Genomic DNA, 144,179 nt, shown 5'->3' with positions numbered 1-144,179 from the left:
CAACAAATCAACTCCTCACCAAAAGTAAATCTAGTAGTAGATTATAAAGTTCTAATGCAAATAACACCATTCAGACGGAAATAGGATGTTCTTGACATCAAAAATGGTCAATCTGAAACAAGAAACACGGACAGACACTGAAAGAAACAAGAAAGATAATTAAAATTCTCGGTAGGCCACCAGAATCTATGCTCTTACTGCTTCTTTCTTTGATCAGATTCGATCATTAATGGAACTTGCCTAAATCACACTTGCTGCTCTTACTCAAAAACCGAACGAACAAAAACTAACAAATAACAATATCAAAACAATTAAAAGGACTAATCAAGAAGATAGAAATTCTACACTTCAAATTCTCGGTAGGCCACCAGAGTCTATGCTCTTACTGCTTCTTTCTTTGATCAGACGATCATGGAAGTTGCTAAATCACACTCGTTCTTACGCAAAAACCAAACTAACAAAAACTAGCAAACAACGATATCGAAACAATTAAAAGAACTAATCAAGAAAAGAGAAATTCTACACTTACACCTTCGTCTTGATCTACGTATTCTTCTCGTCTCACCTTGAACGCTCTGGTTTTTTGATGTTTCAAATAATCTCAACGAACAAGTGCATTTTCCGAGTGTTCGCCTTTATATTGAAGTGCAAATGAGAGAGAGTAGCTTACAGCTTCTTTAGCTCACACTTGTTGAGCTAACAAAGGGCTCTCTTTCCCCCCTCGAACAGCTATAACGGTAAATGAAGAGGGAGGGAATGGAATGATTTTTTTTGAATTATAAAAATATACTTTATATAGTAATTTACAGGGGCCTCCCCGAAGTAAGGTGTAATTCTATTTTATCCATTAATCTCTTCTATTTCACATACATCCCTTCTCAAACTATTTTATTTTTGTAAGCCAAACTATTATTTTATTACCCCTTACTTTGGCACCCTTGCAACTAGGCAACTCTACTCTAGATAAAAGGCTATTGTTCGGAAATTTATACCTTTTAATGGTATAAAAGGGAATTTTTTATGGGGGTTAATAAAAAAGGATGTAGTAGTGGTGACCTTGCACGCCCTCCCATTCCTCGCTATGCAATGTTTGGACTTTCGGATTTGACCTATACAAGCATTAATCCTGTAAATTACCAGCTCAAGCAGACAAGCACTGGAGGCCTAGTATAGCCCACAAGTAGTGATCTCTTGTCCAATTCAAAGAGCTCACAACTTCCCAATGTGAGAAACAAAGGAGTAGTGGAGATTCGAACCTAAGACATGAGAACTACCAAATTTCATAAGAATAAGCTTAGGACTACTAGACTACCATCTCCGATGGTGATAAAAGGAAATTTTACTGCTGAGGAATGAGTGTACACAGCCAATGACATCTTTGTACAACTAGTTCATGATAATAAAATAAAATATGAAAACAATTAATAATAATCAAAAATCAAAAAATCAAGGGTAAATATCATTTACCTCCCCTCTTAGGTAGACAAATAGCACTTAAACCCCCTCTTGGTTGGATAATATCATTTACCTCCCCTCTTACCTGACAAATATATCAAACACCTCCCCTCTGTTAACTTTCTCGGTTAAATTTAACTCTCATTTTTTTTTATTTTCCCTTAACTAAAAATATTTTTTTATTTTAAACCCTAAATTACGATAATCATCCTAGTAGTTAAAATACTAAATTACCCTCAATTAAAATAATTATTAAAAACCAAAATGTCAAAGTTAAAACCCAATTATCTTTAATTATTAAAAGCCCAATATACTTTTTTTTTTTAAATTATCAAACAATTAAAAAAAACCAAAATAGTAGTACGGTTGAATTTTATCAACATACCGCTTTTTTTTTTTTACTTGCATTTTAATTTTACTCCATTGTTTTTTTTTTGTTTGTGCTTTTTTAATTGTTTAATAAATTTAAAAAAAAAAAAAGGGGGTGAGCTTTTAATAATTAAAGATTTGGCTTTCTGTGTTTTGGTTTTAACCATCCTACTTGGTTAATGTTCAAAAAAAAATTGGGTAAGGGCTTGTATATAGGGGGTCAAGCCATTGAACCAGAGCAAACAACCATTTGAATCAAACCAAGCGTACAAATCTAGTCCAAGATGGTTCGAGAGAAGAGGCTTTAACCTCCTTCTCGTTATGTTCGTTAGGCAAGCGCGGACCATTGACAAACCAAGCGTACCTGGTCCAAGATGGTGCACGATGCTTCTCGGATCAGGCAATTCTCGGAGAAATGGGCATTGTGGTGACACCCAGCTGTCATCATGTGATTTTCCGGCAAAAGTTGCTCTGATAGGAGATTCAACCTATCTTTATCCAGACATCAATCACAGCATTAAATTCAACATTGAATTACTGAGAATCATTAAATTCTCATTGCTAATAGAGAAGCTTCTCAATCGTCCAAGACCAGCCTCGACTTGCGTCTCCACGTTTTGTCTTCCCAACTGGGGATTGGTGTCGCATCATTGATAACTTGATGCTGATCACTTGATTCAACAACGAGATCTCCAGTAGATCAAGCAATTAGCTTGCTAAGCAAGTTTTCCCAAGAAGCCATCTCCAATCTTCATCTCAATGTATGGGCATCGTAGGGTTATGGAGCGTCCACTATCACCTGAGGTATGGACCTACTATAAATATATCATCACTATGCATGCGTGAGGAGTAAGACTCTGAATCTCCAACCATTACTCTTCTGCAATTATTTCAAAAAAACATTATCCTCTTCATCTTCTTGAGTATTTATTCTTCAAGGGGGAGACCCTGAATTCCTCACCTTAACTGACTTAATCATTGGAGGTGGCTTCCCGTCCCCAAAGGTAGCCCACTCTCACTCTTGTTTTGTCTTCAGGAACCAGATCTAGATTAAGAACGAACCAAAGAGCTTTAACACTCTTTTGGAACAACACTACTAACCCTCAATTGATAGAACTTGATCATTTTATCAAGCACAAGTTACAAAGCCTTTTAGATTAGAGCATCTATGACAACATTGATAACTACGTTATTATATTGAAGGCTTTGACTTCAGGAATTTGAATGATCCAACACTTCACGCTTTCAACAACAAACTATAATAAATCATCAGCCTTTGCACCATCGTCAAAAAACATCTTCAAATAACTCAACACAATCACAAGGCTTGAATTAGAATACCATCAAACTTTCTTCTCAACTTCTATTTTATCTATAATGGAAGTACACTCTTTTTTTGGTTTAATGGAAGGATACTCACTTCTATGCAATATGTGTGCAATATGCTAGTGTCCTTTAACTAAGGGCAATTGATCTTTTTGTTGGTAATAGTCGCTCATATTCAATTGTCCTTTAAATTGGAGGGATGTAGTCTTTACTCAAAAGAAGGGGGCTGAGGTGCTTTTTCATGTGTTGGGACTCTCAGCCCACCAAAACCTACATAATACTGTATTGGGAAGGTGTTTTCAAAGTGTTCTCTCACATTACTTAACAACATATTTAAGAAGTCTAAACACTAACAAGATAGATTCAAGATTGTTATGCCATATTTTATTAGACCAACAAACCGAGACGGACCGTTCGGTTTGGTGCGTGTGATTTTGATTTCAACCCGGTTTGAGGAGCGTGGGAAAACTAGTGGGTGTATTCTTGCCGTCAAGTGACTTCTCTTAAAGGCCACCATTACGACAATGCCACATGGACATAGGGACATGACGGCATGGGCATTTAAAAGATATCTTTTGAGCTGTTACTTCTTGGAAGAGATAGCAGGGACATGGAGGACAGCTGGAGTCTAACTAAAGACATTCAGCATTTAATGCTCTACTCCTCTACCTTGAATACTTAACATTTATCATAAGAATATTAATCCATCATAATATCCTTGAGACTACTTCTTGATAACCTATCTCGAGTTTGCAAGTGAGCACGTCAAATCAAGGGGTTACGTGAATTTGGATTCTTGATAATATATAGAGCCACGTAGATCAAGCTCTTACCTTCTCCAAAAAGCGACGTACCGGATTCTACAGGAAAGCTTCAAACAAAGTCAAAAAAATATGGCCTCGAATCTACACAGGTTCTAGTCAGAAAGCCATTTAACAAGACAATCAAGTCTAGCTAACAGAATTCATCCCCCAATTAACTAATTAAGATGATGTACTTATCTATCTAAACAAGATTCATATGATTCATCGTGAGGCTTCATTCACACCCAAGTAATAATGGTTTTAGTATGAAGATGAAAATGACCTAGACTAAGCCATCAAAATAAAAATTTAACTACTTTGTTCATTCTAACATGCATATCGAGTGTTATCCAAGTGTTCATCATGGAAAACTTGATTTTCCCACCTTCATGAATTTGTAATGAATATGTCCAACTGAAATTTTTATTGGGATATATCTTTCTACGACAACTTATTGCCGAACCCTATTCATTATTATTTCACTAACTGTTTTTTGCTTTCTTTGTTAGTGTGATGAACGAAATAAAAAGAATATGATGATAAAACTTCAGACAAAAAGATTAAGAAATTGGAGGAAATCAATTGATCAGAACCACTTTTGCTCGAAAAATTGTAGTATTGCCTCCTATCAAAGAGAAAAAAATAAAAAGATTATTAAATTAAGGAGTTCATGCAAGCAAAGGGACATACACATACAAGTACGGAAATTATCCTTGAGCGGGAGAACGCTTTTTTGGAACAATGCGGAACCATCTCAGTCTTGATCCTAATATAGATACCAACCTGTTGATGACATTCCTCTGTCTTAATGATCCGAACATGTCAAGTAGCAACCAACTAGGAGTCGCTAGATGTTCAAGAAAAAATGGGTGCAGATGATCACCATGTTTGCTTTTCTGTCTAATGCATCCAAAACAACTAGCTTTCTAGATTATCCCGGTGGAACCCTAGAATTTAAGGGTTAGGTTTTGTGGAAGGTTTGAGCAGCTTATTCCAAGGTTCAGTTAAGTGGATCCAGAAATAAGAAGAGAATGTCAAAACAAGTGATCTCCAAGAACATGTCCCTCGCATGGAAGTTTCATCCACTGTAATCTCCTTGAGAAAATTTGTCCTCTGCATAGAAGTTGGCTGAGACCAGGGGGGCAGAGCCAAGATTGAACATGGAAGGGGGCGAATGTATGTGGGCCAATGTGGGACCCACTGTAGGTCCCAACTCAAAATATATTATTATATTTTAATGTAGAGTCTACATTAAAAATTAGGTAAATAATAGAAAATTGCGTGAGAGTAGAGAGAAAAAAAAAATATAAAAAGGGGGAGGGGGAAACCGGGGGGGGGTTTAGGAAATTTCCAAAGTTTGCCAACTACTTAAATATTTTGTGGGACGTGTGAGGAAAAAAAGGAAAAAAAATAAGAATAAAAGAGGAGATTCATGAGAGAATAAATAAAAATGAAAATAGGAGATAATATATAAGGAGAAATTCATGGATCGTGTTTTTTTTTTTTTTTTTTATTTTACCTTTTATTCCTTAAAACTAGGGATTGAATGATAACCATTAAATAGAGATTATGAATGACATTTGTACCCATCATCTTTATCTTAAATTTTTATTTTTAATTTTTGGAGGGGGCAAATAATGGTATTTCACATTTAAAGATAGAGAAATAAGGGGAAAAAACAAGGATATTTACAATTTTAAAAAATCCGGGGGCCATGGCCCCTCGGGTCCCAACGTGGCTCCGCCACTGGCTGTCCCTTCTTTCGTTTTGAGGCTCCATCTGTCTCAGTGTACTCCAAGAACACCTGAGAAACAATAATAAACAAATGATCAATAATCATAGTTTCTTTTACTAAGCCAAGGACTCAATAAAATAACTTATAGTTAAAGAGACCTTAAAAGAAAAAACCCAAAACAGAGGAGAACTGCTATCTTGTTAAAATGTAAAATAAATAAAAATTGTGTGGTCTCCATGCATAGGAAACATTACATGAAGATCAATATATTTACAATAAGATGGAGCACCTTCCATGTTATTTATTGTATATTATGAAAAGGAAACACTGACAAATCTCTTAAGTCTGGAGATTTCAAATATCTAGAGATTTCAAATCTATAGACTTCAAATCTATGGAGTTATAATTTAAAAAATTAAGTGTTTGGTTGTGGAATGAAATCTGTGAATTCATCCTAAAAATTTATTTGATCGACATGATTTTTGTGAATGTACAATTGTATAGCTTTTTGAAATCGGTTTTTCCCCTTTCCCATAAATCTCGGTTCACCTTTTACACTAAAACGTGAACTTCCCAACACGTTCATGAATCTAGAGATTTGAAATCTCTAGATTCATGTAACCAAACAGGCCCTTAACCAACCTTCCCAACACCTGGAATGACCACATTAACCAGATTCCCTGCAAAAGCAAAAAATTGATATTTATCTTCAAGTACCAAGTTAACAAAATGAACATGGAGGAAGAAGAGGAAGATGAGGCAGAGAGAGAGAGGGCAGAGCAAGACGGAAAAGTATTATGGGATCTTCTCCATGTGGGTTAAAACTTGATTTCCTATAGTGAATGTGGTACTAAAAAAGGCAGTCAAAACAAAAAGATAAATGTTAGGTTTTTTATTAAAATCTATATTATCTGTATATTAGGTTTCAAAATTAGTTTTTGTATTTTTTTTATTTAACTATTTTGTTAAGTGTGTGGGACCCATGAGGTAAGGGTGGTAATGAGGCATTATGAGTAAAGGAGGCCCTTCATGACCTTGGTTATGAGGCTCTTCATGACATTGGTCATGGGTCTTAAAGGTCTTGATCATGATGGTGTGGTGGGCTTACTTGAAGGGTGGAATTTACTTAAATTCTAACTCTTGACCATCATTCTCATTTCAACTTCATGGCCATTACCCTGGGGGGTTAAGGTTATTGAATGGATTAAATCCAATTCATTGCCATAAGAATCTTAAGGGGTGTAAGGTGAGGTTTGGGCCTATATAAACCCAACATTTCCTTGCATGTGGTGTGCAATTGAAACACTCCTCACTCTCACATTATTTGTATTACAAAGTTAATTTATTTCTTTGAATTTGTCTAAGTGTTGTGCTCTAGCTTTTGGCTCCTTGAAGGGACTAGAAGAACTACCTCATCTTCTAGTTGGAGGTTTTTTTATCTTGGAAGTGGTGGTGCGGAGAACCCTTGGTAGTAGGGTGCATCAATTACCTTAAAGACAGCACTCAACGTGTAACTCAACCTCATTGCGGTGTTTCGTTCGGTTGCAACTTCAAGCTCTCCTGATTGGCTAAAGATCTTCATCTCTCAATTGAATTGCAATTTCATTTTTGTGTGTTTGAAGAATTTGTAATACAATTACCCCAACCTCTATTCATTATGTCTTCATACCCCTCGTCATACCCCTCATCATCCTTCAATTCATCGGGATTAACAACCTCTGTTAAGCTTATAACCTTGGTCGGTAGAAGACTCATCATAATCTTGTTGCTTGAATCAATTACCTTAAACTTGTTGGGGTACTGAGTCGCGCTACAAAGTACGGGTAGAGTCAGACTCCTTGAACCTTTCCTCATTAGTGTAGTTGACCGCCCCATCATCCATGTCCCAAAGGTCGACTTTTGGAGCTACCTTTTATATTACACATTGGACTTTTGAACTGGCCATGTCCCTTATCCTGGATTCATGAATGCTTAGAGAACTCGCCTATAAATTCTCATTGGCGGCGGCCAAACCACCTACATCCACTTAGGTTAGTCTTTGATGTGCACCACAACTAACACACCCCAACTAACACACCCCCCACATTCCTTGGGATTAGACTAATTAAGAGCTTTGCTCAACCTTACCCTTGTGGTAGTACTATTACCTTCATATACACCCTAGAATTGAATAATTATAAATAGTAGTACTGAACCAGTCTTCCCATGACTTCGCTTGTACCCTTTGAACCTAATTCAGGTATTTAGCCTCTTCACATAGGTATGGTATCCATCATGTGACCCGATGATTAGGCATTAACCACATTCATGTAGATGCAATACACAAATTTTTGACAGACATAACATTTGTGAACAAATCAGCTTGATTCCATTTTGACTTCACATAATCGATAGCTATCATTTTTTCATCTATCTACTGTCACACAAGATTGTGTCTAAGGCGTATATGCCTCCTTTTACCATTGTACACCTTATTCTTTTTTAAAGATAACAATATGTCAACATGGCTTCCCCCCACATATCAAGTAGTACATTAGAATTCAACAACATGGAGTTCATCATCTCTTTAAGAGATCTATTTTTCCTTTCCGCTAGCCCATTTGATTCCGGTTGGTACGGAGCGGTCTTTTCATGGATTATTCCATTTTCCTTACAAAACTTATCAAGATTAAAATACTCAGTCCCTCTATCAATTCTAAGTCTTTTAATCTTCTTGCCAAGTTGATTTTCAACTTCCGTTTTGTAAGATATAAATGTCTTTCCGGCCTCATCCTTTTATTTGAGCAAGTATATCATGATGGTATATCTAGAATAATCATCTATGAAGGCGATAACATAGTTGTTTCCTCCCCTTGACTCATATGACTTATAGTCACTTAAGTCACTATGGATCAATTTCACAAGATCACTCTTTCTATCCATAGTCTTGTGAAGCATTTTGGTAAACTTAGCCTCCACACAAGTTTTACACTTGTCCTTGGGAGATTCCATCTTATCGGTGATCATCCCTAACTTGTATAGTTTAGTGATTTATTTCACACTACTATGCCCTAACCTACCATGCCACAAATCAAAAGAATTAAACAAAACTACAAAGTAAACAGAATAAGAACTAGACTTTTCAATTACAACATTTGAAACACTAAGAACAAACAAATCCTCACTAAGGTATCCCTTTCCCACAAATACATTTTCATCATTTGAGCCTATGGAATAGGAAGAAAATATTATTATTTTTTTCAGTTTTTTCCCTTTTTGAACTTACAATCTTTTTTGAAATGGCCAACATTTTCACAAACAAAACAAGCAAATTTCTTCTTCTTAGAAGACTCATCATAGTCTTGATGACTTTTCCTCTTCTTCTTTTGCTTGTTGGTTTCCACCAAGCAACCTCTGTTCATCGGATTAACAACCTCTGTTAAGCTTATAACCTTGGTAGTGTACCATCTTGAAAAGCAAGTCTCTGCCATGGTTCAAACACTCATCAATGATCCCAAAGACTGGAGGACTAAAGCAAAATCAAAATGCGAATTCTACAAAAAGTTTTAATGAAACCCGCTTTGTATTATAACCAAAATTCAGAGTCGAAGAAGCTTAGACCGTCCATACTAATGTTATAAATGGCAATTAATGCTTACCCGCCGCAACATCACCTGCTGCTGTGCTTGCTGTAATACACTTTCCTGCTCAGAAGCACCCTGATTTGCACGTTTGACAAAGAGAGTTCTATAACCCACTTTTAATCCATTAAAAATTGCACAAGCTCTGTCAGTCAGTCCCAGATCCTGATACACACAAAATGCAAAGCCCCTGGAGTTCCCTGTTTTCATGTCCTTGGCAAGTTTAAAACCACGAAGAGGTCCAACTGATTCTAGCAGTTCTCGTATCTGTGATTCTGTGAAATTGTATGGTAGTCCACCCACATAGATGCAATCAGGATTCTCAAGTAAACCAGCAGCACCTGGTGTTAATTCAACAGCAGCTAGGTTGAGGTTGGGATTGGGTTGAGTTGGCCCAAATGCTTCAGCAAGAGAACGGTTGTATTCTTTTGGCCTCCTCACCTTCAACGGTGAGCCCTTTTAAATAAACAAAAATCAGCTTAAACAAGTCAAACTATCAGGTCAACAAAAGACATGCAAAATTGAAATTATTATATTCCTCATAGCCAAGATCTCTGAAAACCAATAACAGATTAGATATGTCCAAAATATGGATAAAAAAACTGAGAGAACAACAAGAGCAACTACCTCAAAACTAATACCATCCAACGCCAATGCATTGCTAGCCTCCTCAACAGATCTCATCTCAACAAAAGTAACCTTCCTCTCATGGTTAATGTGCACATTAACGACAGGATCACCTGGTAATAACAAGGATCAAAATCTATAAATTATCAAAATAACCAACGCAAGTGCAGGGAGCACGGGTCCGAAGGAATACAAACCTGGCCCAGCAGTTCCTCCAATTGCAGCCAAAGCCTGGTTGAAGAAAGTCGCCACTGACTGGGAGGAAAAATACATAAAAATATAGTAACCACAAAATTCAACCTTGCATAACCTAGATTTTTTTTTTTTTTTTTTTTTTTTGGTAAAAGCATAACCTAGATCTTAAGTTCTAAAATTTCAGTAAGTTAAGCAATGCTTTCAGATAAAGAACTGACAAACATGATTCAAAAGATTGATGCTTTCAAGACTAATTATGCAGATAAACTGGAAGTGACAATAGTAAGTATAACAAAAAAAACACAACAACATCCAGGCTAAAAAATAGCAGAAGACCCATATAATCCTGGAACTGCTTTTTATGTTCCACAAAGACTCACCAATATGTTACAAGGCAGTCAACTATCTAGCTTCTTTAAACCCCAACATCTGAAGTTTCAAATGAATGAGATCTTGACTCTGACATTTATAAGACAGAAGCTTTGGAGGATCTAATTAATAACTCAAAGCATTAACACTGAATGACTGTTATCCATTCTTTAGAATAAAAATGGTACTAATTTCACAACTAAACTTATTCCAAAAGCAATGGAAATAGGAAAACACATTCACCCATTGTTAGCATAAAACAACAAAGTGTCAATAGAATGAATCACCTGTTCATTTGTTGTTCGAGGAAGGCCACCAACAAAAAGCCGCCGAGCATTTCTTGTTGCCTACGATTGCCCCCCGCGCGCGGGGGGAACCATCATCAGCCATCAAATGCTTCCAAGATAGGGTGAAGTACTAAACCACTAAAATATTAATACATCATACCTGCGGATTCATTGCCTGAGGATGCACAAAAAGTGGGGTTGCCAACTAAACACATCCAGAGCAATGAACAACATCAATTATCTAATACATTATTATAAACATCATCAAAAATGTGAAATAAATAAACTAACCTGTCCAGGAAACGGTAACTTATTTGGAAACATTCCTGGGATGGTCGGAGCTGCCCCAGTCAATTGACCTGCAAAAGCAAAGTAAATTAAACAGTGGAAAAAAAAAACTAATTATTTTGATTATGAGTAACAGATCATATTCACCTCCTCATCTGCACAAGTGCTCAACAAAATAACCATGCCCTAGCCTCTTGTAATCAAAAAATTATCAAGGAGACGAAATGAATACAGTATTTTCTGGTACAGGAGGAAATATTTGTAAAGACTACCAAAACAGGCAATAGTAGCCGATTGATGACGAACAAGAACCATCAAACCGGTGCATTGAATCCTCCTTGTACATAAAAGCTACAGAAGTCGGCTTACAACAAAACATACACCAAAAAAAAACAAAGAAAACACCAAAAACAAGAAACAACCAAAAACCACTCTCAGTTTCAGAATTCATTCATGAATAACCTATAGAGAGATGGTAGCCTTGACTTCATTAGTAAGATTTATAAGTCAAGGATACCAAAAAGGTAACGCTTCGACATATCTAACATGTACATTCCAAAAGTAAACTTGTTCATATTGAAAATCCCGTTCACGCCTTGGAATCTAGAACAAACAGAATCACATAAAAATGAGGAATCCAGAATCCTAAACAAGAACAACATGAAAAGAAATAAAATCCACAGAAGGAGAGATCGATGACTTTAAATAATTGATCAAACAACTCCTCACCAAAAGTAGATCTAGTAGTAGATTATAAAGTTCTAATGCAAATAAAACCGTTCAGATGGAAATAGGAAGTGCTTGACATTGAAAATGATCAATCTGAAACAAGAAACACGGACAGACACTGAATTAAAGAAAACAAGAAAGATAGTTAAAATTCTGGGTAGGCCACCAGAATCTATGCTCTTACTGCTTCTTTCTTTGATCAGATTCGATCACTAATGGAACTTGCCGAAATCACACTCGCTGCTCTTACTCAAAAACCGAACGAACAAAAACTAACAAATAACAATATCAAAACAATTAAAAGGACTAATCAAGAAGAGAGAAATTCTACACTTCAAATTCTCGGTAGGCCACCAGAATCTATGCTCTTACTGTTTCTTTCTTTGATCAGACGATCAGATTGGATCATTATGGAAGTTGCTAAATCACACTCGTTCTTACGCAAAAACCAAACTAACAAAAACTAGCAAACAACGATATCGAAACAATTAAAAGAACTAATCAAGAAAAGAGAAATTCTACACTTACACCTTCGTCTTGGTCTACGTATTCTTCTCGTCTCACCTTGAACGCTCCGGTTTTTTTATGTTTCAGATAATCTAAACGAACAAGTGCATTTTCCGAGTAGCTTACAGCTTCTTTAGCTCACACTTGTTGAGCTAACAAAGAGCTCTCTTTCCCCCCGAGAACAGCTATAACTGTAAATGAAGAGGGAGGGAATGGAATGATTTGTTTTGAATTATATAAAAGTACTTTATACAGTAATTTACAGGTGCCTCCACGAAGTGAGGTGTAATTCTATTTTATCCATTAATCTCTTATATTTCACATACATCCCTTCTCAAACTATTTTATTTTTGTAAGCCAAATTATTAGTTTATTACCCGTTACTCGCCACCCTAGCAGCTTGGCAACTCTACTCCATATAAAGTATTGTTAGGAAAATTTTACCTTTTAATGATATAAAAGGGATTTTTTTATGGGGGTAAATAAAAAATGATGCAATAGTGGCAACCTTGCACGCTCTCTCCGCCTCTGCTAGGCAATGCTTGAACTTTCGGATTTGACCTATGCAAACATTGATCTCGTAAACTTCCAGCTCAAGCTCTAGTCCCATCAGCATAGCCTCACCGAGGCCAAATATAGCCCACAAGTAGTGATCTCATGTCTAATTTCAATAACACACAATTGTCCAATGCCAGAAACAAAGTAATGTTCTTGTTGTTTGTAAATAACTTGTTTGAAACTTACTCAAGTTATCTTTGAACCAACCCAAAAGCATTGCAGATTCAAGAGCAACAAAGATAAACCCTTTACCTCACCAACCATACAGGTTCTTGTCACAATTCAAAGCGTCTCCAAGATCTTAAATCCTAAAAATTCGGGATTGACATCTTCAATTCTAAAAATGTTCCCAACAAAGAGGGATAAAGGAATTGAACAAGAAGCTCCATTTTTGGACGTCTAAAGGAGAAGACCAAAGAAATCAAAAAAAAAAACAATGTGTTTTCGTTTCTCCGTTATTTGCCTCTCTGTGTTCTTTTTTTCTGTCTTATTTCTCCGGTGTTCAGTGGTGCTCTTCGTATCGGGTACCACTGCTGTGATGGGCTAATTTCATTCTGGGGGAGGCCTGCCATGGTGAAGCTTCTTCGATAAGGATCTTCTGCCTGCGAGCCATTGTAAAGGGTGTTTAGAATGGATTGTGTATATATAGGCCTCTGTTGAGGATTTATTAAACCCCTCAGCTACAATGACTGCTACCCATAATCTTAACTTTCCCTGATTCCTGAGATAAACTTTCAAACTTGAAATGTCATTCATTTATTGCAAATCTTTAGCTTACAGTGAGAATGATTGTCCTTCGATACGAGCCTTTACTAGATCAGGTGTTTATTCCTCTTGCTGCTGGTTCTGGATTTGACATTTGCTTCCCGTTTTTGTTAAATTTGTGCAGGTTCTTCGATCGCCTACTCTGTTCCTCTCTAAGTGCGGTTTGTTATCTGCTTCCCTTTTTTGGTGCCTAGGTGGGATCGAGTCTCCATGGCGCATGCAGGAAGATCTTCTAATGCTAGGATTTCTCGGTCTCAGCCGACCTTCTCCAAAGGTTCTGGATTTGCTTCTGGGAAGGACCATGGGTGGGGCTTGGATGGTTTCAGGGGAGGAGCGACAAACAGAGGATGGATGGACTCAGGTTTTGATCGTGTTATGACCTCTAAGACACTGTTTGGGAAAGTGATTGGGGATGTTATGTTGGCTGTTACGGAGGTCTTCCGTTTGCTTGTTGAGCTCTGGGTTCCATTAGGAGCGATCGATGTCACAATTTTTGGAAGAGACGGCGTGCGCGTGGTGTTTGCTACCGAAAATGATAGGAATGGGGTCATCTAACGAGCTCCATGGTGGCTGGGCGAGAAGCTGGTGTTGCTGTCTCTTGAGCCGATTCCCAATCTACGCGGCTGAGAACTACTTCCCCCTACCCCGGTATGGGTACAGCTCCATGGGATCCGTTTTCTTGGGTCCCTGGATCACGAGGGCTCAGGCAGGGACGTCCTCTTAGTCCCTATCTTTTCTTACTTATAATGGAGATCCTCTCACGGCTCCTCGATGAGTATAAATCTCTGAAGTTATTAAGTGGAATCAAGGTTGGGAGGGGGGCCCAGAAATTTCTCATCTATTTTTTGCAGATGATACTTTCTTATTTTACAAAGCGGATACAAAAGAAGTACTGGCTCATAAAACGGTTCTAGAACTGTTCAGTCGGAATGTTCCTAGGAGTGATTGGAACACGTTACTTTCAATACTGAAGGTTCAAGAAATTAAAAATGAAACTATTTATCTGGGGTCAAATCTAACTCTAGGAAGGGCGAAAGCCAAGACCTTGCAGATGGTGGTGGATCAAATGTCTAAGAAAATAGACAATTTGGAAAACATCTAATCTCTCATTTGCAGGAAGGGGAGTGTTAATGCAGGCATCAATTCAATCTATGGCACTCTATCAAATGCAATGTCTGAGATTTCCTAAAACAATATGCAAGAAAATAGATGCAATCTATCAAATGTTCTAAAATGGGCAACCACATAGAAGTAAACAAATGAATCTCATCTCGTGGGGCAAATTTTGTCAACCAAAAGAGATGGGAGGAATGGGCTTCAAGAAAATGGAGGATTATAATTCAACAATGTTACTTAAGCAGGGCTGGCGATTAATCAATAATCCGGAAACATTGTGGGCAAAGATTCTCAATGCCAAATATTTCAAGGATCGAAGCATCTTTGACCCTCTGGTCTCAACAAAAAAGGGTTCATGGATATGGAATAGTATCGCCAGCGTTATCCCTCAGCTAAAGATAATGGTGGCAAGGAAGATAGGGAATGGCCGAGGTACTTCTTTCTGGTTCGACCCATGGGATCAACATCACACACAAAGCATAACAACAAACCAGGACTTCAGCAGATGGTCCAGACAGGCAACAGTAGCTGATATGGCTGAAGCTTTCCAAAATCGGAATCAAAACAAGGAGATATTTCCAAATCCTTTATCTACTAGAATCCAATCTGTCTCTCTCTCAAAAATTGAAGACTCTTGGTCTTCGTTAATCTCTCCAAATGGGGATTTTACAATTAAACAGGCCTGTAAGGAGATAGTTAAACAGATGTTAAGGAACCACGACCAGCAAACTACGAAGTGGTGGAAACAAATGTCGAAATTCCCAATACACCCAAAATTTAAAGTGTTCTTTTGGAGGGTATTAAATGCAGGGTTACCAATTCGGGCCAAACTGGCTCAATGGTCAAATATGAGTGCGGATTGTGCCATATGTGGAAGATCAGAAGAAACCATATGGCATTTATTCATCTCATGTTATTGGGGAAAAAGAATCCATGAGGCAGGACCATTGGGGCTCCGCACCGAATACTGGCAAAATTCATCGCTCCTCAATCACTGTCTCTATATGCTTTCACAATTGAGTACAGACAATGCGCAATGGGTTATGTCAGTATTCATAATAACATGTTATTTCATATGGAAAGAAAGAAATGAGAGGGTGTTTCATCATAAAACACCGAATCCAATGGCGGTGTTACATAACATGAACCATTGGATTAAGGTGTTAAAGCTACAAAGGAATGAAGATAGTTATTCATTAAATATCCCAAAATATAATAACAATAGCTTTGCTTTAGATGACCTAGATGGGAATTGGTGTATGCATTTTTTGCAACCTAACAAAAATGTTTTGATATGTGCAGGGGTTTCTCACCAGCAACTAGGAGTAACAGGTTGGAGCATTAGGGTATGCAAAGACGGACACCTACGGTCCGTCAATTTTGGAATGCGGAAAATTATTGGGATGCTGGATACTATACTTTTTGGCCTATAGTTAGGCATGCAAATAGCGAAAGAAAGGGCGATAAGGGTAAACAAGATTTGGACCAATCATCATCCAATCACGAAGCTCTTACCATCCGCCTTCAAGAGAAAAGTGGTCTCTCGAGGAATTACCACGGTTAATGGACTTAGCTAATACATCAAAATACGTGACATATGTTGATTTTTCTAACCCAGTGCTAGCTCCAATTGCTTTTTGAAAAGTATGCATATTTTGCAGCCAACCAGTTGGATAGTTGTAGTAGTACATCACGTAAAATATGTAGGTGCTTCCAGCACTAACTTTTCCTTTTAATTGAAGTTTTAATTCATCAAAAAATAAAAAGATAAACCCTTTCCGAGTATGTGGCTATGAATGTGAAGGAAACACAATCGTCCTACCCCGTGCAACTTTATTTCATATTTATCATAGGAAAGGAAAAGTGTTGACCAAAAAAATATAGTACAAAAAATAACTCATAAGGCCATTGGGTCTCCCCAAAGCCTGCATAATACCATATTCTTTTCAAATAAATGCCGTATCAACCATACCTTTTATTCCATTTAAAGGGTAAGTTCCAACCAAAAAACAACTTTTACCATGTCATGTCTCCTACACAAGGTTTAAAGTATCGGTATCGAGTATCGTATCGGTCAGGTGATTTTAAGAGACGTATCATCCTGTATCGAGTATTGTATCGCTCTAGCTAATGTATTTTAATATAATTCAATGGAGAGACGTATCGAGATGTATCGTATCGGTGGGGTCAAATATGGATACGTATCGGCAAGTATCGTATAGTATCGTCGGGATACTTTAAACATTGCTCCTACATTCACACATTCTAGACCAAAACTGAAAAGTATCATACGCTCAACACTCGACAGAAATAGGCATTTGGCATTCCCCACCTACGAAATACTACTTATGTCCTAAAAAGACTTCTCATAGTCATTACCTACTTCAAAATTCCACCAAATCTTGAGATTTGATCTAGTTGATATGTGAGCAAACTAAATTGATCCTAGTTTTCTAGATTTAAGAAAATTCCCATCTATGTGAGTAGAGCCATTTTCTCATTACTTTCAAAACTTATTCAGTCTTTTCTAATTAGGGTTCATCCGGAGGATTTGAAGCACTTCTAGTAAAATAATTCTTGCATAAAAAAGTATCTATCAAGTTTTTGTTTTTTTTATTTTCCTGATGTATATATCAAGTTGGCAACTAAGAAGAAAAAAAATTATTTGTTTTTTTCATAGGAGAGAGAAGATCTAACCAATATAAAGGGGATGTATTGCATGAAGCTACATCCATGTCCATGCGCTTGGTGCTGCAAGCCCTGCAACATATATTTTTCCCTTTTTTTTTCCTTTTATTGTTGGCTATAAATTGTTCATAGCTATTGATTTAAGATATTTCATGGATTCGTGGGATAGGTTACCCAGTTTTTTTGTTTGATTCAGTTGTTTATTATTGAGATATGGGAGGAAACTGAACAAATATATGAACTAATTTGATATCAAGTAATAAAATTCATCAGTTTAACCCTTGTCTGGCTTTTGAGGCTCCATCTGTATCAGTGTACTCCAAGAACACCTGAGAAACAGGAATAAACAAGTGACCAATAATCATTGTTTCTTTTACTAATATCTGGGAAATAATTGGAGCTAAATATATCTAATGAAAGAAAATTTTTGAATCATGAGATTCACCATATTTTCCGCCATCTGTTCTCATATCTTCAACTATGTCTTCATGTTGTATTATTTTTAATATAATAAAATATGTTTCATTTTATTGGTTTTGTAAGTGCAAAACTTTTCTTAATTTATTTTAGGAAAAGTGTATTATTATATAGTCCCACATTGGAAACCGAGGTGTCGGAATCTAGGTTAATTAATAGGTACCACCTATTTAACTTTAATTTATAATAATGAGACACGCCAGTGTGTACAGTGTATGAGCGAGGACAATATACCGTCCGAGCGCGCACGCGCGGCGTGGGCTATGGGCTATGGGCTATGGGCGTTTGTGGCCCACGCACTTAGCACTGAACCGTGTGTTTTGATCAACGGTAGATCTAGGGCGATGGAAGTAGATCCATAAACATAGTTTTGATGGTTCAATATGGACCGTTAGATCATGCGGCCGAACGATCCCACGGCTCATATCTAAAAGTCAGCATTCGTATCCCTACAGAGAGGTGCACCCATACGAACAAAGTCATGAACTGTTCAGTAGAGGCACATCAATCCCTATAAAAATCTTCTAGCTTCACAACAACAGAACAAGAGAGAGAATAATCCCGAAGTCTTCTCTGTTCTTGAGTTTTGCAAGTGCTTAGCAAAACTTGAGAGATTCAACTCGAAGTTGGACTTCTTTGTATCCTGGGAGACGGTTCGCAGTACCTCATAACACCTTGATGTGAGGGTGAATTACGTCTCAAGGAAAGCGACGTTGTAACGCGCCTAGAAGTTCCAGCTCAAATACAGTGATTCTTTCTCCGTTTCCTTTACACTTCATACTCATTATCATCCTTCAGTTCATTGGGATTAACAACCTCTCTTAACCATTTTCCGGGGAATCAAAAGAAAATCGTTGAAGGAGAAGAAGAAGAAAGAAAGAGCAAGAAAAAGAGAAGCAGTAGCAGCGCTAACCGCCACTTCTGGAAGAGGAATAAACACAAAAGAACAACACCAGTAGCAGCGGAAGATCGCAGTTGGAAGAGGAAAATCGCCGGAAGCAGAAGAGAAGCAGTAGCAACGGTGCTGTAGCCGCAGTTGGAAGAGGAAGAAGCAGAAGAGAACCAGTAGCATCAGCTGCAGTTGGAAGAGGAAGAAGCCGGGGCGGCCCGCCGGAGCTTCTTCCCATTGTCCTCCAAACTGAATTCCTCCTAGTTTCCAATGAAATTGAGCCATTGAGGTCCTGGTCTACTCCTAGATAATCACACCCTATCACATCAATGCTGCTACTGTGCTTGGACTTGTTGCTCAGGGAACTGAGGAAGATCCGAAGGAGAAGGAGAAGAATCTGCAATTAAGCTGAAAGGCGAGTCCTCCTAATGGTTACTATGCCCGAGATTACTGTAACTCGTCGGAACCTGAGTCTGATTCAAGAACTTGGCTGATTCAAGATCGATATTCAAAACGTCAGTCAGCCACATTTACAGGGGCTTTTCGGCATAACTTTATCGGTGAAATTTATATTGGCCAGTTCCCTAGGTAGCGAACCAGAGATATTGGGCGAAATTTCATTGGCAATATTGGGCGAACTCTTATTCCTTGAGTATCATACGCTCAACACTCGGCAGAAGCAGGCTTTTGGCATTCCCCACCTGCGAAATACTACTTATGTCCTAAAAAGGCTTTTGATAGTCATTACCTTCTTCAAAATTCGTTAGAACCAACTGTGCGTTCATTTGGAAAAATTCCCTGGGATTTCATGAAAAGATAATCCCTTCAAAAGACCAAATGGCAACGTACCGGATTCTACAAGAAAGCTTCAAACAAAGTTTATAAAAAATATGGTCTCGAATCTGCACAGGTTCTAGTCAGAAAGCCATTTAACAAGACAATCAAGTCTAGCTAACAGAATTCATCCCCCAATTAACTAATTAAGATGATGTACTTATCTATCTAAACAGGGGAAAAGACGACTCTATATTTGGACTTTATGTTACAATACGAAAATTCAAAGGAAACTGAGCAGCAAATTTTTGAGAGAAACAATTATCGTCCATCATAACACCCTAGAACATGTCCCCGCATAGAAGTTTCATCCACTGTAATCTCCCTGGGAAAATTTGTCTTCTGCATAGAAGTTGGCTGAGACTAAATTTCCACCAAATCTTCTGTTATGCAACCCTTGTCTGGCTTTTGAGGCTCCATCTGTATCAGTGTACTCCAAGAACACCTGAGAAACAGTAATAAACAAGTGTAGTTAAGAGACCTTAAAAAAAACCAAAAAAGAGGAGAACTGCTATCTTGTTAAAATGTAAAACAAAAAAAATTATGGTGGTCTCCATGCATAGGAAACATTACATGAAAATCAATATATTTACAATAAGATGGAGCACCTTCCATGTTATTTATTGTATATTATGAAAAGGAAACAACGACAAATCTCTCAACCAACCTTCCCAACACCTGGAGGTAACTCGCCATTTGGTCCAGGACGTGGAATGACCACATTAACCAGATTCCCTGCAAAAGCAAAAAATTAATATTTATCTTCAAGTACCATGTTAACAAAATGAACATGGAGGAAGAAGAGGAAGATGAGGAAGAGAGAGGGAGGGTAGAGCAAGACAAAAAAGTATTATCGGATCTTCTCCATGTGGGTTAAAACTTGATTTTCTATAGTGAATGTGATACTAAAAAAGGCAGTCAAAACAAAAGGATAAAAGAAGATGATGAAGACTAATATCTGGGAAATAATTGGAGCAAATTATATCAAATGAAAGAAGATATTTGAATCATGAGATTCACCATATTTTCCGCCTTCTGTTCTCATGTCTTCCATTATGTCTTCATACTCCTCGTCATCCTTCAGTTCATCGGGATTAACAACCTCTGTTAAGCTTATAACCTTGGTCGGTAATGCACCACCTTGAAAAGCAAGTCTCTGCCATAGTTCAAACACTCATTAATGATCCCAGACTGAAGGACTAAAGCAAAATCAAAATGAGAATTCTACAAAAAGTTTTAATGAAACCCGCTTTGTATTATAACCAAAATTGAGAGTTGAAGAAGCTTAGACCGTCCATAATAATGTTATAAATGGCAATTAATGCTTACCTGCAACATCACCTGCTGCTGTGCTTGCTGTAATATACTTTCCTGCTCAGGTTTGGGCTGTGAAGCACCCTGATTTGCACGTCTGACAGTGAGAGTTTTATCACCCATTTTTATTCCATTAAGAGCTGCACAAGCAATGTCAGTCACTTGCAGATCCTGATACACACAAAATGCATAGCCTTTGGAGTTCCCTGTTTCCCTGTCCTTGACAAGATCAAAACCACGAAGAGGTCCAAATGATTCCAGCAGTTCTCGTATCTGTGATTCTGTGAAATAGTATGGTAGTCCACCCACAAAGATGCGATCAGGACCCTCAAGTCCACCAGCAGAACCTGGTGTTAATCCAACAGCAGCTAGGTTGAGGTTGGGATTGGGTTGACTTGGCCCAAGTGCTGCAGCAAGAGAAGGATTGTAATCACTTGGCCTCCTCACCTTCACCGGTGTGCCCTTTCAAATAAACAAAAATCAGCTTAAAGAAATCCAAAACTATCAGGTCAACAAAAGACATGCAAAATTAAAATTATTATATTCCTCATAGCCGAGATCTCTGAAAACCAATAACAGATTAGATATGTTCAAAATATGGATAAAAAGATGAGAGAACAACAAGAGCATACTACCTCAAAAATAATACCATCCAACGCCATTGCATTGCTAGCCTCCTCAACAGATCTCATCTCAACGAAGGCAAACTTCTTCTCATGGTTAATGTACACATTAACGACAGCATCACCTGGCAAAAACAAGGATCAAAATCTATAAATATCAAAATAATCAATGCAGTGCAGGGAGCACAGGTCTGAAGGAATACAAACCTGGCCCAGCAGAGTTTCCTCCAATTGCAGCCATAACCTGGCTGAAGAAAGTCGCCACTGACTGGGAGGAAAAAATACATACAAATTTAGTAACCAAAAAATTCAACCTTGCATAACCTAGATTTTAAGTTCTCAAATATCAATAAGTTAAGCAATGCTTTCAGATAAGACTGACAAACATGATTCAAAAGATTGATGCTTTCAAGACTAATTATGCATATAAACTGGAAGTGACAATAGTAAGTATAACAATAAAAAACAACAACATCCAGGCTAAAAAATAGCAGAAGACCCATATAATACTGGAACTGCTTTTTATGTTCCACAAAGACTCACCAATATGTTACAAGGCAGTCAACTATCTAGCTTCTTTAAACCCCAACATCTGATGTTTCAAATGAATGAGATCTTGACTCTGACATTTATTTTAAGAAATGAAGCAATTAGATGTAAACTAAATTTTCCAAAACACTATTTTTGGGAGTTAGAATGAACACCAATACAAGTCTACAACGCAAACAGAAACAACAACAAAACAAAAAGGAACACACAGATTTAAGGTAGATCACACACCAATGTGACATGCTACATCCAGGGCGAAGAACTTTTTACTATGTAGAAAAATAACAGAATGGAGATCTCTCAACCAATCGCCGAAAGACATTATAAGAACCCTCACCCAAAACCAAAGCTTCATATATTGTTAGGGTACATAGTGATGTACATCCCCACAAGGCCACGCTAACCGCAAGAAGGTCCCCAAGGCTCAAAAGAAGGCCTAGGGTTGATTCCCATAGCATATGGCACTGCCCAGCAGCATAGAAGCATGAATCCACAGCAGGGATATTTTGGTAATTTGTGCAGTCCTACTCAGGCCAGCTAGATCTAGTTATTTTCAGGAGTTTGTAAGGAGTCTAATTCTGTTTTCAGTTTGTTAATTCAGCCAGTCTAGGTTGAGATAAGTAGAAGTCCTACTTTTAGGAGTCCCTAATGAAGGCTATAAATGTGCAGCCTCTACTAGTAATAAAGGCAGTTGATGAATAAAAGTATTGAAGAGAGTTGTAACAAAAGATCAAGGTCAAGTAGTGTATTAGGGTTTTCAAGTGCAGGGTCCTGCGGCAGCTTATTATTACATTCTTCCAGACAATGCTCATCATCAAGCCCCCCTAAATTGGTAAGCCATTGACCCCTACCCTTCCCTCTATTGCACCTAGCAAAGAACCCCTCCCATACCATTCAGTTCTCCTTTCCCCCCAAAACCCTAATTTCCATAACTCCCACTCCCACCACATAATTCCCTCCCCTTAGTCACCACTACCTCAATCCCCCTTGCACTCAACTCCAAGTTGCAGCCCTACTACCAACTAGAGACACCCTATAATTTGAAATAAACAAACCTAGTGCAACTCCCCCACAAACCCTAAAACCCCTAAACAGCTCATAATCCCCTAGCCACAGGGTTCTGTAAACCCTAATTTACCTGCTCACCAAAGATCCTGGGTTTATTGGCTCTAATCCCAGTGAGGCTACATCAGATAGCCTGCAATGAAAACATAAAGACCCCACCCCCATTTAAATAAATAAATAAAGGAAACAAAAAACCATAGCAGATTCATCAAATTAAATCGGCTATGGAGCAACATTTTTCAAATTCTTCTCTTCCCTCTTACACTATAAGACAGAAGCTTTGGAGGATCTAATTAATAACTCAAAGCATTAACACTGAATGACTGTTATCCATTCTTCAGAATAAAAATGGTACTAATTTCACAACTAAACTTATTCCAAAAGCAATGGAAATGGGAAAACACATTCACCAATTGTTAGCATAAGACAACAAAGTGTCAATAGGATGAATCACCTGTTCATTTGCCGTTGGAGGAAGGCCACCAACATAAACCCGCCGAGCATGTCTTGTTGCCTATGATTGCCGCGCGGGGGGGGGGGGAAACTATCATCAGCCATCAAATGCTTCCAAGATAGGGTGAACTAAACCACTAAAATATTGATACATCATACCTGCTGAGTCATTGCCTGAGGATGCACAAAAAGTGGGGTTGCCAACTGGACACATCCAGAGCAATGAACAACATCAATTATCTAATACATTATTATAAACATTATCAAAAATGTGAAATAAATAAACTAACCTGTCCAGGAAACGGTAACATGTTCTGAAACATTCCTGGGATGGTCGGAGCTGCCCCAGTCAATTGACCTGCAAAAGCAAAGTAAATTAAACAGTGTAAATGAAAAACTAATTATTTTGATTATGAGTAACAGATCAATATGCACCTCCTCATCTGCACAAGTGCTCAACAAAATAACCATGCCCTAGCCTCTTGTAATCAAAAAAATATCAAGGAGACGAAATGAATACAGTATTTTCTGGTACAGGAGGAAATATTTGTAAAGACTACCAAAACAGGCAATAGTAGCCGATTGATGACGAACAAGAACCATCAAACCGGTGCATTGAATCCTCCTTGTACATAAAAGCTACAGAAGTCGGCTCACGCCCATTGACAGCACAGTGGGACAAGTAGCCCAACATTGCCTTCTTACAACAAAACATACACCAAAAACAAACAAAGAAACACCAAAAACAAGAAACAACCAAAAACCACTCTCAGTTTCAGAATTAATTCATGAATATAAAAAAAATAAGTAAAAAAAAAAACCCAATAGAGAGATGGTAGCCTTGACTTCATTCTACTATCAATGTAAAATCAAATGAATATAGCTTACCAACCGGTACCAAGCAATTGATACGACTCTCCAAGCTATACAAAAGAATTAGATTGGCAATGAAACAACGGAAAAAATTAGAAAAGACAAGACATGTACCTGTGGCAGTGGCGGTGGCAACGGCAGCGGCGGCAGCTCCCGGCATCAATGCAGTTGCCGGAGGTGCCATGTCAAAACCACTAATCCGCTTGCTGCAATGACAAGATTAAATTAGCCTGTTACTCTAGAAAATAAAATTTGATTCCCATAATGGGGGTACAGATAATCCTAAGAAACATGGGTAGTTATTACAACTAAAATTACTATCAAAGATGGAATTCATATCCATTCATATGCATCAGAAATGCTAACCCTAACCCCATCCAACAGACAACCCACGTACACCCCCCCCCCCCCCCAAAAAAAAAAAAAAAAAGACAAGACAAAAGGTTGATCCGGAGAACCTGCACAGAAGTCCAAACGATTTTTGGCCACTGTATGATGATAAGTTTAGAGAGAGAGAGAGAGGTGAGGAAAAAGGGGGAACCGGCACAAAAGTCCAAGGTTTTCAGCCACAGTATAATAAGTCAAACTGTGCAGTCAACAGCCAGCCGTGCCTGATAATGAGTATTATTTCAATGACGGTTCTTTGAAACCTAATGCCTGGTCAGCAGACCATCAAGTCTGAACAATTTTCCAGACAAAGGAACCAGAAGCCCTGCTTCAAACAGACAGACAACAGGACCAAAACATACAACCCGTTGAGAAGTGATAAGTGGATTTGAAGGTGAACTTTGCAATAACATAAAACTCAAAACACAAGCAAGTGGACCAGGAAATGAAAGACATCAGGCTAAAAAATGCAAATGGCTAGCAGAGTTTTAAACAAATTAACCAAAGGTAAATAACAAAAAATTCAAAATGTTGCAAACAAACTTTTATCAGCAGGTATTGTTGATGGAATAATTACAAATGCATATGCATAAATTCTCATTCAAAACGGCAGCTAATATGTAGTGTAACACAAACTAGTTCTTTATGAAACCAAATGCAATAATGTCGATGATGGCCAGAGCTTTCACAATAATCACAACTGGTGAACAACTGAAAATCAGTTAAGGACACAGAGATCCAATGCTCAACTAGAACATAGCAGTGAAATGAACTGTAACGTGTAAGATTACCTCTTCGATCTTGATCGGGATCGAGTTGGAGACCCAGATCTTGATCTATGACGAGATCTGCCCCTTGAGCGAGATTCAGATCTACGCCCTCGATCACGATCAGAATCTCTGTGCCTGCAAGATGTATCAAAAGAAAAAATCAGTAAAAGCATCAACGTTGCATTTGGCTCATCAATGGACTAAAGCCCAAGGATCCAGGGGGAGAAAACGACAAGGAAACTAAAATTATAAAGCCAAATCAATTAAATTTAGTTATGTATTATGATCCATAAACTTCTTTGGTGCAGACATACCGAGAAATTTCAGGGATGTATATTTGGAAAATACAGCACGGCAGCATTAACTAAAGCAAGATGATGCTCAAAAGTGCTTAACAAAATTATAGCATTCAAGCATGAAGGTAAAACAGAAAAAGAGGCCTAGCCATTCTCCTAGGCCTGCCCAATATAGCTCAACATCCACAAGGATGGATTTTTTATCAACAAAAAAATTTGATACACAAGCACACAACAGTATAAGCCAAACTCAGCTGAAAATGCTTGTTGACTAGCAATTTAATCTTAAAATTTATTAATAAATCCTAAATCATTTAAGACTCTTAAACCAAAGTAAAGAACATGTGATTTTTTAACATAAGTTGAAAACACTTTGATCTCTAATATCAAGCTAGGAACATATAATGGATTTGGCATAGCCATCTAAAAGAATAAACTCGGTGTCAAAGGCTTCCACGGAGGCAGAGTCCGAGGGAGTAATTTTCAGATAGCCTTAACCCATCAATTTCCGCAAAGAGACTATTTCAATGCCTTGACCTTGGGATACAACATTGACCCACCAACCATTGCACCAAGGCCCGCCCCTATCGAGCATAACCACATACTGCAGAAAAAATAAAATCTTATCACATGCATCTTTCTTTCTTTCTTCTCTTTTTTTTTGGGGGGGGGGGAGGGGGAGGGGAAGGGGGGATGTTATTGAGTCATGGTAGGGATTATTTTGCACCAGACGTCCAGTAGTATAATGCATTGAATGGATGAAAGTGAAACCACATGCTGTCAACTTTTCACAGCATAAGAATGCATCTCACAAACCTCAATCATCTAGCTATAAAGTCATTTTATATCAACTACCCAATAAGTTTTCTTTAATGCCCACCTCAAGGACTAAGGCTTTTGTTGAGTGGAGATGTGAAAATCTTTAATGGATCAAAATTAAATTTTCATCATGCACTTGTCGTACTTACGTTATTAGTAGAGCAAACCACAATAGAAGTCATATTTATGGTGTTAACAAAGAGAAGAGAGGGATGAAGGGAATCAACAGGGGCATATGGGTCCTTCTCTCACATAACTATCGGTGGAACAGCTTAAACAGAAAAGAGTTCTTGAATATATCTTACCAATTCCAGTCACTATAGTAGCTATCATACACCGTGGGAGTGGAACATGGTTCAAAAATCATACCTTTCATAATCTCGGGTTCGGTGATGATGATCATCATCATCTTCTCTATCTCGACCGCGCTCCCTTCTGTCACTCCGCTCCCTATAGTGGTCTCGACGATCACGGTCTCTATCGCGATCCCCCTCCCTGTCCTTATCCCTCCCTTTTTCTCTTTCCTTATCCCTACTCCGTGAAGACTCTCTCTCGTAATCACGTGAGCTGTGCTGCAATGAACCAATGCATTTCTGCTGTTACGTCAAGAAGGGTAGAAGAAATAGCGAACTGAAAATATTCTAGAATAGGAAATTTTAATTAAAAAGTATAATTCAACAATTAAAATATATGTTTTGACCTCCAACTCTGAATATTCAAATAGTTCTTCAGGACGACAAACTTAATTCAGAATTGAGAAATTATGAAAGGAAAAGAAAGAGGTGGGAGAGGGGGACTTAAATGCTAGAAGAACGCAAATTCAAGTATGTTTAATACGTACTACAAGTAACGGAAATAAGAGCGCCACATTCAATAGCAGGTACAACCATGCATAGTGAAGTGTTACAAGTAGCACTTTTAAAAACCCTGATTAAGGATTCCTCTCCCCTTCCAGAAAAGCTAATCAGACATTCAAAGGAAATAAAGTTAGGCACCATCGTTAAGGCTGCTAAAGTGAGAAATCACAGTTATTTCCTTGATGAACCATTCAAATAACTTGCGCTCAAACTTGAAACGAAATATCCACATAAATAAAGGGTATACGAGAGCGAGAGCGAATAGCCAATGTCCGAGTCCAGAAATTCAGACCCTATCAACAAAATTCTGTGTGAACAAAACAAGTGTGTAGTTCTGGATCTCCGAGAAAACCAAATTTTAAGAGGAAAAGGGGGAACGCTAGAATAGTTCAAAGCCTTAATCAATATTTACTCAATATTTACTCAAAAGGGTTCACGTTCATCCATATTGCAAATGCCCAAAAAAAGGGGGGAAAAACCAGTACAGACGGATTACGATAGAAAGATAAAAGCAGCCGATACAACCCGTAGAACACCCCCATTGCGAACCAAATCCTTTGAGATCCTCTTTATCTCTCCACTTGACTATGGAGAAGAAAAAGGCAAGGCATGAAGATAAAAGAACACAAATTCAGATGAACTTCAAAATTAAAAAATAAAAATAATAAATCAATTACGAAGAGCTACCCGAGATTTAGAGTCATTAAAATCGTCCGCTCCACCATGACTGCTAGTTTTCTCTTGAGGTGAGGAACTGTAATCATTGAGCCCTTCGCCATTATCATCATGTCTACCCCTGTAATCCGGCATTTTTAAGCTTCTATTCCTTTTTCGACTACTCTCTTGTTTAGCCGCTGATGTTAATCACAAAGCGATGTCGAGCAGAAGAAGGAAGCGATTTTAGGGTTTCAGAGAATAACACTGTTTCTCACTTTCGCATACACGGATGATTTCGGTAGGTTATTCTTATATACTGTAACTTCGAAGTGTTATCGGTCCCACTCACCGCAAATAAGCGGGCGCAAGTTAGTGTCAAATACAATCATTATGAGGTGACCGTAATCTTCACCGATACCGCTTTTAGGTTTTTCAGGCTTTGCTTGATTTCGGACTCTCTGACGTTGTACGGAGCACATGCTACATAACAAACAGAGTCCAGTATCGGCTGGGTTCCGTTTGGTTTCCTAAATAGCGATGTGATCAAAATCGAACCAAAAACCGAGTTGGTTAGACAATTGAAACCAAAACCAGACCAACTCGCTTGGTTTGCTTCGATCACGGTGGTAAGATCCATACTTCTCGGCAGAGAGGTCATGGGTTGGGTTCGACTCTTGCGAACACAAAGCTCCCTCTAATGATGTATATATTCTAATGTATGCTTTTTTTCTCACTTTTTCTGAATTTTATTATTTAAAATATTAAAAATAACTTTCATCCCAATGGGGCACCAAAATAAAAAAGTTCCACACTACATAGAACTATGACCAATGGGAGGAAATAACTCACTTCATCCCCAATAAGGAGACGACTATTCGAGAGAGGTAGTCAGCCACATTGTTAATCTTTTCGTTGAAAATTAAAAAATACACTTTATAAACAAAGAAACAAGATAACGTTCTTAAAAAACGTTTTTGGCGTTCTTCTGTTCTTTGGGAACCGAAGAACGGGTTAGAGATATTTGATAAAACGGTTCGTTTTTCTGTTCTTTAAGAACAAACCGGTCAGAAAAGTGTTATAAATAACCTTTTTTTACATAACATAAAAAATACATTTTTACCAAAAAAACATAAACGAAAGTGATAAAATTGATTCAATTTAAAACTTTAAAACGAGTTTATCAAACACCAACTTTATTTTTCAACCCAACAAAAAAAAAATCAATTTATTCTATTATTAGTGTTCTTAAAACGTTTTCAAAACGGATTTATCAAACGTCATTTTCAAGCAAATAACGGTCTTTTAGCACATAAACATTAAAAAACAGTTTTGTATAATAACTGGTTTCTTATAACATAAACATTACCAAACCCATACTTAATATCTTTCGAAGTTTTGAAATTGGCATCTATTTCAACCTTTATAGTTCTTGCCAATTGAATGTAATCCAATTCAACTTCTATAAAATTAAACCCTTTTGCAACAACCAAAAACAAGTCTCCATCACACCCATGGCTTCACTTTCAAGTAGACCTGTAAATGGATAGCCGAAATCCCCTCCGAATTCGCATTCGTATTCATTTAAGGGTATCCGTATCCGAAAATGTTATTACCGGAAAATATCCGTATCCGTCCGTTAAGCAACCGGATTCGGATTCGGATAATTGCTTATCGGATCGGATAATATCCGGATAAATTTTTATCCGGATAGAGTAAAGTATTTAACATTTTTTCTTTAAGAATATATGATAATCGGATTCGGATAGCGGTATTCGGTAATCGGAAATTATAAATTTATAGTAACAAATGTAAAAAAATGACAATTATCAATCAATAATCGGATATTTTATCGGATCGGATTATTATCGGATGTCCGATAATGTTTCGGATTCGGATTCCGATACCTTCTCTAAATTTTTGCCGGATTCGGATTCGAATACCGGATTTGCTAATCGGATTCGGATTCGGATACTGATGTATCCAAGCCGAATCCGATCCGTTTACAAGCCTACTTTCAAGTAACAAAGGCTGCATATAGCATCTCACCTGTTGAATTGTAGAATATAAAGCCCAACCTACCTGCAAACTCATTCCATGATGCATCATTGTTCAATTACTAGACTATGTTATTATCTTCAGTGTATACCCAATCATCCATACCTTTGGAAGTCATTCAAATGGCTATTTCATATATGAACTAACGTTGCAATTAATATGTGGTTTAAGATTCACGACAAACTAGCAGTTTTTTTTGTTTTTGTTTGGTACAAAGGCACTTTTATATATAGATGATAGGGATATTATATATGCTGGCCGTAAGGGTTGAATCCATGTCCTCTCCAATGCGAAGTAAGGTTCTCAACCTCTCCACAGACTAATAGTTTTTAACTAATACAAAAATATATATTTGATATTTATCTATTACCTTATCTTGCCTTATTGTACTATAATTGTAGGATAACTATATAAGGGCATGTATGGTTACATGAATCCAGAGATTTCAAATCTTTAGATTCACAAATGGAAGATTTACACTTGTTTAGTTGTGTGAATATCTGGATTAATGAAATCTAAAAATTCATCTTTTTACACTAAAAACGTGAATTTGTAGATTCATGGGTATGAGATGAAATCTCTGGATTTCACCCCTGTTATAAAAGCATTATACATTTGAACCAATGACTCAATAAATGTTTTTTCAAGATAAGTCTACAAATTTCATTCTAAAGTTTTAGGCTAACAAAACAATTAATTTTATAAATCACAACTTCCATAGATTTGGTCTATAGATTTTAAATCTCTAGATTTTTGAAATCTACAAACTCAAGTAACCAAAGACGTGGTAATGAATGAAGTAACACATAAAAACAGAATACCACTAGGCTATCTTGCTTCTTCATCCTTATTCGAAGATTCAATGAAAGGTTGGAAACATTATTAATGACATATGTCAAAGATTTATATCAAATGGACATGTCCAATTGATGTTTGATGTTTTGTGATGAAATGAAAATTATGAAAATCCTACAAAACCTACACTCGGAATTAGAGGAATTTCTTTAGGGTGAAATGTTGGTTGGACCAAATTATTTTTATTTATTTATTTAATACTAAACAAATTTGTTGTTGCATAATCCAAATTTTTAGTAGCGAATGAGCATTATGAAAATCCTGCAAAAATACGCACTTGACCGGATTGTCTTAGATGAAGAACATCTTCATATTATCCAAGTTGGCTCCTGAGGAACATCTTCGATGATTGAGTTAGTAGAAGCCATAGTTGTAGGATAATAAAATAGCTTCTAGAGCTCTCAATGCTATAGAAAGTAACCAAATAGTGTATACATGATAATGATGAAGGTGTGGGTATTTATAGATCGTGTGACAAATTACCTTAACGGTATAGTAATCGAGTTTAATTGAAACTCTATAATTGTTGCTAACTTCTCGGGGAGTCCGATTTGGGACTGTAGCTGTGAGAGTCCGATTTGAACTCTAAGAACAATTCAAAATATTTGACTTAATTGGAATCATAATCCCTATTTTTAAAAAGAGTATTCGATACGAACTTTGCCAAATGTACACCTTTCTTAGTGCCTTCGTTTTATTTGTGGCCTATACAAGGTTTGATTATCCAGTTATTCTTTGGTTGACCTAGATAGGTCTATTATAAAATATTTATAACAAAAACAATAAAAATTTTAATTTTTGTTTGTTTGTTTTGTTTTCTGTTGGATCATGTGTGACCCGTTATTTACATAAAAAAAATTATTACATTATTATCATTTTGGAATCCAAAAGTTTCATACTTTAATGAAATAAATAAATAATAAACAATCATAGGGTTATTTTGGAGTTCGTGAAGGATATGAAGATGACACATCATCTTTTAACTTACAAAGCTTCGCTCTAGGGCACGAACCATTTCAAGAAAAGTCTTAAGATTGAATGATAATTTAAATAATATTAGTGATAACCAAATGACCAATAATCAAGGGCATCAATATTTTTCGATAGATTTTTTTTATTTTATTCTTTTCTTTGGCCGGGTAAATAGGGAGATAGTCGAGTTAGGGCTGAGTTATTGACTTACCCAGTCACCTTTATCCCTAGGTTTTACTTTTTCTTTAGATTATAAAGAGTTTGTAGAGAAAACGATTTAGGGCCTGTTTGGTTACATGAATCTAGAGATTTCAAATATTTGGATTCATGAATCTGAGAATTATACCCGTTTGGTTGTAAAAATCTCTAGATTCATGAAATCTACAGATTCACGTTTTTAGTGTAAAAAGGTGAATCTGTAGATTTATGGGTAAGGGGTGAAATCCAAGAGATTCAAAAAAGCTATACAATTGTACATTCACAGAAATCATGTCGATCAAATAAATTTTTAGGATGAATTCACAGATTTCATTCCACAACCAAACACTTAATTTTATAAATTATAACTCCATAGATTTGAAGTCTATAGATTTGAAATCTCTAGATATTTGAAATCTCCAGACTCATGTAACCAAACAGGCCCTTATATATTTTATCCTGTTCATATTTCATGGCTTAATGACATATTATCACTTGATAAGAAAAAACATATTTTCATCGCAAGCAAACAGAACCATAAGGATGATCAAATGAAAGCTAGAAGAAACGGTAACCGAAACGCTTACGGTCCGGTTTGTTCGGATTCAGAATGGCAGAGAGCCAACGTGGAGGCCGGGAACTAAAGGGTGTTGATAGCTATAACAGCTTCACTTGAAATATTGAGGCAAAAGGTGTCTTCTGCTCTTCGCAACTGGCCCTCGTAAAATCTAGGGTTTTGGTGTTGTAACTGCTCTGACGACGATAATTCGGCAAAGCCATGGACAGTGCCCTTGCAAGCGCTTCTGCCATCGGTGACCAGAGGCAAAAGATCGAACAGTACAAACTTATACTATCGTCTGTTCTCGCATCGAACGATATTTCACAAGCAAAGAAATTTATCGATCACAGTTATTATACTCTCACTAGCCCATTAAGTAGTTGGTTTTCAGTTTTGGTTCCGTTTATTGATTTCAAGTTGCTCAGTAGTTATTCACGGTAATGTTCATTGGTTAACAGTGGTATCGGACGATGTTCCATTGGTGGTTTCCCGACAGCTGCTGCAGACTTTTGCGCAGGATCTGGGAAGGTTGGAGGCCGACACCCAAAAGGAGATTGCCCATTATGCTCTTAATCAGATTCAACCTCGGGTTGTTTCGTTTGAGGAACAGGTCAGTGGCAGACGCCCTTTCCTCTTGTAATTTATCTATTGATGTTCTTTATGTTGTTTTATGAAATCTCAAGTGTTATGTAATAGAGACTGTGGGTGTTGGCGAAGTTCTCTCATATTTGGGATTGATATGATAATACTTGCACGTGATTGCGCTGAATTTGGACTCTAAGAGTTAAAAAAGATGAAAAATTGATGCGTTTGTAACCTTCAAAACTTTTTGGAAAGAAAACTATCTAAAATTGTTCTGATTTATATTCAAGTATAACAAAAAGTTCCCAAGTTTAGACAGGAATAGGATCATTCAGTAGAAAAGTAAAATACAAACAGTGAAATTTGGGCGAAGCTATCTGTATTGTGTTTTCAGAATGGAAGGAAAAAGACAATGTATGAACAAGTAGATTGGTTGAACTGGAAACTTAATACTTATTTGAGTTTAATCTGAAAAGATACATAAAGCAATCAATTACGGATCACTTGATTATGGGAAAACTGAAGGTTAACTATGGTAAGTCCTACTTTAAATTGGTTAATAGAAATGAATTTCTCAAGCATTGGTCTGTGTACATCGTGGATATGTATGTTGGTATCCTGTGCAGTTACAGAGAGATGTCTCCCATGAGCATTGTTTTTGCCAATAAAATACTTTATGGTCTTTATCATCTAGAAAGTTGAGCTGCATGTCTTCTTGGTTGTTGGGAGCAACCCTATCACTCACTCAAATAAACAAAAGTTACTTGTTTAACCTTAATAAGGAAAAATGATGGTTCCTTAGGAGTTTCTCATTCAGTTTTATTTCCTCCTATTCTCTTAGGCTTATTTTGTTTTTATTTATTTATTTGCACATTATATCCATTGACTGTGTTCTTTTTGGGAAGAATCGTTTGAAAGAATCACTGGTTGGGAATAAACATCAGACCTGTTGATGTTAAAATGTTCTACCAAATAAACACTACATTGAGGACAACAAATAAGTCCCTTTCCTGGGAGGGGGGATTTCCCTTCAGATATCTCAGGATCCAGCAAGCTGTCTTCCATGGAACTCCTCAGGTGACTGCATAAACTTGCTAATGACCGCAACTGCAAAGGACATGTTAGGTGAAGTGACAGTTAAATAAACCCATTTCCCTGCCAGCCTTCTGTAATGGTGTGGATTGTTGTAATCTTAGTGGCACTGTTAAATTCAGATGGGGATACATAGGAGAATCATCTGGTTTTGAGGCAAGCTAAAGCTAGGGCTAGTTCAACTAGGGACCAACTCTATAATCAGGATCTTTAACATTGTCGATAATTCAAGTTGAAGTAACCAATTAGAGCAACAATTTTGGATGTATCTATAGAATTCTTCTGTGAAATAACGTAGTTTGAGTACTGCTATTCTAGATTTCCAGTCAGCTAGAATGATAGTAGTTTCTCCACGCCTTGGGCATCAATCTATCACGGACTTCAACTTATTGTTCCTCATTTGGAATTTGGAATGATCTTTAATATTTCCTCAAATGTCAGAATACAATCTCACCCAGAAATTGGATTGACGACAAAGAAAATATGGTAGATGGATGAATAGGATTGAATCTCTTTCTCTTTCTCTCCGTTGGGCCTTTCACCCACTCAACCAAGTAACTGTATCCTAGAGTAGAGAAAGGTGTGTAGTCTCAAAGTGGCCTTGTTCAAAGACATCTACACTGATGTGATGACTAGTGTTGGAATGACAGAAGGTCAAGGTTGTGAATTCCAATCTTACCTGGCTTATGCTAAGGATGTGTTTTAAGCCCTTAACTATTTGCGCTAGTAGCTGACAAACTTAACTAGAAGCATTCAAGATGAGGTACATTTGTATATGATATTTGCAGATGATATAATTTTGATTGATTAGACAAAAGCAAGGATTTACACTAGGTGGAACTATGGAGATCAGCCATGAAGTCTAAAAGGGCTTGAAAATAAGTAGGACCATGAGTGAATATAGCGAGTGTAACTTCAGCAGCTCTGGGATGGACTGTGAGGGAGTGAATATTGATGGGAGGGAGACCCGTCAACATTATCACTAAGATATTTGGGTCCAGCATATACAAGGATGCAGGCATAGATGATGACATTGAGAGGATTAAAGTAGGGTGGACGAAGTGGAAAGGCACAGCCAGGATCCTGTGTGATTTTCATATACTTTTAAATCTTGAAGGGAATATGCTATTGGACTGTTGTGAGACCAGCTATGATGTATGGGGAAAAGTGCTGGGTTGGGAAAAGAGCCTATAAACAAACTTGGCGTCATAGAGATGAGGACGTTGAGATGGATGTGTGGGAAAATTAGAAAAATGTCCATTAAGATTATATTAGAGCTGAGTTGGGAGGAGCTCTGATACATAATTGGCTTAAAGTGAGTTGTTTGAGGTGGCTTGGTCATGTTCAGCACAGGCCCCTAAATAACCTAGTGACCAAATCCATATTGAGTGAAGTGAACCACAAGTGCCAGTGGAAGGTATAAGATAATTATACGAGAAGTGGTGAGGAAAGACCTAGTGTTTTCAAGCCTGGTTGCTAGTATGTCCTCCAACAGATAAGTGGAGATATAAACAGATGATCCTGTGATGCTGCCCTATGCTATCCCAGTTTTTTGATGCTTAAGAGACTGATTTCAGGATGTTATGAATCTGTTATGGTTGATACTATAGTTTTTTATGTTTTATGCCCACCTCTGTGTTTCTTTATTATCTTTCATCTGTCCCTTGTAGGATCAATATAGCTGGAAAAAAAGGGGTCTAGGCTATTGTTATTGATCTTTGTCATGGATCTTTGGTGCATAATATACACATATAATTATAAATGAGAACATCTGGATCTTCACCAAACCAACATGCAATGCCTTCACTGTCAAGCGGAAGCCATAATTCCATAACTACAAGACAGAAGGTTGAAGAATGATGTTGGAAATGGGCTACGACTTCTCCAACCCATGCGTGCTTGGGAAAGGTGAAGGAATATTGGCACCACTAGAATCAGTCATGAGGAAAGTCATGGAGTCAACTTGGTTCACCACTAATCAGGGATTACACAACTTCTACACCAGCCTGCTGGATTCGGACATGAGTTACTCAGAATCTGAGGGGTCATTGTTTTTTGAAAATGGCATATTCATCCAATTGTTTTTGGGATTTGGATAAGAATTTTTTTTTTTAAATTTATACTCAGGGCTTTTAGTAGTAGTAGTAGTAGAAGGTAGCCATGGTTCAAAGAAAAGCTTGGATCTAAGGTAGCGGTAGCCTTAGTCTTGGACAGATGATTGCCGCATATATATATATATATATATATATATATCTCTGTGTGTGTGTGTGCCTCCTAGGAATTCATGCTTATTGTTTTCCATCTGCCCTTTGAGAGAGAACCATCAGTACGGTATACTCTGTCAAGTAAAATATACCATAGGAATAATGGACCTGCTTGATTGGTAAAAAATTGATTTGTCTTTTTTAAGTTGAATGTTTGTCTACTTCACAGTTTTTCATCTATCTGGGAACCTGCAGGTGTTGATTATCAGAGAGAAGCTGGCTGAGCTATATGAATCTGAGCAGCAGTGGTCAAAAGCAGCTCAAATGCTTAGTGGCATTGATCTAGATTCTGGAATCAGGTAACCGATAATTTTCTTGTTTTGATTGATCCTGAGATCTCTGATTTTGTATGTCCCCATTGCAACCAAATAACTTTGAACCATGACATCTGATTTACTTTCCTATTTTGTGTTAGGATGCTTGATGAGGCATACAAGCTATCCAAATGTGTACAAATTGCTCGCCTATATCTTGAGGTAATGTGGCATTGTTAACTAATGAGAATTTCTTATTAGAAAGATATCTTACTTGCACTAACCCAATTGCCCAAGTTAAAATTGTAGCTTTTTAAGAACATTGTCTGTTATTTTTCCTGCCTTGAATAGATTGAAAAAATGATTAAAATTGTAAGGTTGACGCTTAGATGTAAGGGAAAGAGAGAACTAGACAAACTCCAGGGAAGGTTACAGTGCTAACAAATGTGATATCTGGACATCTGAATTCAGATTTCTTTTTGTCATCTGATGATATTTGCTGTGACTAGGTGGACTGTTCTTTCTTCTTTTGACAGGATGATGATGCTGTAAATGCAGAAGCTTTCATCAATAAAGCCTCCTTCTTGGTTAGCAACAGTCAACATGAAGTTTTGAACTTACAGTACAAGGTGGGCATTTTTTCTTACCCTGCTTTGTTTATTTTTTACAGTTTTAGGGTCATGATCACCACCACTGGATTTAGCCCAATCCTCTATTTTTGACCTTTGATTTGTGCTATAACTTGGTTGTATTGACCTCTGTAGTTTTTGTCTTGTAAATTTGGAAAAGTTCTTAATATCAAATCTTAGCTAGTTAGTTTTGCCTTGAGTAGCAAGAAAGAATCCTGTTAGATTTATTTTCTGTTTTAAGATTTTATTAATTAAGAAACTTAAGAGCTCTAATATTATTTTCTAGCTTGGTTTGCTTTAGCAAGTTGAGCTTAACTGAAATTCTATGTTCCTTGTTAAGAGATTTAACCAAACACATTCAAGATGAGGTTCCTTGGTGTATGCTTTTCGTTGATGATGTTGTTTTGCTAGATGAGACACAATTAGGGATTAATACCAAGTTACAATCATAGAGAGCAACTTTGGAATCGAAAAGCTTCAAAGAACAAAGACGGAATATCTAGTATGTAACTTTGGTTGTGATTGGACAGATGATGAGGTGTGAGACTTGTTTTGGATGTAGATTTAAAGGTGATTATTTTGGGTGCCTTGGCTCATTCATATCATAAATAAAGAAGGTGATATAGAAGATGATGTTTACCAAAGAATTGAAATATGGTGGATGAAGTGGAGAGGCACATCCGGGGTCTTGTGGGATCAATTTATTCCTTTAAATCTCAAAGAAAAATTCTATAGGACCGTCATATGATTAGCTATGATGCATGATGCTTAGTGTTGGGCTGTTTAAGAAGCATCATGTAGATAATCTCGATGTAGCAAACTTGAGGATGCTAAGATGGATGAGTGGCAAAACTAAGAAGGACAAGGTAAGGAATGATCATATTAGAGCTAGAATGAGAGTTGCTCTGATAAATGGTAAGCTCTAGAATGTTGATTGAGGTGGCACAACCATGTTCAATGGAGGTCCTTAAATGCCCCTGTGTGGAGAAGTAATTTATTCCATAAGGAATTAGAAGATCTAGGGGCTGACCTAACCTTAAGAGAAGTGGTGAGAAAGGATATGCATAGCTCAAGCTTATGTCTAGTATGGCCTCAAATAGAGCTGATTGGAAGGCAGGGATCCGTGTAGCCAACCCCATTTAGTCAGGAAAAGGCTTGTTGTTTTGTATTTATAATATTGAAAATTGAGAATCGTGATAACTGTCCTCCCCTCTTTCTTCACATTACCGTTCATGGTACTGTTACTTGGATCTGTCTTCTGTTATGCCCGGGTTATTGGTTTGTTTTCTTTTTCAAATTTATAAGTCGGGCACATATTTTCTGTTTCTTGTGTATTTTGCACATTTATGGGTCTTGGATTTTGTATGGCAACAATAGTAAAGAAATATTTCTTAATTTCTTTAACAACAAAAGAAACACAAGCCCTGTTTGGTGTTATGTTTTATATGAAAACAACTTTTTTGCCTTTTATGACTTAAAGTGTGCATCTCATGCCACTGCACTTTTGGGGGAAAAACATTCTTTCTTCCCTCCCATTGAATTTGGGTTTTCTACAATGAGGGTTTAGCAGTGTTCTAAAGAGCTGGTTTGTGCAAAAAAGACAGAAAAACAAACTGCAAGACCCATACACAATTTGGCTTGTTTCTGCTCCAAAAGCACTGACAAATACCAGAAAAGTTTCTTTTTGAAGGTTACTATACAAAGCCTTAGTTGCTTTCTTCTTTTCTCCCATCACAGTGCATACAAACCAGCACAATTTTGGCACCCTGCATTCTCAGGAAAATATTTCAGATCGAGGTCCTTGTATGGAAAATATTTCATATCTAGGCCCGTGACCAGCCAGTTCAATCGTTGATTCACAATAATTGGAAATTTAGGTTGAAGCAGGCATTAGAGTGAAGGATGTAATCCACATGTTATGTTTGTACAACCTGTTGATCCCATTTTTCCCCTCTCCACTTCTAGGTTTGTTATGCAAGGATTTTGGATTTGAAGCGGAGGTTCTTGGAAGCTGCTCTACGTTACTATGACATCTCCCAGATTGAAAAACGACAAATTGGAGATGAGTATGTACTTGTGCTTTTACTTCTGAAATATTTCTTTCTAATGCTTTTTGTGTTAACAATTGAAGATTGATTTAAACTCCAAGTTGATTTTCATTTACTGTCATGCTAAATGGACAAAAAACAACACCTTCCCCCTATTTCTGATAAATGAGGAACAATAAGGGTTGTGAAGTCTTACTATGGGAAATGCTTTTAGTTTTGAGTCCTTTTGTCAGCTGTATCACCCCTCCACCCTTAAGAATGTGACAATAATCTTCTTTGGTGTTCGTTACTCGTTACATTTTGCTGCTGCTAAAGTGAATCAACTTTGAGAAACTCTTTAGTAGAAAGGGACTAAAGGAGATAGAAACATAGTGCATCAAATAGATGAAACTAAGAGGAGCTGTCTTCCTTCTTTTCTGAGAGAGAAGTAAAAGGATACTGCCTCTTTGGAGAACACCTGATAGAATCGGAACAATGCATGGAAAATCAAATGGTTACGTATTAGATATTTCTCAAAAAGTGAATTGTTCACTGAGAATGCTAAATACTTTCCAGTGCACCCTGCAAAACCAGACACCTACTTTGCAATAAGACTTGGAAGCCAAAAACTCACTCCTACTATTTAGAATTCCTGCCAGTTATCTTAAATCCTTCTTGTACCAATTTCCTTGAGGAAATTTATAAGGAAAATAACTGAAGTATTGTATTTTTTACCTAAATTCTCCAAGATTTTTGCCCCCACCACCCTTTGATCTGTTAGATAGTACTGTTGTCTATCAAGAATGGAATCTAGAAGTACATCAGAATAAAGAAAAAGTCTACTCTATAGAAAATTATAGTCTAGGGTGGTGGGACTTTTATTTTATAGAGTTTTATGAGTTTTGACATGTAATGGAATTAGTTTCTTGGGGTGGATTAAACCCTATCTCTGAGCTCTAACTCTAGTTCATCTCTATGATGCATGATTTTGTACTTTCAGTTAAACATCATGCAATACCCTTATTTTGTTTGCAAGTGTCTGATGTTTGACTATTTGTGTTTATGCACTTTATATTGTATTCCTCTTTTTCTCCCCATCTACCATAGGTTGATAGATGAGGATGCTTTGGAGCAAGCTTTGACTGCTGCTGTTACATGCACAATTTTGGCTGCTGCTGGTCCTCAGCGTTCTCGTGTTCTAGCCACTTTATACAAGGTATACACTTGCACTTTATAATTAGGTATACATTTAGAATGCTTTATTACATGCAACCTAATTGTCTATATTTTAGGCCCATAAAAGTGGCATGTTACATAGAGAACCCATGGGTATCAAAGGCCCATCAAACATGTGTAGTACCCAACTCCAGACTTATTTCTACAGAATGAGGCCTATCTCAGTGATGAATTACATCAGTGAGGGACAACAGGAAAATGAACTGAAGCATCAACAGGGGCAGGGTTTTTTCCCATATGGGGGTTGGGTGGTCATTACATCCCATCAATTGCTTTGGTGTAGGAGCCATCAAAAGGATAGTCGTTTTTTCCCTTATTATTATTATTTTGATTGAGATCCATGCATGGCTTTTGAAATTTAATGTTACAACATATTATGAATGCTTGAGATGTGAGACATAGACACCTAAAATGAGATAGTGATGCTGAGATTTGGGCTTGTTGCCAGGATGAACGTTGCTCAAAGCTAAAGATTTATCCAATATTGCAGAAGGTATGGTCATAAATCTATTATCTAACTATTGCTGTTGCTATTTTAGGTTCCCCTTCATTTTATTGTTATTTTAAGTAATGATGAATGTGCAATGTTACCCATATATGAAATCACCAGGTGTATTTGGAGAGAATTCTGAGAAAACCAGAAATTGAAGCATTTGCTGAGGAACTAAAGGCACATCAGGTTTCCCATCTGTTGGCTTCTTCAGTTTCATTTGCTTCATTGTTGTTTTGACCTTTGAGAGGAAGATATGGTAATTCTCATGTGGTAGTTTTTCAACAGAAAGCACTCTTGCCGGATAATTTTACTGTGTTGGATCGTGCTATGATTGAACATAATCTTCTCAGCGCGAGCAAACTTTACACTAACATAAGGTTGGAGATTAATTCCTGATGTTTTTCATCTTTGATCTTTGGTTGATATAAATTTATTTACTAGTCTAATTCATTTTCCTATTTAATTTTGTCACTGGTAGCTTCGAGGAGCTTGGCACTTTGTTGGGAATTGCTCCTCAGAAGGTAACATTTTCAGCGTTATGTTTTGTTGGTTACCTGTCCCTTTCATCGAGGAGTTTGTATTATGATAAGCAGTTGTAACACTGTTGTTATCATGATGAATGTGAATCACCTATTCCGGCTAAGTTGTTTTATTTTATTTAGGCTGAAAAGTTGACATGTTCACGTATAATTTTGTGATCTGCTATTGATGATTTTTCTTTATACCTTGTAAACTCTCAGTGGTTTCAAATTTTTAGTTTTGATGATGGTTATTGTTCTTTATTTGAATTATAGCTACACCTCAATTAGCAGGGGGATATCTCAATTCTCTTGGTCTCTCAATGGTTGGTTGAGAATTAGAGCTTTATTTGGCTACTCTCTTATAGCAGATGTATTTATGATGTCAGATACAGCTGTATTTTTTGTTAATATCTTTAAGGAGAAACATTGGTGCAAAACTTAGTTTAAACCAAGTAGGTGGCTGTCACTTGTGTCAAACTCAGATCAGTTTCGATCCATAACAATCCTAAGCCTCAAAGATGTTGTGATTAGATAAAAAATTGAAGTGCTTTGCATTTCATTACATTTGTGTTTAGAGGATTGTTTGATTTTGAAGCATGGTAGCATGGGATAGACATAAGAGTTTCCTTTCTATCGCTTAAAATTTGGAGGCTTCACTTCTTTTCATGGTTGAAGCATCATGCCATCTTGGAGTCTGGCGCCTGAGCAGTTGTTGAAATTTATTCTGGTGTTACAAATATACATCAAGTGCTTGCACTCCAAAATTGAGTCTGGTCCCAATCTCTTGTGTCTTTGTCCTTTCAACTTATGGGGTTTCAGTTATCACTAAAATGCTTCTAATACCGCATTGAATGCAAAAGCTTATTATCAGATTGTTCTTTCGGTTAATGGAACACGATTTTTAGTTTTCAGACAGTTGTAACTGTATTCAAATACCTTAGTATGCATTCATTTTCTTAACATTTATCTTTTTCACATATAGAGGAGAGGTAATACTTGAGATGCCAGAAACTTTGTTTATGTGCAATTTCTAATTCCTATATGTTCATGAACTTTTCATCTAATTTTTCTTCACAGGCTGAAAAGATTGCTGCAAGAATGATATTAGAAGATAGAATGAGAGGATCAATTGATCAGGTTTCACCTTACTTCTTATGGTTCTCATGTAAATTTTGCAGTACTGAATCTTGAAATTGGATCCTTTTTTCTATGAGGGAATTGCCATCCACAAATTTTGGGACTTCTGGATGTTGTTCTTACTTCTTAGGGGTTGAGGTTCCGACATGCCCTTGGTAGGCAGCGTTTCCAACATGCCCTGATGCGAGCATGAGTTCAAACTGAACTGCTGCTCTGGTCCAGACCTAACATGTATTTTTATCTCATCCAGTTCCTAAAAGAGTCACTCAACTTTTTTTTCTTTTTTTTTTTTTTTTTTTTTTAAATAAATCCTTATCTCTGGTGGCCTGAAACCTTATTCCTTAAGTGTTGCACCTGAGATCAGAGAGGGTGTTGGGGGGGGGGGGGGACCAGGGGCCTTTTCATATATATTGTTGGAAGAAGGCAAGGATGAGCTGTGCCCCACAAGGTCACAGGACTTCTCTTCCCTTAAGTCCACTTGGACGGGATATTGATCCTGATAAAAGCATTAGGATGCCAAAAATGAGGACTCTCAATCAAATGAGTTATGAGAGATCGAACACTGGTCCTGTTAAAAGGCCTGTTGATTTTTTCTCCGTTCTAGCCAAATGCCCCATAACCATAAACACTGGCTATTGACCTGAAGTCTTCAATACCTGACTGACTTGCTTTTCTCCTTATTATTTCTGTGGCTTTTTTAATTGTGCTAACTCTAGTAAATGCTATGCACAAAGAGCATTATTGCTTGAATTGACCATTCCCCAATTCCAGGTTGAAGATGTCATACATTTTGAGGATGACACAGAAGAGCTGCAGCAATGGGATCAGCAGGTATGATTTTTGTTCATATATATTTTAATTTTTTCCATTTTTTGGGTCTAAGGGTGCGGAGGGTTGGTTTGGTGGTGGTGGTGATCGGTCTTAATTTTCAGTTTGAAGGGCTTAGCGGGGTTGACATGTGACAATAAACTCTCGTATCTAGTCCATACCATGTTGGCTGGTATTTCCAATGAGACTATTAAGTAGATAGAATACCAAATACAAAAGCGATCTGATGAATTGGTCGAATAATGCCTTGTCTCTTGGATGTTGTGACCTGATGAATCTGGTTCAAAATTGTCTGCTGTTGGCCATATGACATTTTTATGTTGATCCTCCTTGACTTAATTGTGAAATGTCATATGATATTTCAAATGTTAAAGGCTTGCCTTAAATCTGAACCTATACCTCAGCTACCGTCTTACATGAGAAAGCATATGTCGCCTGCTCACTCAGGGATTGTGTGAGAAGGATTGTATTGGTTTTTAATGAGATGGCCAGTTGACCAAACCTGAAGGTCATCAATGTTGATGGTTCTTTCTTCGTCTTCGTCTTCGTCTGTTTTAACTATAGTTTGCTACTGGATGTTACAGATTGTGGGACTTTGTCAAGCTCTTAATGACATTCTGGACAGCATGGCGAAGAAGGGCCTGCCTGTCCCTGTTTGAAGTGCATAAGGGCCTCAGTAGAACGAAGGGAAGATTGGATGTGGAGTACCATGGCTTTGTATTAAGCTAGCAACAGATGTGTAGTTTAAGGAAGCCTCATTTTATTAGCTTTTGTGATTTTTTGATTTTGGTATTTGTTCATAACCTTCCTGCTACTACTCTATAAAGTTGCTTAAAGTTAGGTTGTTTTTGTTTGACCAAGATAAAATGGGTTTTGAACGAAGGAATTAGGTTGTGCTTGTTTGACCGGATAAAATGGGATTAGACAAAGGAATGGGAGAAGTATACGATTTCGAGTGAAATTTTAAAATATGGTTTGTTTGGAAGTGAGATTTGTGAAAAAAGAAAAGAAATGATAAATATGAGATTTTCATTTACAATTGAGAGAGAAAGAGGGTGGTGCCGGTAAGAGAAGAAAATGGAATCCTTTCACCCACCTAAGGTTGGTTTAAAGGGCATTTAGGTCTTTATGCACATAGAAGCGTAATATTGTCTTTTTCAATCTTCACTTGACAGTCAAAAGGCTTGATCTTTTAGAGGGTAACTTGATATTTTGCTTTATGGCATGGGGTGCTAGATATTAATTACATATAAGGGGCGACAAAGAATTTAGCATCCACTTAATAGCATCCTGAATTTTTATTTTTTATTTTTTACGTGTGGGTCCCTTTAGTGGACCATAAACTAATTTTGGATCTCTTGAATGTTATATATTACTTGTGGATCCTTTTAGCGGATCATAAACTAATGTTGGGTCCCTTGAATGTAATATATTACTTGTGGATCTTAAGCAGTTTAAAACCATGAACCACTGTTAAATATATTCAATTTTAAATGTGAAAGGACCAAAGTGCCCTTTTAGGTTATATAGTATATTGTGTTAATTATAGTTTTAAAAAGAGATAATTGGTCATTAAGAATTAATTATATTGTTAAAATAATATATATCTAAAAAACAAAAAAAAAACCATAATAATACAATTTAGTAAATAACCTAAAGGCATTTTGGTCCCTCAACACTTGAAATTCGAATATAATTAACGGCGATTAATGGTGTTAGTTTAATTAGAACTCACGCGTAATATATTGCATTAAGGAGACCCAACATTAGTTTGTGGTCTACTAAAAGGACTCACACGTGAAAATTTCCTCTTTTTTTTGTGGTAAATATCACTTACCTCCCCTCTTATCTAGATAAATATTAGCCCCTCTTATCTAGATAAATATTAGTTGGATAATATCATTTACCTCTCATTTTACCTAACAAATATATTAAACACCTTTCTTCTATTAACTTTATTGGTTAAATTTAATTTTGATCGTTAAATATTTTTCAAAAACTCCAAACTATCCTTAACTGAAAATATGATATATATATATATATATATATATATATATATATATATATTTATTTATTTTAAATCCTAAATTAATATAATCACCCTAGCATTACTATAATCACCATACTAGTTAAAATACTAAATTATCTCCAATTAAAATAATTGTTAAAAACCAAAACACCGTAGTTAAAACCCAAATTATCTTTAATTATTAAAAGCCCAACATACCCTTTTTTTTTTAAATAAAATTATCAAACAATTAAAAAAACCCCAAAATAGTAATATGTGTTTAATTTTATCAACATATATATATTTTTTAATTGCATTTCTACTTTTACTTGACAGTAGTACGTGTTTTTTTTTTTTTATTGTTTGATAAAAAAAAAAAAAGGTATGTTGAGCTTTTAATAATTAAAGATAATTTGGATTTTAACTATGGTGTTTTGAATTTTAATAATTATTTTAATTAGCTTTTAATAATTAAAATAATTTGGATTTTAATTATGGTGTTTTGAATTTTAATAATTATTTTAATTAATGATAATTTAGTATTTTAACCGTTAGGGTGATTAAGTAATTTAGAGTTTAAAATAAAAAAGTATTTTAACTAACGGTAGTTTGGGGTTAAGTGATCCACGGAAAAAATATCCTTACCCCCCTCTTACTGATAAATAGCACTTACAGCATTTACCGAACAAAGAAGTTAAGGGAAGTGTTTGATATATTTACTAAGTAAGAGAGGAGTTAAATGATATTATTTTTCTAAACAGAAGGAGGGTTAGGGGGATGTAAGTGCTTTTTTTATGTGGGAGGTAGGTATTAGATATTTACCTTTATATTTTTTATATATATATATATATATATTATTCTGTTCAAAATACCAATTGAGTCAACCCAATTGAAATCGTGGCAGTCGCGCAAACTCAAATAACTTGGCGCCAAATTCATTTCGTTTTCGCTCGCTTTGTTTAAATTATTCCAAGTTTTTGCTTTTTACCTCATGGCCTCACTGCTCATCCCGCATCTGAATCCTGACTACGAAACGCATTCGGATCTTCGAAGTCTCGGTTCTTCATCTCCCTTTCACTTTAGGGTTAGAACACGGGGATGGAGAGTGATGATGAGTATGATCTCTTTTCCCTTCCTGAAAAAAATCCGTCTCCAGTCCCTCCAACTAAATTCAAGCGCTTGAAGAAAGCAGTCAGGGTTTCCAGCGGGAAGAGCTCCCACGAAGAGGAAACTGGGTTTGGGGTTTCCAGCGAGAAGAGCCCTCACGAAGAGCAAACTGGGGTTGTCTCTGCTGTGGATTCTCTACATGGGGTGCATATCGAGTCTTCGAAAACCCAAGGTATCGAGACGTCAGTGGATCGAATGCCTGTTGGATTGGAACTCGAGGGGCTTGATTACCGAAGGGATTTAGATTCTGTTTCGTGGGGCGGGATAGATATCGAGTCCTCGAAAAACCTAGATTTCGGGGTAGCAGTGGATCCAACGCTGGTTGCATTGGAGCACGAGGGTCATGACGAGCAGATGGATGATTATTCTGGAAATCTTAGAGCCTTTGACTCTGGAGAGGGACCTGAATTGGGCGTTTTAGATGCTGAAACAGAAGAGGTTAGCGGAAAAGGAGATGAACGGAATACGGGAGAGGAGATTCGAGGAGAGATGCTCTTAGAATTGAATGAGGCGAAAACTTTGAAGAAAAGGCCTAGTAAGAATGGGTCGGAGGAGAAGAAAACGAAGAAGGCTAAGAAAGTCGGTGATGATGGAAAGCCCGAGGCTTCTGCTCGCACTAAGAGAAGACTAGAAAAGGTAATTAACGCAAATCGAATTGTCTTTTAAGGTTTCATTTTGAATCACACCGTTTGTATGAGCCGCTTGTGATTTACCAGGAAAGATATGCCGAGCTTGGAGCACTTCACGCCGAGTCTCAGAGAGTCTTACGAGGTATATGATGCGTTACCTTTTCTGTTTTTTCATTTTTTCTTCGAAATTTCTGGTAGTTTCCCTTTTACGATCGTCTTGGTTCAATTTTGAACCTGAAAACTCATAATTAAGGGGGAAAAAGGATTCGTCTTTATTTCTTGTATTCTTATTCGATTCCAGAAACTAGGAATGCATCTTTTAAACCAGTGCCAATTGTACATAAGCCAATATCTTCAATTCTGGAGAAGATCAGACAAAGAAAGCTAGAGGTGTCGAAAAAGTGAGCAGACTTAACCTAGTAAGCTTTATTATGAACAATTTTGTCTTGGCTGCTTGAGTCCCACGTATAAATTGAGTTTCATTATTAATTTACCAATGCATCTTGTTTTTTTTTTTTGGGACCAGAGCCTGTAATTTGAACAGTTATGACGTACTTACTGATGCTACTGATATTCCAAGGGACAGTTCTATGGGTCCCAATACAAAATGTGCCACGGGCGATAAGGGAGATAGAAGGGTGTGTGCATCCTTATCTTTTTGGCAATAATATAGATGTTATCTTATTTTCTGATGTGTTTACCTTATTTGGCAATTTCATGGCTCGCCTCTCCCTCAGGTGAATGTGGAAAGTTTGGATGCTGACCATGTGATTAGGTCTGTTGACCATGTGACCATATCCAGCCAGTCTGAACATGTCCTCAATGATGTGGTGAGTATGCTCTTATTTGTATGCAAAAATGGTTTTCAAAATGTTTTGTTCATTCTCAATAAAAGTGAAGATGGTATGTCTTTTAGCTAAGAAAGGAATATTCCATTAACTGTGACATTTATTTGTGATTTATTACTGTAACTCTACAACTGTTAGTATGATTGTTGTCATGTTTATTTGATATTACCTTGTCATATTGTTTCAGAGCACAGCTGTGCACCTTACTAGTGCAGAGGGTATTTTAGATTCTGGTCATGTTAGCAAGGAATTACCAACTCCTTCAGGGCAATGTGAAGATGCCCTCCACAAAGCAGTAAGTAAGCTCGTTTCAATGAACTATGTTTCTGTACACAGACATAGCATTGGTATTTGAACTACAGTTATTCAATATGTTTTATCTATATTTTTGGAAGTTAAATGGTGTGAACTACTTGGATAAGCTGAGGTGTTTGCACAGTAATTTTGTATCACGCTCAATGTATTCTTCTTATGAGGAAGACACTAGGAAGAGGTTCTTTTCATTTGCAACTTGGTTTTATGCACACATCAATGCAGTATGGTATAGTTTTGATGGGTATCATGTGAAAGAATCTAGCATCTGTATGACTCCTTAAGTTCCTTTTGGAAAATATCCTCCCCAAGGACCTCCCACATGTCAAATAAGGCATTGTATGCTTCTAATTGGATATGGATGTCAAGTGAAGCATTAAATGCCTGTTTTAGGATGGTATTAAGGTCCTCTCTTCGTTAATAATGGGTTCTATATATTAAAAATGAAGCTTGATCTAGAGATATGAAGTGCTTATCTCCCGTTTTGTAAGACTGACTGGTAGAAAGTAGTAAGCGGGAAAGAAAATTGGAATAAAAAATTTAAAAGTCTAAAAGGATTCAAGGATTTAATATTTTTGGACGAGATGAATCAAATGAAAATAAAATAAATATGGATTTAAATGAATTTTGAAATGATGCAACACATAGATGAATTTTGAGGTGGGTTGGAAAGTATGATTTGCATCACTAAGCAGGTAAGATTGCACTAATTGTATTTGTGAAGAGAATTTGCATTTGGAAACCACTCTGCCACTCTTGGATTGAGAAATTGTTGAGAGTTCGAAAAAAGACATCAAAAGAAGTCACATGGTTGAAAGATCTAACCTGGAAATTTGAATCTAATTCAAGAAACTCACCAGTAACTTCATTAGATATAGAAATACCATTGAAGAAATTTGCAACAGTCAATATAGCTGTGGCAATGTATTTGACCTGAAGTATAGTGTGCATTAGATTGTTCTCCATGATATGCAGTTGTCGGAGTTTAGTATCTTCCAACAAGACACTAAAGAATAGCGGACAGATAGCCTTTATTGGGTATGGTTGCATGCATAAAGAATCAAGTTCAGGATGGATTTGTGTTGTTAGAGTCTTTCATCAGTTTTTATTTGTTTCAGTTTGGAATTCCTTTCATCAAATAAGGCTGGGTTGGTTTGAATAAGCATAACAGCAATTTGGCTGTCAATGTTTCTGCTTAGCCTGTGGATAATGATATAACTGTGTAACTGCAGGCTTTTGATGAAGGATCTATGCATGCATTTCGTCCTCCTGTAAATGACACTCAGGTTGGTTCACTAATTTCATTGTTTCAGTTACAGTTGTAAGTTCAATAAAGGATACAAAAGGTTTTTTTTAGGATATTTGCATGTTTCTGGTATAGGATCTCTTTTCTGAATCTCAACCAAGTGAGGGAGATGATGAACAACCAATGAGTCAGTCTGCTGGTCCTCTGGAAGAATTTCTTGTATCATCAATGGTTCCCATGAACTTAAAGCTAGATTCTGTTCCTGACATGTAAGTTTGGATCTTTCTGTTTTTTTTTTCCACCCTTTGTTGCAAACAATGGCTTGATGATAATTACATTTCCTTGTTATTTTACTATTACATAACACTGTGAACATGCTAAACATCACAAGTCTTCCCAAATCTATCCTATTCATATGTATTTGAAGTCAATTATTGCAATGAAATCTGATGTTGCTTTTTGGAGGAACAGCATACTTCTTTAACCCCCCTCCCTCTCAAGACCTTTTTTGTTTATGCCATCTACTTTGTCCAGAACTATGGAGCCTCAATTGAATATCCTTCATTTTACTAACAAATGATCATACTTTTTGCATTACACCGGTTTCTTTTGTGTGGAATTTGGGCAGTGAGGCTGGGATGGGTATGGAATGTGCATGGACAATCTTGAACCAGGCCTATATGGTTGACTTATGAAGAAGCATGATAAATGTATGGAAATTGAACCTTGTAAAATGTGAGAGTTTGGAAACAGTTGACTCTTTGTACTCTATGCATGTGTAAATGCTTCATCTGGCTGGAAGAATAGGAAGAAAAGCAAAATCTAGATAAATTAATATTCTTGTAACTGTTGCACACAGTGATTGTGAGACTAACACAAGGTCCCTCGGAATATAGTAATTGGCATTTCAAACTAGTCTCTTGAATTCAATCAGACAGTTGGATAGGGTTTTGGAATGTATTCGAAGTTTCATATCTGGTGGAATTTCAAGTTGCTTATGCACTTGTGATCATAAAAGGTTTAATTCCTACAACTAGTAAGAACATTAGAGATTTTCTTTTTCTTGCTATTGATTTGAAAGTCATTCTATGATCTTACTTTTTCCTGCTGTTGAACTGGGAGCTGTTTTGCATTTTCATAATGATATTTACATTATTTGTTGTTATTGTTACCAAATTGTACTTTCTACTGTCACAGAGATTTCCCATATAATTTCATGATTTTTCTTGTCTAAATATTAAGAAAATTTGCAAGCTTGCTGATTATTCTGGTCTCTGTGAAAGTCTATGCTGATTGTTTACTTCATGCAGTTCTGATGATGATGATGATGATGATGATGATGATGATGAAGATGATGAGGATGACAATAAGGAGAATGTTGAACCTTATCCACGGAAACAAGTTACTGTGTGTTCGTCTCCAAAAGGAGATCCTGTTAAAGCCTTTGTTGATGAGGAAGCTGAGGTGGAATATGATAGTGACAATGACCTTATGCGATTTCAAGAAAATGAAGAGGATGGGGAAAATGGGGATGAGGAACTTGATGATCTTATAGCAAGAGGATATCGAGAGAAGCCAATAGATGGTGAAATGCGGAATCAGCTTCATCAGAAGTGGCTTGAACGACAGGATGCAACTGAAACAGATAATCTTTTGCAGAGGCTGAAAGGTGGTTGGAAACAGCGAGAATCAACAATGCTTGAAGATGAAGAGGAAGATGAAGAGTTTGGTGAGGATTCTCTGGATGGTGCACCAGATGATTTGTTTCCATCTAATGTTGCCAAAGCAAACTCCAAAAAATTTAAGCAGATAATTCCTGAGTTGTTTACGGATAAGGATGATGTTTTTCTCTCTGATGATGAGGAAACAGAGCAGAGTTTGCATAAACAGCGGCTACTTGAGAAAATTGTAAGTTGTCGACGGTCTTTTGGCATTGGACTTGTTGAATGTTGCATTCCATTGCTTACATATACTTGGCCTAATAAACAAAAAGCATGTTGGTATTACCTGGTGCATGAGGCACCCACTCTGCAGTCTAGTAAACATTCTTGACCATAGTTGTCAATGTGATGCTTAGGTGTCTAGGCTCATTTCTTGCACTTTGTTTGCTGGTGCCCCTAGGTGAAGCCTCGTCACCTTATTCTTTTGCCTGTCCAGTGCCTTGATTCACCCAGATGCTGTGACATCTATGTCTTGGCTGAATATTTTCCTTCAATACTACGTTTAAAAGCAGGTCATCATGTCTTAAGAGGTGCATGCAGTAAGCTTGCCATTTTTGGGTATTCAGTAAATAATAGATAAATGCTTTGTACAGTTGAATTGCCTTAGACTCTATTTGCTTGCTTCCTTCAGATGTTTTCCGTTTCTTGGAGTAGGCATACACATACTACACATTTTGCCCACACAATTCCTACTAAAGTGCTTTGGTGGTTAGCACCCACCTGGAACTTGCGTTTGTGTCTCAAACTGTTCAGCATGATGGGGTTTCATACTTTCATGCAGATCATGTGGTATGATTGTGTTAAAAAGTTAACCAGAGGCTTCCTTATGGACCTCATACTGTGATCAAGTCACTAAATTCTCACTCAGTTTCTGAAGGTAAAATTGGGATAAATTGATTCAAATTCAGTTCTAATGAATTTAATGCTTGGACATTATCAACTTGACACCCCCCCCTAAAAAAAGAAAGAAAGAAAAAAAAAGTCATAAACATCGCTGAGGTATTAAATCCATTTTTGTTATTGCCACCTAAACACTAAAACAGTATTGCAAATAGCTAAGATACTTTATTTATAAAGTAATTGCTAAATTCACATTCAGGTTAGAGATGCCATTCATCTACTCTGATGAAAGTAGAGTGAGTTTGCTCATGAAGTGTGGAAAACGGTTCAAAACAAGCTTGGAATAGATGATATTTATGTTCCTAATTGAGTAGTACCAAAGGTTATTTATCATGTGTCAACAATTTGAATGAAGTTTAGGGGATGGCCAGTTGAGTAGACTATACCTGTTCTCACTTTGTAAGTGTTGATTTTTCCCTCCTGCTCTTTCTACACAACCAAGTACTGTCATCCTCTTTTCTAATACTTGTTTCAACTTTCAATACTAAGTGAAAGTTATGGTTTTTAACAGGAAGATCAGGCCTCTCTTTTGTCTCCAGCAGAGGATGAGAGTTCCCGAGAAGTTTTTGGTCTTATAAAGAAGCTGAATATTGCTCCTGAAACCAAGAGAAAGCCGAAACTCTCATGTATTAACTTTTAATATGGGATTTCTGTTTCCTTCCTCACCCCACCCCTACCAAACATCTAGTAGATTGCATTTGACTATCAGTTAATGTTCTGTTGTCCTATTTCATTTGCAGCTTTCCTTGATACGCTTGTCACTGGAGGAAACAGAAACAATTCTTCAAAGGTCAATAATCTAAACCATTTGTATTGAATCAAGAAATTAGTGTCTTAATGCATGCTGTTAATTAATCTCAATTTCTGGCTACTGAACCAAATGTCATATATTGAGTGCAACTGAGTAGGTTTTAACACCCAATTACAACTGCTCATCTGCATAATTCCGGTGATAGTGCAAGTGTTAGGCTGGAATTATTCTTTGTTTCTCTGGCTAGTTAGTGGTGAATTGTTAAGATGGTGATAAGGGGTCTTGAACCCATGACTGCCTAGTAAACACAATATCCTTGTGCATTAAGATACCAAATTGTCAACTTAATGGCTTAAACGATTTTAATTGTTGCTTTATTCAGCTGACCACAGTTGTAGCCTGTGGTCAGGATATTGAAACAGCCTCTCAGCAAAAATTGCTGGGGTAAGGCTGCATAGGAGTATTGCCTCTTAGGATCTCCTTGTGCAGAAGCCTTTGGCATTGGGTTCACCTTTCTGTTCAGTAGAGAGCCAATTTTTTGGGAACAGTGACACGAGAACCAACCTGGGTAAACAAGTGCTTTTGTAAAGTCTGCCTCCAATCCCCCTTTTCTCTTGTATTCTGTGCTTGGGGAGATGTGCTGGACATCAGGATTCTCTTGGAGTTTATTGGCCATTCTTGTCATGATCTTTTCTTCCACGTCCCTTTACCTCAAGGCTTGTGTTGTGAATGGTTAAAATATATGCAATTTTAGTGAATGAACCGTGGAAATAATTGTTACATCTTTGGAGAGCTACATCTCAGAGCCAGCATTTTTATACCGATACGAGACCCCTATTTTATGAGTAAAAACCATAAGAGTTAAACCAGAATGCGTAATCGAGGGAACTAGGTGTCCAGTTCTGAATCCTAATTTCCCGTGTTTCCTCCACTTCTCTCTTAAGTAGAGTGCATTTTTAAATTATGCATCAGTGTTCACAGTACATGTTTTTACTTAAGCTCAATCATAACACAACCAGTGCTTATTCTTTGCTAGTACTTTTGCAATTCTGAGTTGACATATGTTGCAGTCATCTTTCTTGGGGAGGGCGCCAAGCTTCTCTTCATCATCATCCAATAAGCATGGATCAAGCACCAGCCGATCTTTCATTTTTGGACGAGATGACAGCAATAGTAGGAGTGGAATCTCATCATCTGAGGTTTCTTCAGATATCGTAAGTTCTATCAGCAGAGAAAGATTGAGCTACAAATTATTTTTTATTTTTCCCCCCACTATCACTTGGATTCTAGAAAACTGAGATCTTAATCTGGCGAATCACTTTAGATTACTTCTAAGTTGTGCAAGCTCTCAGGCACAACCTTCATTATCCAAAAATTGATCATCTTATTCTTGCTGTTCTCTGGATACTGTGTTATATTTTCATTTGCACATCATATCCATTTTGTAATATTATTCTTCTTTCCAATTTACTATCTGCAGGGTCTGAAAGAAAAACAGGCAACTAAAAATGCATTTGCTAAGTACACTGGCTCTCAATCCAAATCCAGTACACAAAACACTAGGACTGTGACTGAAACAGAATCCAGTTCTTCACTTTTTCAGATTCTGAGGCGCTCCATGGAGTCTGATCAATATAGTAGGAACAATTTGGATGGGCAAACTCAAACTGTTTTTGCTGCATTTAAATCTGAAAAGAAAGCAATAAAGGTAGAAAGAAGAAGAACCTAATGCAGATGCAAATCTGTTTGTGCAATGTAAGGGGGAAGGGTTTTTTTTTTTTTTTTTTGGGGGGGGGGGGGAAGGCTTCAATTTATGCACTACATTCCTTGAAGTGGGTTCCATCCACTGTTTGATTGAAGTTATTCTAGTGAGGTTTCTCTTCAATAAATTCATATATTTTGTATAGTAGTTTATTGTGGACTTTTGTTATTCAATGAAAAAGAAATTCACAATCTTCGATTGGATCTGTAATTGAAGTTTAAAGCAGGTTAAATATTTGGTCTGGACTGCCAAATTCTCCCAGACCATAATTTTGAAGAGCCAATTTACACCTTTGGTATCAGGTACATTTCTAAATGGGTATTCTCCTTTAACTTCCTCGATCATATATATTTAAGGCTCTAGTTTTTGTTACTTTGTAATTGTGCCTTCATGCAGTCTGCTTGGTGGGGGTGTTGTCACTAGTTGGTGTTGCATGGGTTCTAACCATCCAACCAATCCCGATTAATTGGCTGTCATTTAGAATTGGCAAAACAACAAGTCTTTATATTTGGGGAGAAATCAATGGGAAACCCTTTTTTTTTTCGTGAGGAATGAAAATTTCATTTCTGAGGCTATGTGAAGGCTATGTTTTTCTGTTTTGTTTTGGTTGGCAAAATCCCATTTTAGTAAAAAATCCCTTTTTGCTTGGCACTATGCTAATATTTGCCAAGAATTTTCCATTCAGACTGTTTTTTTTTTCTTCTGAAAAACTATCAGTAAAAATATCAGGGGTCTATAAAATTGCATTTCCCTTTTAGGTTTCTGAATTGCTAACATAATCTCTCTGTGTGCAGGTTCAATTATTACTGGATAGATCAGATTACTTATGGGCTTAGATCTGCCTTTTCAGTTGATCCTTTCACTAAATGGTCTTTGGCAAGCCGTTTGCTGCACGGTTGGTGTAAAACTAAGTCAATTTTTTATTTTCTAGCAAAGCTGAATTCATCTTTTTAGTGTTTTTTACCACTGGTGGGTTAAAATTCATTCGTTGTTCGCTACACCAACGTATCATAAACCGTAGTAGTGATGGCCTGGGCCGAATTCTGGAAAAGAACTTTAAATTTGCTTGATTCCTTAAAAACCGTTGCTTGATCTCTAACTGAAATCATAGTTCAACCCAATGGGTGTCACATCAGACCGAAAATTATTGATCATAATCATAATTAAAGTATCCCTAATCTCTCCATAAAGTGTAATATTAATAAATATTTCTTATTGGAATTGACATGATAAATATGAAATGTTTTTCTTTTTCCTGGAGAGCACACCCTAAATTGTATCAAAATATATTAATTTGTATGATGCAATACTTAATATGATATAAGAGGATATGGGTTTTCACCAAAAGAAAGAAAGAAAGATGATTCGGTTTTTAAAGTCACTAAAGTGATAACTCGATGCCACAATCACTAACTCGATACCAATATTTTATGCTGTGGTTCTATTCATGCACAAAAATTAAGGATATATTTTTTTTGGGTACAAAGGGGCTTTATTATGGGGATATTAATATTGTCTCAGTGAGAGTCGAATACATGACTTTTTCACTAAAAGGTGTTGATTTCAATTACTAGAACAACTCTGTATTGGCTAAGGATGCATTTCTATAGGAATGCATCATTTACCTTGAAATGCTAATACACTAATGTCTCATCGGGTAGGGCTCAACTTTAGTGCTGTACAGTAACTGTGCTGATCGAGATTTTGATCTTTAACTGTTGGCAGCAGGTGAGGATTCAAGCCTCACTCCATTGGGTAACATTTCAGAATTGACAATTCAGGAAAAAGAAATGGGGATTCGAACCGGATTCGGACTGGAAGAATCGGTTTATAAGAAAATGATCCAACTTGGTTTGAATTAAAATCAGTGATTCCAGTGTCTCCCAACTCCGATCCTATTTTAGAACTCTGGCCAGGGTGGGTCCATGGTAGGTCAGTTTAATGGAGAACAGTGCAGGAAGGCGATTGAACGCTCTTTTTGAACATCTCTTATCGAATGGGAAAGGTTCAGTTCAAGTTCTTCATTCGGTAAGCTTCGTCGTTCATCTCCCAGATCCCCGGGTTGTTTTTTTTCTTCTTTCGTCTCCCTGTAATTTAAACTCTTTTTCGACTCTCGGAAATTTTGTTTTCAGAATGGACTGAGGGGAGAGGATTTGAAGCATGGGAAGTCAAATCCAGTAATTATAGGGGGGATGGTACTAGACATCCATGGTTATCCTTCTATGCCTGCCATTCCCAGGACCACGACTCCCGGCAAGGTATTCCTTCTTTTAATTTATCCTGTGAATATTTGCCAAATACCAATGAATCAGTTTCATATATGTTGTATCTGTAGAGCAAGCCTTAAGCAAATAAGTTGTGAAGTCGACTATTAGGATAATGAACTATCTAAGAATCATTGAGCGAGCGTGGAGTGTGAGCTTGAACTCTTAGCTACCGTGTATGCATGTTGGCTGAAAACGTACCCCAATTCTTATAAACCCACCTGTGGATAACGTACTAAATGAACTTGTTATGAATCATTTAGCATAGAGTATGAGCTTGAACACTAACTATTGTGTATGGATGTTTGTTGAACACCTACCCCATTCATATAAATCCACCACCGTATATCGTCTCTCTCTCTCTCTCTCTCTCCTTGTTTTTGAATAAAGCTTCTTTCCAGCCTCCCTTCATTGCTTTCAGATCACAAGGACCCTTCTACCACTTAAACTCTTAAGGCTCATTGTGCTTTTTGTTTATACAACAACAATAAGCCTTGTCCCAACTAAATGGGGTCGGCTACATGGATTCTTGCCCTCCAATCAGCCTTGATGCAAGGCCTAAGCTAACTACCCCACTTCTCCTAAGGTTATCTGAGGTCTACCCCTAGCTCTTCTAGTTCCTTCAATATGGATTATATCACTTCCCAGCTTTTATACTACTTCCAGGTTATTTTTTGTGGGAGCAACTCCCAGACCAACTCTAATATGACCGTTTCTTATCTTATCCATCCTAGTTTTGCCACTCATCTATATTGGTTTTTTTTTTTTTTGACCAAAACTCCCCGGCCTTATCCCAACTAAATGGGGTTGGCTGTATGGATCTTCCCAATTTTTACTACTTCCATTATTTTTTGTGGAATAATTCATCCAATGCATAGATGATAACACATTATTTATTAAAGGGGGACAGATTTCATATCTTAATTGTAGACGAAGAGGTTGATGATGGCAATCTTGTGCATCATATAACGTGTCATCAATATGAAAATCATTAAAAAAAGGCTGGTGACGCTGAATCCTAATAGATTTTGCTCTCCTGAAGGCCATAAACCATAGTGGAAATTGGGTTCTTGTGAATCAGCTTCCAATATAAAGCAAAACACTAAACATGAAACTGTCTAGTACTGATGCACTTATTAGGCTACTGAGGGCATAGAGTTGCTCCTTATTGGATATGATCAAAGAAGAGAGAAGACCAAAATAAAAATGAGATTGTCTCTAATTGGTAGAGAAATGGGCAAGATATCTTCTTTTTATGTAGGTGAAGAAGACTAGAAGTGGCACCTTAATGCTTTGGGATGTTTCCAAAACATTAAACATATGCATACAAACAATGTCTTTTCCTACAAGACTTATTTGTTGGCACATTCAAACAAGTTTTTCAGTAGGCACAACTATTAATCATTTAGGCTCTATATGATAATGATTAGTAAAAGTCATTTCTAGTATGCCAAATTGTATATGGATGTTCCAATTCATATTTCAAATTTTTGGCATGAAAGTTGTGTAGCACACTTTCGAGCCTCATTGAACAGAAACCAATTAGTGTTTTTTCAATGATTCTTTTTAAGTGGGGTGGCACAAGATGTGAACTTAAGTCATAAAGGTCATTTTCATGTAAAGTATAATAACAGAAACAACAACAACAACAACCATAACCTTATCCTAATACCTAACTCGATGTGGTTGGCTACATGGATCCTCAAAAGGGTTTGCCTTTCTTTTCTTATTAAAGAAAATCTTTTTCCCCCTTTTTTTTTCTTCTAGTGTTATATTACAGCATGTAGGAACCAAAACATGCAAAAAACGCGACAAATAGAAAATTCATACCCAACCTAGAAAAAATGACAACAACAAGAAGCCTTATCCCAACTAAATGGGGTTGGCTACATGGATCCTTGCTTTCCAATAATCTTTATTTGAGTTCATACCAGATACAAGGCTTAAGGTATGCATATCCTTTTCTCCTAAGGTTATCTTAGGTCTGTCCTAGCTCATTAGTTCCTTTGATCTGGATTAAGTCACTCCTCTGCACAAGGGAACTTAAAGCCCTCCGTTGAATGTGGACAAACCACCTCAAATGACTCTTTCATAACTTATCATTTATTGTAGCCACATCTAAACTAGCTCTGATATGATTTTTCTTTACTTTATTTTTCCTAGTTTCACCACTCATCCATCTTAGTATCCTCATTTCTACTATATTGAATTTATCTATATGATGCTTCTTAACTCAACATTCTGCACCATACATTATAGCTGGTCATATGACAATCCTAAATAATTTTCCTTTGAGCTTTAAAGGTCCACTTAATCCACCCTATTTTAATTCTTTGGAAACATCATCTTCTATGTCACCTTCTTTATTAAGATTGAGTTTAGGTACCTAAAGTAATTGATTTGCGGAATCTCTTTCTCATCAAGTTTCACTACCTCATAATCTCTCCAGTTACAACCAAAGTTAAATACTAAATATTCCATTTTGTTTTACTTGGTTTAAAACCTTTTGATTCCAAAGTGTCTCTCCATGGCTGTAACTTGGTATTAATCCTTATTTGTGTTCTATTCACCAAGACAATACCATCAACAAGAAGCATACACCAATGAACTTCATCTTGAATGTCTTTGGTTAATAAATACAAATAAATATGAGCTTAAAGTTGATCCTTGATGTAATCTAGTTGTAATAAGGAATTTGCCACTTTGTCCCCTCACTGTTCTTACACTTGCCACTAGATCATCATACATATCCTTAATTATGTAAATACATTTATTTGAAACATTTTTCTTCTATAACACTTGCCCAATTAACTCTCTAGGGACTTAATTGTAGGCCTTTTTTAAGTCAATGAACAACATATGAAGATCTTTTTTACACTCTTCATACCTTTCCAAAAAAGGGTGAATTGGTGCCAAAGGCTTCCGCACAAGTAGAGTTCCGCGGGGGGGGGGGGGGTTGCAATTTTTCCTTATAGCCTTATTGCAACAATTTTTGTTGAGAGGCTGTTTTGATGCCGTTGACTCTAGGCTTCAATTGTGGTGCACTGACCAATGTGCAAAGGCCCACCCCATCCCTGTACCTCTTCATGTCTCTGAATAAGGTAAACAACTTTCATTGTAGATCTTCTTGGCATAAAACCAAATTAGTTCTCCATTATGGTGGTTCCTTGTCTCAAATGGGTTTCAATTACTCTATCCCATAATTTTCATGGTATGGCTCATCATTTTATGCTTCTATAGTTATTACGGCTTTAAAATCCCCTTATTTTTTGTAAATTGGGACCATGATGCTTTTCCTCCATTCATATGACATTTTCCTTGTGTATATTTTCTTTTTAAACAACTTGATTAGCCAAGCAAGCCTAGAGTTCCTAATCTCTTCCATACTTCTATTGAGATTTCATTTGGACCTCTGTATGTAAATGGGCGAACCTCATGCCGAAGGCTTCTGCACGAGCAAATTCTGAGGAGGTAATTTTCCTATGCAACCTTAACCTAACAATTTTTGTTGGGAGGTTGTTTCGATACTTTAACCTCAAGCTAGAACTGTGGTCCACCGACCATCACGCCTAGGCCAGCCCCCCCCCCCCCCCCCAATTCTTTGTATATATGTTTGAAAAATGTATCATGGTGGATAGTATATTATTTTAAGACATAGATACCTGAATTATGTTTATCTAATGATCTTTAAAGAGATAAACTTTCCATATTTTCTTGATGTCCTCACCATGTATTAGTACTTTACCATGTTTGCTTTCAACACATCTATCATTGTCAAGATCTCTACTCTTATTGTCCCTTATTTTAGCTATCATATAATATCTTTTCCCTCTTCATTTGGGCTTAGCTTATTATATAGATCTTTATATTTCTCCTCTCTTGTTTTTTTTGCAATTTTCTTAGCTTCATTTCGGTCATCTTATTCCTTTCTAGGTCCTCAACATCCTTAGTCCTTTGCTATGTCTTAGAGTTAACTTTCTTATTCCTAATGTTTGTTTGAACCTCACAATCCGACCATTAAATCTCTATATAGGAATGGTGTTTTTTTATTGATTCACCTAGGACATCTTTAGCAACTTCTTAATACACGTAGCCATCTCATTACATGTCGTATTGGTGTCCCCCTCAAATTCCACCTTTGCTTGTCTAAGTATTTCATTTGTGATAGGTTTTAATAATCTCCTTTTAAGCTCCACCACCTTATTTTAGGATATAATTAGCCTCACGCTTTTTATGAGTTTGTGGAGTGAGGCACACATCCAAGACCACTAGTCTATCCTGTATTCTTGTGTGATTAAGCTTTCCCTAAGTCTCACCTTGCAATCCTTACACAACAATCAAGCTGACCTTCTAGTTAAGAAATCTATTTGGCTATTACGGTATTCAATTTTGAAGGTAATCAAATGCTCCTCTCTCTTTTTTAAATAAATATTTATGATAGAAAAATCAAAAGCAACAACAAAGTTTAAAACGATCCCTTCCTCATCTCTCTCTCCAAAACCATAATCTTTCATATACACTTTGCCTCTTTAATATTTCCCAATATGTCCATTTAGATCATGCCTTATGATAAAATTTTCTTTGACAAATTCCTTGTGCTTCTTTATCTATGTGTTTCCAAAATTGCAGCTTGCTACTTTCACCTGATCCTACTTAAGGTGTGTATGCACTAATTATATTTAGAATCCTCTACTCCAACTCAAGCTTGATAAATATAATCCTATTTCCAAACCTTTTAACATTTACCACATAGTTCTCTAAATCTTTATCTACTTTTATGCCCTCCACTTTGATTGTCCTTCAAAGCCATGAGAAGAATTTTTTTTTTTTTGTGTGTGTGGGGGGGGGGGGGGGATTGTCATATGTCTTTGTTAATATTCTTACTCCAAGGCTTCTGTGTTTAGGTTCACTATGTAGTTGGTGGAGTAGCAAGAAATGTCGCTGAATGCATGTCGAAACTTGGCACTATGCCTTTTATGATTAGTGCCATTGGATCTGATATGGCAGGTGATGTTGTATTTACATTTTACATTTATGCTTGGGTGAATTTCTTGTACGTCCTAGGTACCTGCCTGAATGTCATGTCACCCCATAATTTGACAACGACTTGTACCTTTTGTTGCTTTACTCATTAATATCAAAGCGGTCCACTTCTTTATTTTGATCCATGTTAAATGGTGATGTTATCAAGTTAGATTTTACTAAATGCCCAAATTACCCTTGAAGAAGGAAAACCTTACCATTTCCCCTTCTTTGTAGAAAACTTCAAATTGAAAGAGATATGATTTAGGGTTGAGATTTATTTCCTGTAATCTTTGTTAAAGGCATGGTTCAAGATCTCGGAGTGAAATCTCGCCCCTTCCAAAAACTGAGATCTTAATTGAGTTGGCGAGATCTTGATCAAGATATGTTTTTTTTTTTGGCCAACTCGATGGCGCATCTCAGTGGGTTTGAGGGTGCAAGTTGGGCTTAAACTTGGTAGTTTGCCTAATTTAGGCCTTTTAAACCATCGTACAAAAGTCGGTTGAAACTGTTGAATTTTTGAAATTTCGAGGTTGGGTCGAAACTGGGTTGATGATCAGACTTATAGAGAGTTGTCGATTATCTCGGCAACCATAGGCATAACATGTCATGGGATGTCTATGTTTGTTGGTCGAAGGAGAGGATGTTACAACACAGTGCTACTCAGCTCACGGGATGGATCCACCGAGACACTCCTTTTGGCACTGAGTAGTGCTTCCCTTTTATTGTTAGTTATTTTGTATTTGTTGTTTTAAACTTGGAAGTTATATTATTGAATGTTATGTACTTAAGTAGTTAAGTTTATTGTGTACTTCTTGGACAACTCTACATTGAGGTTATGTATATTAAATGACATGTCTACATTGATTTTTTTAGTAAAATGCATTTGCCAATGTGTTATTTATACTCTAATTAGCTTAAATGTAGAGTCCTACCTCAAAATACTCCCTAAAACTTGTCGAAAGTTCATGTCAAAACTTGCAAGAAAGAGTCCCAAGTTTTCTTGAAAATTTCCAGGTTTCCACTTAAATTTCATTTTCACCTGGTCGAAATTGAGTTTCCTCGAGTTTTTTTTCTATTTTTTGACTTTTGACTACATAGGTGGCCTTGGATTTGTGAGAAAACAACCCTAAGTATGAGTTCTAAGTTTACCCTAAGTGTGAAACTGAAATGCTATAGGATTGGGGAATGTAAGGTTATAAAACATCTAATATAGAACCTTTAAGGCACATAAATGAAAAAAAGTGTACCAAATACTTCAAATAACTTAAGTGTCATCAAGATTCCATCCATATGAGCGTCACAATCTTGACTCTCGAGAATAGAATAATAAAATTATACAACCATTAAAAGTTCTATATAAGTTATAACTTATATAAGACAAACATAAAATGATTGATCTTCCTTTGGTGTTGTAGATGTGATAAGAGTAGTTGCAAGTGAAAATTCAGCTGAAATTTGCAAAAAATGGCAAAAATTAAATGTTCCAGCGAGATATGGAGAGATCTTGAGCAAGATGCGGGAATCTCGCCCTTGATCTCTTCTCGCCTTCTTAAAAAGCAAGATATCTCGCGAGATCTCAAACCATGGTTAAAGGTGGTCATCCCGATGTGGAATCTTTGATGAAGGCATGCCAACGACTTGTTGCCTCCCCCGCCTCCTTTGCCTCCCCATGTGCACTCCATGTTTAAAAGAAGATATTGGCATGGGGAGAAGCATTTTTGAGTAGTCTCAATGATGGCCATTGGAAAAGTAATTGGTCTTGAACTTTTTTGGTTTGCCAGCCATGCCTATGATCATGAAAATTATGAGAATGCACTAATCAATTGAGTTTCAAGCTAGGCTAAGGGGTTTGTTATGTTTTGTGGTTGTCCTGAATTTAGTGAGTGGAAACAATTGATTAGATTTGTTCTTTTGGCTTTCTCTCTTTAATTAATATGGCTTTTATGCCCAAGTCAATATCATAAGAGGAGAAAGGTTTGACCCTCTAAAGTTTTTAGGGAAATTTTCAGCGCCACCCCTGAGTTATCCTTTAAAATTAATGCCTCCCCTTGAGGTACCAATTTATCAATTAGACCCCCTATAAGAGAAAAAATTATCAGAAATACCCCCTCCTGTTAGGAAATCAAAGTAAGTGCTGATGTAAGCAAGTTAAACTTTTCAAAAGACAAGAATACCCATGAACAAAAAACCCTAAGCTTGATTCATTTTCTTCTTCCTCTATTGTCTACAATCACTCCTCTTCTTCCATTTTGCAGCTTCATGGTTTCTATTCTCGCACGACTACTTTTTTGTTTTCCTCTCCCTTGCCATTTTCTTTGCCTAGAATGTGTGGGTAATATTGGAAATGGATAAAATCTAATTGAAACTAACAGTTTTAGTATGCCTGATTGATAAATTGGATAACTCAGGGGTTGGTGCTGAAAATTTCCCAAGTTTTCATCTTTGTCTTTTTGGGGTCATAAATTTCATATTGGTCACTTAGGAACCAGGAGTACACTTATCAACCACTAAGATTACTTCCTGCAAACTCATCAATTGAGTGGGAAACTTCTGAGAAAATCACAATTAGGGTCTAATTGGGTCTTTTAACCTATTTGGGGGTAATGGTTAGAAGGCAATGCTCTTCTTTATTGGGGTCTCCACCCTCTTTCCCTTTTGGGGTCAAGGAAGCTGCCCATTTGTACCATCTTTCTCTCTAGTACAAAGCTTACTTATTCCACATCCCCCCCCCAAAAAAAAAAAAGAAGAAGAAGAAGAAGAAGAGAAAAACTCACAGTCAGTAAAGGACAAGCAGTTCTCTTAACTTTCCAAATTAATTCTTCTAGGGGGAACATATTTGGATTACTCAAATCAACATGGATTCAGGAACAATCAATTTCTTCACATTCAAAATAATGGATTCTATCCCTGCCTCCTTGGAATGGTCATTTTGCCTAAAATTCTTCTCTCCCTATTATATGCAGAGAGAAGAACAAAGTGGATAAGAGAGAAAAAGGGCAAATTTTTAGCATGAATATGGAGGGTTTTCATGAAGGATGTTTGTGGAATCTGGGAGGGAAATTTTCTAAGAAAATGGCATATTTAGACATGGTCATTGTAGTCTGCCTGTAGAGGTGGGATGTCTGGTTGATGCAGCTTGAGAGACTGTTTGGTAGATCCATGGTGTGAACTGAAAGAAAAAAAAGGGTGAAGTGAGTGATAATGCAGAAGAAGCACCACTGCTTGATATAAGCATTTGCATGGGTTGCAGCAGTAGAGCATTGAGTGTGGGGCTGAGGCTGTGAGGATGGGGATGGAGTTGGGTTTTTTTTTTTTTGGTTGGGGGGGGGGGGGAAGGGGGAGAAGGGAGGGAAATAGGAAAGCAAGGGCAGTAGAAGTAATAGGTGAGAGAATAGAAATAGCAGGGTTAAAGGCATCTTCTTTTTCCTCTTTTTTTATTTTTATTTATTTTTAATTAACACCATTAGTTCCAGGGTTATAGTTTTTAGTTTTTTTTCTTTCCGAATAGTGGGGTTGACATGACATGGGCAAGAACCACTTTTTTAATTTTTTCTCTGGATTGTGTGGTAGGGGTTACAACAGTCACTTGCGCTAGTGGGGTGTCTTTGGCCTTCATATCACTTCTTGGGGGGGGGGGGGGGGGGGGTTTTACCCCTTTCATTTTCTTCCATGATTGCAGCACCGGCAAGACCGGCGGCACAAGAAATTTTTCCTTCGTACTTCTTTGGCACTGCAATAGAGACATTTCACGTGGTTCACACGTAGCTGATGGGTTCATTGTTCAAGAGGTCAGACCTTGGTGATCAATCGACCTACCAGGCCATCTTTTGATGAAAGCAGCCATCATCTAATATTTTTAGATCGTTGAGAAAAGATTTATGTTGAACAATCAGAGCAAAGCCTAATATTTTTGGAGTGGAACACCATCTGATTGGTTTAAATATTAACGTAGATATCTCTATGATGGAAGAATGTTTGATCCCTCCAAACTGCATCTGTGATACTTATACATGTTTTGTCACTTGTCAGATGGTCTGATATCTAATGCATTACAGAACCTTCATTGTATTTAACCTATCTTATTTTCTTTATTCCTGGTTGATTCTTTAACTGATACTTTTGATTATTACTTTTAATAGGAAATTTGCTGTTGGAGTACTGGAAATCTGTTGGACTTTCTACAGAAGGTGAATGTTATCCCTTGGAAATTACCCCACTTTGTATCCTGTGAGCTTAACATTATTACTTTAACATTTACTAAGTCTTTTTATGATCAATTTGGAACATACCTTGTGATTTCCTAGTTTACTTGGGTTAGTCTTTGATTGCTAAGTTATAGATTAATGTAGCTCCTTTGTTGATCTTGACTTTCCATCAAATTCTGCTGAAGTTCCTGCCCAAACTCATTTAATATCATTGCTATAACTCATATGGTACAAGTCTATCCTGAGCTGCTTGCTATAAGGTCTGCACTTCCCACTGCTCTTGAAATATTAGAAGAACATTAAATAATGAAGAAAAACTACCAGAATAGGGTAATTTTCATTATAAGACAACAGTACTATAAGTTTTGTACTTTGTCCCACATATTCTTCGGCTGAAGAAGCTTTGCATTTGACAGAACCTTGATCACGACGAGTGAGAATAATGTTCTTATGAAGTACCTTGTTCATTGGCCATTGCTTCTCTTGAGATGAGGTTATAGGCTCATAGCTCAACATTCTTCGAAGCGTTGATCTTATATGCAAAGTCATTATGAGAGCTTTTTTTGAGCATTTTCCTGTTTATGTTCTCTTTGAACAGGAATTCTGATAAGTCAAGGTATTGAAACCCCTGTTGTGTGCAATATATTTGATGTCAATGGAGAGGTGGCTGCTGCAGTTGCAAGTGTTGAAGCAATTGTAAGATGTCTTCCATTGATTATGCTATCGCATTATTGGAATGTTTTCTTACTGGGTGAAAGTGTTACAGGAGACATATCTAGTTGAAGGATGGATTCAACAGTTTACTAGCAGTATTCGTTCTGCTCCCTTACTGATGGTTGATGCAAACTTGAGTCTGCGGTCACTTGAAGCTTCCTGTAAAAGTGCGTACTATCTATGTCAAGGAAGTATCTACTGATTGTTCATGTTTTGGAAATCAAATTGTAGGATAATAATGACATGTTCTCCATTTTCCTGGTAACTTTTCTCAGTAGCTGCTCAATCTGGCATTCCTGTGTGGTTTGAGCCTGTATCAGTTGCAAAATCCAAAAGAGTTGCCTCCATCATCAAGTGTGTGAGTGCTATGATTCTTGCATGTGAATTCATTTTCTTTTAAGGTTGTGATATAGAAGAACTATCATCAATTCTTGGAAGGTTAAACATTTCATCATGTTGGCCAGACTTATTGGAGGGTCTATGACCCACCATGATGCATCAATCATTGGATCTCATATTTTCTATTACTAAGAGTCGAAGAGATTGCTACCCCCCAAAAAAAAAAGGAAAAAAGAAGAAGAAAGAGTCGAAGAGATTGAAAGTTCTAGAGACGTATTATTAAATTTTGCCTAGGTTTTTTTTTTTTTCAAATGGTTTTTGGATCTTGATTCTCCCTCTTGTGGAAAGCTTTGTGCTTAAGCTCTTGCCTTTTTTTTTCTTCCTTTTCTGCCTACTGATCTTGGGTAATTTACTTGCATTATTTACTTAAACAGGTAACATTTGCTTCACCTAATGAAGATGAACTCATTGCGATGGCAAATGCTGTTTCGAGTGAGGGTTTGTTTTCTCCAATTCAAAGGGTTGATAATGATGGAAATACTCGGTCCATAGAATCTCTTCTTCTATTACTAAAGCCAGCAATATGGGTCTTACTGGAAAAAGGTGTTAAATTAGTTGTAGTGACTCTTGGATCAGATGGCGTGTTCTTATGTTCTAAAGGTAGAACAGAGTTCATGGCTGTTGATTTGAAGATCACTGAGCCAAGTCACTTGGGGAAAAAACTGATGGAAATGGTGACTTCAAAGTGTCAAAATAAGTTTGTTTAACTCTGGGAAGCACAACAGGTGTAGCTCACATCTTTCTGTTGTACATTTCCCTGCACTTCCGGCATCAGTTATGAGGCTTACAGGGGCAGGTGATTGCTTGGTTGGTGGAACTCTAGCATCTCTTTGTGCTGGTTTAGACATGATGCAGAGTCTGGCAGTTGGTATAGCAACTGCAAAAGCAGCTGTGGAAACAAGGAACAACGTACCTACTGATTTTTGCTTGACTGCAATCACTGGTATTTCTTCTATTAGTAATTAGTAAATTTTTGTTGGCTAAACTAAGCAGTTGAGAAACACAGTTATGTTCAGATTTTCCATGCAGTGTTGGTGCCACAAAATCTCTTACATTAAATTGTTATATCTAGTTCAAATTCCTAACTGATTATGTCATCTGTTGATCAAATGTATGGATGAATCTTTTCCATATAATTTTCTATTCTGTGTTGTTTTATTTATTTGTTTTGGTAATAATCACAATTTGGTACCTTTAGGAATCTCAAAGAGGAAGAAGACTATTTCTAGGCTTTACAATGCTTTGCGCTTTATTCAGTCATTTTAGGGGTTGAGGGAATGATGACAGGGCTTACAGTATTTAGTTTCTCCATTTATATTTTTGTATGTCAACATGGCTTTTTAAAATGGTGGGAACATGGATTAGAGTGGCAATCTACAATAGCAGTGTCAGCAGAAATAGTTTTCTAACCAAATAAAATGCATTATTTAACTACTGCAATTATGTAAAGAAGAAATAAGTTGTCTTGGGGGAGCCACATGCTATTAAATACTCCTGAATCTTAGATTTGAAAATGAAGTTATTTTGTTGCTATATACTATTGATTGAGAATCTTCAAGTGGACACGCTTGATCAGTTGGTCATGATATTGACAGTTGATCCAAATTAAGGTCCAAACACAATTTGCTTTTGGCAATATTCTCCAGTTTGTATGTATGTAGCTGTGACTTCTGCTTGATGTGTTCTGATGCAGATGATGCTACAAGAGTATACTCTTCAGCAAGGATTGTTTTTGATCAATCAGTTGTGTAAATCATCAGGTAAGGCATCAGCATGAACTTTTGTTGAAATTTAAATGTCTGTGATCAGGTGTTAAGTCTTTTCCACTAAACCACTTGACCTTAAGACTGAACAAGTGGATGCTAAATTCATCTCAGGAGAACCTTTTGCCGGGTATTCCCGGGGAGCTCTGTGATTATTTATGTCAACTAACTATAAATATAATCAGATTTTATGATGACAACCCTTGATATTTCCTTTCATAGTAGTCTTTATCACTTCTGAATATTATTCATGTTAAACTTCAAGATAAGAATTGATGGTAATCTGAATCACGATTACCCATTCTTTAATTCACTGCACAAATTGGAGAAAAGTAGGTTTGAGAACTGTTCACCTACTCTCAGGTATTTGTCTCTGGATCTACTGATAGACTTAGAAAGTGCTGGTCATGGTAGATGGTGACATGCCACTAATACTCTAATTTCCATTTTGATACTAGGTTCAGAGAACACCATCATTACAGAAAGAGGAGCAACAGCCAGAATGAAACATGCCTTGTTGGAGTAGAGAATTGTGGATTAGTAAGTTGATAATGTTATGACAGAGACCTTCACATATTTCACCTAAAATAAAGAAAGGGACTTTCACTTAAATGTTATGGCCAATTGTACAATTGTCGTCACAATAGATGTAATGTTTTATGGGCGTGTTTAGTAACAGGCCAAGGAATAGTTTTTGGCCTATTTTTGCTCTCAGAACATTGAAAAACACCAAAAAGCGTTTGGTAAAATGGGTCATTCTTTTATTTTTAGGAAATGGATCAATCCAATTTTCATGTTTGAGAAAGCTTTTTTCAAAAATGTTTTGATTTGTTCTGACGTTCTCTAAAACGGAAAGCACGTCTCAAAGTTACGCACAAAGAACGACACTCAATTGAAATTTCATTTACACAACTTACTCCTTTCCCCCATTATGGGTGAGTCTCTTTTTATAGGTCATGATATAAGTCAAGAAAACATAGTTAAAATTGTTCGTAAGAACAGTACTTACTATATGCCAATTTGTTCTACAGGTGTTTTTGGTTCAAATTTTAGTGAACGGTCAAAATTGTTTTTAAACAACTGCTGTGAAAAAACGATTTTCACAAAGAACGCCGTTTTTAAAAAAGCCCGTTACCAGACACGCACCAAGTGGGTGATCTCAACAACTTGATTGGCCACATATATCCATTGTCGTGCATAAGCATTCATTGCTCATCAGCTGTATTTCTAGGTCTTTTATTTTGTCCTTTATATATATATTTTTTAAAGTCAAAACTCTTGAGCTGAATTATTCTCAACTACCAGAGCCAACCAACCAAAGCTAAAGCTGTAAGTCATGGGCTCTCCTATCAGAGCACATTGATGGTGACTTGGACGAAACTGTACAAATAAACCAAAATAACATGTAACACATAGTGACCTTTTTTTTGTTTAAAAAAAAAATTCAACCATATTTAAATGATTCAATTTATATAAGTCAAATAATTATCTAGTGTAGAATGCTTTTCTCTTTTCTTCTTAGTGTAGAAGACAAAAGTATATTAATGTTTTCATAACTAGGAAAACTCTATATTCACAAGTCAACATTATATTTTGGACCAATTTTCCTTACCTGGTTCATTCAAATAAGAAGAGTAAAAGAAAATTTCTTATCCGAATTCGAATAAGTAAAATAAAGGTATCAATAGATTTGACCATTGGTGAATAAATACTTTTTCTACATTAATTTATGTACATGTTATTATAAATGATTTTAGCCATAAATTAATGTTGTATTAGAATAACGGCTTTGCTTGGGTGCAGTAGCTGCACCAGCAGCCAATGGCTAGATGGGAAGCTATACACCCATTCAACATCTAAGCCGTTGAATTAAACGGCTTGGATTAAGGTGCATGTACAGCTGCACATCCAGCCGTTGGCTCCACGTGCAGTTGCTGCACTGAAGCAAAAGCGAGTAACAAGAGTATAAGATTTACATTTATTGAAATTACAAGTCAGAAAAAACTAATCTCATGTATGGAATATTATCTTAAAGATTGTAAAGTCAAAACTAGAACTAACGTGTTTGATTGTAGAAAAGAAAAATTCAGGTATTTGAGGTGACATCAACCAAGGCAAAAGCTTGTTTACCCCAAATTTTTTTTCCTCCTCATGTCTGAGACTCATAAAGGTCATCTTACAGTACTTTCACTATATTTTTAGGATAGTTTTTTACATATAATTTAAACATATGGTGGACTTTGTCTCTAATCCGATGAAGATTCGAGTGTATCAAATCAAAATGATATGCTCTCTGTAAAATTCTTAAACATTTATAAAAATCCCAACTATAGCTAGACATCCCAACAAGAGAAACTTTGCCATTAATCAACATTCTTGTAAGTGTAATAGATATTCTATAAATTTATATTTTCCACTAATTTGTAAGCAACTTGTGACTAAACAGGTTCTTAGACATTTTACAAAAGTTAAGGGCAATGTCTTGTCGTTAAAAAGATTGCTTAGTTGACAATGACCAACATCTCTTAATAAACAAATAACGGGTTTAATTCCCTCTCTTCTTGATTATGTTTATTAAATATGTAAAATTCCTAACCCCCAAAATCCCTAATATAAAAAGACAGAGTTCTCAAAAAAAAAGGATGGTGTTTAAAACTAAAACTTTTCAAACTTAAAAACAACTATTAAATTATTTTTGAATAATAAAAATTTAAAGAGACAAAATTAATAAAAAATCATAAGAGACAAAATTATCTCTAAGGGCATGAGTGTGGATCATCTCTCTCACCGTTTGTGCTCTTCTGACCGCTGTACAACCACAAATTATGTAGGGTTTACAAGTAAAAAATAATTAAAAAATAATAAAAAAATAAAAAAACCCAATCATCTTAATCCTATGGCTCCTTGTAATTTGTGGTCAATACCTATCAGGGGGTATAGTGGGATGATCTGAACTCCTAATTGGATTAGGTTTTCATGTTCAACCAAAAAAAAAATAAAATAAGATAAAATCGTGTGTATTAGATGTATTACAAACGCACCCAGAAGTTTGTATTTTTCGTAATTCATCGCACTTTCGAGGAGAGAGAGAGAGAGCGAGAAGGGTGACGTTGAAATGAAGAACACGTCAGATGACCGTTGCAGACTTGCAGTGCCTACTGGTATTCCACGTGTGCCAACTTCAACGCTCCTTTGAAAGACACGTGTCATGACAGTTATATTTGTATCTCAGGGTTATCCGCAATCCCGTGGTCCCCACCCAAATGCGCTCCTCAACGGTTCCGTTATTCGTTTTGTTGGCTCGGCGAAGTTGCTTCCATTTTCCCGCCTTACTGACCTAATCTCCTTTTCTCCCTCTCTCTATCTCTCTCTATCTCTCTCAATACGAACCGAAATGAACAACATTTAATCTAGAATCAGTCATTAAGCTCGTAAACCTCCTTGTCTTTGCTGACCCAGTTAAGAAAAGATGCGATAAGCAGCTTTTTTTCTTCCTTTTTCTTTCAGCTCCAATCGAATCTTAGGGTTTAACTTTGCTGCTTTCAATTGGGTTGAGTTTCAGCTCGATTAGCTTCTATTTAAGGAGCTCTTTAATGTTGTTGGCTCTAGAAGACAAAACAGATAACTGGATTTTCAGTTGTTTTCTTTAAGGAGGAATCAGGTTTAATGTCGGGAACAAGTAAAGATGATAAAGATTCATCTGTGGATAACGGTATTCCGTCCGGACTGAATCGAATTAAGACGCGACGAGCATCTCCTTTGAAAGATGGATTGGGTTCCAAAGCTGATAGTTTGCCTTCCGGCTTCAATTCCCAAACTTCTGAAGGATCTTCTAGCAGAATTCCTAGGCCCCCGGCGAACCAGAAAAAGACTCAGGAAAAACACGGTAAGATCGATGGTAGTCAAAAAGGTTTGCAACCTCTGGTTACGATCATACTGTTTGGGATTTTTAATGCTTGGGGCCGGTTCCCTTCAATTTACCCATCTCTCTTTCTCTCTTAGAGAATATGGTGTAATTTGATTATTCTGTTGATTCTCCTTGAAGTTTTCTTTAGATTTCAAGTCGTATATTGAGGGGCTGCAATGAAAGATTCATCTCAAGGACTGTCAGTTGATTGTGCAATTGCGGTTCTGTAAATTGTTGATAAAAGATGTCATTTATTGTTGACAATCATTCAAGCTATACATATTGCACCATTTAACTGATAAAGCTTTTATTGGGGATCACTATTTTCTGGGTTAGGAAATGTAATTTTGACTAAAACTTTGACCCTTTGTATCTTTGAGCATAACAGACGTCTGTGTTATTTATCTGATCTAATAGTTTCAGTTTGTCTTTCATTGAAGCTATATAATACTGTAGTGATAAAACCATGCAATAGTTTTGATCTCCAGTTTTGGCCTTTTGGCTCCTCTGAAGCGTATTTAGACCCGTGGACAATAATAGCTAGCTGAAATCCCAGTCAGATGCTTTAGATTTTGTTGGATCGGTTCTTGGGGTTATATTGAATAGTATGATAGAAGCTAATTAGGAATGTCCTTTGCCATCTTCTATCTTTGATCTCTGCGTTTTTCTGCTTTCTTCGTGCCACTCTCCATGGAAGCAGGTTCTGTGGCATTAGTCCTTGGCTGATCCCTTATTGTGAGTTGAAAATCATCATCATATGGGTTTAGAGGAATAGGACATTGGCCCAAACACTAGAATTTGAGTCGCGATGACTCAATAGTACCACAAAAAGAGAAGTTTTAAAAGTAAAAATATTGACACAACCAGATTTATCATATTGTCTTGTCTTGTTATGGAATCAGGCTGGACAAAAATTTAAAACATGTTACAAAAGATAAAAGAGAAAAGCTAGAAGTATGGCTAAAAGCTTTATTGAAGCACTACAGAGATGAGACCCTAGTTATCCATAAACATGCACTAATTTTAGCAACGATAGACATATCTTTTCTTGAACATACAGGAATTCGTATTGAATTTTATATTGGTCACTTAGTATTATGATATGCTTCAAAATTATCCAGTGGGAGTACAGATTGCTGGGTTATTCATTGATTACATAGAGAAACAAAGCACAACTAGGAAATTTTTATTCAACTCTCTGGAGAAATAATTACCATGAATCAATGTTATTTCAGCCATCCAGGATTATCATTCATTATTCAGCTCAATGTGAAGGTCTGTTCTAAATGTCAAATTGTTAGCTAAACTTAATTTGATGACCATGTGATTTACATCCTCTAGTCATTTACTGCCACTGATTTGGGGACCTTTTATTTCAATCTCCTACTTACTGTTTCTTTTTGTTTAATAAGAAAATAAATAGGTGATTTCTTTTCTGGGGATACCAAAAAAGAACACCAACATATAAATGTAATCCTATGAAGATGGATAAGACAAATGCAGATGGTAAACAATAACCAGAAACTGCAAACATGGTGAGATGAGAAATGCTTCACTGACAATGGAGAATGAGAATTACAGCCACTCATCCTCATGCCTCCTCTTGGTTAGAGAGTAGCCTCAATACAAATTTATAGTGAAACAGTTTATGAAAATACTCATATGACCCTAAATTTTTTTTCCTTGAGGCTTCACCATTGAAGCCCTGCATGCCCCCCCCCCCCCCCCCCCAAAAAAAAAAAAAAAAAAAACCTTTAAGGCCTCAGTTAGCAAGATGACGAGCAAGCCCATCAGGCTTTTAACAGCCTTTTGGAATCAGCCCACAAACCTATGCAACAGCAGACTATATATCATACCCCCAACAGACCATATCAGTTACAAAATTCTATGTGGGTGTTCAGGTTTAGGTCATCTAATGGAAGTAAGTTTTGCTTTTGCAAAGGTCGAATAACAGATTCACCAAGGATTCTCTCATAATGTAGGACATATAGTGGTAGTAGATCTCCCTCTCGAGCGAGATCTCGCCACCCTAGAAAACGAAGATCTTGACCAAGATCTCATAATATCTCGGTCGAGATATGTGGTTTTTTTTGTGTCAACTTGATGGCCTATCTCGGTGGGTTTCAGGGTCCCGGCTGGGCTAAAACTTGGTATTTAGCTTATTTAAGGCTTTTTGAACACACTTGTGGCTTTGAATTTGTGAGAAAATAACTCTAAGTATGTCTTTTAAGTCGACCCTATGTGTGAAACCGAAATGATGCAGGATTGGGGAATGCAAGGTTAGACAACATGCAATATAGAACATTTAATGCATATAAATGAAAAGCTAGTGTATCAACTATCAAATACGTCAAAGAACTTAAATGTCTTAAAAACTTTTACAACCATTAGAAGTTTTAGTAAGTAGTAAGTCATAAATCATAATCCATAAGTCATAAGTTCACAAGATTAAAAGACAATCATAGGATGGGAATATGGATCAAATCATAAAAATTCAATTAAGATCCTTAACTTCAGCTACTCCACCACAACTCCAAGCTCTCCAGTGTCAACTCCACCACTAGGACCACCAGCTCCAGCAGCACCATGACCACAATGTACACCGGCAACTACATGTCGGCCCTCCATCTCCATGAGGTGGGCTACCATATATTCCTCATAGGAGTAGGGAACTAGGGATAATATGGCACATGATTTATCACAATACCCACCAGCCAAATGCTGCTTGAATTGGCGTTTTCCTTTATTTAGGGCTCTTCAGCAGTAGTTGCACGTGATCCTTTGGCCTCGTGGATCTGCAGAGACATCGTGTTGCCATACAACATCATTGTCCTCCATGCTTATAAATAAAAATATAAAGCCACATCACATATTCAATTGAAATCAATGGTAAGGACTTAGAGTAAGACTTAAGTGCTACATTAGTTGTACACAAGTAGCACAACTGCACATGAAAAACTCTAAAGTTTGAATATTGAAACCTGATGACTGGTTTATTGGTTGGTAACTTGGTATCACTCAGCATTCTCCATCAACTAAATCTAAACGGTGGCCAAATATCTCAAGTCAACTCACCACTGTAGTATGTCACATATAGGTTTATGTGGCTCTGATATGTCTCCATGTTAGAATATTGGAGGAATAACACTTTGGGGTAACATCAATCGTGGGTGGGTGAAAAAACCATTCTTGCTCTTGTTGTTTGTGTTGCTATTGAATATATGGGTAAGGGTTTCTAAACCATTCAGTCAACAACCCACCTTCACTCCCATATGCATACTCTCCAGGTGTAGGATCTTAGGAATAGCATGATCTCCACAAGAAGAGTACCTAGTGTAATTTGACTCGTTGGTGTGATCCTCGTATAGGTACTCCAATGTCTACCAACTGGCCAAACTCTGCTGTTGTGAACCATTGTGACTGTGATCGATGCTCATGCTCCCCATGTTCGATGTAAGATCCTACATGCTCGCATCATCATTCCTTTGTCCCTGGTTCGATCTAGTCTTCCTACTCCTAGTGTAAGTTCGTGTGACAAGGGAACCGGGGCTCGTACCCTGTGTTGTATATCTCGGATGACTTGGACATAATGGAGGTGACCCCTTGGCTGACTAGCCTAAGTTCCACCAGCAATGCCACCAACCTTACTACCTCTGTGACTTGAAGGCTGATTGGGAGGGATGGTATCATCAGCATCATCTAAACTCCCACTATTAGACCTCACCTCAGCTGTATCAAGACGACCAGGTGGCTCCAAAAATGGTACATTTGGTCCTGCTACTGCAACTACAATAACCTGACCCTCATTAGAAGACATGCGCTTAGCCACAACATCTAGGCCCATAACAACATCAATAGTAGCATCCAATTGCCCTCCTAGCCCATCCAACATTGGGCCACCCTAATCGGTAACCCATTGATATATGACATCATCCTCCTCATCCTCTGCGAGGGGCTCGTGGGATATGTCAGTCAACTTGATTAGTTCCTGACCTTCGTCATCTATACCATCTTGTACATGCCCTACTCTCAACCTCATGTTATAATGCACATACACTAAGTCCTCCAGCCTCTTGCTCCCCAATCTATTCCGTACCTTACTATATGAGTGAGAAGGTGCTCCAGTTCTTTTCGTAACTAGAGGATGAGCAAGTCTGTGAGAGAACCTTAATTGCTATGTCCCTGAGATTTCACGAATTAGATCTATATAACACCCACCAATCAAGCTGCATAACCAAATATAAGAATGCATTAGGCAAGTAAATCTTAATACTTAATACTTATATGTTATTAAGTTATGTTATATAATAAATCTTAATACTTAATACGTATAAGTTATTAAGTTATATATCTTATAGGTTATAGTCTTATGGACTTATCACTTATAGTAATTGACTACTTCTCAAGATCAGTTTTATGCCTAGTTGCAATTGCAGAAGACTTTCCAAAACTCCCAGAGGCATCCCTAAACTCCTTGATCTGTACACCAACTGTTCAATTATTGCAAGAAGTTGAAGAAACAATTAAATAAGTTGTCACCTCTCAATTAATTGTCCCCTGCATGATGGATCTGGCACAAGTTTCTCCACCACGTCTTACACCGCATTCATCAACCTTACATTAAGCCCCAGATCATTCTTGTAGTGGTATTTTGGGTTAAGGCGGTAAGCTTGTATTTGTGGAAATAAAAATTTTTGTTAGTGAATTAGTTGTTTACTTGTTTATAACAATGTAAATTAAAGTATACAACAAAAACTTAGAGACTTAAAAGTGACTCTCACCAAACAAGTGCAAAGGATGCATCAAGTGCAACTCCCATCAATCCTAGATGCTCCTTTAGTAGGATTTGAAGGAGGAAGGGGCAACAAAACTAACCAAATCCTTCATTTGATGGAGGGCAGCATACATGTGGGCTACTTCTCCGAATTCACCATCCTTAAAAAAAACACAATAGGCTAAAAAATGCCCACCGTTTTATTCAGTTGCCTCCAGAAGGAATCATCAGTAATGGTTCGTTAGACTGCTACTGCATCAGGATGGCTAGATCCATGCCAACTAAACCACTCCTCACTTGCAAACATGTGCCGAAGGCCCACCACTTTCTTGTGGAAGCTTTTCAGAGCCTTGTGGTTGGTGGCAAATCTAGTCAATATAGGTCTGACTAGATCACCTTTATAGTAGTTCCTCATCTTCTTCAGCACATAACCATGGTTATAAATATAATTTTTTACCCTTCTCGCCCTCTCAACCACTCCAGCGATCAACTTCCTCTTCCCGAAGTCCTTCAACATGAGATCAATCGAGCGTGCTGCATATGGTGTCCAAATGAGATGGATCATGCTTCTCTTCTTCTTCATTAACATTCACCAGCTTTCTTGAAGTTAGCATTGTTATCCGTGACAACTTGGACATGTTGCTTGGCCTTACCCCGAGGACCACTTGCCTAAGAAGCTTGTAAAGGTAGTCAGCGTCTTTGAGTTTATCTGAGGCATCGATTGACTTAAGAAAGGCTGCCTTTCCATTGCAGTTCACCATGAAATTAATGATGGACTGTCTAGTAGGACCAGTACATCTATTAGCCATCATAGTAACACCATATGTTGCCCATCATTCCTTCAATGAACCAATGTATTCCTCCACCTCCTTCTTCAGCTTTGGTAAATATTTATTCATCACTTCCCAAGTTGTTGGGCCTTTAACCCCTACACCTGCCATAGCAACTGCATTGATCATCTCTCGGTAGTATGGTGTGTTGACTACATTGGCTGCAATGTTATTGTAGAGCATGAATTTGCTGATCGCCAACCTAGCTTCCTCCTCCCTGCTGCCTTCTTTACCTCCAGTAAACATATATGGGATGCTTCTTTGATAGGTGACTTGATGCCTTAAGAGGGAAGGGTTTTGGTCACATGTGGCATCGTAATGTGCAGTCTTCCTCCTCCTTTCAGTCCTCTCACTTCCCCCACTTCCGTGAAAACTATGTCTAGGTGGCATGGACGGCCTTGACCCCGAACCGCATGCTCCTCTTGTCTGTTCATAGTGCCTCAGATTCTCAAATTGTAAGGATTATCTGCTAGCTTCCATTATAGCCTTCATCTGTGTCCATTTGGACTGTGACTCAATACCTAGTCTCTTCCTCCTCTCCTCATCGTTGTTTGACTCCTCATCAACATCAACAAAATGTCTTTGCAGCATTGTATCCTCAAATTTCCTTTGCTTTTGTGCCCTCTCATCCTTCCCCCCCCCCTCGTAAAGTTGTTGTAATTGCTTGTTGCACTTCATAAGGAACTTTGTGACACTTGACAACATCTTTGTGGCCAATAGTGTTACTTTGATTTGGTTAAACCACCAGAATTCAAGGTCTTGAGGCAATACTTGCATCAAGATTTTTTCTTGTTAGCAGTCAATGGATCCCCATGTTAAGCAATGTCCTGGGCCCCACTACCAGTGTCACTCCCACTAGTTTCCATTTAAGCTACAACACTCAAGTATATGCATGAATTTTCCCAAATAACATTATAATAGTTTTTAGATAATGAAAAACATGTAAAAACAATTTATAAAACAACAAACACACACTTTGTTTTAAGATAACTTTCAAACAATGCTCAAACAGACATGTTTGTGTTTTTAAAATAAACTACATAACATAAGCATCATTTAAAAAACAAAAAGATAAATTTTTTTTATAAAATATTATTTTTCATAACTATTTTATTTAATTATTTAAATCTGAAATAAATAAAAAATAAATAAAATACAGCAAGCATGATAATCAAAATATGACAACATGGGGTTGTAGCCCTCTCAGTGTAATCCTACATAAGTTAGAATCACACTCATCATAAGTATTTTTCAATATTTTGTTTAAAATTTTATTTTTTTAAATACAAAAATTCAAAAAATAAATTAATAACAGAAAATTAGATTTGTTTCTAAGAAAGTGTAGATCAAAGCTAGTGGATCAACATATATTTACACTACACTCACACACCGATTGTAGAACATGCTATTTGAAAAAATTAAAATTTGTGGGAAAATCTTACCTTTGTTAGGTCCAGTCGAAATGGGCTTGAATGATGCTAATTTGACGTTGTAAATGTGTTAAAGGTGATTGGAAGTTGAAATCCAGCTGAATCCCCCAAGAATTCCAGCCAAAACTCAACTTTCCAGCAAATTGGGTGAGATATCAGCAAGAGAGAGGCTCATATGAGATTTGGTGTTTTAAAACCCCCTAATCACTTGGTTCAACTAGAAAAAGGGTATCTTGCCATCTCCTGAGATATAGGGGCGAGATCTCATGGCCATTTTGCAAGGCTCGCCTCCCATCTCATCTCGATTCACCAAAAAAGCGAGATCTCGGTGAGATCTCCCAACATAGTGATAACCACAGATTTAGGTTATTTGATAGAGGTAAGTCTTGCTTTTATGCGAAATGAAATTACAGATCTCGTGAGATCTATCACCATAGTGATAACCGTAGATTTTAGGTTATTTGATAGAGGTAGGTCTTGCTTTTGTGCAAAATGAAATTACAGATCCACGAAGGATTCTCTCATAATTTAGGACATGTAGTTGGAAACTTGGGATACCTAAATATATTATCCTACCTGAATTATTATCATTATTTTTTTTGGGGAAGTGCCAACTAAATCACCCTGTCTCATCCTTGAAAAAGTATTTGTCCATGGTACCATTTGCTCAATTGATGTTCCTTTGTCTTCTCTTAGTATTCCATAGGAGAGAGAATCTGAAGTGTTCAACTTCATCGCAGACAGCAATATTTTAGACCTTAGGATTCAAGTTGGAGTTGGTGAATGTTGAATTAGAGTTGCCAGCTTCATTTACTGATCTACTTCTGTTGGTTTTCATTTCAAAGATGAATGGGAAGGGTTTGGACCTTCATGGTAAGTTGTTCAATCTTTTCTAAATTCTTTCCCAACAGCCTTGGTCTGAACATCTTTAGATATAAAATCACCTGGAAGGTCTCAACTTCCCCAAGTGTGGCTACTGCAGAGGAACCGTCGGCCACCTCCTCTTCACCTATTGCAAATTTGCAAATTAGATATGCCATTAGTTCTTTAGGCTTTTTGCTCCACTCTGGTGCACCAGATGGTGTTGTCGTTTTTCTTCTTTTGATGAGGGTAAATTTGTGTGAATTTTTACTGTTGGTGGTCTGGTTGATGTAGTCAGAAAGACATGTTAGTCTGATCATTTACTGTTTGACTCACAGCCTCTTCCAGTGTGGCATGTGTTAGGCTTCTTGACATTCTTGGATGTACTTAGTTTTTTACCAGCAGTGCTTTATTATTCCTTAAAATAAAAAATTTGGGTGACATCTGGTTGTCTAAACTTTACAGGACATTATAAAGGCAGTAAGATTTCTAGATGGTTCAGTTCATATCTCACCAGGGATTCTAGTCAAGCATTTAATGATATTTCTCAAAATGCTGAGGTAAGCTTGTTTTCACTTTTACAAATCAGGAGTTACCCCATGATATATTACAAAGGTTGTAAGCTAGCTAGTGTTTGAAAGTATTATTCATTGCCTGCCTCCAATTTGTCAGGTCAACTATCCAGCTCATAACTCACTTGATAAGGAAGTTTCTGTGGGAAAACATCGCACAGACCAGAAATATTTGGCTGGAAAGTATTCATCGACAGAAATCATATCCACAAGAAAACTACCAAAAGGTCTAAAAAGCTTTTCCCATGAATTGGGGCCAAAAGGTGGTATTCGACCACCTGCTCATCCCCGAGCCCACAGCTATTCTGATTTGAAGGTATTTCTAACTTGTTAATTGGCTTATGCATTATTTTCCTCAGAACATTGAGACTCAAATACACCAATTTCTTATTAATATTACATTCAATTTCCTCATTATTTGGTCTGAATTGATATTCAGGAGCTTTTGGGATCTCTGCGTTCAACATTTGATACTGCAAAAGAAGTGGTGAATGTGGAGCTGGGTAATTTTGCAGCAGATCTCGTGGATATTCTAGAGAGGAAGGGGTCATCATCTCCAAAAGGGTATAAAATAATGGAGGACCTTCTGATTCTTTCCGTAAAATGTGTTGAGATGACCTCGTGTGAGTTCCGTACAAAGTGTGAAGAGATAGTGCAGGATCTTGCTGAGAAAAGGCAGAGTCATGAAGCAGGATTACTAAAGCAGCTCTTTACACGTATGCTTTTCATTTTGACTCGCTGCACAAGGTTGTTGCAGTTACAGAAAGATAGTGAGCCAATAGATGAGGATTCTTTTCATAGACTTAAGCAATGTTTCGATAGTGTTCCTGATGTTGAAATGCAGTGGGTACCCAAAGCAGGCAGCTCACAATTTGTTACAGGGAGCACTTTGAAAAAGGACAGTAACAAGCATCAATTGCAGGGAGAGGATAAGGTACATACTATCCCTGAGATGACTTGTTCTGGACATGAAGAACAATCGGATGACAGTGATAAAACTCCCAAAGAGCCCGCTGCCTTATTAAGGAAGTCATTACCTCAAAATCCACAGATTGATGTCCATTCAAGTAAAAGTAGCATGTTGGAATCTGATCCATGCAGCATAGCTCCTCGAAGAGTGAAAATTTTCTCCTCGTATGAATCGGATGCCATTCAACAGTTCCATAAAATTGATGACAGTTTAACTCAAAATCATGAATCCAGTTCCAGTTCACTTCATGAGCGACAGCAGTCTTGTGATGAACCTGATTCAGTTATATGTAGGATTTGTGAAGAAGCTGTTCCAACTTCACATTTGGAATCACATTCCTACATATGTGCGTATGCAGATAAGTGTGATTTAAAATTTTTGGATATAGATGAGCGCCTCTCAAAGCTTGCAGAGATATTAGAACAAATTGTTGATTCATGCAGTACGAATATTAATCCATCCCATAACAGCCCTGATATTTTAAGACTGCAAACTACAAGCTCCTTTATTGGATCAGAAGGTCATTCTCCCAAAATAATTGAGTGGCATAACAAAGGAGTGGAAGGGATGTTCGAAGATCTCCATGAGATGGACACAGCTTGTATCGATGATTCTCATCTTTCTACTTCCAGTTATTTGAAGGGTCAATTTGGTCTAAAATTTGGCTATGGTGCTCTGTCATCTAATGGAAGTGTCACTTCATTATCCTCCACTAATACACCAAGGGCAAACCATTTTGACTTGTTCTGGTTAGAACACAACAATCCCTCTGAGCCAGAAGATGTACAGCAGGTGAGTTGTCCAGGGTAGCGATTCAACTCTTGAATCCAGTTGTCTGCTTCCATTAGCTTTTCTGATAATAAATGCATGCCAAGTCATGTTTCTGAGAGTAACACTATGGGTTTCAAGCTCTCATCTAGAAAACTTAACTAAATATCTTTGGCCCTGAATAATATCTTGATTGCTCCATCAAAATGATGAAATTTTATGTGAAAAGGCAAAACCTCAGTGGTGAATCATACTTGGTGACTGCAGCCCAAATCATAGTAAGTTAGTAACTAGTAGGTAGATGACTAGCCAAATGAATAGAATTTGCCTGGAGCATGAATACTTGAGGATGAACTGCCAACCCACAACCCATAGACCTTGTTTTTGTCTTGACATGCTGATGTGAACAAGAGTTCAACCCCTGACTGAAACCCGGGAGAGGGCCCCATGGCCACTCCAAAGTGGCGCACCTAAGGCTGGCCGAACCATCGTAGAGGGGTATTTTGGTCTATTCCAGCCCTAAATATCTGCTGGAGCTAAATTTCAGAATTTTGTTTCTTAATTTTCAAGATTCTTGTTTAGTTTAAAGTTCTTCTTTTGAGTCAGAGCTGAGTCCTTGAATCATTAGGAGTTTTCTTTAAAGGACTCTTATAAGGTCTTTATTTACAAGAAGAGTTCCTTTTCTTTATGTGGGAGTCTTAGTGTCTTACGAGGAATCTGTCCTCAAGAAGATCCCATTAGTTGTTTAGTTCAATTAAAGTTTTTAATTGTGTGGCTAAGATTAATTGTAAGGGAGATCCTAAGTTATAAAGGATTCCCAATTAGATTTGAGTCTTTAGTTGGGTATAAATAGCCTAATATTTTTCATTGTAAGTTTCAAGTTTGATTATCTGAACAAGAATTGAGTTAAGGATCCTGGCCTTGTTGAGGGCGCCACGGTTGAGTAAAGATTGAGAGTTCTTCTTCAATATCTGCATCTTCTTCAAGCTCTACACTTTTCTTCCAGTCTCCAGCAACTACAAGCCACTACAGCATCTCCCATGTAAGTAAAGCAAGCCCCCATCCCCTCCCCACCTCCTTTCTCTACCGCAGCCCTCCCCTTCACCTCCCAAACCCATCGCACCCATCGCCAGCCCCTTGACCTTCTTGCGGAGGCCCTAGAAATCCCCCCTCCCATTGCAGCCTCTCCGCAGCCCTCCCCTCACCCCCACAGGCCTTCCCCAGCCCCTCCCCATCTTCCTTGCGGAAGCAAGGATCCCCTCTCTACCTTGCGTCCCGACCCCTTTCTTCCCCTCTCGGCCCCTTCTCTCTTTCTCTACTGACTTGCGGCAGAAACAGAAAATAGAAAAGAAAGAAAAGAAAAGGAAAAGAGAAGAAAGGAAGAAGAAAAGACAGAAATAAAGAAGGAAAGAAAAATTGCCCAAGATCTTCACAACCCTATCCCATCCCATCCCACAAGTTGAACTGTTTCCCCTCCAAAGTTTCCACCTGTTAGCATTTGTTAAAACCCTAACTTTTCCCTATCATCCCATAGGATCTCAAATTTGTTTCCTAGTCTTTCCCCTAATTCCCATCTAGATCAGAGAAACCTATATCCTTCCTAAGAGGTTCCCACAACTTTCTTGGAAACTTATGGGCATCCCATAAAAATTTTGATTTATTTGCTGGAAGATTTTGGGCAAACCCTTAATTTTAGGGAGAGACCATCCTAGGAACCCTAAACCTAAAAGATTGGGTTTCCATCACATGCATCCAAATGGTATTCATGAATCTCACAGTAGTGTGTCCACAGTGGAAGTGACTGGTAGAAAGCAAACTTATTCCATATCATTTTGCCTGGTGAAGAAACTTGTCACCTCTGGGATACCTTATATTTTCTTCTACTTTGGCTTGCTTGCTTCACTCACCGTGATGGATGGTCCTGTGAGGTCAATAGGATTATCTTGCTTCATTACTAGAATCCAGGCAATGCCTTTTGATTCAGGATGAGGTTTAACTATCTAGACTCAATGTCTGCGAGGTTAAGGACTCTGACTGTATTGTGACTGAGCCCTTGCTATGAATGCCATATTTGTAATTGGTCTTTGGTCTATAAATATTGAAGGACTATCTCAATATTGACAAGCTAAAGCATTCTCTGGTACTTCTCTTCTCAACTTGATATCAGAGCTTAATCCTTTTTGAGTTTCTTTTTTTTTTCTTTTTCCGCGGAACGTTTCTCTTAATTGCTGCCATCGTGGCTTTAATCTCACTTCCTTTTTTAGCATGGTTGATTGAATATGCACTATGCATGTTTCTTCTTGCTAAACATTGCTGATCGTTGACAATGAACAGCACTGTCTCCATCGATCACCTCCACTATCCATCCCTATGACCTTTTTGGCCTCTGCCTAGTGTCACTATCCCTGCCATTGCCAGCACCCTTGCACCTCTACCTTTGCCTGTGGGACCTACCATCACAGCTAGATCTCTGTGATGTAGATCAAGGTTGAAAGGATAACTAGGGGCCAATTGCATGTGATCTTGTATCAACCAGCCTATTTGGGTAGGGTAAAATTAGGGTTTTATGAAGTTGGAATCTGGGGATTAGCCTATTGTGAGGTCTGCTGGGATCAAGTTTTTAAATACAGGAGAGGGTAATTTATCTGAACGGGTTGAAACTGATTGCTGAATTGTGACATTTGAAATTTTGGTCTTGCCATCAAAAGTTGGTTAGATGAAATTCTAGGCATTCAACAATTGAATTGGGGGATACCACTTGGATCAAGGGAGAGGTTGATGCAGATATGAAGACCTAGATCGACAAGAAGTCCGAGAAGTCATAGTACTCTTAAGTAGTGATAGTAATTGTACAGTGGTAGTAGCTCCATACTTTGGTTTTTCCTTTAGTCCTTTATGTAATTTGGTTGAACTAGTGGTTCAATAAGTTAAAGTTGGTTTGGTTTATTTAAAAGTTACCTGATTGAACCAACCTTCCTTCTTATAATTAAGAGAAATGAATTTTTTTATTCAAGATCTGCATCATGCGAGTCATCTGATCCGCGTTGAGTGTAGTAAATCCTCCCACTAGGAAGACACATCCCCCATGGCTCTGTGAAGATGAGTTCACACACCTTCTCCATAAATGATTTGTAAGCAAAGATATTTTGGACATCTGTGAGCTGACAAGAAAATTCTTTGGCCTCTTCTTACCACCCAACTCTGGAATCTCAACGTTGATCCGATAGCCTTTATTAGGAAATTGCCAGGTAAATCCCGAGGTACAACTGGATCAGAAGTCCTTAAGATGTACCGTCAATTCATGAAGGATGAAATAAAGGAGTTGGATTAGATGTCCTTGCTTCAACTTGCTTGTTAGGACTTCTCAAAGGAGAAAGAATCTCCTCAACAAATTTTCAGATTTAGCTTCACATCTTCAGTTCTGGCTTCAAGCCTCTCAAACCTGGCCTCAGCTCTGGTTTCATACTTCTATTGACTATCAGCCAGTTCACAGTGTAACTTATGCAACTCATTGTTGGAAATATGAGCTCCTATCATTGCTAATACAACCCAAAGTTCAAGAAGGTGAAGGATGAGATAGGGAGGGATGGTTTCTTCTCCCGATCTACATCTGATACCACTTGATGTAGTCCTAAATTGGTAGGAGACCAACTAGGATCAATATCTAGAATCTGGGGTCAACAGGTGATAAGCTTTGGATCATATCAGGGTTTTCTGGGTCAAAACTAAGGTCAAGATGGTAGAACCAGGGTTTGCTGCTAAGGTTATGTCAAGTGAGTAGGGAGCCTAACGTGAAATTTGAAGTTTTATGGATTGAAAGTTGGGGACATGAGTAACTATCCAAAACCCAATCAACATGTTTGTAATTATGTGATGCCTCAGATTCAGGGGATGTATATGTAAATTATATGGTTTGTTGTTACTAATTGTTTGACCTTCCAATGTGAACGCCCATATTCTACACCATACTTGAGGAGTTTGCCTGTGCTAATATCTGAAACTTTATTACTTTAATTTGCAGATGACTGAGCTTGCAGACATTTCTCGGTGTGTGGCTGGCGCAGATCTTGCAAAAGAAGGAGCCTGTGAATATATGCTTGCATGCATGGAAGATTTACAGGATAGTTTACAGCATAGCAAGGTGAAAGCTCTTGTAATTGACACATTTGGGAGCCGAATAGAGAACCTTATTAGGTAATTCTTGGAATTGACTAATGCCGGAACATTTGTTTTGACATGTTTGAAGAAGCCCTTTGTTGATTCTGAACTCCCTTTTAACCCTGTGAAAATCATACTCAGGGAAAAATATCTACTAGCTTGTGAGTCAATTGATGGAAAGAGGGCCAGAAGTGAAAGCAAGTGTAAAGAAGGTTTTGGATTTGCAGCAGATACTGCATCACAGAGTAGTGCACGATCAACTCCTTTACATTCCTCTCACAGAACAAAGATTGATGACTTTGAAATACTGAAACCAATCAGCCAGGGTGCTTTTGGGAAAGTCTTTCTTGCTCGAAAGAGAACTACAGGAGATCTTTTTGCAATAAAGGTGAACTCTGTCACGTAATCATGTGTATCCTCTTTTCTTGTCCTCCACTTTTTATTATAATCTTAGATGAGGCAGCTCCTTCTGTGATTAAATAATGGTCGTGAATGAGTGTGGTAGTGTACAACATTACAAACTTACGTCTCATTGGTGCATTGAAGTGCTTGCCGCTTTTTCATTGTATCATCATCTGATGTGGATTGAAATATGAAGAGGAAAAGAACAACCACTTTTCATGGTACCATTCACATGAGTGGTTTCAGAGCCATATTTTCCTTGAGTAGGTTGTTTCCTTTTTGATGCACAGCAGCTACTTTTTATAGGAAGTTTCTATTTTATAGATTTTATAAATTAGTTGTTTCCTTTTCTAGATTTATTTTGTTTCTCAATTAGATTGGGATTGAGTTGCTTTTTAATTAGGCTATTAGAGAAGTACGAGTATGAGGCAAAGCAGAGAAGGATAGAGATTAAAGAGAAAAGACATGTAATTGTAGCTGAGAGATAAGGTTACAATGAGAAACATAAGAGTTCCTGGGCAAGAGGAGGATGGGCTGACGTAGCCTGAGTGAAGAGATCTGATCCTCTACCCCCTTCATTATGCCTTTCTTCTTATCCTTTGTGATCTTCTGTCATATGTAATGGAAAAGAAAAGCCATAGAAGTTCCAGTCAGTTAATTTGTCTTCCGTATTGTGTTGACGGAGTATGCAAGCGATCTCAAACTGGTCTTCCCTGGTTTGAGGCTGCTTTTGCATTAGTACTTTTTTCCTATTTGTTATTTGCACTGTATTCAACAGTTACGGTCCAAAATATACCACATCTTAAAAATAAACCAAGGCCTAAGAATGTAAAATCATTCAATTAAAAAAAAAAAATCATCCTTTTTCATCAAGCATTCAATATGACAGCAACTGTATCTGGTCTGATTATTGTTCCTACATCCAAAAGAATGAATACTGAGAAGGTTTTCACATGTCAAAACGTTTTTATTTATATGTGGAGGGTTGATTTTTAATCATGGTGTGTAGGTCACTCTTCTTCTTTCTTTTTCCCTTTTCATGTTTGCTATAAGCTTTCCAAAAATTACTTTAAGTGTTGTTTAGTCATTCATTTCTTTATTATTATTATTTCTTTTTTTCTTAATGCATTTATTTAGTGTTTTATATTATTATTCCTTTTTTAAAACCCCCCCAAAAAAAAAGTTTTGGATGTTTAGCTGGTTGTTCTTTTCAAATAACTAGCACACATCTTTAGCAGACTCTGGTTGAATTTTTATATTTGCTCCAATATTTTTTTCTTTCTTTTATTGTAAGAGAGTTCATAGAAAATCTGGTTTTCTATTTTGAGTGCATGTGGTGGTCCTTAAGTCCTTTAGTGCTAATTTTCTGTTTTTAACCTTATCAGGGCTGGGTTAGCTGTACTCTTAGTTATCTAGAGGCTGCATGGATATTTGGGAGTTAGCTCGTGGCAACTCAAGGCCGAAGCATTGCTGAAAATTTCTTTTTAGTTCTTTTAGGTCATCACTTTGAACATAGCCTCAACTTCCAAATCTGTGCAGTGTTCATGAAACCAGGTTTAGCCTTTAGTGATCTTTAGTCTTTAACAGCCTTTTCAGACTCCAGGTAGCCATTTAGGTGTGGTCTTCTCTATATTTTATTTTTCTTTTCTGTTCTAGCCAGCAGTCGGATTTGCCAGATCAGCCCCTCCTCATGCCATATTAATAATGGGTAATGTAGATAACTTTATCTTAGTATGGCTGTCCAGCTAATTTTTCTTCTGCATCATAGTTCAAGATACCCATAAAATCTACTTGGGCTTATTTTAAAAACCATCTTTGAGTAACCCTTTGCTTTCTCTTCCAAGACCCAAATCTTTGTCTCCATGTCTCAAATCCTTCTTAGTCATGTGTTCCTTTATCCTTAATGGGAATCTTGCTTTATTTTTTGTGTAAGATCAACTTTGTTTGAAGGGCCAAGAAACCATCCTTGGTGCTATTTCTTGCTGCTAGCGCCATTGGAGGCACAGTTGAATCATCACTCTGGATGATCTTGCCTTTAATTGTACACTTCTTTTGGTATGACTTACAAATGACAACATGGCCTTGACTCTTGACTACAACAAGAAGAAATCTTATCCCATCAACCACCTTGTTTTGAACCGCTTAATTGATGTGCTGTTTTTTTTGTGTTTTTCGCCTAGTCGCTACTGCTTTGTCGCCTTGTGCGCCTTATTACCACCTAAACGCTAAAGTAGCCACTTTTTTGACATTTTGTACATAATATTTTTTTCTTAATTTTATTTTTTAAATAAAAATTTATTCTACAAAGCCATATATAAATTTAATAGTTAGTCACTTCGGAATTGAGGCCCAAACTGCAAAGGAATTTTGAGGCCCAAAGTGACATGGGACCTTGGTAGGCTAAGGTGGGCCCCCCGTGTCCGTTGGCAATAGAATTTGAAGCATGAGCCATACTCAACATTGAGAATCAATGAATCATTAAATAGACAATTACTTGGAAATCAAAATAATAAGATCTACTTTTTTTGGATGAATGTGATTATTGAATGTTCGTTTAGCTTATTATGGAAAGTAGTTGTATTGAAGAGTAGTTTAAAAGTAGTTGTATTGAAAAAATTTCACCCAACCTCTTTGGTCTCCTTTTTGCCACCAAGGTGCCGCTTTGTCCCCTAATCGCCTAAGCGGAGCCCCAGCCGCTTTTTGCCTTGCCGCCTTGACAAACATGGATCAACTATATGGATCCTTTCAAATAAAATATGGAAAATGTGAACTCAAGTAAACGTGAAAACAGAAGTGAGGAGTGAAAAATGATGTGATCCTTCAAAAGAACATACTCTTAACTGGTCATTGGCATACTGTGATTCTGCCTCTTTATAGCATGGTGCCTTCAGGTGATAAGGTTTTTAGAGGATGTAATAGGTCATTCTCTTGTCCATATTCATAAATCTTTCACCTACACTATTGTATAACCTCCGTCATCGTGAAGAAGAAGAAGAAGAAGAAGAAGAAGAAGAAGAAGAAGAAACACCTCCCAAAGCAAGTCCTTATGCAATTGTCATGGTGATGCTCCTTCACTTAGGTTTTGTCTCTCACTCCTTGTGTTGCTTCTTCCTACCATACTCTTGTCCTCTCATTCGGTTAGAGCTGATGGTGCTGTTGAACCATCTTGATATGCCCCTTGGAAGAGAGAATCTTCTTCCCTTCAATAACAATTGCTGCATGGAGAACCTCTCCATATGGATGCTAGAACCTTCAGGCAGGATCGACTGTCGTTTTCTCAAATATGCGTGAAGGTCCCTGCTTCTTCCTGTTGCCCTCTTTGGTTTTGGTTAGGGAAGAAAGTGGCCATGGTTTCAACCAAGTACTCTGCTTCAAAAATATCCCTCTCCTCTGCAATCACTACTAGTGCTCCTCCCCCCCTCCAACAAACCAATCCTTCTTTCCTTCCTCTAACCGGCTTGTTGATATCTCTTTGCCTAGCATTGTCCATCCCCCTCAGCGCTGCTGCTGCCGTTCTCCTCATTGCCTCTGTCACCATCAAAGCTTTCCCGGTGGTGAATCGTCGGGAAGAGCTCAATTGGTCAACCACTTTTCTCCCCCTCATGTTTGCTGTCCCTCCTTAAACATTGCTCTGCTTGACTCACCACACCTGTGCTTGAACCCTAACCAATTGCAATCTCCGCATCTCTTCCTCTTGCTTGCCGCCTCTGTTCCTCCGCCGAGTGCAGCCTGCAGCCCTCTAATCTCACTACCAGAGATCCCTTCACCCCTTTGCTTCCCTCTATTCTTGGCTCTCCCCCCTCCCTAGCCCTCTCTTTTCGTTCTCACAAAACTCCCTTTGCGGTCCCCTCTCAATTGTCCTTCTCCTCTTCTCACTTGGGCCCGTCTCTCTCTACTCCACTTTGGACCAACCCCTTTGAACCAGTCCAAGCCCTAACCTTGTAGCCCCCCCCCCCCCCCCCCCCAATTTTTTCAAACCCATCCTCTGCTATTGCTAACCGAGCCCAAAAGCCTCAGCCCCACTATGCCGGGCCATCCTTCTCCTTTTGGTCCCACCATTCTCAGCCCATTAACTTCTCTCCCCCCCCCCTTCTTTCCACCCCTGAATTTGCAGGCCTTATGTTGCACCTCTTGGCCCCCAGCCTCCTTAGAACCTCCTCCCTATCCTCATTGGTCCTGGCCCACCTCTCTCCTCCCAACCCTTGCTCCCTTGTCCTAGCTCCCCCTAGTTGGTCCATCTCTTCCTTCACCCCTTCCCCAATTCTGGGGCTTGACCTGTCCTTGGTCGGCGCCTTTGGCATTTCTGAGCTTGAGGAATCTTCCTTTTTTGAAGCCCTTCCCCCCCCCCCATCTCCATATCCATCGGCAAAGTAGTAGGTCTACTAGAGGACGTCACTGTCTCGACCAAGATTTCGTCATGGAGCTCTATCCCTCAAAGAAGAAGAACAAGGAAAGCTGAAAACACTTGTCTCTTCTTGTGTTGTCTTGGCCTACTGGCCTTAGTTTTTTTGTTCTTCTTGGTTCCTTCTATTGCTTGTTTGTGCTTTTATTCTTGTAGCTCCTTGCCTTTGGCTCCTGTATCCTCCCCCCAACCCCATTTTCTTTTCTCATAGGTGGTTGCTAGGCTTGTTTCCTCTTTCATTGCTTGATAGTTGAGCCCTGTGGCTCACGTTGCATGGGCTTTTCCATTGTGCTCTTGTATCTTTTCCTTTGATGATGAATTTTTTTATTCATCCAAAAAAAAAAAAAGTCTTAACTCATTCTTTCTGAATTGACATTTTTTCCAATGATTTTGCTGACTGGGTTGTTACGCGGTGTTGTAAAACTCTGTACAGCTACAGCCTAAATTTGACTTCACCAGTCTAGTATATAGGGAAACCTTTGTTGCTTCCCACACCCCCATTAGTATCACCTCTGATGTCTCTTGCCAACTACTCCAAAACTTTTCAAAATTCCTGTCTTTCTATTGAATGCAAAAGAGATGCTTTGTAAGTTTTTCATGTATAACTATATATCCAGCTTGCTGTAGAGTTCTAGAACCTCCAGGTATGTTCATGGTTGTAGTTAGGTGATAAATGTGGGTCCAAGCATAAATGGCAAGATAAATACTGTAAACCTAGGGACCTTGAAAAGAACATATAGCTGAAATGGAAATTATAAATTTTAAGCATCACAATCTTGTATCCCCGTTATCCCCATTTTATGGGCTTCTAAATTAGGCCTATTACATCAATAAACCGAAAAATTAGAAACCTAAGGTCTATCCCAAGATAAAGTCTAACAAGGCACAATTGACCCATCTGGATAGTTTCAACTCTTTAGGTACTCTTAGACACACTTAAATCTCCCACAAACTCACATTCCTTTCCTACTTCTCCATTCTCCTTTCCTCCTTTGAATGTAGATTTTCTTTTACTTGTCTCTCAGGTCCCAAATGTGCTGTGGCTTTCAACTAAAGCAATCCCTGTGTTCTGATAATGTCTGCTCAAGCGTTGAAGCTTTCATATTGACTGACCTTCCACCAGATCGCTCTTCTTGCACAAATACAAGGCTTTTCTGGGGATTTGCTAGGATTTATGATGTGAATTCCCTTGCCTTTTCTTAATTTGCTGATTCAGGACTTATTGCTGTTAAGTAGGCATTAATTATCAGATTGGCTGAGTTTGGTGTCAAATGATCTGCAAACAATTCAGTTTTGTTCTTTCATTTTGGGTGAAATTCTAGAGCTTTTTTTTCTTCTTCCCCCTAAGGAATCACAATGGCTGAAATTCTGGAGATTTTCATTCAATAACTATTAATGGTTTGGCTTGCCCAAGAAACAAGAATTGTTTGGTCCTCTTTCTTTGACTTCTCACTTCTAAGCCACTTTGCGTCATGCCTCAAAATTTTGACCAACATGTCAAAAATTGGCAGCATATTGTGATCTTGACTCTTTAAAATAGTTGAGATGATATGGCATGTGGGTTATATTTTGGTTTTCTTCAGTGTTGTAATCCCAGTTATAACTAAAATCTTGAACCTTGCATTGCACCCTTCAGCAGCTTGTTTCAAGATGATCCAATAGGTGATCATGCTAATGAAGTCCTTCATTTTCTTGGGATTGGTTTCCAAAAACAAGATGGTATATGTCAAAATTGTTAAAACATTTAATTAAGAGTGTATTGGGTTCCTTCAAAGGGAAAACAAGGGTGAAATTTCCTTCATGCTGTAGGAAGTAGGAACCATGATTTATGTCACCCTTTTTTTTTTCCCTAGATGAATAAGTTGTCATTATTAAAAACCACTAAGGGCAAAGAAAGAAAATACAAGGGGGGGAAGAGGAGAGGGCAGGGAGCAGTCTTTATCTAGTAGGTTGGAAAGAGGAAGTATGACCTCAGGTAACAACAATAAACCTGTTCCTTGGGGTGTCCAAACAATGGGGTGGGTAAGCAAGTGGAATCTACCAGATCAATCAAAGTAGATAGCGTTCAAAATCGTGTCCAAGGATCTAGAGTTGGAAGTCCATCTCCTAAGGTTACACTGCCACCATAAGTGGTGGATGGCAGCACCAAAGACCATCTTACTGATGATATCACAAAAGCAAGAGCTAGGAAAGGATCTCAAGATCCACAACCAATCTTGGCCAAACCTAGAGCAAGGCCAGATGGACGACAAGATTTTTCTCCAGAGGGAATTGCAAAAGGGGTAGGAGAAGAAGAGATGATCCACGTCTCCCGTACCGTTCCAACAGAGGGTGCGGCTTAGGTTGACTGGATGCAGGGGTGAAAGGTTGAGCGATCTCTAGAGGGTGAAAGAATGGCGGTGGTGATCTTTGAACCACACCAAAGGGAATCAAGGGATAGTGTGAGCTGGGGAACGGATGAGGTTCCAAACAAAGGAAGTTGTTCTGAGCCAAATAGTTCTATCATGGGGGTGGGAGTGAAGGTGTTTGGGGTGGGGGGAGGGGAATGGGAGGTCCAAATCTGTCTTTGACTTGAAGGGAAGGGGGAAACTAGGTGCCATTATAGATGAAGAGGGTGGTGAATTTGGGGATGCAGAGTCATGGACGAAGCAGAGCACAAAGTGGTTGTAGAGAATTTCCAGTGGATGCCAAGGGTCAAGCTAGAAGGAGATGAAGGAGCCTTTCAAGATAAGAGTGGAGATTGCTGGAAGGGCAAGGGGTTTGAACTGGAGCAACTTCCTTGAAACCCAAGAAGGGTTAGAAAAGGGGGGGGGGGGGTGGTGGGGGGTGGGGGGTGGGGACAGTCCAGATAGAGTTAGATTTCAGAAGGTGGGAGCGCACCCAATTAACTCATATAGAATTGTGCTTGGAGGCAATTTTCTGGACTAGCTTCAATAACCTAGTGGTACTGTAATAGCAGATACATTGATTTCAAGGCTTCCTTCAGCTTTAGGAGGGCAGATTCTGACTAACTAATGTGGTGGAGGAAGCGGAACAGCTCGCAAGCCGATAAAAATAATTATTGGTTCTTTGTTCATAGATATGCTGAGATTATCTCTTTCTCTTTTGAAATCAATAAAGGCCATGCTTTCTACTGGTCATTTGATTTTTTTCTGGGGCTTTGATTATTGGAATTTGTTTATTAGCAATATTTAGATTTCTAAGGGGATCTAAATTGGCTAATGTTTGCAGGTACTCAAGAAATTGGATATGTTACGGAAAAATGACATTGAGAGAATATTAGCGGAGCGTAACATATTAATTGCGGCTCGGAATCCCTTTGTGGTAACTCTCAATTTTTTTCTTTGCCCTCCATTTCTTATGTATTCGCACCTTCTAGAAACAAGCAATTTTTTCCCTTTAAAAATTTAAAGGCGATTTCATGACATAAACAGTTATGTGGTAACATGCTGCTTTCCACACCCATCTTGAACATTTGGTTCTTTGGAGCGAGATGGTCGAATTTGTCTACTAAGATTAACATGGTAAACGGTTATTGATGTTTAAATGGTGATCCTGTAGGTCCGGTTTTTCTATTCATTCACCTGCAGTGACAATCTATATCTGGTTATGGAGTACCTCAATGGAGGTGATCTGTATTCGTTGCTAAGAAATGTTGGTTCTTTGGAGGAGGATCTAGCTGGCATATATATAGCCGAACTGGTTTGTTCATAACTTTTTTTATTGGCAGTATGCTTATTTTCTTTTGGCCTTATTGTAATTATGCTTTGTACAGGTTCTTGCTTTAGAATATCTACATTCTCTGGGAATTGTCCATCGTGATTTGAAGCCAGACAACATATTGATTGCGCATGATGGGCACATCAAGGTCTAGCATACAAAACATAAACATGCTGAATTTTCAATTAACGTGCTTAAACAATGCTAATGTTGCTGTTGTATGCTCTGGAACAATTTCACTGTTTAATTCTTTCCTTCTTCATTACTTAATATTGATAATATAAACTGGCCCTGATCAAACATATACAGTGTCCCAGTACACAAAGCTCCTGCTATGGCAGTGTCTGGGAGGTCTGCAGCTTCACCCCATGATTTGCAGGAGAGTCTGTTTCCATGTTTTGAACTCGCAATTCATGACCGACAGACTGCAATAGTGCCAAGGCTTGCCCACTAGGTTTTAGATCTTAAGGCAATTATAAATGTGGATGAAGCATTTTCATGGCATAAGTTATTGTGTTCTTGTCCAGCTTCTTACATAAGTTACATAGTGGGGGTAGAGTGCAGACATTAATTTTATTCACAATTCATGTCATTGATATTGCCTGATTGTGTTATATCTTACCAGCTGACAGACTTTGGACTATCAAAGATTGGCCTGATGAATAGCACGGTTGATTTGTCTGGATCTGGAACAAATGGAACAACTTTATTCAGTACTAGTGACCTGCATACTTCTATCGAAAATTCTCAACAAACAGAGGAGACAAATCACAAATCAGCTGTTGGCACACCTGATTATTTGGCTCCAGAAATTCTTCTTGGAACTGAGCATGGTTTGGACAAAATCTGCACTCCGGTAGTTTCCAAGTATACTGGACAGATGAAGTTACATCCCTGGGCATTCCTGCAGGTTATGCTGCAGACTGGTGGTCAGTGGGAATAATCTTATTTGAGCTTATAACAGGAATTCCACCTTTCAATGCTGAGCGACCTGAGGTATTATTGGCAAACTTCAAAGTTTCTTCCATTTTTTTTCTTCCAATTTTGGTTTCACAGTTTCTTTTCCTTGTATTTTCTAACACCCTCTTCAGGGAAAACAAAAACACATAGACACAGGAAAACATCCCTGCCAAAAAAGGCTGTTGGTTTTTCTCTAAATTTGAGTGTGCTTGAAGCACTAAGAACAATAAAATAAATATATCTGATACATATTATCATCTGAATTGTTAAAGGACAACATTTTCAGGACTACATGATAATAGAAAAGTAAAGGAAGACCTTTTCCCTAAAATCATGATGTGGAACAAACCCTAATTATGTCAACGAGGAAATGAAGGGATAGTATTTTGACTTAAATTACTCTCATAGAGGCCCATACTCTCAAATGCTGATCAATATTCCTATGATCATGATTGTTCATAAATTCCATGTTTGTTGACTTCTAGTATGTTTCTAGGAGAAATAAATTTTTTTCATAGGTGCGTTTTCCATGCTATTGTCTTATTCTAAAGTAGGGTTACATGATATTGAGTACATTATTCATGACGTCATTCTTCTGGAATTGATGGTAAAAGGTTACTTTTTGATGCCAGAGTTCCCAAGATGCTGTTTCTTCACTGATCTAGTTGATCTCAAACATTTGAAAGAGTTATGCTCCGTTTAAACCCTACTTGGCATGCAAAAATTCTATCAATATTGCCCTAAATGAAAATGTATCTTTAGATACCAAAACAAAGGCCTATTTTACCTCACTTATGGTTTCTAGCAATGTTTCACCATATTAAGATTTATGAAATTTCTGTATTTGAGAAAAATCCCTTAATTAGAAAGTTGAACATTCCACTTCCTGGTGACCAGTTTTTGCTCTTGAATTAGGAAGTTGACCATTTTCCCTTTTGAAATTTGACTTCTTAACTCTATTTATTGGATTCAGCTATGGGGTATTTGCTTATGAATAATACTTTAAGTAAATAAAATACAAGATATAAAATCATTTTCTTAAATGAATCAATTATAGGATTCCACACCAGTGCAGCAAGCATTGAATAACATGACCAACTGCCTAGCCCTCAAGATATGGAACCTTCACCTTCCATCTTCAGCTATCAGCATCACTGTTGCAAGTTTTCTAATTTTAGATGCAATAAATTTCTCTTTCAGAATTAGTCTTGCCGTGATATCCTCCAAGGCTACACCAGAGTAGCATTATGCAGTAATGAAATTTCCTTTGTTCTAAAACACTACCACCCCAAACTCTATTCTATTTCAGCCCTCCCCACCCCCCCCCCCCCCTACCCAAAAAAAAAAAAAAAAGAGGGAAGAAAAGAAAAGGAAGAAGGGAGAAAATTTAGAAGACATGATTGGAACCACCTGCTTGTGAATGTATTTGAAGCTTAATCCTTTTTTACCTGCAGTTTGGGGTGTTGGCATCTAACTGTTTATCCTGCTTATTCATCTAAATTTTGTGAGCCTTGGAATAAATCCAAAAACTTTACTGACCCTGAGAAGATCTCACTTGCCTACATATCTTTCAATAATTTTATATGTTTTAGGCTTTTACACTGCCTGAACCTAACTGGCCTACTGATCTTTTATTGATTGAATATCAGAACCTACATATTTTTGTAATCATGGTCCTTTTTAGGGATTGCAATACAGCTATAGATATGAACAGTAATGTTGATTCTATGTCTCAACTTATTTACTGGGTTATGTTGACAAGCCAGCTTAACTTGACTTTACTAGGGAAACTCTAGACGCATCCATTATAACATGCGTTGCACATTTATGTCCAATTTTTGTTTCCTATCGACACATCCACAAAGTTTTTTCTAAGGTAATGGGCTAAACTGTAACAAAAACATAAACGAATTCTGGTCCATCTTCATCCTAAACTATAGCTAAAATAACTAAAAGGTCTTTATTCCTGCAATGACTAAACAAGGACAAGTTCTCCTGCATGTTTTGGCTACTGCTGCTTAAATAGTCATGTTCTATGTAAGATTAGTTATCTGCTGGAAAGCAATGGAAACAAGATCGAATCATTCTATTGTTGTTCACTAGCAGAAATTGAATTTTTATTCAAGAGAAGAAGTTGCCAAATCTGGTCAATGAGATATGACATGTTACTTATAGTCTGATTATGACTTAGTAACTTGAGCCAGCTAATTATATCTAGTGTTCTGCTTTATTCCTCTCTAGTTGAAGTTCAGAGGGTGTGCACCTTTGATGCTGCCTTGAGGGGCAGCTCTAGAAAGAACTTGATGTCATAACTTTGAAGGCTCAAACAGTTCGAAGCTCATGCTTATGTCAGTAACTTCCATTTCACATTCAAACCCCAACCCAGCCAAACCCCACTTAAAAGGAAACAAAGAAAATGAAAGAAGAACTTTCACTATTTTTTGGCACCATCAAAATGCACAAATGTTACCCTGGTGATAGCTTGTTGATGACTCTCTCAGCTGCAATAGGGTACTGTTGCTTGACATGTACTATTTAGGTGCTGTATGTGGACTAATTGCTGGCATGGTTTAAAATTGCGATGAAATTTCAGTTGGGCCAAAGCAAAAACACAACGTTGAAGTCGAAATGTGCAAAACTTCGTGTTTCTGTTTGAAGTCTCAAAATTTTGGAAATTTTGATTCAATCCCAGATACTTTGGTGATTAAGTGCAACCCCACTTGAAGGGATGTACTAAATCGACTCTTATCCTTCAGAAGCCTAAAAGCGTATGTGGCATTCTACAACTAAATGTTTAGCTTTACTCATTTATGTTTTAGAATAGTAGTATTTTTTTTACTATTATTTATTCCAACCTCCCTCCCCCCTTCCTCTGCCCAGCCCCAAAAATGGAATTTCTGATAAGCGAGGAATGGCTTTCTTGTCTACTCTATGAGATCCTGAATATATTTTGTGTAACAAATTAGTCAGTATCAAATTATTTTTTCCGGTAATTTCTGTCCAGAAGTATCAAGTAACAAGATAATGTAATTACAGGATCATTTTGGTTGAGGTTGGACAAATAAAAGAGGTTCAATAGATGGACATCTGATTGATTTTGGCTTCGGAATCTGACAAATGGCTAACTCACACACGACCTTCTATCTATCCTATTGTTAGCTCTGTAACATCATTTGATTACTTATTTGCTGACAAAGATGTTCAGTAAAAAAATTCAAGGGGTGGGAAGAGCATCGATTGAGATAAGCTTTGAATTTAACACACACAATCCAAGGGCTGCATCAAGTCCAGTGGTCAGATTGAACATGTCAGTCCTCAACGGAGACCAAAGATGACATGCTGGTGATTAATGCCTTGTTAGCTAGAACAGGAATCATTGTCACTAATAATGATGATGATGATGATTATTATGTGTTGGATTCTATTAGGAGTTAAATTAGAGTTTGTATAGGAGTTAAATTAGAGTTTGTATTCATGTAAAATTCTATTCCTTGTAATAGTGTGCTTTCTACTTAATTATAAATAGAGGGCTTGAGATCATTGATCAATAAGCCATTCAGCCAAACATTGTGTTTCACAACATTATGTTTTTGTGGAAGTTGTAAAAGTAATCTGTAATGGTGGATGACAATGTCTTTCCTCAGTAGCAGGCATGTAAATAGTCTAGGTTTGTCATACTCTGGACATTATATAGACTGCAGACATAACTTTTGGAATGGTCAAACCAGCAGTCAAACTGGAAAAACAGAAGTGCTATATTTTTTGGTTTGCAGTTTTCCCCACTTTTTCTTTGGTTTTGCATCAGTACAGCTAACAAACTGGAAAAAAGGGGGCACCACAGACATCTTTAGTCCAACTATCTCTTTTGGCTATAAAAACTACGGAACTAACTACAAACTGATGTTGTGAAATATGTCAATTCAAAATTTTCATTAATTTCTTGCTATTTCTTTGTTATGCAAACTTCATTTAATCTATGCTAAGTTTTCTTGTAATTTACCATTAAATAATATAGTGTTTTGTATGTAGCCTTTTGTTGGACAGAACTAAGGACTGGATGCTTCATTAACCTTTCTACTGTTTCTTGGCTGCACAGGTAATTTTTGAGAACATCCTGAACGGGAAAATCCCCTGGCCTTCTATTCCAAGTGATATGTCATTTGAGGCCCAAGACTTGATTAACAGGTTAGTTATAGGAGCACTGGTAATTTCTAGATTTCTGTTTCAGTCCGTGTTAGAAATTGTTTGCCTACTTGTGACTTAAGAATTTGGGTTTACCATTGTTGTAACGTATTCAGTATTAATACGTACAGAGTGTATCAATCTGCCTAATACAGTGTTGTCTTAGGAGACAATGCTTATATAATATCTACTGGGGAAATATTTTGGCCTATACATCTATGAGACACTAGAAATAAAATTAAAATAATCCCCCCTCCCTCTGAAGAAAAGGGAAAAAAATAGTAAAAAGAAATAGGATGTGGAAAGGACGAGCAAACGGAGTGGGGGACAGAAAAAGAAGAGGAAGAAAAAGGCATAGGGGGTGAAAGAAGGAGAAGGAATAGGAAGCAAAGGAAAAAGAAAGATGCTGATGCAGAGGAAGAAAGGAGAGCAGACAAGAACAAAAACAGTAGGAGGCAGAAGGAAACCATACCGTCACCTGTCAACATCATGTGCTGGAGCACCTTGAGTCAGGATCAAATTAGGAACAAGCACAGGATGAAAGAAAGAAAAAACAATGTGTAGAGATATGTAAGATTTTTATGTGGGAAACCCTCAAGGGGAAGAAAACCCAGGGCTGCCAACAATCCTCTAATTTCAGCTATCTCAAAATCAGTTATAGAGGGGAGGAGAGTTACATATTTATATCAAAAACCTAATCTGAGATATAATCAACACCGTGCATCTCTCATTGTAATCTGGGGCGTCAGATAAAGAGTCCGGATGCAATTTGGGCTTCACCAAAGTAATTTCTGCTGAAAGCTTGTGTTGCGAGCTCCATTCCCCCTCCACTCCCCTTGCACCCCCACAGTTATTTAGAATCAGGATCCCACATAGATGACACATTGTCTCACCACGAATGGGAAGCATTGATTCTTTACGATAGAATTACTAACGATATTAACCTGTTTTCCTGTTTTGTCCTCAAAATATCTCTCATATACATGCTAATCCATTTACTAATAATCATTTTAATGTCGTACAGATATTTATCTCTAATGCCCTCCTTATTAGAATGAGACCACAAAAGAATCTCATTGTAAACTTAATCGTATGCTAAGCTAGTGCCAAAGGCTTCTGTGCAAGCGGAGCCGCCCCGGGGGGGGGGAGATTTTGCTACACAGCCTTACCCCAGCAATTTTTGCTGCAAGGTTGTTCCAATACCTTGACCTCAGGCTACAACTGTGGTCCAACAACTACTCCGCCAAGGCCCACCCCTAAAAATCCAATGCTAAAACACAAAATAAATAAGTATATACAATGTACTGTCATGGTACATATGGCTCATGTACCCTTGTGGTATACAAATATGGTATGCGAGGATATTCTCAACACTCCCTTCAAGCTGAAGCATATAAAATCACCCATGTCAGGTTGGTAAAAGTTTCATCAAGCAGATCTCCCAAGGAATGAGGAGATTGATTATGAGCTTCTTTAGGATGGTATATCTTGATAAAATGGCAGTCAACCTCAATTGTTCTTGGTATGCTTATGGAAGACAAGGTTGCTTGCAAATTGCCGCTTGATTGCCACAAAACATTTGCATGAGCTTAAATATAGGGAAGCCTAACTCATGAAGGAAGGACTTTAACCACTTTAACTCAGTTTGCACCATGGCCTTATACTCTGCCTCAGCACTAGCTCTTGACACTTTGCCAAGTCGCCATCTGCAGCTGCCCAATCACCATCTGTTCACCATCTAATTCAACTCTTCGGTAAGAGTGATAAATAAGCCCTTTCCCTAGGGCTCCCTTCAAATGACTCAAAAATTGGCAGACAGCTCCCCAGTGAACTTTCCTGGGCAAATACATAAGCTGACAAACAAGGGCAACCACAAATGAAATGTTTTGTCTAGTGACCGCAAGATAAACCAGCTTTACCATTGGTCATATCCTGTAACCATGTTGGCCTTCAGAATCTTCACTATCACTAGAACCAAACTTTTTTTGTGGGTCGTGGAGTATCAGCTGGTTTGGCTGCAAGAGACCTGTATCAAATGAGTGATCAAACACATATTTTTCTCTTGGATACTTTAATTCTTTGCTTACTATGAAGAACCTCAATACCTAGGATGTACTGAGGAACCCCCAAAATCTTCTTGTGAAAATGATAATTTTGGTAACTTTTAACTTCACTAATCCTAGTGGCATAATTTCCATATATGGTAATATTGTTCACCTACCAAGATCATATTTGGTAATATCATCCACATAAACAAAAAGAATATTATCTTTGGAGTGTTGACATACAACAAATACTGAGTTATCTGATTCACCTAAAGCTTCCTAGGTAGATTATGGAGCTAAACTTTTCCCAAATAATTGATAATATATTTAGTTTTTCCATATTTTCATATTAAGTGTACTACTTGTTACTTTTTAGTTTTTATCTATTAGCATATCGTTATACTTACCATTGATGATTTGAATTAAAAATTGTTGTGGTATATATTTGAATCCTCTTGATTTATAGCATGCTTTAATGGAAGTGCTATCATTATTTATCATTTTTTAATATTTTATATATTATCATTAGAAAGACTGCTTCACATACCTTAAGCATATCCAGTGCCTCTTAGCATCTCTTTGATATGTCCCTGATGCGTCCTTTAATCCAGTTTTGTGATATGCATTGAGATAGCCAGACACTTGATACATTGTTTGCAAGACTATGGGGAGAGTATTGTTCAGTACTAGGCTAATAGCACATATAAGAGAAAGGTGGGAACCAGGAAGAGGTAGAATGTAGTTATTTATCATAAATTGACATGAAGATTCAGTGACAAAATGTCACCTTTGTTGTCATTTGCTGGGTTGTTGACTTCCTGCATATTTTCATCGATATTGATATGAAACCTATGATTGATTTGTGAACGTTAAAATAAGGGCTAGGATGCCAATAGGTTGGGTTTGGGTGGAGCAGTTGGTACTTCCTAACTTCCATGTATCCATATGCGTTTTGGTATTCGATAGTGAACAAATCAAATATATTCCTGCTTGCTGAGACTTAACTATTGTGAATCAAACTTGTATATTGATAGTAGATTATCCAAACTGCTCCTTCAGTTTTTCTTTTTATTTATTGTTCCTTGTGGGGAGAGGGGTCAGTTTTCCATTGATTCTGATGGACTACAGAATACATCTTCAGTAATATACTGTTTTTTAATTTTACTCTTACATCTTCAGTAATATACTGTTTTTTTATTTTACTCTTGAATGTTTTGTCCTGGAAGGTTTCTGACTCACAACCCAGACCACCGTCTAGGAGCAAACGGAGCTGCAGAGGTCATCTTCCACCATTGATGTTTCTAGCATTGTTCACAATTTCACAAACATACTTTAGTCCCACCACTGCACCCTGTAGTCTTGAATGAAATGAATAATATGCTGCAGATTTCACTCACTTTTTTGGATTTTTTTTACAGGTAAAAGCACATCCATTCTTCAAGGGAATCAATTGGGAGACCATTGCCTTACAGAAGGTAATACATGCACTTGTGATGCTCTCTTTCAAGTATAGTGATTTTGTGGAAAATCAGAAGATATTGACTCCAAGCATTCCAGCAACAGCTGCCATTGATCAACTACCAGATCATTATTGCACTGTAACATCTTGTTTTCTTTTGCTAGCATCTCCCTTTCAGAATAAATCTGAAGTAGGTTGAGGCGCCTAGTTTTGTTAGCATTTCACTCTCAGAATGGTTTCAAGCAAGGATTTCATTCCAAATGGACACATTGGACAGATGGAATCCTGATCAGGATATCTATACTGATTACAATGCCAACTAGCCTAAGGAAGTACGGATTAAGAATTGTGATTAGATTTTGGATCATTCATAAGCTGACCCAAGGTGGATCAGTCGATCCACACGTTCAGTCACCTAATCTGTTACAGATCAGATTGGTCTCGCCCAATCATAGTACATGATTTCGCCAAATTGTGGTAGTTTCAGTACTACCAAAACGAAATGGAGGTCAAAATTTGAAACTACATAATTTAGCCAAAATTTCAATAATTTTGGTCAAATTTTGAAAATTCCAAGGGGTTGTCCCATACAGGTCTTATGGTCATATATATGGATATGGTGGAGCATATGGGGTGGTACATCTGCTGATTCCAGTAGCATGTCTGCATATTGGTAGGGGGATGGATCAAGTGCATCATTTGAGGACTCCATCTTTGGATATCCATCAAGATCAACACACCCAGTCATGCTAGTTCCACGACCGGGTTATAGTCGATGGCCATACGACATTCCCTAGGTAGGATATCCACTTTGTGTTGATAATGCTACCTATAGAAGGGTAGTGACAGACTATATGAATAACTTTATCAAGTGCATCATTTGTGGACTCCATCTTTGGATATCCATCAAGACCAACACAACCAGTTATGCCAGTTCCGTGGCCGGGTTATGGTCTATGGTCATACGACATTCCTTGGGGTAGGATATTCACTTTATTGTGATGATGCTACCTATAGAAGGACAATGACGGACTATATGGATAACTTCATCCGTACCATGTCATGGCCTACTTATGTCCAATATTCAAAGCATTCCTCCATGACCCAGGGGATGGATCGAGCCTGGCACATACTTGTATATTGAATTCTACTTGTTTGTATTTGTTGTTGCATTCTTAATGAAAATCTTAGTGTTGTCTTGCATAATAGGGGTGTAAGTTTGGCCCTGGCGGCCCTAACCTGCCCTAAGCCCTCCCTGAGCCAAAATAGGGCTTGGGCTAAAGATTTTGGCCCTAAGGGCGAGTTAGGGCCAAAATATTCTGGCCCTGAACTAGGGCCCAGGGCGGGCCTATGATTACTCTCTGGCCCACTCAGCATGTCTCGGCATGTCCCTAATTTTGGCCATGATTTTGACCCTGATCTTGGCCTTGATCTTGGCCCTGATCTAGGCCCATGATTTTGGTCTTGATCCTGGCCCTAATTTGAGTCTGAACCCTCCACCCATATGAAGAGGAATTAATTCTAATCTACATTGGTGAATACTTGACACATGTCAACTTTTAAAAACATGATCATGTTTTGTAAAAAATTAATAAAAATAAATTATATCCTCATTACCAATTTAGTAAGCATAGATTTTGGCCCTGATCCTAACCCTAATTTTGGCTCTAGTCTTAATGATAATTTGACCCTAATCATGTACTAGATTTTTACCTTGATCTTCATATTAACATTGATATAAGTCTCGATTTTGACCTTAAGTCATTTTGATCTTATTAAACTATGAGTTCACTTTTTTATATTATTTTTAAGGTAATTTTTATTTTTTGAGCTAAGTCATTTTAGTTCCCAAAAAACATTGATTTTTTTTTTGGACTAAGGCGAGATAATATATTATAAATAATAAAAACTAGTATATAGAGAATTAATATTTTACAATCTACACCCCAACTTTTCATCATAAATATGACATCTTTCTTTTGCCTCCAATGTGATATTTTAGAAAAACTTATTAAGGACATATAGTTGTGTTTGTAACTAAAATATCATTTTCTTTAACTACGAAAAAAATACCAATACTAAATTACCATTGATTTACTTGTTAACAAGGTTTTGAATATAGATTTTTTTGTTGAATAAGGATATCAATGGAGAGGTTTTCAATTGCCATCACCAACATAATGGGAGAGGTTTTCAATTTCCATCACCAAAGCAATGAGAGATTTTCAGAGCTCAATATAGAATTATGGAGTGTGAATTTTTTTATGTTTAAAGCAACACTATCAACTTATTAACTATTTTATCATTTTGTAGGAGCTTGAATCATCTTATATTTCTATGAATTTTATTTTTAGTTTACTTGTGATACTTTTATTTTCTTTTATTTTTTTTTTTATGAATTTACATTTGATATTTTAGGTCCAAGGATAGGACCAATTAAGGTTAGGACAAGGTCAATCAGGGCCAGGGATAGGGCCAATCAGGGTCAAGGATAGGGCCAATCAGGGTCAGGAACAGGGCCAATCAGGGTCAGGGTCAGGGTCAAGGTCAGGGATAGGGCCAATAAGGGTCAAGGCAAATTAGAGACAGGGCCAATCAAGATCAGGGTCAGGGTTAGGGATAGGGTAAGGGACAGGGCCAATTAGGGGCAAGGACAGGGCCAATCAAGGTCATGGATAGGGCCAATCAAGGCCAACCCATCTCGACCCGGCCCAATTAGGGCGGGAATGGGCTTGGCTTGGTCTTGTAGGGCTTACGGCTAGGGACAATAATCCTTAGCCCTGAACTAGGGTCAGGGTGGGAATGGGTTCAGATTAGAACATATAGGGCTGGGCTTGGGATTGCAAAAGCCCGGCCCTGTTGAAACTTTGTTGCATAATATTCATATTCCTAGTTGTGAAAATGCATGTTCTAGACTTCAGTTTTGCTTACATACAGCTAGGCATGTGTTGATCAAGAACACTTCTTTTGGATTAGGTTGTAGGCAAAAGTAACACTTCATTATGTTTACTGTCCTCAAATTAGGCTGGAAACCTAAAACCAGCTCAAAGAAACACCAAAAACACACTAAAATCTACCATTGAAATTTGGTGCAGTTTTGTACTAGATTTTGCCAAATTTTCAGAGAAATTTAGGTGTTTCACCCAAGGCCAAAAATGGCAAAATGAGGTGAAATTTTGAACATTGCACAGTGATGATCCTGATCAGGGTCATCAACCTTCAAAAACATGATAAGAGTTGTTGGGATATAATTTATTTCGTGGACTCCAAGGGTCAGGATTAGATACACATATTTGAGTGGAATAAATGAACCACAAGATGTTCATCTGAGAATTATTTACTTTTTATACATTTCCTGATTGTCAATTTTGGATCAAGGGTTTAAAAGAATTTTATCCTTTCAAACTACTGAAACAGTATGAAAAGTTCCAAGAGCACCTGAAATTCATATCATAGCTGTATAATAATGGTATGACAAAAGGCTGGTTGGAGCCGAGTCCTAAAAATGGGAACATTGCAGGCACTCTATGTAAAAACAAGGGAAGGTCAACTGGGACCAGTATAATCATCAGCAAGATAGACCAATGACTGTACAAATGGCCCAGTAATTTGGTCCAATTAGGGGCTTGGATAGAAAGAATTCACATAGATAGAGGAAGTGTAGGGACAATTCTTTTCTTCATTGTCTTGCAATTCTTCCTGTTCATCATAGTACACATAATGTTGCTTGCTTGAGACTTTGCATCTACATTCTCAAACGATGCAGAAAATCATATATCTGCTTTTTTAGTTTAGTTGAAGTTAATTGTTTAGAAATTAGTGATACGTTTTATTGAGTGTTCATTATTTCTTATTTATACATATTCTCTTTCACTTTGACTCTTCATTTGAGAAGGAAAAGGTCAAAAAGTATTCCTTTTTTCTTGTCATCTGACTTTTCTTTTCCCTTTTTCCCTCAGGCTGTCTTTTTACCAAACCCTGAGAGTGCAGATGACACGAGCTATTTTGTGTCAAGATTTTCTCATATTTCTGACATGATACAAGAGGACCAAGACTACATTGATTCTGCCTCTAATACATCTGATTCTCAGTCAGATACTGGAGTTGAGGTGAGTACATTTAATGTGTGAACCAAATCCTCAACATTATTAAACACCATATGAAGATTCTCTTGAACTTAATTGGCATTCAAATTTTCCCCCAATGTGGTTTTACATAATAGACCACATGGATACATGATGCAGATCTCACTGTTAAATTCACATTCCCACTCATGGAAGGATTTCTCGAAGTGGAAAGCATATGCGTTTTGTGAAGTTTGATTGTTTAGTTCATAGTAATAGGCTTCAAATATTTTATGTTAATGATCTGTTTTTAAAACATAAAAATGGTCTGGTTTAAATCCACATCCCCCCCATGGGCTTCTACTTTTCAGTGCTTCATGCTAACTTGTTTTTACTTATACCATATATCTTTAATATTTCTATTGCCAAATTAGGAGTGAGGGTCAGATTAGTCAACTTAAGATTCCTAGTCAGAGTCGATGTCTACTAACTTCAATAACTGATATCTGTTAGCTTAATATGGACTGGATAATAGGATCTTACATAATTTAGGCCAGGTTTTAGTATAGGTTTAGGTTGAACCTAGTTTTTGGGTGTTATCATTGTGATATCAATATCATAAAAGCCCAAAGGTGGGGTAAGGGCTTGCATGAAAAATATTAATGGTTCCATTTTTAGAGTGAAAGTTTATCTTAGCCATGCAGAGTCCTATTGATAGTTATTTTAGGTTAGTAGGACTTCTAGTCATGTTTATTGTTTATTTAGAGTAAAAGAGTAATAAGGGGTGCTTATGGGACTTAAATTTGGAATGCTGAATCTTAAAAAAGTAATAAATCTTTATTTACCTCTCCTTTGATTTGGAGCCAGATGGTATGTTTTCGAATTGATGAGTGCCTTAAGCTGGTAAGAGATCTTTCTCTTGTCCATGCCGTATGGTTAGTCTCTCTCATTTTTTGCCCCTCTTCTGGTCTCTCCTCTCATTTTCTTTTCTCTCTTTCTCCATTCCGACCTCTCCTGTTTGCCTCTTTCCTATTTATACTGTCATCTATCTCCATCGGTGTCTTGATCATGATTGGTTATTCTGAGTAATTCTGGAATTTCAGATATTAAAATCTCTTATTAAGTCCGTCAGATTTCATTTAACCTATTCTTTTCAATCATTTCATAATTTAACTTTCTTTTTTTATCTGCTAGATTTTCAAATATTCATTTTGGCCCTGTCGCAGTTCTGTTGAGCATGGGACGTCTTTATCTTCTCCCTCAGTTCTTTTCTGTTTTCACTCATTATTTCCAAATCTTGTAATCTCTTAATTGATGACAGTTTCTTGAATTGCTGGGTTGTAAGTGTCCGATCAATAGTTTGTCATTTGTTCTCAGTTAAACTCATACTTCGAGTTTGACGGTACCCATGACAAATTACTTTTGTTTTAATATGGCTAGCATAATCATAAATGGTGCTCATGTAGTGTTACTTAAATATCTCTTCCAGCAACCTTGAAGTAAATATCATTTTGCTAGGGTTAATGATCTTCCTTCTACTTCACAGATGGATGAATGTGGTGACCTTGCCGAGTTCGAAGCATCCCCTCTAAACTCAGCATTGATTAATTTCTCTTTCAAGGTATGTTTTTTGGGTCTTCCAAAATCATTAAAACAATGAAGCCTATGAATGTTCAATAAAATTTGTGTGCGATGGCACATTGTTGTCAAAGGTTGGTCTAGTTGATTTTAAAATGGAGATATCCCAATGATGGAAGTAAGTAAATATCATTCAGCTGGGAAAGTGACTGCAATACTACTATCAGTACTGTTGGTTCAGCTTCTGCCCTACACTTAATTCCGAAGATAGATCTACATACACATCATACGTAGACCTAAGTTAAATGGCCTTACATCTCCCTGCTCCTCTAATGGTTAAGGCACTATGGCCTTTGTAAGGCTTTGGTTGGCTGTATTTATGATAACCTAGGGCCCTGCAATTTCTTTTGAAAAATTGTGTGCACCGTGCGTGTTTGATGGGGTGGGGATACAAGAGCACTGACATTTTGATTCTTGCTGATGAAAATTGTCCTTGCAGAATCTGTCACAGTTGGCTGCAATTAATTACGATTTACTCGTACAAAGTGGAAAAGACACGTCAAAGGGCTCATCACCTGTAAGCGGTCCTAATAGATAGTAAATTGCTTTTTGTAGTGCAGAAGTTCTTCGTATATCATCACTGTTTAGCCATTACTATATTTTCAATAGAATCATTTCACAAGAAAAAGGCCCCCTTCTAGTTTTTGAGGGGTGAAGTAAAGAAGACAGGAAGAGGTTACCTTCACATTCCTATTAATGGATTAGAAAGCATATAAAATCTTCATGATCTGACCTTTCTGTCATCTAAGAACTGTTGCAGTAACTTACAAAGAGGGGGGAAGACAAAGATAGGCACAGTGGATGCTAGCTTGCGGCATACTGATGGCGTGCCCAGTCTTTTTCTTGTTGAATAACATCTTCACAGCTAACAGTCATGATGATCATATTGGGTAGATCTCATTTAGTTGAGGCTGTCAAAGTTGTATATTAGATAATATATTTACCTGTGGATCATGGTTACAGAATTCATGTAAATACTAGAAAGCTCGTCGGATAGGAATTGAGATGTCCAAGCAATGTTATGACTGGTAAATTTTGGAAGTTAAGAATGGAAGTAGTTGCTTCACTAAGAATCTAATCTGCTTGATCAGTACTTTTTAATTTAGTCTGCTTTTTTAATTGTCGACAAAGATTAGCCATGGATGCAAGAAAATTTGGAACATTCTCTTCGAATTGAGAAGTGCAGATCTCAACTGCTGCACATTCCTACTTACTGCTCGTTCCAAGCGAAGTTTTGAGCAACAAGCATGTCCTTACTGGTATCTTCCGACTCTGGTTGGTGATCGTTCGGGTACATGAGGACCCTGGTTGACCTGCTGAGAATCCATCCATGAAGGACATTCTTGAACCCTGTGGCGTTATCAATCATCATCTCAGTGGCAGGGGGACAGATTACAGACATTTCAATGCCCATCCTACCTACAGGTAAGACAGGTGAGACCTGGGAAGACAACCCGATTGCGAATAAGAGGATCTGTAGTACCTGTAGGACTTTGTATTCATCAATTTTTGCAGCAAGGACAAAAATCTTCTGTTGTGCTCATCTCTCAAAAAACAAATCATCAAACTTAGAAAAAGAAAAGCAAGAAGTCATTCAATTAACTTAAGGCCAATACAAGTAACAACCCCAAAGACAAGAAGCATTCCCCTGAGGAAACCCCTGTGAATTGGTGTTATCTTCTCTGCCGTCCTCCTCATTCTTGACAATTTGCATGCGTTGCCTCTCACGTAGCCTGTGAATTCGTTTCCTGTTTGGTTTCCATCAACAGCTTCTAAAACAGTATGAGGCCCTCTAGGAATCACTTCTCTGTATCTGCTACCACGACCATGAACACTACTACCACTGAAACAGATCTTTATCAAATCCCATATGTGATCGTCCATTGTTATGCAACTAATCCACAGCGATTCAATCTTTACTTCACATTTCACTTGATATATCTGTTCTCACTGTTATATATAGGTGCATCAGAAGATTCTGAACAGACACTTCCAACGTACATGCACCTTACAGTGGACGCAACCTCATGTTTCCCTCAAAGCCAAAAACAAAAGGAGGCCTCTGAAGGCTACACGCCCATTGGTTCATATTTGGCTGAGCGCTGAACACCGAACATACAGAGGTATTCACCTGTTATTTTCTTTTCTAGTTTGGTCCATTTCTGATGAGGAAACACACCGTCCATTTTTTGTGTGGATGTATGATACATATTTACAAGTCACATCAAAGGGTTATAATTAAATTAAAAAATATATATATTTTTTGTCTTATAAATATAATTTCAACTTATTGATGTGATGTAAATACATATGTCACACATCTACAAGAAAATAGATGGTTCATTTTGAACCAAATACAAATCCGTCTACCCGTCCTATCAATTTCGGAACATCATCTCTCATTTCCCATCTCTTTCTCATGTAATGAGAGAAGCCGGAGACACAGATGGAATAGGAACTGGCAAAAACTTTCTTTGCAAAGAGACTACTCAAATAGAAAGATTTGGCCTGATGTTTCCAATTTACTTTCTCCCGCTTACCCTAATTTTTTGACGAGTGAAGAGCATACGACAAGATGGGCTGACGTAACCAAAGGAGCCTTGGTCTGGTATTTTCAATTGGGGTTGTCGGATAGATATTTGCCATGTCCTCTAATTTAAATCAGATGCTTTAAAACAAAAGTGCAAGATATCTATCTATCTATCTATCTATATTTTTTGGTTAATGCATGGTTGGTAGAGTGACTCATACTTTTTACTGAAGATGTTATCGGTTCGACGCTTGCGGATGGCATTATGCAAAACCCTTATCGCTTATATTTAGAAACTCTCCCACTTCAAAAAAATATGTTTTATTTTACTATTTTTTTAACATTTAATAGAAATTTTAAAATTAGCAACTCAGCTGAAAAAGCATTAGAAGAAGACGACCAACTAAGAAGAACTTAAGGTTTGGACAGGGTATAGTGAGCAAAAGACTTGATTTTGTAAATTTACAAATTCTAAAACCCATTCCTATGGAAATAAACATCACCTCCAACATGTAGCTAGAGCAGATACCAGTAAGGTAAGGTTTTTGTAAATCAATTTGTCATTTAAATCTGGCTTATGTGATTTCTTTTTTAGTCATTTAATAGTACCAAAGGTCAAACAACTCTAAGGCTGATTTGGCATGCAGATTGGAGAGAACAAACTAAAAATCTGCATTATTAAAAAAAATTTCAAAATCTTTTCAGTATTTAACAGTGCAAGAAACAAGCCCTCATGAAAATGTGAATTCACCCATAATCTCCTCATCATTGAACATGGAGGAAATGAAACTCAGCAACAAACAACTTTGACAATTCTATTTGTTTAAATTGAATGATCTACACCAACTTACAATTCACTCATCCTCAATGAACTAGGAAACTCTACCTTGGACCCCACAGTGGAAGTTTATTTCACGCATAATTTCAATTCAATTTCTCATATAGGTAGTGATAACTGAAAACAGTGAGCACGAATCATCTGGGCTGAGCCATGGTTAGTTTGGCTTATCCCGGTCGAGACGGAACAATAAGCCAACCCAAAAGTTCCTTGAGCGCAAAGGGACTTGACAGTTATGGAAAGAGGCATGATCTCATTAAACTTGGAATGGGTGTTCGTGCCTAAAAAGAAACAAACAATTAACTCAGATTAAGGGAATCAAAACCCTATGATCGTGCGGCTACGCAAGAGATTCGTGAATTGATCTAATGGTCGAAAACAATAGGTAAATCATATAACAGTAAAGGAATCATCTTGAGAGAAGGTGACTGAATTTTTCCCTCCATTTTATCTTTCAATTAAATAGAAAACATGAGCTCTATAAATCCTGTTTTTTCTTCCGTTGAGAATCCCCTTGGCGGGAATAGATGAGTCACCCTCCAAGGCGAGAATTGGGATCCCAAGTCTCTTACTACTACCTCGTACGGTAGTACCTACTAGCGGATCTATCGACCGGGAGTGGAGAATCTGGATCATCACCCCAGTCGGGGAGCACTCTCCGACGGTTTTACCACTACAAAATCGGTGGGCCCCACAGTTGAAAAATATATAAAAAAAAATCCCATCACCCACCCCTGGGCCCCTGTATTTTGGGGTGGAAAAACCGTCATTTGTGCTCCCCGACGGGATCGCAGATCCGGACACAGGAATGGATTGGTTCGACGGATCGGGTTGAGTCACTGTTGTCTTAACGGTAAAATAGCTTTGGGATTTCCGAGTCGACTCGGACCGATTCAGAGTTACGAAACCTCCACGATGATCAATTCTATCTCTTTCCCGCCAAAAGCATTTGGCGCCAGATCTGCCCTCTTTCAACGTTACATAATACCGTCACCTTCTATAATCTCTCAGTCCTCACCACTAATGCTTCTCTACAACCTCGATTTCACTCTCTGTTACTGTCTTATTCTCCTGCTATTTCAACTTTATCTCTTTGGATCTTCGATGGAGTGTTGAACGTCAGGTGAGATCATCTTTGTAATTTCATTTGGTTAAAGTTTTGGAGATTTGGTCGATATCCTTTGATCGATCATCTTCAGCGTCGAGAGGTGATGATCTGTATGCTTTCATTGTTCCTTCTATTGTCACAGATCCATTTAAGTAAAGCTGGTTTTGTAGATGGTGAAAATTTTACCTCTTTCTTTCAAATCACTCGAATTAGTTGCATTTCGCTCTTCTTCTTATTTTTCGCCCTTTTCTATTTTAAGATTCTATTCGCGAATCACAAGTTGCAATGCATTGGTCAGAGTATCCTATTAATGCTCCGTCAGGTTTTATCTTCTGCTAATCGAGATTAACATGGTTCGTAGTTCTAGTTATTGTGGAGTTAGGGTTTCTACACTGTTAATGCTCCGCCAGGTTTTATAATTTTCTAATCGAGATTAACATGGCTTCTGCGTTCTAGATCTAGTTACTATGGAATTAGGGTTTGTGTACTGTTAATGCTCCATTAGGTTCTATCATTTTCTTATTTTTTTTTATTTTTTTTGGGTATATAAACAGGGCCAAAGGCCCAAAGAAAAAACAAACTACTATAGTAGTATCACAGGAAGGTAACAACCTTCCCAAATTATATGTCTGGAGGATCTCCTCAAGTTCTTCTGGGGATCTCTTCCAGACCTCGTCATGGACTAAAGGAAATACCCGATCAACAGCATGGTTAGCATCGTGAACACATGATGCGTTTCAACTCGCCCGTGAGCCTGAATCCAACCTCGAATGTAGAATTAGGGTTTGTATAAATGAATGATACCAACTATTGTAGAGCTTGGGTTTCTATAGATGAATTATACCATCTCATGTTTCTGACATAAGTTTGACTTAAATGGAAATGTATGTTCTTATATGCTAATGTTGTTTATACCTTCTCATCATTTTGACAGTGTTGTCTTGAATGGAAATGTAGCAACCACATGTTGATATTTCCTTTACAATACAGCTTGGAGGAAAATGGATCAATTTGATCAATAATTTAGGTTGGATTTATATATACAAGTTAGCTCTAAATGCAAGCGTTTGAGCAGCCTTGAGCATTTTGATAATGTACTTTCCTAAAGATGATTTTCTTTTGGGTGAATAAATAAATGTCAATTGTGTGTTAGGGTGTTTGGGTGCTGCTCTGTAAAGCACCAATGTTCCCTATTATCGCTTTATCATCAGTTTTTCTAATATCTGGATTCTCTTATCAAGATTTGTGTATCTAGTAAATGGCATTAGGGTGAGCATGGTAGAGAAAACCGGTTGTCCTGAGTCTATATGTGAATATCCTCCTTTATTTAATGGATTAAAACAAGAGAGCTTGGAATAAATTTGTGCAACAGAGATTGACTGGCATGTGGTTTCAATCATTATTCAAGCATTTTTTATTTGATGAAGTATTGGCCATCGGAAAAAGTAACTTGGGAACTATCCCAGCAGGATTTGGGATTTGGGTGGGAATTAGTTTAATTCTCATATATACTTCTTATTTCGTAGGGTTGGTCTTAAGGAAAAGACCTAATTTAAGGGGGACTGACTGTTGCATATGCATCATATGATAGTTATTTAGGTAATTATTTGAGGAAGTTATTGTGAATATGTGGGAGATATGTGAGAAGTTTTAGAAGTTAAGATAGAATTATTGTGTTGTTAAGTGGACTAATATGAATAGAAGATAGACTGCAAAAGATTATATTATTACGTGAGTTATCTTGAGAGAGGATTGACGTTCTTCTGATTGTCCTGAAATGTTCTGGGACTTCATATATACAGTCCCAACCCTTATCCCCAATTATTTCTCTCACCCTTCGTCTTTATTTTTAGCCAATACTCTGTCCACTAAAACCTGTCTATCACAAATAACAAATTAAGTTTCTTAACCATTGAGATGAATTGGTATAGGATAAATCTTAGGAGAAACTACATTTAGAAGTGTAGTTAACATACCCTTTTGAATCATTATATTCTTTTGGGCCCTTCAAACATGCCTTAAGAGTCATACAATAAGCAAGCTGAAGGAGGTTGCCAATCATGAATGCAAAGGAATATCATGTTTGGATCCACATTGGCATCACTTAGCTTAGTTGTGGAGTCTCACAAATTTATAATCACATGTGATTTCTACTCTCACATCAGTGAAACCTAGAAGTAGAAGACATCTTATTTCTCCTTTGCAGAGGGCCAGAAGGAGTTGTGTCAGCTTCATTGTCTCCTTCAATAAAAGGAAGATCCCCTCCATGATTTTTAAGATGGCATCTAGCCTTACTTTAATTGAGATCTACGTACATTAGCTACATCTGAGCTGTCATTAGGCATAGGATTTTAATTATGATCACTCTTTACTATGGTGTGCTGGTCCCTCAGAGTTGACCCGTCACTATCCTTGATTTTAACCCTCGTAAAATCTCCATGTAATAGTTACCTTCCACAATTGCCCTAACATGATGACCCAATACTATAACATTAACAGTTGAGAATCAACTGCCCTTTCTATCTACAGGCAAGCTGGTTCTACCCAATCCTCCAACAACCTCCCTGATCGATATCCTCATCAACCTGCTCAGTCTAGTCCAATGAAACAGGAAGGAAATCTTCCTCCAGAATAGTAGAGTTAGATTTTGAATTTGAACTTGATATTGCACCAAACTGCAGCCTTCAACCTTCTCTTTAATGCCAGGAACTTTAGACTCAGAAGTGGGTTGATCTCTGCTTATTGATATAGAAATTTCAGAAAATATTTCTCTTTTTTTTTTTTTTTTTTTTTTTTTGGGGGGTGGGGGTGGGGGGGGGGGGGGAGATATGCATTTGCTCATCCATTTGTTTCCCTGAAGATATTTGTACTGGTGAATTTTCTGTTAGATTGGATTTTGTTTGTTTGAAGAGATTTACTTATACTTTGTTACTGTTGTTTGATTTTGGTTTACTCCGTTACTGAATAAATCTAAAAGTTATTAGTGGTTTGGTGTAGATAAAAGAAAGAGAAGAGTCTATAGGGGTACTAATGCTTTTGTGGTTCTTTTATTGCATTAACTGAGCTGAGAATGAGGTCGACAAGGTGTTACTTCTCCCCTCCACTTGATGAGTTGCCTTCTTTTTTTTCCTTTATTATTTTATGAGGTCATTAATGAATTTCCAACACTGGGAAGTTAAATGTTTCACCCACAAAACTGTCTTATATTTTACTTTGGTATGTTTTCCTTCGTTCGTGTTTGTTGATAACAACTTGAATCCTCTACCACACCCAATTGATTATTTGTTTCAAGATGGTTTGAAGTTAACATTTTTATACAAGTTGAGCTATTGAGTTGCATTATTTTATTTTCTTGGTCCAATGTAGTATTATGAATCTGTTCCTTACCAAATAAAATCACCTTATGCTGTAGGGCAAACTATTTTGTCAAATGTGACAAGTTTCTCCTTGTTCTTTTCTCTGCAAGAAGGCAAGGCGAGTATATTGAAGCTTAACCAATGGAATTGAGAAGCTTAAGAAACTTGCATTTTATTGGGGCAATTAAGAGGGGCATTGTGGAGAAAATCATTAATGTAGATTCTCATGGAAGACCGGACCTGAAGTTCAAAACAATAGAGGCTATATATGAATCTGAAGCTGCCAAAAACCAAGGTTCATGTACAAGATTTCAGCAGCAAGGAGAATCCATAGGTTCACCATATGGTTCCAGTGGGGTCAATATTGACAGGCCAGTTCTTCTCATGGGCAGTGGAAGAGTCAAGAGTGAAAGTCATCTAGACAAACATAGTTGTGACGACACAAGAATAGATGACATGGATGATCTTAGCTTTAGTGAAATGACACTAAAACAGCTAAAAGAGAAATACAAACCAAAGAAGCGGAAACTTTCAACTGTTGACCTGAAAAAAGGACCATGCAGTCCCCTCAGTGAAAATTATGCAAAGTTTCAAGTAAAGGAAGATGAATTTGACTTGGAGGAAAATCTCAGCAGTTTGAAATTAAAGCTGTTGAAAAACCTAAAGACCAAACGGAAGTGCATTAGGAAAGAAGTGCATTTGACTTCTGAATCTGCTGATTCAGTTTCAGTACGTGAACAAACACCAACTGCTCCTCAAGATCCACCTCAAAATACCGTAGATCTAACTGTACCCATTAAAGCTGAAATTGAGATTTCAGGACCGGAGTTTGCAGAGTGCCCTAATTTTGATGGTTTTACCTTTGATGCTACTCTTAGTTCCCACTCTATGGTTGTTATTAGTGCAAACATATCTGATGAAGTGGCAGGGTTATGTAAGAGAAGTGAAATGGCTACTCGAGAATCTTTTCTTTCTACAGAGTCTCCGGGTTGTGCTGTTAGAGAAGCTTCAATTGAATGTTTAGATTGCGAGAATTCACTCCCTCTTCCTGCCAGGGATGCAGTTGGGGAAGCAATGGACATATTTTCAGAGGTGATTGATCAAGAAACCACTTCTTCCCCTGTTTCCGAGTGTTACACAAATGTTAGCATTACTCACTCATCTCCGGGTGAAATGGCTACTCGAGAATCTTTTCTTTCTACAGAGTCTCCGGGTTGTGCTGTTAGAGAAGCTTCAATTGAATGTTTAGATTGCGAGAATTCACTCCCTCTTCCTGCCAGGGATGCAGTTGGGGAAGCGATGGACATATTTTCAGAGGTGATTGATCAAGAAACCACTTCTTCCCCTGTTTCCGAATCTTACACAAATGTGAGCATTGCTCACTCATCTCCTGACTTAGGCCTTATGGAGGTGCCATTGGTCACCAACAACCCTGGTCCTGAGACCTGTGGAAGCTATGAAAGTTCTTCACATATGCAGGGGACATCATATGAAACAGATAGCAACTCTGTGATTCATGTGCCTCATATGTTGGATGAAGCAGAGGAAGAAAAAGTTTTTTTTCCTGTTTCTGAACTTAATACTAATGTAACCATTACCCAGTCAACTCCTTACATGAGCTCTATGGATGTGCCATTGATCACCAACAAGCCAGGTTCTGAGGCATGTGGAAGCTGTGAAAGCCATTCATTTGTGCAGGCAACATCATGTGAAATAGATACGAGTTCTGTGGTTCATATGCCTCATAAGTTGAATGGTGATGCCTTTACCTGCATGAACCCTAACTATGATGGTGATTGTATTTTAAATATGGAAGCTGGAGATAACAGCAAGGAGGATGTCATTCCTGATCCTGAAACAAATTCTGATATCCTTTACATGCCAATTCAGAAGTCAAATCAGGGCTTGAATTCTCCCAGTGATTTTAATTCTTTCAGTTGTAGTTCTACGATTGAAGAGAAGCAGAAGAGCTCATCTTTGTCAGCTGATGGACTGACCTTCACTGGCATGGAAATGGAAAATGATGGTGACATCAAGGAGGATAACCTTCCTGATCCTGAAACCATTGTTATGAACAATGCTGACAGCCTCTACATATCATCCCATAATTGTAATACATGCTTGGATCCCTGTAGCAGTTCAGAAGATTTCAGTTCTGCAACTGACGAACACTCATTTCCAGCAGCAGAGGAATCAATGTCTACTAGTTATAGGGTTAGAGATTCCTCTGTGAGGACTAATCCATCTGATGATACTGGAAGTCATACGGACATGGAAGTAATTCAGAATTTCTGTGCTTTGACACTGGACTGCCATCCAAAGAGGCTTTTTTCAAACAGAAAGGTGTGGACATTTTTCTGTTGAATGTCAGATTTGCTTATTTTTTCTGGTCTATGAAAGTGGCTTATGACATGTTTTTTCAGGCTATTTCTCCAAGTTCTCAGGAAAAGCTGCGTCAAGCTGTGGATGCTGACCAAAATGATAAAACAGGTCTTTCCAGTAAGTTCTGAAATCTTTAGATTTTGTAGGCTTTATGAGCTAGTGTGCCCCTCACTGGGTGGAGAGTGAATGCAGACGATCTTGTTTGGATCATTTGAATGACTTCAGCTCTAGGAATAAGTTAAATATGTATAATCTAGCTTTCTGAACCATTTAGGTAAGAGACACAAATAAAATGGATGATGGAATAATATAATTGTTCACTATGTTTATTGTGTGAACTCCACCATCTGAAGGTTTTGGTCCATCCATTTACAGCTAGGCAAATATGCAGCATGAGGAGTGCATAGTTTTGTGGCATCCATGAATAATAACCGCTGTCCACCTCAAATTTTTTCACTGGTCTTGATTGAGTTTTCTTATCGACAGAGTGTAGGGAGAAACTTTGCTTTGGGAAGCAATCTAAGATTAATGCGTCTTCAACAGCATCTGATTCCAAGGGAGATGAAGTCAATGTAATCCCTCGAAGGATAATTTTGAAATTGAAGAATGAAAAGAGTAGACCTAACTTGTTGCTTCCTAAAGGAATTCTCAAGGCTCCAAATGTTCCTTGTGTGACGTCACATGCTGTATCTGAAAGCACCTCCAACCCTTTTGCAGAGAGGGCTATCGCATTCTCTGAGCGCCAGATGCATGACATTGAGTGTCTTGCAATGAAACTTGTTAAAGAGTTGAAGTGTTTGAAAGACATCGTAGAAGGAAAACAGCACTCTGAAGTCTATCCATCTGAATCCTTGGAATCTTCAGTAGATGAGGTATGCAAACTTGAATAGCTTGTAATTGTGAATATCCTTTGTTACCTACCTTGTGGTCTTGACTGAAACTCAAATGCAAATAAGATCAAGAACCAATATTTTGCATGTGCTATTGATTTTGAACTATGATATCTTGTAGTCATATTCTACTTTTTGAAGTTGTTATAACTTTACTTGATTAGTACATCTGAACATGTTCATCTATTGGCTTGTTTTGGTGCTAATAACAGGGGCTGATGTTAACAAAGGGCTCATTTCTTCCCCTGAAATCTTGGGTTAGGGTATATTTTTATGATGAGGGTGGTCAAGAATCAATAATGTTGTTCCCTTACCTGTCACACTAAATTCATATTTATGCTTATAGATACAAATGTATTATAATACGAGATTGATATGGGAGTTGATATCAAAGACACCCCAAAAGGTTTACTTTACATCATGGACACCCACGAAAATGCAAAAATTGCACACATCCCCTATTCTGCTAGAATTGTTGGGTCTAATCATTAGAAGACCATTTTACCTGTTTTTCTTGATTAACAAGACTAGCCTTACTATAAATAAGGTGTACTCACCCCTCTGGCTCTGGAACCAGCACCACGATTATATTTAGTGATGATCAGGGAGGGAAGTGAAGCTACCAAGCCATTGAAGGATCTCGTGGATGATGACTGGAATGCGTCCAGGATGTTGTCAGAAAACCAAAGGGACCACTTCCACTAAAGATCTCCATGCAAGAAATGTTCTTGAGCTGATACTCACCAGATGTATAGATGGTGATGACGCCATGCTCATGAAGTCTTGGGGACAATTAAGTTACCTTATGGTAGATATCTAGGTCCATCAAGATATGCACTCTAAAATTCATGTTTCCTCTGTTCATTTTTTTTTTCCTTTTAAAATTTGGTTATATATGGAGAGATTTTCTTTGACAGTCACCTGGCACGCGTAATTTTTCATTTACAATGATCTTTTTGTATATTGTCATCTTTTCCTCAGTCTGATGTGCAAATCTTGCTCAAATTTATGGAGAAATACAGAAAATTTCTTTTGTCTGTCGTTATAGGGGTTAATATAAACAAAAATTCTAGAACTAAATTCACAGTAAAATTTCTAGAACAGAACCTGCCAACCAACATAAATGAGATTTATATTTATCAGCTTCCATTTTATTTCTCTAACTGTGCTGTCTGTGACAGATGAGAGTGGCTATTGACAAGGCTGGAGAAGTTGAAGAGACCACAAGAAAGTGGCTTTCCATGATGGCAAGAGACTGCAGCCGATTCTGTAGGATCATGGTTTGTTCTTTTCTTCTCATCTTACTCCTTGTTAAAGATTCTAGCTTATATGATGATTTACCATATGAGAAGATCTCTACATTAAAAGCCCAACCTTTTCTTGGGTTTTTTTGATGGCCAAACACAAATAAGCCTTAGGATTTGCCTTGACAAATGTGGCATCTTGTATTTTCTCTTCAGGATTTTCTTTTTTGGGGTAGAATCTCTTCAGGAATGACATTGCAAGAAACTAGAAGAAAACTACATCCACTAGAATTCTCCTTTCATTTTTTTTTTGTTAACTTTTATTTTTAACTTGGGACTGGGGGATGGTGGAAGTGGGGGTTCGTGGGTTGGTTGGCTGTGACCTTTCCGACCGGGGGGGGGGGGGTAATGATATCACATACTCATGGAATCCCTTTCAAGCCATAACCATGTCTGGCATGTGTTACAGTCAGTAAACATCAGCCTTAACTATAATGTAATTAGCCCATCAATTTTACTTGGAACTTGAGTTGTGTTTCTCCTCTAATGATTGTAGAGATCGACTGGAAACAAGGCTGCTGCTGCTCCAACGTCGAGTTATGGACTTCAGAAGGACAAGAAGAAGATAGTCTTTGCAGATGAAGCTGGCCAGCCTCTGTGTCATGTCAAGGTTTTTGAAGATCCAATGACTTCTCTCCATGGCTCGAACTGTGAAAAATAAGAAATGCTTAGATAATGAAAAATTAAAAGAAAGCATCCACTAGTCTATGAAGCTATTGCTACTGCAGGGTCTGGAGGCAAATGTCTGTGGCCTTTCCCCCGCAGTGTGGAGTGGAAATCATGGCCTGGGGGTTGCAATAACACAACTTTGCTGCTGCGCGAAGGCTTGCCCCCTTTCAGGCACCAACACGGAGCCTGCTAAGATCATCCTTGTAGTTATGATAAGCCTAGGGGCTCTAAGCTTATTTTCAGGTCTTCACTGGTGTTCCCAACCATCCTTCTCTGTTGTAATTTCATTGCTTTTTTTCTTTCTTGCTTTCTTGGTTTGATAATGATTAGCTTGTGTAATATTTAAAGCAGTTTGAAAAGGACATTTAAGTTTATAACATATGGAGGAACTAGATAATGTTCTGTCTTGTTTCTGTGTATGGATCTGAATCACAACAAAGAAAAGTAAATAGAGAACATGTTGAGCTGGATTAGTAGGAAATTGAACCAGGGAAGGGCGCCAAAATGCTAATGAGTCTCCAATAGGGAGAGATTCACTTCTCAGTTTGTTAGGACCAATGAGAACTCATGGATCATGCATTACTAGATGGGCCTGGACCTGGGCTCGAACTTGGAATGCTAGAATTTTTTTTCTTCTGCTGTTTGGTGAAAAAACATGCAATGCTAGTTGGATATAGAGAATCTAAACAAGGCTCCTTAGAGTAAAATATGCTGAAATGAACTAGATCGAACGGTTCCTTGATGTTACTCCTACAAAGGGTATTCTCATTATAAGCTAACCAGAGATGCCACTGAAACTAGAGAACCTGTCTTATTGATTGATCTGTCACGTTTTAACTATAACTGATTCGTATTTTCAAGGTATATGAGCTTTCTTTCTCTTCCAACCCCTAAACCGTAACACCCTGAGGTCTCACCATTCTTTGTTTAATTCATTACACACCAACACTTGAAGAATTAGCAGTTCATTATTAAAGAACCACCCCAACCCTAGTGTCGCCCAACTACCACCGGACCATTAGGGTAGCTAATATTGCTACCCTCGAACTTAACCATCACACATTCAAGAGGGGTCTGCCTCTAGATGCTGACAACATGGATCCCCTAAATGTGAATAAAAGAATATCCACGTCTTATGAATTCCTCCCTCGTGTCTCAAGCATGAATGTAATTATGTAAATAAGAAAGCCCATGCTACCAACCCTTTTCCTCCAAATATGAAGAAAGTGCCACCAATGGTGAGGACCTTGGACAAAGATAAGGTCATGATATGAAGCCACTCGTGACTTCAATGCCACGGTAAAGTTGCACCCTAGTGCCTTCAGTTCTGTACGTGTAAGGTTCTTCTACCTTGAATGGTAGAGGATAACCCTATTCTAATCCCTGCTACCATACATTTAAAGTTTTCGCCTTCTCAATGCTTAGAGGTAAATCCCCCTTCTTGATTAATTAATATCATCAAAGATAGACCTATTGTGCCTCAATCCAGGCCCAAGACTACCTAAGTGGGTTAACTCAAGTTGATTAGATTACAGTGGCCTACTTGTATTTACACCCAAAAAATGGCACAATTGTGATCTCTACCTATTTGAATTGTAACTAATTAAATGAAGAAATTTCCTTGATGTACAAAATTTTTTTAAATCTAGTCATGTCTTTATAAAAGAGGTCTTTGTTCTTCATCTTCTCTATCTCCAGATATTACGATAAATCGTCTACTGATATTGTTTATGCTTCAAAAAGCAAGTTTTATCAAATGTCTAGAAAAAAAAAAAAAGAGGAGGAGAAGGGGGGGGGGGGGGGGGGCGGGGGGGGGTTTTTTTTTTTTTTTTTTTTTTTTTTTTTTTTTTCCCCCCCCCTTTTTTTTTTTTTTGGGAAACTTTTGTTTAACACACCCCGCTTCCTTCTTTATCTATATTCATGATGAATGTAACTGCAAACTTTTTAGATAAATGTATTTATCTTTGTCTTGTAAAAAAAAAAAAAAAGAAGAAAAGGTGCATTTCCGAAGGTAGTTGGGCTTACTAATTAGGCTTATGATATAGTTTCTTTGGGTCGATTGTAGATCTTATTTTTCTTCTACTCACCTTCTTTCGGCAATCCTGATATTGATAACTACGATAATGACAAGCAGTATATCTATAAGAAAACAAAGACCATTACAAAAGGACAAACTTGAAAGGGACTGGAATCATAAAGCTCATCTCATGAGCACCACAAGAAAGAAACAAAGAGAGAAGAGAGAGAGAGAGAAAGCATTGAATCACTGTCTTTTTGTTGGCACTGCTTCAGCATTGAATCATCAGAAGGAGCAAGGAGACGAACAAACAAACACATGCACAGGCAATTTAGGTCCTCAATGCGTTCATTTGATTACCAAGTGTCACCACAAGGCGTGGTTGCTCAAGTAAAATAGGTCAAAACGTAATCCAGGTTTCATAGACATGTGAGATCCATTCAGTTTAAGGGAACTCGAGTTCGTATTTGACCAGTTAATCAGGTGATGAATATTCTTTTCGTTTCCATGACGGGTCAGTGCTCATCATGTCCTACTAATGGCAAAAATATGAAAATATCGCATTACAGTTTACTCAGATTCTTGACAAGACACCATCACCACCCACCCCATTAAAATGATTCATTCTAGAAACCACTCCAGTCAAATCTACCATGAACATGGACATGATCTCTTCAGTCAAATCTTCCATTAAAAACCTAAAAGAGAGACCCAATACAAAGTCACGTTGTCTATACCTGTAAATTGGTGAGTCATGAGTGCTTGTTGGATTTTGCTTGGGGGCTAATCCACAACGGTCAAGATTAAAAATTGGACTCTTGATTAAATCATCATCGTCATTTACTCATGTCATAAAATGATTTTAGTGAACGTCGCGGTTTGTCGATTCCCGAACCATTACAAAACCAAAATCCTATTAAAAATTAAATCGTCTTCTTCCTTGACGTTCATCCCGTCCAGTCTTCGTGTACGTGCTTCATTTGTTTTTTTGATTGCGGAGGAAATGTGTCGCCGCCTGGCTCCTCGCCCGGGTCGGCCCTCTCTCCCGCCCCTGCGGCCCCCGCCCTTTCCCTCTCTCTCCCTCTTCTCTCTTCTCTATTTGGTTCGTTTAGAATGTAGCGAGTCATGTGGTGGGTTGGAGAGAATTTGGGCCGATGGCGGAACCGTCGAGTTTGTTGGGTTTTGAAGATCTCCATTAATTGGTTCGGGGGTTTGAAGTGGGTTTCAACCGATATCCTAATTCGAATAGGTTTGGCTTTTTTTCTTCTCAATTTCAGTTACAACCCTTATCTATTTTACCCAAAGAGAAGGAAAATCAATGCTCCGCCTTTCTTTGTCTCGTGTCTATTTTCTCGTATGGTTACAACCGATTCGAATAAGTGTTCGGCATTTCCCATTTTCAAGTGATCGTTGATCTTCTACTTGCGGTTGGGCAAATCGGATGTTGGGAGAAAGGGTTTTATTTCGGACAATGCTCTCCATCTTTGCAAATCTAATTGAAAGATCACTGCTTCGAGATCACCTTTGCTGTTTTAATTTACCTTTGCTTCAAATTCCTTGAGTACTATGAAGAAGATTCAATTCCTTCTTCTTATTAAAGATTAAAGATTCTCTAAAGCTTTAGTCTTCTCAAAGCGGTGTCCTGGCTGTTCTGCGGTTCTCATGGGCTACATCTCATTCCCACCGGCTGGAACAATGGAGATAATTATTATCGGAAAATCCCTCTATCTCTCTCCTCCCTTCGACCTATTTATTTTCTTTTGAAAAATATTTCCTATTTATCCATCGGAAATGGGGCGTTGGGGGTCGGTCTTCTCTATCGTGAGGGGGGGGAAAAGGCGGGGGCAGGAAGGGGATGGAGAAACGAAGAAGACAAGAGTGAAAGCAAACGAAAGGATCGTTTATGTTCGTCGGGTCGTGCTTGTCTTGGTTCAAATGTTGGTTTGGTTGTCTGAACCGTTTGGGTTAGTGGAAATCGGTTGTTCATTTGTTGTTTTAAATTGCACTGTTAATATTGTGTGGTCGGGATTTAAAATTTCATGACTCCTTTTCATCCAGCCGTTCGCTGCTTGGAGCAGTGCCACGTAGGCACTGCCCCCAAGCAAAATCCGTGCTTGTTTGATTACTCAAACATCCACATGATTTGCAAGGCTCTCATGGCAGTGAAAGCGACTCTTTCATTTAGTGCACGTCATATGATTGTGGAAAGATCCAAGAGAAAAGTGGAAGTGGAGGTTGGGTGGATTCGGCCGGTGCTGCTTCTCTTTTCTTTCCAAGATTCCAAACAGAAAAAACGCTTCAAGACATGATGACAGTAACAATCATAACCTCAGCTGCATTCGAGCCGTATCTTCTCCACTTCAGATTGCAATAGAAAAATGAAGAAAAAAGAAGTGCATAGCCAACCTTCAGAGACTTGCTTTTGACACTCGTCACAACTCACAACCACATTCAGAAATAGCCATCATTGTTGAATTGTTTGAAAGGCAAACTAAACAATAGTGATCATCATGAGAAGTCATCAACATCGAAGAGGGTTCAACATATGAAAAGGAAAGCATTTGCATAAAGGAATAAAAAGATTTTCGTGGATTGATGAAGTCTATAGACTTTCATGGTCGCATGGGGTTTGTTTCATTAGGTTATGACCGCTCATTCTTATGTTGTGTGAACACAGAAAACTTGTAAAAAGTTAATGGATGAGATGAGAAAGAAAATCCGAACTTTTATAGCTCATACACATTTGTAAAACTTGTTGCATGCGTTAGCTATTTAAAAATGGATTAGTATTATTGGGGGCGTGGCTAAGGAGTTCGGATCCTCAACCCGTCGGGGAGCACATAATGTTCCCCGACGGCTTCTCAACCACACAAACACATGAGACCACAGATGAAAAATACTTTTTGAAAAAAATAAAAAAAAACTTCAAATTTTTACCTGTGGGCCCCAACATGTTTGTGTGGTTGGGAAGCTGTCGGGGAGTAGTCTGCGTTCCCCCGACGGGGTGAGGATCCGGACTCGTGGCTCAGCCTAATAAGAGATTAGAGTTTGAATACTATCTGGTACATCACATCACATGGTTGAAATTCATTTATAAATCACGTCAAAGAATTGTGATTAAATTAAAAAAAAATGATGTGACTCATAAATGGATCTCAAACTTTTGATGTGATGTTGCGATACATGTCACACATTAATTACAAGGAAGTCAGAAATGGACTGAATATTAGTCTAACTCAAGTTGATTAGATTACAGTGGTGGTTTCTACAATAGGGGGAAAATTACTTGATTTATGGTTTTTTTAAATCTATTCCTTGTCTTTGTATAAGAGTTTTCTATTCTTCATCTTCTCTAAATTCAGTTACTGTGATAAACCGTATGTTGATATTGCTTTTGCTTCTAGAAGCAAGTTTACATGCCTATAAAAGTTATTCTACTTCCAAAAACATTCAAAAATATTTTTGATGGGCTATCAAAGGGTCCCCTAATGTCTTTGACCTGAGTTTGTTCGACTTAGTCTTGTAAGATATGGATTCCTTTATTGCTTTGTAGTTATAGTGGGGTAGGGTTTGGATGTAGTGTTTGACTTAATTCCACTCCACTTGACTTAGCAAAATTAAGGGCAACATTAATGTCAAGATCAAGATCAAGATCAAGCTAAAGTATTTATAGTCAGGCTAAAGGTTTTGAGAAGTCCAATAAAATCCAATACTACATCTACTCTGCCATTGAAGGGAACAAAACATAAATCTCAAATTTCCAAATTAGCTTACCAAAAAAAAAAAGTTAAATTTGGAACAAAGGAACGAAATCTCGGGCAAGATCATCGGTTTGCTACCTGGCAAACCAGGCGAGATCTCGGCGAAATAATGTGCAAAACTGCAAAGCAGCAAATGTGAAATTTAAAATAATAATAAAATAATATAATGTAATCATTGTAAAGGTAATACGTTTGTGTCATTGTGTCAACTCTCAAGTTTAAAAAAATAACAAAATAAAACTTAAAAGCAAATAAAGTCATGTCCAATCGTCAAATCAATTTTTATTCATGGTCCACGTGTGTGGCTCAAAATCAAATACAATCATTGTTCATTTTTTTCCTCCATTCTCGCTTGATCAAACGCTAGAACCAAAATTCGAGTTTGCTCTTCTGAAGACCAGGAGCATCAACGACGTTTGCTTGCCGTGAATAAGTTTCTATGACGGACAGTGGTGTTGCGACGGTGAGTTATCGCGCAGATGTCGGTTTTGGGCCTCTTTTCGGTTCGTCACTTACCAATATCTCCAAAATTCGGCGATAAAGTGTTCCATGGTTAGAACTTCAATTTTATATACATGAAAATGCTGAGTAGATCCGTAGGTAGTTGGGCTTACTAATTACGTGTATGATATAGTTGGGCTACTTCCCCATTATACGTGCATGTTTTTTAGGTCGATTTGGATCTTGTTTTTCTTCTTCTCACCTTCCTTTTATGGCAATCTTGCTAATGACAACTGCAATAATTACAAGCATTACCTAATGAAAAACACAGAGAGTTGAGAGAGAGAGAGAGAGAGAGTCCCCATATATCTTTATGTTGCAGCGTTTCAGCATTGAATCATCAAAAGGAGGAGAAAAACGAGTCACCATGTATCTTTATGTTGCACCTTGCACTGTTTCAGCATTGAATCATCAAAAGGAGGAGAAAAACAAACATACACAGACAGATACAAAGGCAATTTAGGTCATCAATGCCTTCATTTGATTACCAAGTGTTACCATAAGGTGTGGTTGTTCAAGTAAAATAGGTCAAAACCTTTTCCAGGTTTTGTACGTATACAAGTGAGATTCATTCAGTTCAAACCTCTTTTAAGTCAAGTCTACCATGAACATGGACATGATCTTCAACCAAATCATTGTACAAGAAGTCATATTGATTTCTCCATTCAAACTTTAATGAGAGACCCAATACAAAGTCACTTTGTCTGCACCCGTAAATTGGTGGGTACGTGTTTGGTTACTCACCCGTTCACATGATTTGCAAGGTTCTCAGGGCGGTGAAAGCTACACTCTCATTTTCTGCACGTTATTTGTTTGTGAAAAGATCCCAAACAAAAGTGGAAGTGGGGTTTGGGGGATTAGGGTGGTCGGCCATGCTTCTCTCCTTTTTCTGAGACTCCAAGCGGAAAAAATGCTTCAAGACATGATGAGGGTGACAATCATAACCCCAGATACATTTGAACCATATCTTCACTTCAGAATGCAATAGAAAAAGAGAAGAAAAAGTGGTCATCAACATCGAAGAGATTTCAAGATACCAATGTGCTAGAAGGCTGCATATGCAGAAAATAATTGAAAGATTTTGGTGGATTGATTAACTTGTCTCTTTCCTTGGTGACATGATGTTTGTTTCATTAGATTTTGACCGAACATTCTTATGTTGTGTGAACACAAGAATTAAACTCAGGAAAACCATTAATGGATAAGATGAGAAATGAAATCAGAACTTTTATAGCTCAAAAACCTTTGAAGAAAATTGTTATTTATTTATGGGTAATTTTCATATGTACCTGATGAGGTTTGGTCTATGTCATTTTTAGTCCAAAGAAATTTGAGACTTTCCATATGCCTCCCCAATGCTATAGAAAAAGTCAATTTAAAGACAAATTATCGTTTCTATAACCAATTTGCCCTTATTCTTTTTTGGGGGAAAATTTTCATTTGGACTCCCTAGGCTTTGAGTTTATGTCATTTTTAGTCCAAAAAACTTGAGACATTACATCTGCCTCCCTTATACTATACTATAGAAAAGGTCAATTTAAGGACAAATTATCACTTTTATGACCAATTTGCCTTTATTCTTTTTTTATTTATTTAAATTTTTTACATATACATCTTGAATGCCATGAAACTCGTGACTCTCTTTTTAGTCCAAAAATAGGGTTTAAGCTAAGAGGTACTTCAGGATGTATATATATCTAGATTACCACCTTGTCCATTGCATTTTTTTTTTTTTTTCAAAATTAGTATGAGATCCTATACTTCATCTATTTTTACTAATGCATCCTTACCATCAACAGCTGTTTGTTAACCAAGGACGTGGTAATTCTTCATTACCAATGAAAAAAAGAATAAAAAAGAAAGAAAGGAAAACCATAATTATTCTTCAGTTTTTAGATTAATCAGTATGACCCTCAGTGTGAATTTAAATAGTTGGTGAATGTTACTTCTTCACCTTCTAGAAATAATCCAAAATTTGAGAAAAATGTTGAAATGGATGTACAACAACGAAAAAGAACATAAAAAAAATACTCTTACCTACCTCCACCTGAAACAAAGAGAGATTCAACTGTTTCCTGAAAAACCTATCTTTTCACCACTTTCTATCTTACAAGATGTGTCTCTTGTGTTATTTCGTAGAATTGAATATGAATATGTATGTATGATACTTATTTATTAAGAAAATATATTAAATTATTTTAAAATAATTATATTAAAAGAGTTCAAAAACTGTAAAATACATCGACTTATTGCCCAAACAAAGGCCAATGAAACACAAACAAGCTCTGCATGTAACACTATGGCATTTTGCATTTGGTTTTGTGACTTATTGTCTGACCACCTTATGTGTTTCTTTTTTCTTTTTTAAAGGAATTTTAATTTTCATATTCAGATTAAAGAGACCAGGGATATCGTTTTAAGACCACTAAAAATTATATTATCTAGAAATGAAAATTGATTGACAAAAGTAAAAGATTTTAATTCGTTTGTAGTGGTCAATAGATATTTGATATTTCAAAGTGAAAAAATTGATATGTTTTTTCCTCTGAAAAGAAAATTAGCATCAATTAATAGAGAGTGAATCTAAATGATGGTTCTATCTAAAAAAAAATTCTATATGAATGAAATTTTATAAAAAATTTAAGCAAAAATGAGGGGTATTGATATAGAAGTCCCATAGAGGGTGAGTCAACTAAAGGCATCAATTCTTTGTGAAGGAAAAACAAAACTAAGAATGTTATTTACTACCAAAACAATATATCCAAACTGAAACTCTCTATATACAACTATATAGTCTTGATTAATTGTTTCAAAAACAATAGAATAGAGTTCATAAAAATGGCTTCTATGGTGATATGGCAAGGTAATAGTTTTGAGTGCAACAGCGACAATATAAATGATTTACATATCGAAATTGTACCGTACCATTTAATATCATATACGTACTGCATATCATACCATCACAGTATAGTAATGGTTTGTAAATGTAGACATGAAAATGGTATGGCACTGTTTCAGCTTTGAGTATTCAGTTTCTCCACTAAACCTCTCTTTTCACCTCTTTCTACATTACAAAATGTCTCTTGGGTTACCTCCAAGAATTGAACAATGTGTATGTAAAGGGACCGAATAATTAAAATTTTGAAAATAAAAACAAATTGTTGTATTAATTAGAAGAAGAGTTCAAAAACTGCAAAACACATTGACTTAATGCGAAAGATGGGCTCACAAAACACAAACAAGCTCAGTCGTATAATGCTATGGTACCAACGATGTTTTGCACTTGATTTTGTGATTTATTATGTGATCACCTCAAGTGTTTTAAGTTTTTGGACTAGGGTTTTAGGCTTTCCTATAAATAGTCTATGTGGGATAACCTAGTAGACACGAATGCAAAGACTAAAGCTTTGTGGGTGTGAGAGTGGTGTGAGGTTTTCTGAAATAATGGAACTCCTTTTCTCTCTAGTGGACGTAGGCAGAGTTTTGCCTAACCATGTTAAATTTCTCTTGTGTCATTTTCTTGTATTCTTCTCTGTTTGTGATTGTGCATCCATTATCCCTAACAAAATCAACCATCTACAATTTTAATCGGATCGAGTTTGGGGGTAAGAACGATGGTTCTATGTTCAAACCGAAACCTAACCGAATTATTTTAAACTATTGAATGTTTCATTTTTAAAATAGTATTTTGTATTACAACATTAGGTGTAATTCTTATCCCTTGATTACTTTTGGTTAATCCATTTCAAATTTCAACATACCTTTTAATTTAGGGTCTGTTTGGTTAACCTGAATCTATGGAATGAAATCTGTAGATTCATTTGTGATTTTTGTAATGTGCAAATGTTTAGTGCTCCCCCCCCCCAAAAATTTTTGCTTTATAGTAGGAGTGATGAATCTCTAGATTTCATACCCATAAATCTTCACAATCAACGGGACGCACCATGACTGGATTGCTCGGATTCTGTAGGGCTTCTGTTTACTGTACAGAGGATGTCAAATCTCTAGATTTCATGAAGTCGTTGTTTAATTCTATCAGAACACGATCAAATGGGTATAAATCTTGCATCCATGAATCTAGGGATTTGAAATCTCCGGATTCATGTAATAAATCTTTTTGGAACTCAATTGTTTTAACTATTAAAACTATGTTTAAAATTGATTTGGAAGCATTTAGAACGAATTAAAACCGTAATCAAACCAAAATGCATCATATTTGAATCGATTGACACCCTAAATATGAGCACACAGATTTAATTTTACTTTTAGAAATAAATCAAAACTGACTAACGGTGAAAATCTTTGTGAATTGACATGTTGGATAACTGAAGAGATCGACTAGTTAGGTAGTCAGTAGTGTTTTCCTGGTGAGGTAATTAGGTAGTTCAGTTGTAAGATTGACTTATGTCCTTAATTGATATCTCTGCAAGTTAGAAACCAGTTGCATCTTGTGGTAATCCTTTGGATTAGCCCACAAAGAGCAAGTCTCAAGGAACCAAGAACCTCACAGATCGCAGCAGGAGTTTGTCATATAAATTGATTTGAAGTTCATTGAGAAGATCACAGCCTAATCCAACAGTACTTATGGATTACCAGTTCTGAGAAAAGCTTGAATATTTGCATGTCTTCTCTCTAAGACAAAGATGCTAAGGGTTGACTGTAACTATATTTTATATCTATTAAATTAACTGAGCAGAAGAAAGATAATATATTAAGATGCTATAGCAATATTTCCATGGAATAACTTGAGAAGAGGAGAATTCAAAGATCTGCAATAGAGGGAGTTTTCCAAAGGAAAAAGCTTGCATTTCTTAATTTTCAAATCTCTCTACAAAAAAAGGTATGAAACAAGAATCTGTACCATTCCTTATATCACTCCAAATCAAAATCCATTCATGCATGCATGCATGCATGCAGTATTCTTATTTTTAATATTATTCTTTGTCTTCCTCTGATGAACAGAAACAATGGAAGTAACAGTACCACCGGAGATTCAGCCCAAGGCCAACCCAGGGAAAAACAAATATGCTTTGGCCTGTGCAATCTTAGCATCCATGACTTCAGTTCTCATGGGTTATGGTGAGTCTTTCTTCTAGTTTTAACATTCTTTCTTTCTTGTGGAGGATCGAATATTTACTTGTTTTTGTTATTTTTGTCAGACATTGGTGTGATGAGTGGAGCAGCAGTTTTCCTGCAAAAAGATCTTGTTCTAAACGACACACAACTTGAAATTTTAGTCGGAAGCATCAATCTATTCTCTCTTGCTGGATCAGCCGTAGCTGGAAGAACATCAGATTTGATCGGACGTCGTTACACCATCGTCTTCGCCGCCGTCAACTTCTTCCTTGGAGCTTTGTTCATGGGTGTAGCACCCAATTACCCTTTGCTCATGATAGGAAGATTCATTGCAGGCATTGGAATTGGTTATGCTATCATGATCGCTCCTTGTTATACCGCCGAAGTTGCACCGGCGTCGTGTCGTGGATTCTTAACTTCTTTCCCGGAAGTCTTCGTCAACATCGGAATCTTGCTCGGTTACGTTGCAAACATCGCTTTCAGTGGGCTTGCATTGAATTTGGGTTGGCGTGTAATGCTCGGGGTCGGAGCGATTCCGGCTGTAATGTTAGGGATTGGCGTTCTCGCAATGCCTGAGTCACCGAGGTGGCTCGTTTTGCAGGGTCGACTCGGACAAGCGAGAAAAGTTCTTGAGAAAACGTCCGATTCTAGAGAGGAAGCACTGTTGAGACTCGCCGAGATCAAGAAAGCCGCAGGGATTCCCGAAGAGTGCAACGATGATGTCGTCAAGGTGAACAAGAAGAGCCATGGCGAAGGTGTATGGAAAGACCTAATCCTTCATCCTACACCAGCAGTGCGACGTGTCTTACTCGTAGGGCTTGGAATTCATCTCTTCCAACAAATAACGGGTATTGATGCGGTTGTACTGTACAGCCCAAGAATCTTCGAGAAGGCTGGGATCACAGATAAGAACAAGAAGCTTGGAGCAACGGTAGCCGTTGGATTCCTCAAAACCGTATTCATTTTGGTGGCTACATTTTTCGTTGACAAAATCGGACGGCGAACGTTGGTGCTGACCAGCATGGGTGGTATGGTGGCATCATTGATGTTTCTCGGATTCGGGTTGACAATGGTGGATACCCACCCAAATGAGAAGCTGACATGGGCTATAATAATGTGTACGGTCATGGTGTTCCTTTACGTGATATTCTTCTCTATAGGAATGGGACCCGTTGCATGGGTTTATAGCGCAGAAATATTTCCTCTACGGCTGAGAGCACAAGGGTGCAGCATGGGCGTGGCGGTTAACCGTGCCATGAGTGGCACCATTGGCACGACCTTCTTGTCTCTGACCAACGCCATCACCATCGGTGGTGCTTTCTTCCTCTTTGGAGGGCTGGGTATTATTGCGTGGGTTTTCTTCTATGTGTTCATGCCTGAGACACAAGGGAGGACTCTTGAAGAAATGGATGCTCTCTTTACCAACTTCAGATGGAGAGAATCTCTCTTCAAGGGTGCAAGCAATGAGAGCAAAGAAACTACCTCTAGCAAAGACGTAAAGATGACGGGTTAATTACGAATGCAGATCACCTCCTTGTCGGAGTACTCTCCCACGCTTCTTCACTATAAAATTGGTGTGGGACTTACATCTAAATGAAAAATAATACATTAATAATGAAACCCTAATGGGTCTCATGTAAACCCCACTCAATTTTTTGGTGAAGAAGTGTGGGGAAGTAATTCGAACCTCAGTTATTCTGACAAGTGAAAAATATTGAATTTTTTTTTTTTATGATTACTATTATGTACTTAAATTCCATCAAATTTAATAAAATTGTTCACTTATTTTATTACATGGGATAAAAAAATTTCTTGTCAGGCTGATTATCATTGTAGTGCACCTATATGTGTGTTTGTGAAGAAGCGAGGGGTGCACATATATGTCAAATAACATGCTAAGATTTAAAGTTTGATTTCAAATTTGAAATGTTCAAAATAACTTTGTAATATTTTTGCTTTCTCAGCCAATTATTTGGCATATATGTGCACTATTGTGCACGCCAGAGACCTATGCACACAAGAAGATGTTTTTCCGAGGAGAGGAGAAGACACAAAATGCTCATCAGGGCATGACAAGCCAATTGATGGTACTTAATCTCTGACCTTGACTAAAGTGGAGAAAGGATGCAAGGCTACACTTCAAAGTCATCCCAGCCCAAGGTTTGATAGTTTTCATAAGCGTAAACACAAATAAATTAAGACCACCATTGAATTGTTTGAAAGGTGTTGAATACTCACTGCACATAAGAAGTCTTCAGCACAGAATAAGTTAATCTTATGACATAAGGCTTGATAAATTAATGTATTGGCAAATAGAAAGATTCAAGTGACTTGATAGAATTGTCATCTTTCTTCTATTGAAATATGAGATTTGCTTCATGTTGCGTTCAAGTCTGGCTTTTTCGAGTGGATGGTCAATATATAACTCTTGTTCAGCTAAAAGAAGGTGAGTGTTGATTGACTCTTTGGTGATTTGGTAGTCGTCTTTCAAAGTCATGTAAAATTAAAAAACGTTACTATTCCAGAGTTAAGTTTTCAACTATTTTAGCTGAAAAGCTTAATGAGAGCATTACTATTCAATGTTGTAGGTGAGAGATAGTTATAATTGAATCTAACTTCTTAAGACTGTTAGATCATTCAGATGGTATGGATCTCGATCCTCTACAAACAACATATCACAAAGCGAGTAAACCATTCTGTCCTGTCAATGACTGACGCTAGAAACGACAAGGATGGCTGGACAAGATAACTTTCTGCGAATATGCTGAACAGTTCCTTATCAATGAAGTATAAAATCAGAATCTTAATTCTCATACCTCTCAGATTATATAGAGAATCTGTTTTGATGAAAGTTTCAGAAAAATAGATGCACCAACTCATCAAGACTCTCAGTAATGAAAATGACAAGCAAGGAGTTTCTTACTCTTCAGGCATAAGGAAACTACCAGTCATTTAATATTAGAAACGTGCCATAGCCATTTTGAGCAACAAAGACAAGCTTCAATCGCTTTCCGAACTGGTTTTTCAGTCAAAGTGATTTAGTTATATATGTATGAACACAGAAAACTTTAACAGAAGAAAATTAATAGATGAGATGAGAGATGAGAGATCAATTTAGAACTTTCAAAGCTCGTGCGCCCAACTTTTGAAAAAACTACTTCCATGCATGCCTTAGCTCTTTAAAAGGTAGTTAGGATTTTTTTCATCAAGGCTCAATAAATTTACTTCACCAGACCATATAGTCTATCTGATGAAGTCAGTGTCTGTTCTTTCTTCCTCAGCTGGATTCAAACTTTGAATTGAGAGAGTAGGAAGGATTGCAGTCAAAATGGTTGAAACCAAAATGATTCATTTAACCATAATTATGATTAAGATATCAAAAATTAATTGTTTGTTCTTGTGTGAAAAATTAAATGAAAATTAAAAAAAAAATTGTATATATGAATAAATTTGCATTCCCTTTTTGAGGAAAAATTAACATAGAAACAAGAAAGTGTTGACATAAGCAGATTTTACTTCGGTTCATCGCCATTAATGCGTTGAACCATCAAGCGTTAGTTTCAGCTGTCGGACATGTTGAATTGCTTGATCACAGTGCAATTATGGTGCTGAACCAAACAAAATCTGACATAAGCCATGCACACTCCTTGGCTAAGATATTTCTCAAATTTTATTTATTTGAATACCCTTTAGTTCACTAGCATATTGGAATTAATTATATGATCTAAATATTTTCTCTTAATTAAGATTTAATTACACTAGTGTAAATAAAGAAAAATAATTATCCCACTAATTCTCTTTTCTCCTTTTTCCTGTTTGGGTGGAAATCATTCTCTAAGTCATCACCATCGAAGTTTCAGAACCTGAATATTTTTCAACGATCTTTAACCATCAGAGACTAACTCTTAAGGGAGAAAAAAGAAGGAAGAAAAAACTACGAAAGAGCAGTTGAGAAAAGCAAACAAAAACTAATTAAAGAAAGAAAATGACCTGCATCGACAGTTGCAACTTGCAAGAATTAATTTTCCAAAGTTTTCTATGGTCATGATCTAGTTTCTCTTTCGAAGTCGAATTGGAATGTTGACTTGGAAGGTTGGGTAACCTCACTTATTTGACTTAATAATTCATCACCTAATAATGATGTTTCCTATTTAACTCAAAATGGTGATTAACTCTTTTGGGCTCATTGGAAAATTTTCCTAGCTTTACATGAGGGTAAGACAGTCATTTCAACATGTTCCATATTATAATTATATGTCAAAGCAGCCTGTAGCAGGCATCACTTATTTCACTTAAAATAGTGATCAATAATTTGGATCACTTATTTGACTCAAAATAGTGATCAATAATTCATCATCTAGCAATAGTGCCACGTATTTTGACTTAGAATAGCAATACACAAGACAAGAAATCTATGTAGAATAGAAGACTACAATAAATAAAAAATTTATATAGAATAGAAGATGAGCTTAGATTTCGCTGAATATTGGGGTGTAAATATTATTTAGAAATCAATGCATATAAATAGAAGAATGAGTGATAAAATTTTCACATAAGACGAGATGTTACAAAAAATTACAGAACTACTTAGAAGAAAATATTAGAATTATGTATAATAGAATGTTACAATAAAAATCTACCTAAAATAGAAAATTACAATAAAAGATCTACCTAGAATAAAAGATTGCAATAATTAATTTACACAAAGTGCAAGATAAGACAATAAATCACAATAAGAAAATTACTTATAATGGAAGACTACAATAAAACTCTACCACGAATAGAAGATTACAGTACTTGCTTCTTCTATTGCTAAAAGAGATGCACATCTTTTGAATTTCCTTACCCAATTCAATTTGCAAGGAGAAAGCTCCTACGACCACCTCCAAGGTGAATTGTCGATTTCTGAGAATTAAACTCTAAAAATGCTAATTTCTAGCTAGGACAAAATGAAATAAGGGATTTCAGGGTCGAATAAAGTGAAGGGTTTCATTTTGTTGAACGTAAAAGTAAGAAGTCGTATTTACAACTAAATCCTAGCCAATTGGTTTTACGTAGTCAGATCTTTTTTTTCTAAGTACGTGGCAAAATCTTAATCGCTAGTTGCAACCTCCAACCGCAATAGCAAATAAAAATTCATCGAACAATAGTACTCATTGGATTTTTGTTCGTGCCTACATAGATATCCTCCACACAAGCCTTATTTTACGACAGCTGCTAGGTTTTTCATCAAACTGTGCAAATAAGTTAGGTATAGTTTTAAGTTTTAAAATTCTTTATAATTTACAATAACACATCCTTTATTTAAAGTAAATTTGCAAACGAAGGCCCGATAATCTCAAAACGATTCAGATAATCTAAACCCTAGCGAAACAATCTTCTCTCTTCCACTGCGAGTGACCTAGTCCATCTTCTCTCTGGCTGTTGTTCTCTTTTGAATTATTTATCCTAAATTCTAACTGTTGGATTTTCCAACTCCAAATGTCATTCATTCAAAGCCTGCATGCATGCAGGTGCAAACAGACGTACGTACTCTGCATATAAGAAGTACTTACAAAAAAATTGTATACTTCTATTAATATATGAGATTTGCTTCATCATCAATCAAGTAATGAATTATAATCTCAATTCTCCTACCTCTCGGATTATAAAGAGAATCACCAATTTACGTTTGTTGCTGCTGAATCTGATGAACTGGTTGGATCGCATCCAGACCAGCGGGCTAAGATTGAATCTAACCCCACTCAAAACACAAGGAAAGTCAGGCTAGTTACGATGATCTGCAGCCACCTTTGATGTTAAAGTCTAATTTTAAAGCAACACCACCCATATTAGGGTTTAAGAAATCCAAAGAGAGTTTAGACAATGAAGGAATGAGAGCTAGAAGTGTGTATACAATTGTTCTGCGTTGGATGGGAATATTTATGCTCATCCAACTTAGGGTTCCGTCTGATTGTCCATGTAAGACCAAGGTACGATAGATGAAGAAGGAAATCTGACAGGGTGACATGCATGCGTTGAACACATGATGTAAGGCTTGATGGAACGACCATCAGGTGACACAGCTTACATGCTAGAGCCCCCGAAACTGGCTCTTGTCACACCAAATTGAACCTCTGATTCAACTGGTTTATAGTTTAGTTGGCACTGAACCGATGGTGGAGAGAGTACCAATCGTTTGATATTAGAAACGTGCGTTAGTCATTTTGAGCAACAGGGACAAAGCTTCAATCTCTTTGCGAGCTGGTTTTTCAATCAAAGTGATATCGTTGTATTTGTGTGAACACAGAAAACTTAATAGAAGAAAATTGACATATAGATGAGATGAGAGTTCAACTTAGAAGCTAGTTAGAACTTTCAAAGCTCGTGCACCCAACTTTTCAAAAGCCATTTTGAAAGGTTGTTGGGTCTTTTCATCAGGGCTCATATCATTTACTTCACCAGTCCAGATATAGAGTCTATCCGATGAAGGATGTATTTGTTCTTCTTCCTGCTTACCTGGGTTCAAACTTTGAATATAGAGCAATTATCAAAATGGTTGAAACCAAAGTGACTAGTTTAACCAGAATTATGAATAAGGTATCAAGATAATATAAATGTTTTAACTTTAAAAAAAAAAAAAAAATTTGTTGTCTATATGTGTGAAAAATTATATGCTGATGAAGTCTTTGTCTTATTTTCTCGTATATATGAATAAACTCAAATTTCCTTTTTTTGAGGAGAAGATATAGAGAAACGAGAGTGTTGACATAGGCCATGCAAACTCCTAAATTCAAATATTTCCCAAATTTGTATATATGAAACCCCTTAATTGTAATTCCAGTAGAATTAATTACATGATCTAGATATTATTCTCATAATTAAAATTTAATTTCCATAGTGAAAATGAAAAAGCAATATCCACTTATTCTCTTTTTACTTTTTTTTTTTTTCCTTTTCTCGCTGGGCAAAAATTATCCTCTCTTAACCAGCACTTAGAATCTGAGTATTCTTTAATGATGTTTAATCAATAGAGTCGAACTTTAAGAAGGGGAGGGGAGGGGAAGCCCTACCAAAGAGAGTACTTGAAAGAAACAAATAAGGACTCGCATTAAAAACATGCATAATGAAAACAAAGAAAAAAAGAAGAAGAAAAAGACATGCATTAATTGAGCGTTGCAACTTGCAAGGGTTAATTTTCCAAACTTTTCTGTGGTTGTTACCTATTTTCCCTCTTTGAAGTCTGAATTAGAATCTTGACTTGAAAGAAGTAGGCAGCGCGTTACTTATTTGACTCCATGATAGTGATCAATAATTCATCACCTAATAATAATATCGCATGTTTGACTCAAAATAGTGATAGACCTTTTTTCTTTTTTTGTCTTGGTAGAGGTGATTAACTCTTTTGGGCACTTTAGAAATTTTATGTAGCTTTACGCTAGGGTAAGATGTTCATTTCAAGGTGTTTGATTATTATTATACATTGAAAGATTGTCATGTTAAACATATAACTGGATAACATTAATTCTCACATTATTCGAATTTTTATAATTTTTATAAATTCTATAAGCAATAGGTTTTTCCTTTTTGGGTCATTATAGACGAAGATATGAAACTTTCTCATATATAAAATGACAAATAATTACGCATGGCATGAATATATGTTCTTCTCTAACATCAATTCGAAGCATGCATGTCAAGTTGATCAAGTTGTCAAGTTGATAATCTTGTATTGATCAAGTTGTTTGGAATTAATTCAGCAAGTAATCATACATGTAGGTGTTAAAAGCCATGAGTTAGGTTTATAGAGACAGGTTTTCAGGTGATGGAAAGAGAGAGAAAAATATGGGAGAGAGTGAGAAACTCAATTTTACATGGTTTGATTGATCTTTGCAACCTACGTCGACGGGAATGTGATTTGCTTCATTGAGATTGACTGTAGTACAGATTATATATTTATAATTACAAGAATCCTGCTCAACATTAATCTTGGACTCTAACTCTATACTTTGAATTATTCAAGTTATCTATTTGTGTTTGGTATAAACTATGTCTCTTGTGTGTTTGAGTGCAACTATGAGTCTGATCCACTTATGGATAAGATATAATCTGTTGGAGTCTATTGAGTAGTTGAGTTTGACTTTGGTTATTGAAGTCTTGCACGCATGGAGGTAGTTGAGTTTGATTGGAGTTCTTGAAGCCTTAGACGTATGGAGTAGTGGTGGCTAGGTTAACCCTAGATTCAACTAGGGTTGCCTACGATTTTCCTGTTTTTCCTTGAGACTACGAAAGACCATTATTATCCTTAACATGCCCTCATTAAACTCAAAGGTGGAAATGAGACCTTGAGGTTGGACAAAAGAGTACTGAACCATTGATGCGATAGAGGCTTTGTGAATATATCTGCAAGCTTATCCTTAGTAGATAGATGCCAAACTTGGAGATCACCCTTGGCAACCTTATCCCCAAAAACATAGTATAGCCACTAGTAGATTTTTTATCATCAGAGCAATCGGCCCAATCAGCATCAGAGAAAACCGATAAAGAATTCGGAGATCGATGATGAATAAAAATGCCATTTGAGGAAAGGAAATAGGTATCATAAGACACGCTTGATGGCAGACCAATGATCAACAGTGAGAGAGTGCATGAATTAACAAACTTTATTAGCTGCAAATTGAATATCAGGCCGAGTCATAGTTGCATACTGAAGAGCAACAACGATGATTCATGAATTAACAAACTTTATTAGCTGCAAATTGAATATTAGGCCGAGTCATAGTTGCATACTGAAGAGCAACAACGATGATTCGATAGAGAATAGGATCCGCCATTGATTCACCTGTAAATTTACTGAGTTTGTCAATGGTAGAAGCAGGAGTAGAGACAGGTTTGCAAGCAGACATATTT

At 37.4% G+C, this 144,179-nt stretch overlaps 7 protein-coding genes and 1 pseudogene across 9 annotated transcripts; 6 read left to right on the top strand and 2 right to left on the bottom strand.

Annotated features, from left to right (window-relative positions):
- Positions 1-5,031: 5,031 nt before the first annotated feature.
- Positions 5,032-13,481, bottom strand: LOC149014745 (splicing factor U2af large subunit B-like). The gene is made up of 13 exons (XM_089155321.1): positions 13,397-13,481; positions 11,852-11,921; positions 11,592-11,677; positions 11,078-11,145; positions 10,947-10,991; positions 10,787-10,846; positions 10,133-10,190; positions 9,936-10,048; positions 9,327-9,764; positions 7,329-7,449; positions 6,331-6,368; positions 5,706-5,757; positions 5,032-5,111 (listed from the first exon to the last, which is right to left on the bottom strand). Exons 1-13 carry the CDS (start codon positions 13,479-13,481, stop codon positions 5,032-5,034), a joined length of 1,314 nt encoding a protein of 437 aa, XP_089011447.1.
- Positions 13,482-19,476: 5,995 nt separating this feature from the next.
- LOC149014744 (splicing factor U2af large subunit B-like) lies at positions 19,477-28,582 on the bottom strand. 2 transcript variants are annotated; one of them, XM_089155217.1, is made up of 13 exons: positions 28,331-28,582; positions 27,156-27,379; positions 25,693-25,806; positions 24,629-24,720; positions 23,932-23,999; positions 23,801-23,845; positions 23,643-23,702; positions 21,782-21,842; positions 21,587-21,699; positions 20,967-21,413; positions 20,658-20,793; positions 20,305-20,372; positions 19,477-20,082 (listed from the first exon to the last, which is right to left on the bottom strand). In XM_089155217.1, the coding sequence occupies exons 1-13, from the start codon at positions 28,451-28,453 to the stop codon at positions 19,945-19,947; spliced, it is 1,689 nt and encodes a 562-aa protein (XP_089011343.1). In that variant the 5' UTR covers positions 28,454-28,582; the 3' UTR covers positions 19,477-19,944. The 2 variants fall into 2 exon arrangements, with proteins under 2 accessions (XP_089011343.1, XP_089011344.1); XM_089155218.1 differs by having other exon boundaries at positions 19,482-20,082; positions 27,156-27,358.
- Positions 28,583-32,913: 4,331 nt separating this feature from the next.
- Positions 32,914-44,941, top strand: COP8 (Proteasome component (PCI) domain protein). Its single transcript, XM_089155608.1, has 14 exons — positions 32,914-33,288; positions 33,398-33,549; positions 37,073-37,176; positions 37,293-37,353; positions 37,668-37,760; positions 39,726-39,826; positions 40,895-41,003; positions 41,472-41,516; positions 41,634-41,702; positions 41,802-41,893; positions 41,995-42,037; positions 43,115-43,174; positions 43,946-44,005; positions 44,587-44,941. Exons 1-14 carry the CDS (start codon positions 33,159-33,161, stop codon positions 44,659-44,661), a joined length of 1,194 nt encoding a protein of 397 aa, XP_089011734.1. The 5' UTR covers positions 32,914-33,158; the 3' UTR covers positions 44,662-44,941.
- A 2,067-nt stretch (positions 44,942-47,008) lies between these two features.
- Positions 47,009-55,378, top strand: LOC149014742 (DNA ligase-like protein). The gene is made up of 13 exons (XM_089156464.1): positions 47,009-47,813; positions 47,894-47,948; positions 48,108-48,207; positions 48,333-48,444; positions 48,544-48,636; positions 48,842-48,949; positions 50,199-50,252; positions 50,348-50,481; positions 51,523-52,120; positions 53,345-53,459; positions 53,574-53,623; positions 54,655-54,798; positions 55,065-55,378. The coding sequence occupies exons 1-13, from the start codon at positions 47,109-47,111 to the stop codon at positions 55,311-55,313; spliced, it is 2,517 nt and encodes an 838-aa protein (XP_089012590.1). The 5' UTR covers positions 47,009-47,108; the 3' UTR covers positions 55,314-55,378.
- Positions 55,379-57,225: 1,847 nt separating this feature from the next.
- On the top strand, positions 57,226-71,087 carry LOC149014741 (pfkB-like carbohydrate kinase family protein). The gene is given in 11 exon segments (XM_089156170.1): positions 57,226-57,374; positions 57,479-57,604; positions 62,515-62,617; positions 66,775-66,822; positions 67,439-67,536; positions 67,607-67,721; positions 67,830-67,912; positions 68,328-68,648; positions 68,650-68,896; positions 69,647-69,713; positions 70,175-71,087. Coding segments are annotated over 10 exon segments (1,287 nt in total). The 5' UTR covers positions 57,226-57,287; the 3' UTR covers positions 69,706-69,713; positions 70,175-71,087.
- A 1,869-nt stretch (positions 71,088-72,956) lies between these two features.
- Positions 72,957-112,525, top strand: LOC149014740 (Protein kinase superfamily protein). The gene is made up of 17 exons (XM_089157215.1): positions 72,957-73,602; positions 81,984-82,078; positions 82,191-82,406; positions 82,530-83,852; positions 87,850-88,022; positions 88,128-88,374; positions 96,022-96,114; positions 96,352-96,492; positions 96,566-96,658; positions 97,136-97,343; positions 97,421-97,506; positions 101,567-101,655; positions 104,924-104,975; positions 105,116-105,172; positions 109,116-109,265; positions 110,767-110,841; positions 111,298-112,525. The coding sequence occupies exons 1-17, from the start codon at positions 73,383-73,385 to the stop codon at positions 111,394-111,396; spliced, it is 3,417 nt and encodes a 1,138-aa protein (XP_089013341.1). The 5' UTR covers positions 72,957-73,382; the 3' UTR covers positions 111,397-112,525.
- Positions 112,526-115,220: 2,695 nt separating this feature from the next.
- On the top strand, positions 115,221-124,508 carry LOC149014739 (uncharacterized). Of its 2 annotated transcripts, none has more exons than XM_089156869.1 (6): positions 115,221-115,349; positions 118,804-121,033; positions 121,114-121,189; positions 121,559-121,944; positions 123,144-123,242; positions 123,763-124,508. In XM_089156869.1, exons 2-6 carry the CDS (start codon positions 118,832-118,834, stop codon positions 123,925-123,927), a joined length of 2,928 nt encoding a protein of 975 aa, XP_089012995.1. In that variant the 5' UTR covers positions 115,221-115,349; positions 118,804-118,831; the 3' UTR covers positions 123,928-124,508. The 2 variants fall into 2 exon arrangements, with proteins under 2 accessions (XP_089012995.1, XP_089012994.1); XM_089156868.1 differs by having other exon boundaries at positions 118,747-121,033.
- Positions 124,509-135,181: 10,673 nt separating this feature from the next.
- On the top strand, positions 135,182-136,803 carry LOC149014738 (polyol transporter 5 pseudogene; annotated as a pseudogene).
- Positions 136,804-144,179: the final 7,376 nt, after the last annotated feature.

Source organism: Hakea prostrata, chromosome 5 (genome assembly GCF_041222555.1).
Source record: "Hakea prostrata isolate BN-2017 chromosome 5, UWA_Hpros_2, whole genome shotgun sequence".
Classification (NCBI taxonomy): domain Eukaryota; kingdom Viridiplantae; phylum Streptophyta; class Magnoliopsida; order Proteales; family Proteaceae; genus Hakea; species Hakea prostrata.
This window is presented reverse-complemented; position numbering and strand designations above follow the sequence as displayed.

Excerpts from the sequence above, each read along its gene's own strand:
- LOC149014739 (XM_089156869.1), top strand. The coding sequence starts at position 118,832 with ATGGAATTGAGAAGCTTAAGAAACTTGCATTTTATTGGGGCAATTAAG. Across the intron at positions 121,034-121,113 it reads GGCTTTTTTCAAACAGAAAG|GCTATTTCTCCAAGTTCTCA; the intron begins GTGTGGACATTT and ends ATGTTTTTTCAG. Across the intron at positions 121,945-123,143 it reads TGGAATCTTCAGTAGATGAG|ATGAGAGTGGCTATTGACAA; the intron begins GTATGCAAACTT and ends TGTCTGTGACAG.
- LOC149014744 (XM_089155217.1), bottom strand. The coding sequence starts at position 28,453 with ATGCCGGATTACAGGGGTAGACATGATGATAATGGCGAAGGGCTCAAT. Across the intron at positions 24,000-24,628 it reads TGCCACCGCCACTGCCACAG|GTCAATTGACTGGGGCAGCT; the intron begins GTACATGTCTTG and ends TTGCTTTTGCAG. Across the intron at positions 20,373-20,657 it reads AACAGAAGGCGGAAAATATG|GGAATCTGGTTAATGTGGTC; the intron begins GTGAATCTCATG and ends TTGCTTTTGCAG.
- LOC149014745 (XM_089155321.1), bottom strand. The coding sequence starts at position 13,481 with ATGGCTCGCAGGCAGAAGATCCTTATCGAAGAAGCTTCACCATGGCAG. Across the intron at positions 5,758-6,330 it reads TCATTCCAGGTGTTGGGAAG|GTGTTCTTGGAGTACACTGA; the intron begins GTTGGTTAAGGG and ends ATTGTTTCTCAG. Across the intron at positions 5,112-5,705 it reads CTCAAAACGAAAGAAGGGAC|TCAATCTTGGCTCTGCCCCC; the intron begins AGCCAGTGGCGG and ends CCCCTTCCATGT.
- COP8 (XM_089155608.1), top strand. The coding sequence starts at position 33,159 with ATGGACAGTGCCCTTGCAAGCGCTTCTGCCATCGGTGACCAGAGGCAA. Across the intron at positions 41,703-41,801 it reads AGGAACTAAAGGCACATCAG|AAAGCACTCTTGCCGGATAA; the intron begins GTTTCCCATCTG and ends GTTTTTCAACAG. Across the intron at positions 43,175-43,945 it reads TGAGAGGATCAATTGATCAG|GTTGAAGATGTCATACATTT; the intron begins GTTTCACCTTAC and ends CCCCAATTCCAG.
- LOC149014740 (XM_089157215.1), top strand. The coding sequence starts at position 73,383 with ATGTCGGGAACAAGTAAAGATGATAAAGATTCATCTGTGGATAACGGT. Across the intron at positions 97,507-101,566 it reads TCAATGCTGAGCGACCTGAG|GTAATTTTTGAGAACATCCT; the intron begins GTATTATTGGCA and ends TTGGCTGCACAG. Across the intron at positions 104,976-105,115 it reads GAGCAAACGGAGCTGCAGAG|GTAAAAGCACATCCATTCTT; the intron begins GTCATCTTCCAC and ends TTTTTTTTACAG.
- LOC149014742 (XM_089156464.1), top strand. The coding sequence starts at position 47,109 with ATGGAGAGTGATGATGAGTATGATCTCTTTTCCCTTCCTGAAAAAAAT. Across the intron at positions 47,949-48,107 it reads GTCTCAGAGAGTCTTACGAG|AAACTAGGAATGCATCTTTT; the intron begins GTATATGATGCG and ends ATTCGATTCCAG. Across the intron at positions 52,121-53,344 it reads AGCGGCTACTTGAGAAAATT|GAAGATCAGGCCTCTCTTTT; the intron begins GTAAGTTGTCGA and ends GGTTTTTAACAG.